This window comes from Helianthus annuus, chromosome 3 (genome assembly GCF_002127325.2).
Source record: "Helianthus annuus cultivar XRQ/B chromosome 3, HanXRQr2.0-SUNRISE, whole genome shotgun sequence".
Classification (NCBI taxonomy): Eukaryota; Viridiplantae; Streptophyta; class Magnoliopsida; order Asterales; family Asteraceae; genus Helianthus; species Helianthus annuus.
The window spans coordinates 130,663,182-130,807,360 of NC_035435.2; the positions used below are offsets into that span (position 1 = coordinate 130,663,182).

The 144,179-nt window shown below is 38.1% G+C and overlaps 1 protein-coding gene and 2 long non-coding RNA genes across 3 annotated transcripts; all 3 read left to right on the top strand.

Annotated features, from left to right (window-relative positions):
- The first annotated feature begins 24,997 nt into the window (after positions 1 to 24,997).
- Positions 24,998 to 27,081, top strand: LOC110928069. The gene is made up of 2 exons (XR_002586112.2): positions 24,998 to 25,215; positions 26,667 to 27,081. It is a non-coding gene; the product is annotated as an uncharacterized LOC110928069 (long non-coding RNA).
- Positions 27,082 to 49,259: 22,178 nt separating this feature from the next.
- On the top strand, positions 49,260 to 51,112 carry LOC118490677. The gene is made up of 2 exons (XM_035988469.1): positions 49,260 to 50,498; positions 50,568 to 51,112. Exons 1-2 carry the CDS (start codon positions 49,274 to 49,276, stop codon positions 51,080 to 51,082), a joined length of 1,740 nt encoding a protein of 579 aa, XP_035844362.1. The 5' UTR covers positions 49,260 to 49,273; the 3' UTR covers positions 51,083 to 51,112.
- Positions 51,113 to 79,158: 28,046 nt separating this feature from the next.
- LOC110928068 lies at positions 79,159 to 80,698 on the top strand. Its single transcript, XR_002586111.1, has 3 exons — positions 79,159 to 79,242; positions 79,408 to 79,506; positions 79,907 to 80,698. It is a non-coding gene; the product is annotated as an uncharacterized LOC110928068 (long non-coding RNA).
- The last annotated feature ends 63,481 nt before the right edge of the window (positions 80,699 to 144,179 follow it).

Genomic DNA, 144,179 nt, shown 5'->3' on the forward strand with positions numbered 1-144,179 from the left:
GAATATTTGGAACTATGGGCTTCCTGGAGGATAACATCTCGTAGTCCCCCATAAATTGGAACCCATATTCGCCCATTCAATCGCAAAATTCCATCCTTGCTAAGAGTTAACTGCTCCTCAGTTACTCCTAACTTTTCCTTAGGATAATTAGCTTCCAACACAGCCTCTCGCTGTGCAGCTAATATCCTTTCAATCAAGTTATTCTTGACTTCAATGCTCTTGGCATTGATGCGGATGGGTTTCACCCTTTCTTTCCGGCTCAGGGCATCAGCGACTACATTCGCCTTGCCGGGATGGTATCTGATCTCACAATCATAATCATTTAAGGTTTCCATCCAACGGCGTTGCCTCATGTTCAACTCCTTCTGATTAAATAGATGTTGAAGGCTCTTGTGATCTGAATAGATCACAAACTTGATTCCGTACAGATAATGCCTCCACAGTTTTAATGCGAACACAACGACACCCAATTCCAGGTCATGGGTGGTGTAATACTTTTCGTGCACCTTCAACTGTCTCGAAGCATAGGCAATCACTTTGCCTTTCTGCATGAGCACACACCCCATGCCAGTGTGTGACGCGTCGCAGTAAACTACGAACTCTTCGGTACCTTCCGGTAGTGTCAACACAGGGGCGTTGCTTAGCTTTTGCTTTAAAATATCAAAGGTCTCTTGCTGCTTAGGGCCCCAAACAAACTTTTCCTTCTTCTTGGTCAAGGAGGTTAAGGGCGCAGCAATCCTTGAGAAATTTTCAATGAATCTCCTGTAGTATCCTGCCAACCCCAGGAAACTACGAATTTCGGTAGGCGTCTTTGGCTCTTGCCAGTTCATGACCGCCTCTACCTTAGCGGGATCCACCTGGATACCACGCTCGCTTACGACATGTCCAAGAAATTGGACTTCTCGTAGCCAGAATTCGCATTTAGAGAATTTGGCATAGAGTTTCTCGCGATGCAGCAATTTGAGAATACATCGTAGGTGTTTCTCATGGTCAGCTTTGTTCTTTGAATAGATAAGAATGTCGTCGATGAATACGATGACGAATTTGTCCAAGTACGGCTTGCAGACGCGATTCATGAGATCCATGAACGCAGCCGGTGCATTTGTGAGTCCAAAAGGCATCACTAGGAACTCGTAGTGACCGTAACGAGTCCTAAATGTTGTTTTATGTACGTCTTCACCTCTGACTTTCAGCTGATGGTAGCCCGACCTCAAGTCGATCTTCGAGAAATAACTAGCCCCTTGCAACTGATCAAACAAATCGTCGATCCTTGGCAATGGGTATCTATTCTTTATCGTGACCTTATTAAGCTCACGATAGTCGATGCACAGACGCATCGATCCGTCCTTCTTAACAAACAGGACAGGTGCTCCCCAGGGAGATGAACTAGGCTTGATGAAACCTTTCGCTAACAGTTCATCCAGCTGGGTCCTCAATTCCTTCATTTCAGTTGGTGCTAGCCTGTAGGGTGCTCTAGCAATGGGAGCTGCTCCAGGGATGATATCAATTCTGAATTCCACTTGTCTATCTGGTGGCAACCCAGGTAGATCTTCGGGGAAAACTTCTGGATACTCCGAAATGACGGGAATATCTTCTATCTTTGGTTTGGGCTCTTCAATTATCACCTGTGCCATGTAGATGACACAGCCTCTTTTTAAACATCTTGAAGCCTTGAGCATAGTTACGTTCTCGGGCAATCCATACTGCGTATCTCCTCGAATGGTGAGCGATTCACCAGTCGGGGTCTTTAGCACTATTTGTTTTCTGTTGCAGACGATCTGGGCCTGGTTGTGGGATAACCAGACCATGCCCAGAACGATGTCAAAACCAGCTAGATTAAAGAGAAGTAGAGATAGGGGAAAAGAGTGGTTCTTAATGGATATCATACATCCATCTAATATGGTGGAGACGGTTTCTACCGTGCCGTCTGCTAGCTCTACCTCGTATTTCACAGTTAAGGTTTTGACAGGCATGTTCAGCAATTTGCAAAATTTTTGGTCTACGAAGGACTTATCAGCGCCTGAATCAAAAAGTACTCTTGCAAAGATATTATTTACGAGAAAAGTACCTGTGATTACGTTATCATCTTGCAAAGCTTCCTTCACATCCATCTTGAAGACTCTAGCATTGTTCTTCTTGGTTTCTTCCGTCTTCTTGGCGAATTTGGGGCAGTTGCTTCTAACGTGCCCCTTCCCATTGCAATTGTAGCAGGTCGCATCTTTTATCTTCTTGCAGTCCACAGTCTTGTGGTCCTTGGACTTGCACAGTCCACAAGTATACGACCTTGACTGAGACTGTGAGTTCGACCCAAGCCTACATTTACCAAAGTGATGCTTCTGGCAGTTTTTGCACTTGGGCTTCTCTCCAGATTGTTGCCCATCTTTCTTCGACTCTGTCCCTCTCTTGCCATCACCGTTCCCACGGTGTTTCTTGCCCGACCTTCGTGAGGTATCGTCCTCATGCTTCCTCTTCTCGGCCTCTTTGTTCCTCAGCGATCTCAGTCGGACCGCGTCCATTGTGAGGGACAAAGAGAGGTCAGTTACAGACCTGAAGGTCGTTGGCCTAGAGGCCTTCACACTTGCCTTTATTGCGGGTTCTAACCCCCCGATAAAATGAGCGATTCTCCTTGGCTCCGGGGTTACTAGATATGGAACCAACCGAGACATCGTGTTGAAGTTCGTTAAGTAGGCTTGGCAGTCCAGGTTTGTCATCACTAAAGATACAAAATCGGACTCTATCTTCTCCACCTCATGTTGAGGGCAGTAATTTTCTTTGATGAGAGAAATGAATTCCTCCCACGTCATGTTGTATAGCACAGTCTTACCCGAGGCCTGAACCAACGCCCTCCACCAAGCCAGGGCCTCGCCCTTAAACGATTGCGACACAAACTTTACCACATCCCTTTCCGCACAGCCACTGATGTCCACCACAGTGTCCATCTCATCCAGCCACGTCATACAATCGACGGCACCTTTCTCCCCCGTGAAGTCTCGGGGTTTACAAGACACAAAGTACTTGTAGGTGCAGCCCCTGGCACGGGATGCATCAGTATACTCCCTTTCACGACGAACACTGTTTTCATTGGACGAGTGATTATCGTCGTCCTTCTTGGGCTTTAACAGTGGTTTGCTGTGGGATTTTGAGTGTGTCTTCGGCTTGGAGAGTGGTTTGGAAATGGTTCTGCTACGAGATTCGGTATATTGTCAATATAGGGCTGCCTGAACAGCATTGTCGACGAGAGCTTTTAATTGAGCGCCCGTTAAATGTACTTGGGCATTATCATATTCATCTTCACTTGTATGACTATTTTCTCCATTAGGATTAGCCATGGTAACTTGAATCTGTTACAGAAGACAACGAAAATTTTATTTAGGAGTTTATTATTGAATTGTCTTTTATGGCAATTCATTAACCATGGTAACGAAGACCATATCCGGTTAATTTGTTACTCACTTTTTATTTAGGATTTGAACATACTTATCCTAATCACAATTAATATTGCTAGTGGCATAAAAGCCTAGTATTAGCTGAGATTACAGAGAATCAAGGTATGAAGGTTTGAACCGTAGTTCTTTTACCCCCTTCTGACAGGGAGTCATAGACCACCACTGTCTTTTGTCTTATTATGACAACAATTATGGCCCGTAGGCACTGCATCACTAATGGATGTTTGATAATTTGGCCCGTAGGCACTACATCGCTAATGGATGTTTAACAAGTGATCATCTTCATTGATGATTTAACCCATGATTTATTATATCATTTATTTGGGTTGGAATCCTTTAAAGGATTCTTGTATAAGAATGACGTGTGCGATTTTAACGAATCACATCTGCCATGATTGTTAACATGCTTACAGAGGTCAACAGGGAATCTGAATCTTTTAATTAGGTCTTACCATCTTGGCCGGATCTTAAAAGACACCTGGCTAGGTTTCACTCTTAAGATTCTTTATTTAGGCAGATCAAATTAAAAGGAATGATTTTGATTTATTTCATATATAGTAATAACAAAAATGAAATTCATAACATAACATTCCATAATTTCGAATACGATTACACGCTGCCCTAAACGGGACTTTTAAACAAGTACACACCTACATAGAGGTTAATAAAGAGACAAGTCCACGCAGGGATTAATACAAGATAAGTGTCCACACAGGGACTAAAGGATAAGTCCACGCAGGGACTGAAATACGATAAACGTCCACGCATGGACTTTATTTAAAATAGACATTACATTAGAACATATATAAGGACTAATGGTCACGTTTCTTCTTCTTGCCTTTCAACAGGTTCGCTAGACCCTTAAGGAATCCCCTGTTGTTCTTTCGTTCTTCCTCGAAATCCCGTTCCACACGAGTTAAGCGGTGGAGGATTTCTTCTTGTTCGGGCGGAGAAAAACGTGGTTGTGGCACCGGTTGCGGAACTGGAGGTCTAGGAGGTGCTGGATACCCATGAGCTGAGTAGTCCGGTATCCCCATGTTTCCAAAAGCTCCGTCGGGATAGCGGGCATTATACCTAGCCGCTACCACATATGGGTCACGCTCATAGTTGTAATTGTAATGTGCGTGCGACGACGGTTCGAACGGGTTGTACGCCATTGGACCCGTGTATGCAGGTATTGGGTGGTCATACCCAAATGGTGGCGAAGATGGTGCAACTGGTGCGGAGTTCGCCTCCTGTACTGGACTTGAAGGTCCTTCTTCTTGTAGTGGCGGGTAGTGGCTACTACTAGAGTGTCGAGGGGTGCTGAAGTGGAATTCCCCTCCTCGGGTGGACATACAAGCACCCGATCTCCTACGCCCCGGCGGATCAGGCATTACTGGTTGAACCGGTGGCGGAGGTGGTGGCGTAACTACCACGAAGCGTGGATCCTCGGAGGGATCTTGTTGTTGTTGCTGCTCGTGTTGCGATGTCTGATGGGAGGGTGTGAAGTACCACTCGTGCTAGTTGAACAGCGCTTGAAAGCTACCTGGCCCTTGATAAGGTGTGCCATGAAAAGAAGATCCATCTGAGATCTCGATAGGATGTGTGGGCGTACCACGAGCAGGTTCTATCGGATCAGTGTCCTCATCCATATGGTCTTCTGAGAAGTGATCCTGTGGTCCTAACGGGACAAAGCCTGCAGGTTTCTGAATGTAATCTGCTGGGTTAAACTGGCCCCTGAAGTAAGGAGTGGGATCGTCTAAAGCACGGTGCGATACGGAACGCTGTAGAGGCATGTAGGAGGGTTGAGGGTTATTGGGATCATTTTCGGAATCTGGCCCGAAAGAGTGACGGTACGATGGTGTTGAGCTGTGCGAGGTGGAATGTCTCGCAGGTTCGAAAAGGTTTCTCCATCTTTGCGGTTCTTCACTCCTTGTGGTCGAAGGAGCTCGCGTATTTGAAGGTCCAGCTTCGTGATCGTGGTGAGTAACGATCTCTCATCTGCCTCTTCTTCCCCTTCCTCTTCCTCGGAAAATTACAGGTGCCATAATTCCTGCTTTTTAAAACTTTAAATAATAATAAACAATAAAAAGACAAACTTGGAATAACAATTCGAATTTGTCCTAGGTTCTTGTCTAGACTCAGGTATGTGCAATTGTGTCACTGAGATTTAAACACATTAGGATAGTGTTTAATTCGCTCAATGTTGGCTCTGATACCAACCTGTCACACCCCGATTTCCACGTGTATCACCGGTGGGCCCGGTGGGGGATTACCGTGACATAGTTGGCAACAATATAGTCAAACCACACAATATATGAATGCATAGCGGAAGCATAAAGATAAATATAATCCAACCATTGATTGTAATATCGAATGTATCACAAATAGTTGAATGGTATCCACAGGAGGATCAAAATAATAAAAAGTATTGTTCAACAGACAAGGCATCAAAAGCTTGCGAGACTCTTTAGGATGCTAAGGAGCTATAGCCAGCCGATTACGTGTAGTACCTGCACTTAATCTTTTTGGGAAAATACGTCAGTTTACACTGGTAAATACATTCAACCGACACTTTTGTAAAATGTTTATTAAAATTGATTTGATAGCACAAGGCACAAATTCTTTTATAACTTGGGAGAATTATTTAATATTATAATCTTGTGAACAAATTACATGTTCCTTTTGCGTTCGGTAGCCCGGATCTAGTCTGGGTTAAAGATCAATAGACACACCACATAGCATATAACACCGTGGATGGGTAACCAACGGCTATGCCTTTATAATTATGGACATAATGCCGGGTGTACGCCTACACCCGGATGTCAAGGTCGTGGCCATTTCGTAAAATGCTGCCAAGGATATCCGGGACATGGTCATTAACCCCCCAAAGGCTTTTAAGAAACAAGACTGTTTAAACGAGCCGATCAAATTATACAATTAACCACCAAACGATGGAAGATTTGATGCTCGATCAAGCGGTATTTTATATATACCGTAACCCAAGCCCGTATAACGGAAAATAAGTTAAAAGTATTTACCTTTGCAAGTACAGTCCTTAATTGATTAAATCACAGATATCTTTTGCTGGGCTCCTATTCTGGAACGAAGGTTTTAAAATAACCTATTAGAATCCTAACGGGTCTTTATATTAGCCGTAGCCTAGACCGGTCAGTTTCAAGGATAGATACGGTTTAATCGCGTGAAAGGCAAAAACCGGGAATGGAATGTGATTCCGACCCAACAAGTTTGAAGGCTTGTTTTATATGGGTTTAATATTCACACTCTGGATTTAGGGGTCAAAATAATATGGTTTGACCCGTATCGGCTAATTTATGTAAACTAGTTACATAAGCCGAACCGCGCGCGCAAAAGGCGCAACGGGTAACCGTAAGAGTCCTACACTTGTTTCCTACGTCAATATGCCTTAAAGAGGTTGTGGTATCAGTAGGATACCTTCCGTGATGCCCGTAACGAGTTTAAGTTCATTTTATGCCCCGTAGGGGTATTTCGGTCATTTTAAAGGACTTTTAAAGGGCTTTCTGAGTTCTACAGGAAATCTGAGTTTCCCGTTCAGTTTATAAAGTCCAAAATACTTTATTTATTATTTAAAATCAGTAGCAACTGGAATCGGGTCAAAAGACCTTGTAGAACTCAAGTTTTGGCCGAAAAGGGCATATTCGGTATTTACCGAACCGTAGCCATAACCGCAGGTTATGAGCAGGTTAAAATCAATTAAAAATATTTAAAAATCCCAAAATATTACTTTACAACAGTGAGTAAAAGGTTTGGTGTCGAAATCTTGGTTTAGGTAGGCGTTATGCTAATCGCGCCGTTTATTACAAAAGTTTCCTTTAATTGCGCTTTTTAGCATAACTCCTATTCTAGACCTCGGATTGACGTGAAACTTTAGGGACATGCTTAGAATTTAGTAAGCAAGGTTATGGTCCCTTCACGTGTCCGAAATTCTCGTTTTATTTTAAAAAGGGTGTTACGGTCAACTTTTAAGCATTTAACGGAAATGTGTAAAAGACTCGGACAAACAACGAACCGGTCACAGAGGGTGATACCATCACGTGACCTGGTCCTAAGAGAGTCCTAAGGCATATCTAAATTGCACTAAAACGGGTCAGAACTGAAGTCAAAGCAAAAGTCAAACTTTTGCGACATTCGGCTCCGAACCGGGTCAATATAGCAAATGATCGAATCAAACGAGCTTAGACAAGTTTATATACTTAATATCATGTTTTATGAACATCAAAACAGGTTACATATCACCTACATTACAGATTATATGTAAAATCGCAAAATAGCTTTCTGTTGACTTTTTCTAAGCATGTTTGACTCGTTATTTGAACTAGCTAGAGTGGTGATCAGAGGGAACCCTTTTAGGGGTTTATTACCCACATAAATACCAACACATAACTACTCTTGATTCGACAATTCACTGGACCATTTGTGATTTATCGCAAAGTCAATCGTTAGTTACGACGGACTGACTTTTAGGCTAAACTAAGAAAAAACAAAGCCATAGAAGGTTTGGCATACTTACAGAGGCTTAATGCACGACTTAGGATTATAGAAGAACACTTGGGAGCTTCAGGAATGATCAGAAGATGTGTTTTGAGGTGTGGTGAACTTATGCACAATGTAGGCCTATTTATAGTGAAAGAATGACCTCTAGATCATTACAACTCAGGCTACAAGTGAGTATGGATGTTCAGCAGGTGGCCCTTGATGCTAGGAGGTAAGTAGGGGGCGCCCATGCTTCACTTATTGCACTTTTGATCGTTCACAACTTCAAACAACAAGTCTGTCCAAAGTTTCTGCATCTGGGTGGTTCACGCGGCCCGCATGGGAGATCAGGCAGCCTTGTACGCGGGCCGCCTGAGTTTTCATATCAGAACGCGTAACTGCAGGAGGCTCGCGACCCGCATCAACTTACTCATGACCTTTACGCGGCCCGCGTTAGGTCTAAATTTCTGGATTTTTGAATCTTTTATAATCATTGACTAAATCTTTGTAATTAATAATGAAATCTTTGGTAATTAATAACCTGACCTTTCGGGTTTGAAGGGGTAACTTTGCGATTTGGCCCTTGATTATTTACAACTAAGGGCCTCGTGTTATTTACCCGCATTGTTAAGTCCCCGGTTAGTTTGTTAGTTATCCGGAAAGTCTTAACTTTCATTGTTGACGCTTTTAACCCCTCTCATACGAATTTGATCATAACTTTCTTGTTTTAAAACGGAACTTCGCGGAATTTATATAGTACATTCTAGTGAGCGTATTTTACTGTTACAAAGCCTCGGGTATGTCAAAGGGTCACTCAGAGGTAAAATTAAACATGTTGCCACAGTTAACCCCTGCAGCTTGTAATCTCTCACTTTCTTCCGCGTTTCGCTTCTGTACGATCCATGATTTATTCGTTTGAAGGTACGAGCATCGTTTAGGGTTACTATACAGTATACTTACCCTTGTTTGACATTTATAACCCTCGAATTTACATACTTTCAAGGTTTGTCAACTTTAGTCCTTTGTTTAATATTAAATGCCACGTGTAAACTCAAGACACGTGTCAATACATTATTGGACACAAAATTTCGAGGTGTTACATCCTCCTCTTCTCAGCCTGCCCTCTCGGGGTACTCTGCTGATACGGAAGAAGGAATATTCGTATTTAAGGCTCAGTCTGAAGAGCCATTTCCTCAGAAAAAGAGGAGATGGTTCAGTAGGGGAGCACACGAGCGTAGAAAGCGTATGAAAAAGTTACAGGAACAACGAGTGTTAGCCGCAGCCAAAAGAAAAACTGATGCATATGCCCAGGATATCCTTAATAGGGGAATAGCTAATATCCATATCTTAGCAACCACTGCAGCTGACCCAAACCTGGAGCAAATGCTAGCACCCCAACCACAACCACCAATTTCTGACCAACCCATGGAAATAGAAAACCCTGAAAACCAAATAGAAATGCATGATTTCAATCCGGAGGAGATACCTAGGGTACCTGCACCAAATCCCCTAGACCCAAACAATTACGACCCCTGGTGGGATGATGTTAGGGACTATGTGCAACGCTACCCGATACAGGAAAATGTGCCAATACCCAACCTAGGAGCCTATCCAGGGTCAGATCCTCAAGATCCGTATTTCAATAGTGAAGTATACATTAGGGAGATATTAGAGAATCCTTACCCATACCAGGCCCCGTACCAGGAACCCGCACCCCAGATTCCGAACCCATTCCTAGAACCTGCACCCCCAATGAGTGCAGAAAACGTACAGGAACTTAGGACTTTCGGTGAGGAAATTTTAGAAAGCAGTGAGAGAATGAGACAGGTGGGAGAGCGTCTCTTATGGAAATACGACGAGCGCAATATAGATTTTTGGATGAATCCATATCCATGAATGTGACGGTGGAAACGGTAGTAGTAATAATATAATATAATATAATAATAAATATGTGTGTATGTGTTAGAAAAAAAAAACTATGGATGCATATTACTAGTAGTGTAGTTTTAAATTTCAGTCGGTATTGTAATTTTAATTTTAGTACTGGTGTGTAATAGACGCATACTATAAGAAAGAGTAAAAGTCGCAATGCTCGACGCTTTTGACTAAAAGTGTGTGACATGTGATTGACTTTGTTCAAATATTATTTGTGATATTAATATGTGGTAAATGTTTAAAATTCAGATGGACAACGAAGTGAATCAGGAAAACCAGAATGATAATATCCAGAACGACAACCACTCGAATAATGATAAGCTGAATAACGAGAATCCGAACAACAATAACAATGGAAACCAAGTGGATAATAGTGCTATCCAACACATAGTGGCACAAGGAATTATAGATGCAATGCCATTTATTATCCAAACTGTTAAGGAAGCTGAAAATAAAAGTAAGCATAGCAGTAAGCGACCAACTGAACCTGAACACATCGTGAACAATGGACCCGTACTTCAAGTGCCCATTCCCAAAAGAAGAAGAACCATGCCATATGGTTGTTCTTATAAAGAATTCTGGTCCTGCAAAACAATAGAATTCTCGGGCAATGAAGGACCCATTGCAGCTCTACTCTGGATAGAAAAGACTGAGGCTGTTCTGAAAATAAGCAAATGTGCTGAAGAGGATAAGATAATGTTTGCTTCTAATCTGTTTAAAAACTCAGCCCTAGAATGGTGGAACACTATCCTCCAGTCAAGAGGAAGTGATAGGGTTTATAACATGAAATGGGAGGTGTTTAAACACATTGTAGAAAGGAAATTCTGCCATCTCAATGAAAAGGAACAGATAGCAAATAAGTTTCTAAACCTTAGAATGACCGGGGTAGATAGTAAGGGTTATATTACCACATTCTTTGAATATGCTAGGATAGTGCCAACCCTTACATCACCTGAACCGGTATTAATCTCTCGATACATCTGGGGATTAATTGGAGAGATTAGGCATGTAGTCAAGGCAGCTAGACCCCAAACCATAGAAGAAACTGTAGAACTAGCCAATACCTTGACTGATGAACTGGTGCGAACTAGAGAAGAAGACCAGAGGAGAAATTTAACCAAAAGGCTTACTCAAGAATTCCGTTCTGGGAATTCTAACCGTAGGAATATAGGTTCTACCCATGGTTGCAAAAGTCGCTAGGCGCTCCCTAGTCGGTCGACCGGGGAGTTGAGAGTACTCGGTCTAGGCGGAAAGTACTCGGGGAGTACTCGGACATGTTAAATTATAAAGAAATACTAATATTTATAACAAAATACATGTAAATGATATTCATTCTTTAATATAATGGGCATAGAAATTATGTTTTATTATTATTTAAGTCAAACTAGGCCCGAGTTGACCTACTAGATCCAATTATGGCCGAGGTTGACCGCGTTTGACCGACTCCGAGTAATTAGACGGAGTCGATGAAAGTCGCCTCGGCAGCCTACCTTGTAGCGACTACTCGGGGAGTACTCGGCCTTGGAAACCTTGTTTTACAACCATGGTTCTACCTCTGCACCATACTGTAAAACCTGCAGAAAGAAGCGTTCTGGAAGATGCTCCACTTACTGCAATTTCTGCAAAGCACCAGGACATAAGGAAGAAACCTGTAGAAGGAAACCAACTAACGGGTTGTGCTTCAACTGTGGAGAAAAAGGTCATATCAAGCCAAACTGTCCGAAATTGGCTCCAGCTGAAAACAACAAGAACACTAAAAATGCTAGAGCATTTTTTCTAACTGCAGATGAAGCCAAGATGATTCCGGACATCATAGCTGGTACGTTTTTAGTTAATGATATTTTTGCTAAAGTATTATTTGACTCTGGTGCAAACCAAAATTTTATTAATACTTCTTTTTGCAAACTTCTGAATCAATCATTAACTAAACTACCACAAGAATGTCTCGTAGAGACCGCAAATGGAGAAACCGTTAGGATTTCTGAAATCTTGCAGGGAGCAAGAATAGAAATTTTTAACCAAAAATTTATTGCAAACCTTTACCCAATGAATCTGGCTGGATTTGATGTTGTCTTAGGAATGGATTGGTTAATAGCCAATAAAGCCAATATTTTGTGTGATCAAAAGTCAATTCAAATAAATTCACCAAAGGGTGAAAAGATCACAATTAAAGGAGATAAACCATCTAGATCCACTAAATTCATCTCTGTGATGAAAACTGCAAGTTGTATAAGAAAAGGATCTATAGTGTATTTGATTTCTATAATCACTAACACTAAAGGAAAAGAACTAAAGGACATTCCAGTAGTGTCCTAGTTTTCAGATGTCTTTCCAGAGGAATTGCTAGGACTGCCGCCAGACAGGGAAGTCGAATTCAGAATCCATCTGCTACCAGGGACAGCCCCAATTGCCAAAGCACCTTACCGTTTGGCACCCGCTGAAATGCAAGAACTGAAGAAACAATTAGACGAATTGTTGGAGAAAGGATTCATACAACCAAGCTCATCACCATGGGGAGCGCCGATTCTATTTGTCAAAAAGAAGGACGGATCAATGCGTATGTGCATTGACTACCGTGAATTGAACAAAGTCACGATTAAGAATCGGTATCCAATACCGAGGATCGATGATCTGTTCGATCAACTTCAAGGAGCTCGATTTTTCTCTAAAATCGATTTAAGATCATGATATCATCTATTAAAGGTACAGGAAGAGGATATTCCTAAAACCGCATTCAGAACAAGGTATGGTCATTATGAATTACTGTCATGCCATTTGGCTTAACCAATGCCCTAGCCACATTTATGGACATGATGAACCGAATATGTAAGCCATATTTGGATAAATTCATAATTGTCTTCAAAGATGATATTATAATTTACTCTAAAAGTAAAGAGGAACATTCAAAGCACTTGCACTTTTAAGTTTATTAAGAAAGGAAAAGCTTTACTCTAAATTTTCAAAGTGCGAGTTTTGGTTAAAGCAGGTACAGTTTCTTGGACATTTATTTAATCATGAAGGAATTCATGTGGATCCAACAAAGATCGAGGCGATTACCAAATGGAAAACCCCTGAGTCACCAATTGAGGTTAGAAGTTTCTTAGGATTGGCCGGTTATTATAGAAGATTTATTCGGGATTTTTCTAGTGTAGCCATTCCCGTAACTAAGTTAACCTGTAAATCTGTTAAGTTTGAATGGGGACCAAAACAAGAAGAAGCCTTTAGAATCCTTAAGCAAAGATTGACCCATGCACCTATACTAGCGTTACTGGAAGGAACTGAAGACTTTGTAGTCTATTGTGACGCTTGTAAGTTAGGTTATGGATGTTTGTTGATGCAACGTCAAAAGGTTATAGCTTACACCTCTAGACAGCTTAAGAATCATGAAGAGAATTATTCAACCCATGATTTGGAATTAGGAGCCATAATTTTTGCCCTTAAGATTTGGAGACATTATCTTTATGGTAGTAAGTTTACCATATTTACAGATCATAAGAGTTTAAGGTATGTTTTCGGGCAAAAAGAGTTGAATATGAGACAAAGACGTTGGATGGAATTGCTTAGTCATTACGATTGTGATATCCAATATCATGAAGGAAAGGCAAATGTAGTGGCAGATGCTTTAAGTCGAAAGTATCACGAAAAGCCAAAAAGGGTACGTTCTCTTAAACTAAATCTACAAGTAGATTTAAACGATCAGATTAGAAAAGCACAAGAATCAGTAATCAAGGAAGATACTGAAAAATTAAAAGGACTGATTAAGGAATTAGAACAAGGAACGAATGGAATTTGGAGATTCCATAAAAAGAGAATGTGGATACCTAAATTAGGAAATTTACGTCACCGTATATTAGAAGAAGCTCATAAGTCTAAATATACGATGCATCCAGGAAGTGATAAAATGTACCAGGATTTAAGGAAAAATTTCTGGTGGATAGGAATGAAAAAGGACATAGCAGCTTATGTTTCTAAATGTTTAACTTGCTCACAAGTTAAAGCTGAACATCAGAAACCCTCAGGTTTGTTACAGCAATTAGAAATGCCAGTTTGGAAATGAGAATTGATAACAATGGATTTTGTTACCAAATTACCTAAAACAAGAAAAAGGTAATGATACAATCTGGGAGATTGTAGATAGGCTAACCAAGTCAGCTTATTTCCTACCAATGAAGGAAACTTTTAGTATGGAACAATTAGCCAAATTGTACGTAAATGAAATTGTTTCATTACATGGAATACCTTTATCAATTGTTTCTGATAGGGATAGCCGTTTTACCTCTCATTTTTGGACAAGTTTCCAAAAAGCAATGGGAACCAAGCTGAATCTAAGCACATCTTATCATCCTCAAACGGACGGACAAAGTGAAAGGACAATTCAGACAATGGAGTACATGCTTAGAGCTTGTGTAATTGATTTCGGAGGTAATTGGGATGATCACTTACCTTTAATAGAATTTTCTTATAACAATAGTTATCACACAAGTATCAATGCTGCACCATTCGAAGCACTTTATGGACGAAAGTGCAGAACCCCAGTCTGTTGGGAAGAAATTGGGGAAAAGCAACTATTTGGGCCTGAGATAGTACAGGAAACAACCGACAAGATCATTCAAGTCAAGGAACGACTGAAAGCCGCACATGATCGGTAGAAGAGCTACGCTGATAACAGACGTAAGTCGTTAGAATTTCAGGTAGGTGAAAAAGTATTGTTAAAAGTCTCTCCTTGGAAAGGAGTAGTAAGATTAATCAAAAGAGGAAAGCTAAGTCCCAGGTATATTGGACCTTTTGAAATTATTAAAAGAATAGGACCCGTAGCCTATCAGTTGCAACTGCCAGAAGAAATGGCAGGAATACATGATGTATTTCATGTATCTAATCTCAAGAAATGTTTAGCTAATGAATCACTCGTAGTACCTCTTAAGGATATAGAGGTAAATGAACAACTCAAGTTTGTAGAAAGGCCTCTACAGATCGAAGACATGAAAATTAAGAATCTCAAGCATAAGAGACTAGTTCTGGTCAAAGTGAAGTGGGACTCCAAAAGAGGACCTGAGTACACATGGGAGCTTGAATCAGAAATGCAAAGAAAATATCCACACTTGTTCCAGTAGATCTCGAGGACGAGCTCTAAAACAAGGTGGGGAGGATGTAACAATCCTCAATAAAACCGACACAATTTTTCCGACACCCTAATATATTTTAAAATATTCATATATGACTTTAAATATACCTTGTGTGTAAAAACCGAGCCCGAAATACAAAATAACATTTTAAAAATAATTAAAAACAAGAAATATTAAGTTGAGGCGGGCCGCATAGGACCCCACCCCAACCTTACGCGGGCGGTATCAAGGTTAGACCTGATTTCGTTGATTTCTTTAGTTTAGGCGGGCCGCGTAAGCTTAAGCTTACCCTTACGCGGGCCGCGTGAGATCAAAATGGTGGCAAAACCCGGTGCGGCCATGTGGCCCAACACCCGGCAGACCTATGTGTTGGCCCAGCTAAGCTACGCGTTGACCGAGGTTTGATGTGGGCCGCGTAAGCCTGAGCTTACCTTTACGCGGGCCGCGTGAAAGACGATTTCAGCCCCTATAAATAGAACGCATCGGATCTCAGTCGAATTCGCTCATTTTCATTTCTCAATCTCAAATTTCTGAATAGTAGAAGTAATACTCGGGTATTATACCCCCTAAATAGCGAGGTTCTGCTACGATGTAAGTATCATAACCCCTGGAGACGTATTAGATACTCTGCCCGATTGATCCAGGGTTCCGTAACGGCTGTCGTGGTTCTACCCGACGTAGTCGTTGGAATGCCGTCTCGGGGAGGGTATTACTAATGTTAAAATGGGTTATTATACTAACACGCGTGCATTTGTGTAATTTATAGATTATTCCCAGGAAATCCTTACTGAAAACCCTAAAACAGCAATGTGAGTAATCCTCTTTTTGTTAACTGTTTTTACAAAACCTTAAATACTTTTCCATGCGAATAGCAGTTATTGAGTATTTGTAAGAATACAATTACAGTCGATAAATTTGGGGTTTTGTATACAAAATTTGTTACCATCTAGTAAAGGAGTAACATGACCATAAGTCGGAACGACATTACTGTGTGGTGGTAATTGATATAACTTGGAAACAAATGTAATTGCGGATGCGCCCTCAATACTGTTCACTGTGACTTTTTATTTAAACTTGATTAAACTGGGATTCACTCACCAGTATTTCCCACTGTCAAAATGTTTTTAAAACGCGTTTCAGGTAACAAAATGTGAAAGCCAAATAGAAGTCAGTTGGACAGCACTGAAGGCTTGGATAAGTGGCAATAAAGTTACCTAAAAGAAATAGATGTTTTTCTTAAATAAAAATAGGATTTATTCCTATGAAAAGTGTGTACTGAAAACTTGGGTTTTACCCATGTGTTTAATGTTATGGAAATGTGGTGTTTTACTCTGATTAAATATTTCCTAACTACGGTCCTGATGAAATTTCCACTGCCAAATTTGATAATAACGAGATACCACCAGAACTTGCTCACGGTCGCCCGTCCTTGGGAATTAGGGATCGGGGGCTGTGACATAAGCTGTACTTAAATTTAATCGAGTTCCCATAGCTTTATGGAAACTTGCCTAAAAATGAGAAGTAAAACGACTATCTATGTCGGACACAATAGATAAAGGGACTCCATGTATTGAAACTATTTCATCCTCATAGGGTTTAGCTAATCTTTCCATGCTGAAACTTTCCTTCATTGGTAAGAAATGTGTAGACTTAGTCAATCTATCCACAATCACCCAAAATTGTGTCGTTACCTTTTCGTGTCTTGGGTAGTTTGGTAACACAATCCATTGTTATCAATTCCTATTTCCAAACTGGCATATCCAATTGCTGAAGTAAACCTGAAGGTTTCTGATGTTCGACTTTAATGTGTGAGCAATTTAAACACTTAGAAACATAACTTGCTATGTCCTTTTTCATTCCTATCCACCATAAATTTTTCTTTAGACCTTGATACATCTTGTTGCTTCCAGTATGCATTGTATACTTGGATTTATGAGCATCTTCTAGAATTTGGTTTCGTAGATTTCCTTGGATAGGTACCCAAATTCTTTTCTTATGGAATTTCTAGATTCCATCTGTTTCTTTTTTCTAATTCTTTCATCATTCCTTTTAATCTTTCAGCATCATCCTTGATTGTTGTGTCTTGAGTATCTTTCAATTGTTCCATTAAATCTCTCTGTAGATTTAATCTGCGAGCGCGTATCCTTCTTGGTTTCTCATAATACTTATGACTTAAAGCATCAGCTACTATGTTAGCTTTACCTACGTGATATTGGATATCACAATCGTAGTCACTAAGGATTTACATCCAATGTCTTTGTCTCTTGTTTAATTCTTTTTGCCCGAAAATATATCTTAAACTTTTATGATCTGTAAGGATAATGAACTTACTACCGTACAGATAATGTCTCCAAATTTTGAGGGCAAAAACTATCGCTCCTAATTCCAGATCATGCGTTGTATAGTTTTCTTCATGCTTCTTCAATTGTCTAGAGGCATAAGCAATCACTTTCTGGCGTTGCATCAGTACACATCCAAAACCTGATTTTGATGCATCACAGTATACTATGAAATCTTCAGTTCCTTCTAGTAAGGCGAGTATTGGTGCATTAGTTAGTCTTTGCTTTAGGATCTTGAAAGCTTCTTCCTGCTTTGGTCTCCATTCAAACTTAACTGATTTACAGCTTAACTTAGTTAATGGAATGACTATCCTTGGAAATTTTTGAATAAAGCGTCTATAGTATTCTGCCAATCCAAGAAAACTTCTTACTTCCGTTGGTGAATTAGGGACCTCCATTTGGTAATTGCCTCGATTTTTGTGGGATCCACATGAATTCCTTCATAATTAATCAAATGTCCAAGAGATTGTACCTTTTGTAACCAGAACTCACATTTTGAGAATTTAGCATAAAGCTTTTCTTTCTCAATGATGTTAGAGGTACGTGTAGATGTTCAGCGTGCTCTTCCTTGCTCTTGGAATAAATAAGTATATCGTCTATGAAGACAATTACAAATTTATCCAGGTATGGTTTACATACTCTATTTATCATGTCCATAAATGCACCTGGATCATTTGTTAAACCAAATGGCATGACGGTAAACTCATAATGACCATATCTAGTTCTGAAAGCAGTTTTAGGATTGTCCTCTTCATGTACTTTCAATTGATGATATCCTGAGCGTAAATCAATCTTTGAAAAGAATCGTGCTCTTTGAAGTTGATCAAATAGATCATCTAAATTACCCTTCAACTTTCAACATTATTGCTTACAATTACTCACTTTTTAAGCACATTGTAATCGAGTTTTACGTGTGTTTTTATATGTATGTTGGTATAACATGAAGTTGATTTACGTTTCGACGTAACTTTTTTATGGAAATCAGTTGGGTTAAATATATTACGTTTTTGTGATGTATCATTCTTTAACTTAATAAAACATTATAAACTAAAACGAATCAGGTCAAATATAATACGTTTTTCAGTAGACGGTATAAATTCAAGTTAATTTACGTTTCAACGTCATCGCAACGCGCCTTACCATTCTTTAACTTAATAAAACATCATATTCTTATGTGCTTCTTTTTATGTATGTACCAGTATAAATTTAAGTTGGTTTACGTTTCAACATAAGTTTCTTCCAAAATATAAGTTAGGTCAAATATAACACGTTTTTTGCTTATTTTTATATATGTTTTCAGTTGTCCTACGTTTTAACGTAAACTTTGTTCGGAAACAGGTCAGATCAAATATAATATGTTTTCGTTGAACGGCATAATTTCGAGTTACTCTACGTTTAGACGACGCAACAACGCGCGAGAAAATTTGCTAGTTAATATACATAGTAAAAATGAAAATAAAAAAAAAACTATATATAATATAACTACCTAGGGGTGAGCGTAAAACCGGTATAACCGAATCGTAACCGACATAACTGAAAACCGAAACCGAAGGGTTGGTTATTTATATTTTTTATAACCGAGTGTTGCCGTTTAGTTATGGTTATTCTTATTTTAATAACCGAACCGAACCAAATACTTTATACATCGCCGAATCCATAGGACCATAGATTTTTAAGCTAGTGTTTAAGTGTTTAACCATGTGATAGTGAAATATAATTGATAATTCCACAAGCTTTAACTGTGTATGTTTATTGTTTGCACATTAATTTTGCGTGACCCACACATTTAAAGGCGAACTTTAAAAACAATTAAAATAACCGACCAATAACCGAACCGAAACCGCATTAACCGCAATAACCGATTAACCAAAACCAAACAGTTTTGATTTTTTGATAACCGAAGTATGCGGTTTTAGTTTCGGTTTCGGATTTAGGCAATAACCGAACCGAACCGCACCATGCTCACCCCTATAACTATTGTTGAAAAAAAACAAAAAAGTACTTAATAAATATTAATTTACTATTCATCAAAGTTGTAAATTAATATATACCGGTACCATACCGATATCATAATGAACAAAAACGATACCGGCCAACTTCCCTTACACATTGAACCGAACCAATAACGACTGAACTGCTGCCACATCGTACCGACAAATCCCACTAGTTCATATTAAAACACTCAAGAATTGAAGGTCAGAAGTTAGGTTTATAAAGATGAGAAACATTGACTTCATAGTTGAATTTTGATTACACAATTGTTCAACTTAACATGTAACAACAATACTAATCAAATGGTTATAAATCATTACAATGGGCCAATGGCTATCAGTATTAGTGCATAAGATTAATTATAAAAGATGAAATTAAATCAAAGTTTCGGACGTGATAAAAGAAATTAGACGGTCCCGTTTGTTGTCATGGGCCATTTCGTCAACAAATTCCTGTCCATATAAAAGAAACCCATTTCTGTTTTCTCTTTCATGCGATGGCTATGGCCCAATTAAAAAATCCATTTCATCTTTATTTTATTTTCTTCTATTTTACCATTACTAAATAACCTTAACTATCTCTAACTTAAACCTTGTATTAAACTTCATTATATGTGATTCTTTTTTTTTCTAATAAATTAATAATTTAGCTCACTATCTCTTGAAACATATGCATACTAAAACAACCCACAATAATATAATTAACAGATATATCAATTCAACCATAAGGGTATACGGGGTGTCATCGGTGACCCCCATCGGTGACCCAAAATCCCGAGCGGGGATGCACCGCCATCATTGCGGTGACCAAGAGAGAGAGGGTGAATTAGGTGGCGGCTCACCGAAGAGAGAGGGAGGAGAGAGAGAGGGGCGGTCCAATCACAGCTTTCCTTTTTTTTTTTTTTTTTTAAAAAAAAAAAACCAATTCACTTAAGAGGGGAGTGGCGCCATCAAATTGGGGTGTTAGGGGAGTTTAAGAGGGGACTTGACGTGGCACACGGGGATTGGTTTGGCGTAAGAGAGGGGACTCACCTATTAGGTGAGCACCCCCTTCACCCTAATAAGTGAGTATAAAATACAGTGATCATCAAATTTATATCAATCTACTAAATAACAAAAATCAAACAAATTTTGTATGAGCATATTGGTTTAGGTGTATATCTTTGAGTACAGATGACTAATAATCCATATATTGTGGTATAAATATTAAAAAAGTTAATAATTCGTAGGTTATGAAACTTTCAAGCATATGAATCTATTCTAGCTGATATAGTAAGTAAAGTACGCCACCTGGTTAGTGTGATTTGCCCATACGCCGTTCATAAATTGGATACATGGCGTAGACACACTACATCAACCATGCTAATTAATTAATTGAGCTATCTGGACTTTAGGTATACTTGTGTAACACGATTGATTTGAAATTGATATATGTTATTTTATTTTATATTTATATTTATATTTGAAGTTGTTTATACCAAAATAACACATTATCTAATACCTTTTATACGCTTACTTAGCAACTAATGTGCTTGGGCGGACCTTTTGTCTTTCCTTCTTGTACTCCAGGTTATCATGCATAGGGAGGAATGAGACAAAGGATGCGACATTAGATGTGACATATGAAATTAATGAAATTAATTATAGTGTATATTATATGTGAAGTTATTAGGGCTGTAAACGAACTGAACGTTCAGCAAACAGTTCGTGAACCGTTCGGCTGTAAGTTTGTTTATGTTCGTTCGATAAGCTTAACGAACGAAAACGAACAAAAAATGTTGTTCGATAAGCTTAACGAACAAACACGAACAAAGGTCTCGTTCATTCGACTGCGTTCGTGAACGTTCGGTAATATATTCGTTCGTGTTCGTTCGTTTATGTCCGTTCGTGTTCGGTTTTTTTATGTTTATTTTTCTAAAAGTTTTTAATGTTTTATTAATTTTTTTTACTTTCCCCGTATGTATTATTTCCCTTTCTTTTTGTTTACCTTTCCCACCTTTTTCTACTTTCCCACCTAATTTCTACATTTCAATACACTAATTATATTAAAAATTAGTAAAAACTAATAACCCATGTGGCCTTATCTAAATATAAAGATATTGAAAGTTGAAACCCTAACCAGTAAGTACGACATTTGAATGTTCAACACCCCTCTGGCCCTCTCCCTCTTTGATATCACGCTCCTTCATTCAGCCTATCTCCAATCGATTGAACCCAATATCATCCATCCCTTCAATCTTTAAATGGTTATATTTAACTACTTTCGTTGTGTACAATGTTTAAGATTAACGATGCGTTTTTTTTTTAATTTTCAAAATTAATGTTCATTTGTGTTCGTTTACGTTCGTGATTAGTGTTCACGAACTGTTCGCGAACAACCAAAATCCTTAACGAACGAACACGAACACAAACTTCTGTTCGTCATGTGTTCGTGAACAGTTCACGAACATCCAAATTTCCTTAACGAACGAACACGAACATAGCCTTGTTCGTGTTCGTTCGGTTCGTTTACAACCCTAGAAGTTATGTAATGTAAGCATTTATTGAATTTGGTTTGTGGTTAGATTCTCAAGTCCTAATCGAATAATCAAACACAAGAAACAGAAACGAATGGAATAACTCTCCAATAACGTTTATTATAATAAAAAAATATAACTCAAAAAACTTGATTATATTAACTCATACACCATAACTCGGTTTATCTCTTCTCTTGTCTTTTTTTAATAATGTCTAACCCTACCTTTGTTTATATAGGCGACATTACCAAATATAATTATAACATAATTAGGAAACTTAACCAACTATGACAAACTTGTCAACATTGATCCCTCAAGTTCACCGACTTGTGACTTGAACTCCTTTGTCACCCTTTCCCATCACCTACTTGTGATTAGTCGAGAATTACCGCCAACAGATTCTATATAAGGGACTCGTTAGCCATAATCGAGTTGAAGAGTTACACAGCCTCAGGCACATATCGTATCCATCATGATATACATTTGTATACAATCTAAGTATAAGTATTTAAATAGGGAAATTGGCCTGTAATAATCCCACCTAGACGTTATTGGCCATTAATAATCCCACCTCAGAATATTCCCCCCACCAGTCCCACCTTTCACCTATTTTTCCTACAATGGTCCCCCGTTAAAAAAACTTAACGGAGTTAAGTTTTTTTCCAAATTACAAACAGATTTTTTAGGGCTTTTGATTAGAACGACGATACGAGTTCATTGATGTAAAACTTGCTTCGAAACGGCGCTCCAAACGATGAAAATGGCGCTTCAATTCGGGTGTTTAAATTTCCAATTAACCAAACTCAAGTCACTTGGAGCACCATTTCGAAGTAAGTTTTACATCAATGGACTCGTATCATCATTCTGATCAAAAGCCCTAAAAAATTTGTTTGTAATTTGGAAAAAAGCATAACTCCGTTAAGTTTTTTTAACGGGGGACCATTGTAGGAAAAATAAGTGAAAGGTGGGACTAGTGGAAGGAATATTCTAAGATGGGTATTAATGGCAATAAGGTATAGGTGGAATTATTACAGGCCAATTCCCCATTTAAATACAGAGTCTAGAGAGAATAAGGAACGTGAGGTGAGGAATAGTCCCTTTAAAGAGGAGAAAGAGACTTCTTATGGTCACAGACACACTGATATGATATGCCAACATGAGTTGGGCAAACCTCACTGTGGTGGATTTTAAAGATATTTTTACTTAATTTATTTATCTTTTTTTAATACTTCTAGAATAGACCAGTATTTGAACCAATTTATTAAAAATTCGATGTCCCTTTAAAATCATGAATCTTGAGTTTCTATAGGATTTGTCTTTCCCTTTCACTCAAAAAAGAAGTCTCAATATTCTAAAGTTATATACACTAGCGTTTTGACTTTATTAATTTTTTTGAATATCTATTTTTTAATTAATAAAATATTCAAATTATATAATCTTTCTAGGAATAGTAATTGAAAAACCTTTTTCTTATTGACAACAATAATGAGAGAATTATCTAATTTTTCATCTATTATTTTTTAATGCTTAATCATAGATAGAAAGTAAGATATTCAAATTATATAATCTTTCTAGGAATAGTAATTGAAAAACTTTTTTCTTAGGCTAAAGGGTATGGGGAGCATGAGTTAGGTCATTAATGCCACATAGGATCATTAATGGATTGTTACACCATCCCTTTCCTTCATCCACCATGGTTGACATGGATTAAACCATGGCAACCATGAGCCTACTTTCCTTTTTCAATGATTCATTTTCCTTTTCTACAAAAATAAATTAAAATAGGAAGATAGTGGTTTGGGTCATGACCACACCCTTAGGGTAGTGGTTTTGAATGATAGATCAAAAGTGAATGACATGGCGCCGATGTGGAGGATCATGGTGACCATAAGGGTCATGACCACACCCTATAGTTATTGGCAACAATAATGAGAGAATTATCTAATTTTTCATCTATTATTTTTTTAATGCTCAATCATAAATAGAATTCGTATTTGTAATTGATCTAGTTATATAGTTTCCTTTGATGGAATAATTTGATTTACTATGAAAAATTATGATCTACGATACTAGCTTGAGAATTCGTTTTAGAATGGGTGAATAGTAACTTATTTATAAATTATTATATTCACTATATTTTTTAAAAATAGTATTCTTTAACTAATAGATCATATCATATATTTTAAAAGTTAAATTTTAGAGGGCCTCAAACAAGAGACTTTACTTTTTTGATGCTTGAGATAACCGACTCCGTTATAAAAAATACTGATTAAGGGGAGGGGGTGGTTCACTAGTGATAGAATTTATCACTCACAAGCACCAATCAAGTTTCGCTATGTCATCGACCATTTTTCCATCACTCACAACCTTTTTTAGTGGGGGTGGTCATCACTCATCACCACACCCAACAATTTCCCCCAACCAACAAATACCCTCACAAAACAAAACATTAACGCGTGATGGAGATAACGAAAACCAGATTGCGTTAATGTATAACGCGTTTTAGTTTGTACCGGCGGTCGAGGAAAACGCGTTATAAACATTCACGTTATACTATCACGGGACCACCCCGTGAGCTCTAATATGCTAGTGTACACAACTATCTAAACTCCCAATGTGAACTTTTAAGTGTAGAAAAATACAACCAAACGTCTATATGTACTTAGTACGCTATATACATTTGTATTCCATGATTTTGTATACTAGAAATGTTTACAAATAGAAACAAATACAAACAGACATATATAAAGTTTTGAATGAAGTAAACATCTTTCATCACAAACATTATATACATTATATAGATCAACCCATAATATACTAACCTAATTATTGAGGTTATAGTTAATTTATCATTGACAAGTTGCCTCCATAGTCTGGTAATTTCAGGGGCGGACTTATTAACAAAGATCAGGTTTCCAAAAACCCATTCGGTTTTTATTTTTTAGTGTAAATATATATAACAAACTAAAAGAAACCTATAAGTAAAATATGCAGAGAACCCATAAACAAAAAAGCTTTAGTAGTCTACTGGATAATCCACGTTCTTCTACCCTTAACACCTGGGTTTGAATCCCGTATGAGGCAATTATTAAATTTTTGTTCCGTTTTTTTTAGTTTCTATTTCTATTTTTATTTTTTTTAATGAAAACCCCATTTAGGGTTACAACAAAACAAAGCTCATAACAAAAAAAACAACGGCAGACTCTACGAGCATCTGAACAACAGCGGCGCCTCCACCCTCAACGACCACCTCCGCTCCGGCCATCCTTCTCCAGCCGACAACCGTCCTCCAATAAAGTCTCTTTTGAGGTAAAGTCTCTACGAACAACAGAACCACAACCACCCCAAAATCAACAGCCTTTTTTGAGGTAAAGTCTCTATTTCTTTCAATTGCTTTCTCTCGTGTTTTGTTGAATACTTAAACATGTATGATTTTCTTTTGAATTTGTGATTTGTGAATATGAATTTGTGATTTTAGTTCTTTTAAAACTAGAATTTTAGGGGCTATGGAATGATTATTGAAAAGAAAGATACATTGTTTTTTGTTGACACCTTTGAGAATCTTGAATCTTGTAATGCATTAACCAGTTATCAAAGCTAATAAGAATTGACTGGATTGATTGCTTACCATTCAACTATGTAGTGATGTATTATTCTTAGTTGTAAATGGTAGTCTATAAGCAACACTTACCTGCAAGTTCTTGAATAACATGGATTCACTAACTAAAGGGACACTTTTAGAGTTTTGTATTTCTTTTACCAAAAGGAAAATAATAGTCAACAATTTTCAAAATGGAAACTATCTAAAAACAAGATCAAACAAGCAATTCCATGACAGTTTTGCAATAATGTGGATTATGAGCAAACTGAATATAAGAGTTCAATAAGAGTTGCATAACGCCTAGCAGATTTTACCTGCTCACAAACAATTTGAAACTGGTCATATCTATCACACACCAAAACACCTAAATTTTACCTGGTTCATGTTGAAGAGGACTACTACATGGGCACCATGGGTTATATAGACAAACTAAGAGGTGAGTTGTTCACTGTCAATATTACTTTGGACACAGAGCATAAAAAAATCAAGAGTAAACCTCAATTTTCGTCCCTGTGGTTTGCTGATTTTAACACTTTCAGTCCAATAGTTTAAAAATGACATTTATCATCCATTAGTTTGCTGATTTTAACAGTTTCAGTCCACGCTAGTGTTAAATTTTAACAAACTAATGGACTGAAACTGTTAAAATCAACAAACTAATGGACGGTAAATGCAATTTTTAAACTGTTGGACTAAAAGTGTTAGAATCAGCAAACCATAGGGACGGAAATTGAAGTTTACTCAAAAATCAAATAAGATAGCTGATAGAGATAAAATAATTTTCTACTTGCATCATGATATCATATTTTTTCCCCGGACCGACCCGACCCGACCCGAATATCTTAACATTTGGTTGTAAAAAATCTTACCACCGAAAAAAATTGAACCCATAGGAAAAAGATCATGGATCCGCCACTAAGTAACTCGAACTTTGATAGTTAAATAGCTTTAAAATTAAAAGCATTAATTTATTGTAAAAAATCATCCTTATTTTTATTAAATTTATTGTTGTTGTGTAAAAGTAAGATTAAAATAAAAATGAAAATAATTCCATGTATTAAAGAACTAATTTTGTCGAATTATAAGATTTTAGAAAATGAGTGAAAGTTGGAAATTATACTCAATTTTTGGTATTTAAGAATGTAATAAATTAACAGTTTACATTCGATACCTTGGAACCAAAAATTTTAAAGATAATATTGTGTTTGCGAATAGCAGATGTGGTGGAATCAAATGTCATACAGATCACACCAAATGATCTAAGGCTACACGGTATGCAAACGGGATGAAGACGTATGGAGGACGGAGCTCGACAGGGGTGGGCGGGATGGGGTGACGGAACGTCGAAGAAAGGGGGCCCACCTGAAGTATCGTCCTGAACGTCGAAGAATGGACGTTGAAGACGGGGACGGGGAGAAGGACGCAGGGGGCGGCATGGTGTTGGCTCCGGCGACGGACCGGGACGGAGGGGGACGACCCCCATACCGTCCAGCCTAATTTGGTTATCAAAATTTAGCAACAAATTACTATATATTACTATTACTACTATTTATATATCAATAAACGAATTGTTGAAATGAATAGTGATTTTAATATTATAATAATATATAATTTTAATATTTTTTTATTTTAATATTATAATAAGAGTTATTTTCTTTACTTGTTAACTTTAATCCTTTTTCTAATATTAGGGGTTGGGATAAGCTTGGTGTCAACCGGTATCGAACCAGTACTGATATCGAAAATACCGGTACGGTCCAGTTTGGTATCAGTACATGAAGGTAAAAGCCGGCATTAATACAGAAAACGCCAAAAGTTGGTGCGAAATTGATATTAGAAATCTTTAGGTTCGGAAATTCAGTGCGGCTACCCGGTACCATTTGCTCATCCCTGATCACAGTTACCGTACGGACAACGGTATCGTACAACTTTTTTGGTTGATTTTATTGTACTTTTAATTTTTTCTTTTTTAGTTTTAGGGGTAGGGATGAGCTTGGTGCCAACTGATACAGAATCGATACTGATACCGAAAATACCGGTTACGGTACCGGTATATGAAGGTAAAAAACGGTAGTAAACCGGTACCAGGAACGCCAAAAGTCGGTACCGAATCGGTACTTAAGATCTTTCGGTTTGGGAAATTTGCTACCGGTAACCAAAACAATTTGCTCATCTCTGACCACGGGTTTCATACGAACAACATCGTTACTATACAACTTTTTTGGTTGATTTTCTTTCAGTTATATTTTAGTGTTTTTTTTTCTACATTTTCTTTTTATTCTTGTCAGCAGTTCTGTTCGCAACACGCTCGTGGTGATTTCGAAACATATGTAAACACAGACTAAATGACAAAAGAAATTCACCGCAACGTGGCTAACTTATTTAAACCTAGTTGTCTGAATTTATCGTAAAAATGAATTTAATATAGTTTTTAATAATACACTTTTTGATTACCATTGATTTTTAATAATACCATTTTTGTAAACGAACTTATCAAGAGGTATGTATAGAGATGAAGTTATTAGTAACCTATAAATAAGCAACCACTTTAAGCATAAGGTGGTTGTAACTTTGGCTTTGAGAGAGTTTCAAAAAAAAATGGAATTTTCCATTTTAACCTTCAAGTTTTAATCCTTGACAATTTAAGCTTAAAGTTTTAATCTTTTTTTCCTTTTTAACCCTAGAGTTTTAATCTTTGACAATTTAAGTTTAAAGTTTAATCTTTGGTAATTTAACCCCTTTAATTAATTTGATTTTTCACTTCTAATTCAAAAATTTCAATCTTTTGCGATTTAACCACTTTGATTTTTTTTATTTATGTGTTGTAATCTTGGCTTTTGGGGGGTTTTCAAAGAAAAAATGGTTATTCATATGGTTGTTCCGTTGTTGTAACCTTGGCTTTGGGGATTTTTCAAATTTTTTCGCTTTATAGCTCATTCGAAATTTTGTGACTTAACACATCGCAACGTGCGTCTTTGGTTTAACGTTTTTACATTTCGTTCTAACGCGAGTTAACACGACGCAACGTGCGTGTGTGGGTGAACGTTTTTACATCGTCTATTTTTTCCCGTTTGACAGGTTTAACATAACGTGCGCATCCTAAATCGACTTAGTTATAACTAAAGAATTCCCACCGCATTGCGGCGGGTCGTAATTCTAGTTAAAACAATAAAACAATCATAAACGGACAATGAATATAGCGTATTTTGTTTATTAACTTATCTATAATACCTTATTAAAAGAATTGGGTTTTCTACCCTTTTCGTAATTTTGCCATAGGTATAAATCTTGAAGCACCATGTACAAATGAAGCAAGCCATTTTAGAGGGGAAACTAGGACATTGTTCAAAGTTTTAAGACACTTTGAGGACAATCTAGACATTTCATCTATGGAATTCATGCCCACTTATGTCTTCCATTAATTGAATTAAATTAAGGAATTAAATAAAAGTTTTATAATAATTAAATGAATTAATTTATTAAATTAAAGGTTAGACATGCAACCTTTGTAATTTTCATGATATAATAGCATGTATAAATATAATAAATAGATTTAGATGGATTATATCTATACTATCTATAATCTATACTACCTTATAAGCCAATCAACCGTCATCAGTCATTTATGAGTTAGTCTTAAAGCCACCATCATTTCTCATTATGGTGGTAATAACCCCAACCTATAACCGATGACTTATAAAATCATTTGTACCTTCAGATGTATATTTATATATTCCACATATACGACCACATGAGTCCCAATATCAAGCTATGTCCGCTCTCTCAAACCTTCACCTATACATGTTAATTAACCCCCGCGCTACTGTTGTGGCCCTTATCCGATTCATCCGTCACCAGCTTGGTAGAAAAATGATGTAAGTTTCTTATTCTTAAGAACTCGTGTTGCTTCGATCCTAAATAAACACTAAAACCAACCTAGTTTTATGCATCAGATTCTGTGGTCGATCACCAGTAAGTAATGGAGATCATGAACGCTGCAATGCATACAAAAGAAAGTTCATCAATTTGGGGTTGGTCGCACTAAGATATATAATTATTTGGAAGTACTAACTTTTATTCCACATCTATTAATTATAAATTTCTTTTATGATGCCATCAACATTCATTAGATATTTTACTACAGATTTTTGGCTTATTTCTCTACCCTCTTTTTTTAGGGGCAGAACTGAAAATAAAAGTCGTTTCACCCAATAGTGATTTAAATGTGTTCATGGCACCGGTTTTTGTACCTCCATATGTTCCGTCATTAGATGAAATTGAATTGATAGTAAGAAGCAAATGTAACGCCTTAGTTTTTGTATTAATCCAGTTATGTTTTTTCTTTGTTTGTTTGAGATAGTACATATAATTTGTGATGACAGAAATTAGAGCATTATCATTTGTTGGTTTAGACAATACAGGTATTGTAAAAAGGTGGGATTAATGTGTTTTTTTTGGCAAATAAAAATGTATTATTAAAAGATAAGATATATAGTTAGACTATTATTTTTACGATGACAGGTATTATTATTTGGACTCTGTGAGTACAATTTGTAAAGTGTTTCACTTTTTAATTGTGTTTGCATTACATTCTCATCATCTTGAGATTGAATTTGTTTTGTTAGATATAGCATGCCAGTTAATTTTTTTCTCTAATTTTCATTCTAAAAGTCAAGACAATAGCTTCACAGAGGTCTTGAAAAAGTGGGCAAGCAGGCACTCACCTCGGACACATGACTGGTGAGCATTTAGAAACTAAGTATGTTTTGATTCATCATCAAACAATTAATTAAAAGAAATCTGAAACTATATATGCTAGCTAAACTTTTCATTCATTAATTCTTACAAGTTAGTGAATTTTTACTAAACCCCAAAAACTAAAATAGACTAGACTTTAAAAATAAACTTTTAGAGATTATAATAATTTATTGTCATTATTTGTTAATAATTATGAAATTTAACGTTATGAAAAATAAATATTACAACTATCATTAATATGGAAGTAAATTTTAGAAACCCGTTCTTCAAGTTTGGTAAATTTTTGCCACTATTAGACCTAGAGTTCAACCAAAATCAAGTATTTTTTTGGTAATGTATGCGATAGCGATTGACGTGGTAACATACGCTATAGCGATTGACGTTACGGTTGCGGTATTGTGTGCACGAACGCAGCTACTTATGAGAGAACATCGTTGCCAGTATTTTGTGCTAATGGAAACAGTATCAGTGTTCACCTTTATGATTTTCGGCAGTTCAAACCAGATAACGACCAAACTCTTGCCACGTTGCGTGTGAGAGAAAACGACAACACTCCCGCCGCGAAGCGCGGGGAGAAACTAATACCATTGATATATAAAATTACATTTAGTCACTAAATTCATTTAGTAGAGATTTATAATATTACAATGAAAATTGATGTGTAAATTTTAAGTTCTTTTATCTTATTTGGAAGCCATTGTTGACGCACACAATTGAAAATATGTGAAACTTACATAAATTCATGTATGGTGGCTCGTAATAGACGTTATAATTGAATATGATATTAGTCCAGACACCCGCCGCAACGCGCGGGCATTGCAATTAGTAAAAATAAAAAAATGTATTATAACAAACTAATATAATATTATAATTGTAGGAAAGGAAAAGTAAAAAAGATAAATTTAATAATATAACAATAGAAAGTCAATAATATTTTAATCACATAATTTAACTTTATATGTGTATCCGTACCTAAAAAATATTAATTGAGACAAAAATTAAAGGAAAAATTACACGTTTTGTCCTTTATCTTTATACCTTTTTAAGACGGTGTTCTTTTCAACGAATTTTGACAGTTTTTGCCATTTATAGGGAAAATTGTTACATGTCTTGTCCTTTAGCCTTAACCCAGTTAAATTTTCTTGTTAAATTTGGTTACACAAGGGTATTTTAATTTTTTTACCCTTTATTTAATATTATTTAAAAAATAAAACAAAACATTGTTAAAAATTATTATTATTATTATTATTATTATTATTATTATTATTATTATTATTATTATATTTAACTCCCTTTCTCCCTATATACCACACACTCTCTCTCACTTTACAACTCTCTCTCCACCACACCCTCTCACAGATCCCACCACCACCTCCGACCTCTCACCGCCCGCCACCCACCACCACAACCCACTAAATCCAGCCACCATCTTCATCTCCTATTCTACACGTATCACCCCGTTTCTTCTTTCCACCCCAACCCCTGCACACACCCCGCCATTGTTTTAGATCTAAAATTGAGAGAAGGATAACAGAGGCGACGGTGATGGTTGTATCTAGGATAATAATGGGGTGGGTTGTGATTGTTCCGGTTGCAGCATGTGTATGATTAATTCCAAGGATGGAGGTTAACTTTTGTTTCGATTGCAAGAGAAACAACGCCCATTTATTGTTGATTGAGGTCGAGTAGAAGATTAAACGCAGGTACGGAAACACCTTAAGTTTATTTTGATTTTGCACATCGGTTGTCAGAAACAGTTTAGATCTCCGGAACGAGTCCCAAATTTCTAATCGAAGATGTATGGTTTGAAGAAAAGTAGAGAACGATAACCTAATCATGTTTGCAGCAAGTTGTGCATCTCACTGAGTCAACAATCATGGTGTCTCTACTACAACCTGCTCTAGAGACCTTTGATCTGTTTGATGACATCGTACTACTTTCTGAGGGCTAAATTGTATATCAAGGACCAAGAGATAATGCACTTGAGTTCTTCGAAAGCTGCGGATTCATGGCTACTTTTGAAGAGAAACGCTTTTGTTTACATTTTCAAAAGTGTCCAATTCATTATTTTAGCTTTTCTCTCGATGACTTTATATTTTAGGACTAAAATGTACACAAGGAATTAAGATGATGGTTCCATCTATAATGGTGCACTTTTGTTAAGCTTGCTTATAAACATGTTTAATGGTCTAGTTGAAATCTCCCTCAGCATAGCAAGGATCTGAAAATTGAGTATTTGTTAAACGTCGTATTTGTTAAACGTCCTCTGGGAAATCGTCAAGTTTTTTAAAATTTTGAGGTTTTTACATCGTGGTTGCAGGTGGTGACATGGTGGTTGCAGGTGGTGGTGTTAGGAGGAAAAGAAGGTTGAGGGGTGGGGGTGGGGCCTTTATCCATACATATATAAATATATGTATATATTTATACATATATCAATATTTACAAAAATTGTCCTTTATATGTATAAAGACTAAACTACTCTCATGTGACTTGCACGTGACCAGATTTAACAAGAAAATCTAACTAGGTTAGGGTCCAAGGACAAAACGTGCAACAAAATTCCATATAAAGGGCAAAACCTGTCAAAATTCGTTGAAAAAGACACTGTCTGAAAATATGGTATAAAGATAAAGTACAAAACTTGTATTTTTTCCAAAATTAAATGTATATATTGAAAGGGTTATTGCATGTAAAATTCCTTTTGTAATAATAATAATAATAATAATAATAATAATAATAATAATAATAAACTTTATACTTTAATAAAACTAGTATTAAGCACCCCCGCGTTGCGGCGGGGGCGAACACCAATGCCACACTACTACCAGCGACCACTAACACTAAAGTTGTGGCGTGTTAATACGAAGAAATTAAACCAAAACGTATAACATATAAAAAAATAACTAAGTCGATCTAGGACCCCGAGCGTTACAATGAACCTGTCAAACGGGAAAAAATAGACGGCGTAAAAACATTTAACCACACACACACGTTGCCCGTGTTTAAGCAATATGTACAACCTATAAATGCACACACTTGGCAACATTTACAACTTATAAATGCACACACTTTTTGCTAAATAATAGTGTATAAATAAATTAATTAGTATAAAAAATCACTAAAGCTACATATACAACTATAAATGCACACTTATGTTTCAAAATAATAGTATATAAACTAGTAGTTGAGACTCGTGCATTGAGGCATGACCATTATACCGATTACAAAAATAGACGTAAAAACGTTGAACTGTAAAATTTATACCAAAGCGAAAAACAATTCCACGTGTTATAGCAAAGACGTTGACAATACTTAAATTTTTATGTAAAAATAGTGTAACACGTGGCGACAATACCATTAAACCGAACAAATATAAGATATAAAAACATTGAATTTGAATTTGTAAAATAATACATCTAGTAATAATAGTTAAACACATTTATAAAGTATAAGATTTATTAAAACTAAAACTAAACCATAAGGATTATATGGTATTTATACAAATCCTTTAAGGGAAGATTTTTAATTTAGAAATAGCCCAAGGCAAGAAAACATAAATGTTTATATGCAACAGAGTCTTATACACATAGCTTTATAACTTGTATGTATAGATAAAAAAAATAAAATATTGGATGTCAAATGGTATCGACCGATTGCCCTACAAATCCCAACAAACAATCAAAAAATTAAAATTGAATAGTGAAACCTCTTCATATACAATTTTTGATACATCGTAGGGAGGAAATACATTATTATTATTATTACAATTTACGAAAATAGATAGTATGGTTACTATATTTACTTTTTAAATTGTTTAAAAAAATCAAATATATCATGAATATATATTGTAACGCCCTGCGTTTTCATACTTTCTATATATTGATACATCCTATTTTTTGAAACATTGTATTTTTGTTATCGTTCTTTCGTTATAATCAATGTAAAATCCGAGGCTTGAGTCTTAATGAAAGTCGTATTTTCTTTACATTTATGTTACATACACTCCGTACATGATCATACGTTCAAAAACATTATTCATGTGACACTTTATTCATATTTTGTGCTAAAAATGTCAAACTTTCAAAATTGTGACCTATATGCTAAATTATGCAAATTTGATACTATTTCTCAATAAATAAACATAATTATACTTGTTTTATGTTTAGTTTATGCTTCATTTACATAACATACCCTTAACTATGATCCATTGTGCCTAAAATACCTAAAACATACTTGAAACGTGCAACATAGGAAAGTTAAGGGACTAAAACGAACAAAAAACCAAAATCTAGCCCACCAGACTACCTGGCGGCCCAGGAGAGCGGCCCAGACCGCAGAATGTCGACCAGCTCGTGTTTTGGGTGCGATTTTGTTATTTTTTTAAGTTTAAACTTGCCTCTCTTGACTTAAATGCTCACAAGACCCTATGCTAACACTCCCCTATAAAACCCACACCTCTTCCACACAATTTTCACTTTACAAACCCACAAAAACCCTCTCAAAACACCTCTCAATCTGCTGGAAATGAAGAACTTGGACAGATTCATATCAAGTTGTTCAAGTATGCATACCTTCTTTATTTCTTGGTCTTTTTCATTGATTCTTTTTCTACTCGCTTGGATTGACCTTAGGAACATTTCCACGGGTTTTCCATGGAAAACCAAGGTCTGGAATGTCACCAAAAAGGCTCCAAATGGACTGCAACTTTCTGTTTTCACTTAAACTTTGTTAATCTTAGTTAAACTTGAGTTATCTCATCTCAAACCTATGTCCTTATGCTCATAATCAATTAAATGCTTAGTTGGGCTTAAAAACAAGGTTGAGACAAGTAAAAATCATAGGTTAAAACCTTATAAACTTTCTTTTTTGTTTAGGGTTTTACCCACAAGTAGTGTTCAAGCTCAAAGCTTGATGTTTGTGTGATTGTAGAACAAGCTTGGGCTATTCCACTTGAAAATCCACACACTACTTGATGTTTTCCATAGATTAGTTGTATATATTTCATTCTTTGCTTGTAAGTTCATGACCCTCCTTGTTGTTTATAACAACAAGTGTAGTGGTGAACAAAGAGATGTCTAAATGGAAGACTTGATTCTTCCTACCTCATGCATGATTTCTATGATACTAAGAGCTTCCTAAATGGAGGATTTATCCTCCTACCTCATGCTTGACCCATATGATGATATGATAGCTATAAAATACCTATAAACTATGTAATCTATATAATATCCAAGTAATTAGACCTTGATGATAACTTAGTGGTTATTTGTCAAGTGTAAGTTACATCATCTTTAACCATGCACTTGTTGCGATTCTAATGGACATTTGAATCCATGAAAACATTCCAACTCTTTTGAGTTTCGATAGTGTAAAGAACAAGTGTCATGTGTACGAGATGATTACTTTCACATATGTTATTTTCATGTCCTTAAACTTCAAATCCTTAAACCCTAATGTAAACACCTCTTAAAACTCCAAATCAAACACAACCAACCTTCTAGTCTCGACAACTTCGTCACATTGGATAATCGGAAAGCATATGCAATTTTGTGAGTATACTTGAACCCCCTTTTCGTTTACCACCTTTTTGGGGTGTAACATGTTTATCTATGAAACTTACACTTAAACTTTATTCGTAAATGCACAAACATTCCTTATACATGCTTGCATACTTGATTACTTGATACTTTAAACTTGGGGTTATACGTTTTGCGTTAGACTTATCATTAACTTCGTACGAGCTTATCCTTGACATATATAGCACTATACGATTAACGCCGCCTATAAACTTTGGGTTATGTTAAAAGCTTATTGCGTTTCATCATTGGGTTGATTAGTCAAACACATGCCGATTTTATTGTTTATCTTGTATCAAAAGCTTGCCATGTGGAATTGTTTACTCATTTTTATGCTATGTATGTATCAAACTTGTATACTCTCCTTTGATTTTGCACTTTATTTTAAACATGTTACAGGCTGAGGATGACGACGCTTTGAAATTGAAGTAGTGATGATGCTTAGATACACACTTAGACGTCTTAAGTTTTATTATGTTGTATCAATTTGTACTTGGTTGTTGTATTCTTGTATTGAACATATTGTATATCAAGTTGTGTATTTGATTTTAATCTTTGTAATTGACTTTTAGAAATGAAATGAAATCCATTATTTAATTATTGTCACAAATAGTGTTATGAAGTCTTTTGCAATTTCGTTTTCGTCTCACTCCGATGTTTCTGCCATCGGTTGGGGTGTGATATATATATATATATATATAAGTCAATTCCTTTTATAAATTTATATTTAGAGAGAAAGACATATTATCATGTGACATTATTTGAAATCATTAACTAAGATTTAAAAACCTAAATTTCAAATTTACATTTTGAAATTGTGGCAAGACTTACTTTAGGCTATTTTTGGTTTTAAAATGCTTTGACGAGTCGACCTGTTAGTGCATGCATCTGTCGACTTCGTCTTGTATCGAGTCTTATGCTAGATAGGTTAGATCAGGGCACGTTTTACGAGGAAATAGTAAAGTTTAGTGTGTTTCAAGCTGATTCCGCTTGAAAGTGCTCATGGCAGTTTCAAGCGAAATCAGAAGACTTGATTTCGCTTGAGATGATAAATGGTGATTTCGCTTGAGTGAAGGTTCCGCTTGAACTGTTTTCAAGCGGAATCAGAAGACCTATATATGTGTGTCTCGAGCGAAATCATAGTAGTTGTTGTATGTGTGAATTTCCATACCGAGGTGATGCCGGTGTGAGGACTGATTGTAATTGTTGTTATTTCAATCCAACAAGTGTTTAAAGTGTATTGCAAGCTGTTTCGAACTCAGTTTCTTGTTTTCCGCACCTGAAACTGTTTCAAACTCCTCTGAACGACTCATTCGGGTCAAATACACGATCCTACAAGTGGTATCAGAGCTCAGGAGGAGGAGTTCTATACGATTCAGCTAGAAAATCTCTGTTTTTCTACTCTTTCTTTAAAAATTTCAAGATTTCACGGTTAAAATCTGTTCAAATTTTCAGGGACTATTTAAAACTACGTGTTAACAAATCCTTAAAAGTTTCAGCTTAAAATTCGGACTAAAAATGGGTAAAAATGATGTTCGAAGTGATTCCGCTTGAACGGATCTCTTGTGATTCCGCTCGAGTTTTGTGACTGATTCCGCTCGAAGTTGTCTGTTTCAGCTTAAAAGTGTTGATTCCGCTTCAGGAGTCTTCTGATTCCGCTCCAGAGTACCAAATCAGAGATTCCGCTTGAGATTTACTGGTGATTCCGCTCCAAAACACACTTCAGTGATTCCGCTTCAACTCAGGATTCCGCTTGAAATCGTTTATTGCTATTTCGCTTGAAATTTGAACTACTTATTTCGCTTGAAATTGTTTCTGTTTGCAGGTTATTCCGCTTGAACTGGATCTTTGGTAGAAAATTTGATTTCGCTTGAACAAGAATCATGAGTGACGATTTCTACAACGCGTTCGCTACTCCGACTACTCCGGCTTCCATTGCTCAGAACATGAGTTTGGAAAATGAGACCGGAACGTTACAAAAGCCCCCGAAGCTTATGAGCATAGAATAGTATTACGGATGGAAAGACAGATTCGAAAACTGGGTTCAGGCCAACCATCTAAGATCTTGGGAATGTATTCTGAAGAAGTATGTGTTGCCCCGTACTGATCTGCAAGTTGAAAAAACAATTTCTGAGTTTAGTGATCAAGAAAGAGACATGTACAAAGCTGAAAAAATGATGATTAGTTTGCTTTAGCAAGCCATCAAAGAGGACATCTTTGTGTTGCTTCAACATGACAAGACATCAAAATCGATTTGGGATGCTCTTAGAGTAAAGTTTGAAGGTAGTGAGAAAATGATCAAGAGTAAGAAGGCACTGCTTAAGAAAGAGTTTGATTTATTCACGAGTTTGCCTGGGGACGATACTAAGAAGCTAATTGAACGATACTGCCACTTAGTGCGATCCATGTCAATGCTTAGTATAACAAAAGATCGTGAAGAGTGGGTAGACAAGTTAGCTGATGCGTTACCGCAAAAAGAGTGGGGTACATACTTGATGATTCTGAAAAACACTGGGATGTATGATGGGTTGACTATTTCTCAGTTTATTGAGAAGATAGAGAGACAAGATCTGGAACAGCAAAAGATTGCAAGGATGAACAGTCCGAGTGGTCAACAAGACGTGAAAATGTACTACAAAGGCAGTGTTCCAGAAGCTGAAAGAAGTCCGAAAATCCAAACTGCATTTAGTGCTGGAGATTCTTTGGAAAAGGTTGATCAGAGTACAAACAAAAGCAGTGGGTTCTCGTCATATCCGAGTGTTAATCCTAAGAGTACATCTGAAGGTTTTCATGCTCAAAGCACAAAAACTGGAAATGGTTGTGTGATACAGTGCAACACTGCTTTGAATCTTCCAGATGGTCAAAGTTTTTCTGAAGAGGTTGCGAAAGATCGCATGGCTTTACTTCGTTCAGTACTATTATCATATGAAGGATTGGTTGCAGGGCGGATCGGGAATCCTATGCTTACAAAGGAAGATTACAATCAGATAGACGCCGAAGAAATGGAACTAATGGACATCAAATGGTGTCTAGCTAGTGTACTTAGAAGAGCTGAAAAATTCAAGCTGATTACTGGAAGAAATGACTTTCTTGATGCACATGTGTCTACTTTAGGTTTTGATAAATCTAAAGTTACTTGTTTTAAATGCAGGGAGAAAGGTCATTTCAAGAGGGAATGCAAGAATAGAGAAGCTAGTGGAGCTCAGAATCCATTTGGAAAAGACTATTACTACCGGAAAGCTATCTATCAATAAGTTGGTCAACAACAGCAACTAGAACCGCAAGTGGCTCATGGTAGAAAAGTGATTGAGGATTCAAAGAGAGCATGTCTGGGGAATCAAGAAAACTTTAACTGGAATTTTCAGGATGATGAAAGGCTACGAGAATGTTTTAGCTGGGATATGTTCACAGATGAGAAAGGAGATTTCAAAGCCTTCATTGCCAAGATTGTGAAAGAACCAGACATGTTCACAGAGTGGATGAAATCTATTGGTGAAACTGTGAAGAATGGAGAAGAAAAGTCTGTTTCATCTGATGAAAGTTCACAAATTTCAGATGATAGTTTAGAAAAAGAGATTGTTTTTGATCAAACACCATCTGATTCTGGTTCTTCGGATGTTAGTTCTGAAAAATCAGTAGAGTTCGATCAATCTCCAACTGATGATAGCAGTGATGATGAAGAAGAACGACATATTAATGTTGCAAAATCTCATCTCTCTCCTGAAAGTTTTCATTTTTATTTTGCAGATCGGTTGGAGAAACTAAAGGAGAGACGAGCTGCAAAAGAAGAAAAAGAAATGAAGACTGAAAGTGATGCTGAAAAGGATGAGATTGTTCGAAATGAAGAAGTTAAAGTTGCTGCTGAGAAGATTGCTGAAACTGAGCAGGTAACTGAAGCAGAAAAGGTGGTTGAAGTTGAGAAAATTATCGAAGTTGAAAAGATTGTGGAAGTCATCAAGCCATGCTCAAAGTGTCTTGAATCTTGCAAAAACTGTGCAGCAAAAGATGAGAAGCTGGCTGAGTATGAGAAGATGAAAGAGCAGTTGTTGTTCAATCTAAACTAAGTGAAGGAATCTTATGATGTTTTGAACAGAACAGTAACTGGTCTTCAAAAGACTAACTCTGAAAGAGAAAAAGCTTTAACAATGATGAATGCAACGATGATGACAAAGCAAAAAGCTATCAACTTCTACATCGAAGAAAGTGCAAAATGGAAACAAGAGTTGGAAAAGGAGAAAATTGAGAATGAGAGAATCAGACGTTTGTTACAAAGTTACTCTAGTTCTGATTATCTTATTGATCGAATTTATCCAACTGTTGCAGGTTTTGAAGCATTCAAAGACGACAATCCAAAGAAGAAGGATACTGGTAAGAAACCGAATGTTAGCTATAACAAGTGTCCGCCTCCGATCTGGGAAGGATATTCTCCCAGAAAACCAAATGAGGAGCAAGTCGAAAAAGCAGTCAATATAAAGTTAAAAACCGACACAACTGATGAATTACCAGAAAACATTGACGTCACGTTCACCTCGTCTGACACTGATCATGAGTCTGAGTTAATAAAAAAGGTGGTCGATCGGGTGTTGGATACTGATGAGGAGTCTGAGTCAAAATCTGAGTCTGGAGGGTCAAGTTCGCCAGTCAACAATTCAAAACCGATGGTTAAACGGTCTTACAGTAAAGAGTTTTTGTTATCAAAAGCAAATTTGAATGATGAAACATTCGAAGTAGCATATACTTTGAATGATTCTGACAAGTTATATTCTGACAAAGAGTTTCCAATAAGAAGTGTTAGATTTGAAATGATCAAAAAGGTTTTCAAAATGACAGAAATTAATATTTCTGACATAAAAGATTTAAATCTTACTGGAAAACCTAAAAAATACACTTCAAGAGTTCAACAACGATTAAACAAGAAAAAGGGTTACAATTCTGGTTCTGGTTTTCAAAAGAAACCAAACCATAATGGTAGCTACAAAAAGAAATGTCTTGATTTTATTCTACCAGAAAATTATAAAAATGAGAAAAATTCTAAAACAAACACAAAATTTGTTTCAGGTGGAAGTGCAGAAGAAGAACAGAAGAAACCTTTCTAGAAACAATCAAACCAGGAGTTTCTTGCTGAAAAGAAAAGGAAAGGAACTGGAGTGTTTCATCCAAACGAGACTCGAACCTGTTTCAAATGCAATGAAGCTGGTCACATTGCACCAAATTGTCGAAAAATTACAAAGACAAAACATGGAGTTTCTGGAAAACTGAAAGAAAAAGTTGTCGATGTTGAACCACCAACTGAAAACTTCAAAATTTTTGAAAATTCAACTTATGAAGTTGGTGAGAGTTCAAAGAAATTTTTTTACAAAAAGAAAGCTAAAGACAACCAAGTATGGGTTGTTAAAAAGGGTGATGAGAAGGTCGGCGATGAACCTGATTCCACAAAATCAGGGGAGCCACAAGTGAAGGCACAGATTGAAGTAGTTGAAGGAAAATTAGTATCTTCAAAAGATGATGTTGAAATTCCATCTTTGAAGTTTGAAAATATTAAACAAATGATTGGTAAGGTGGAAATCTCAAATCAATTTTATTCTGATCAGAAGGAATTTGATGTTGAGAAAACATTCAATGGGAATGTTAAGAAATTTTTTGGGAAGATGATTGATGGGAAAGTAAAAGGGGTTAAAGATTTCTATGCAACAAAGAAAGCAACTTATAACCCGACTGAACAAGAGCTAAAAACACCCAAGGTTGGTAAGACTTGGTTGGAAATTCTTTTCCCTTGAAATATCAGGACTATGCCGGAGATCCCAAGTTTGTGATCGTGGATCAGGAATCGGCATCATTCTTGTTATGATAGATTTTATTAAAGTTTTTTATGGTGATAAATTTTACAGGTGATGGACTATGCCGGAGCTTCTAGGTTGGTAAGTGCGAAGCAGGAATCGGCATCCTGATTGGTAAAATGGTTTGTGTAGATGTTTTATTCCTACATGTGATTAAATGTTGTGAATATTCTTGCAAGTGGTAAATCAGGGACATTAGGTTGTACTTGATTTTCTACAAGTGGTTAAAATGAACAAAATATGAACCAGTCCCTACAAGTGGTAAAAACAAACTTATTTTCCGGAAAAATCATTTTGATTAAAACAAACTTAAGTGTTTTGAAATCTTAATGAGAAAATAGTTTGTTGATAGGGGAAGTTCTGATTGTTTATGCCAAGTGGATGGCGAATTGAGGCGATTTGATATCGGTTGTCAACTTTTCTGTATATTTTGTTTTCAATTTTTTTTAAGTGGGTCAAGAGCTCATTTTATTTTCAAATTTCGTTAAATGTGTTTGCATTTTAGAGGGAGTAAATATTTCAGAAAATCCAAAAACATTAGAAAATTTGAAAAAGCCAAAAACATGATAAATTTTAAAAATGAGTTTTGTTGTCAAAAAGAGAAAATGATAGTACATCAGTGGACTATCACAACATGCTAAAGAAATGGAAAGATAAAATGTGATAAAGAATCTCACTGCGGATATGCCAGTAGGTTTTTGCACATTTAATAGATTGTGACGAGATATAAACTTAAAAACTTAAAAATTTCAAACTTGCTTATCTCGTGGGTAACAACTTCTTGAATATATGGGTAACCCCCGAAATCTTGTTTGAAAGGTCCCTCTTTCTGAGATACTAGGTCTTTATACTCAGTGATATCTGGGGTATTATCCCGGGACTTCTGCTGAATGGAAATTCTGACCTAGTCCCCGTATAATACTTTCTGCAAATGCTTTGAAATATAAGCTCGCCCTCAGCAAAAATGATTAAACAATAAAATTGATAATCATTGCAGTTGAAGAAAAGATCCTCTAAAGGGGACACACCAAAAGTCGAAGCCGCCATCTCTTTGCGTATACGGAAGTATCGACCTGAGCTCTCACGGCCCTCGCAATATAACCCTTTTACAGATATCATCTGTGGTATATTCACCTGGAAGACTGAATATTGGGATCTGGATATAGGAGTATATTCAAGTAGTGGGACACGCGAATAAGTTTAAGTTCTTAAGACACTAATATCATATCTCGAAACAGTTGAACTTTGTGTGAAAATTTAAGTGGACTAATATACTGACAATCTAGGTGAATTGTTTAGAACTTAAAATGTAATCAAGCTTAACGGTGTTGGTGATTTGTCTCAAAAACTGATATGATCCTCTTTCACAAACTCACAAAAATACTGTCTGTAAATATTTCTGTACTGCATTACATTTCTCTTATCTTAAAAATCCAAAAAGATTTTGGTGTGTTTTAGCATAAATTTTGAAAAACTCAAAAAGATTTTCGGCAACTGATATTAGAAAGCTGATTTTCAAAATTCCAAGTGCTAAACATGATGATCATGAAGTGAGGGGGAGTCTGTTGATGCTGATTGATAGAGAGTGAAGCCTAGAGACTGATCAAGATTGAAGATGCGAAGACTCGACACTGTACGACTCGTCAACATCTGAGGGGGAGTCTGTTAGTGCATGCATCTGTCGACTTCGTCTTGTATCGAGTCTTATGCTAGATAGGTTAGATCAGGGCACGTTTTACGAGGAAATAGTAAAGTTTAGTGTGTTTCAAGCTGATTCCGCTTGAAAGTGCTCATGGCAGTTTCAAGCGAAATCAGAAGACTTGATTTCGCTTGAGATGATAAATGGTGATTTCGCTTGAGTGAAGGTTCCGCTTGAACTGTTTTCAAGCGGAATCAGAAGACCTATATATGTGTGTCTCGAGCGAAATCATAGTAGTTGTTGTATGTGTGAATTTCCATACCGAGGTGATGCCGGTGTGAGGACTGATTGTAATTGCTGTTATTTCAATCCAACAAGTGTTTAAAGTGTATTGCAAGCTGTTTCGAACTCAGTTTCTTGTTTTCCGCACCTGAAACTGTTTCAAACTCCTCTGAACGACTCATTCGGGTCAAATACACGATCCTACACGACCAGTGGCGGATCTTGCCCGTTGAACGTGCCAGGGCCGAAAGACACGGGCACTAAAAAAAGCGCGGGCAAGCCCGGGCCAAACATAGTATATATAAAAAATTTCGATCGAAATATGGAAAATTAGCACTACGGCCGAAAAACTTGCCCGGACCGTGACTCTGCCACAGCCCTTCTAAAAACCGCCCCTGGAGTCGACCACTTATAATACTGATTCATAAGTAATCTCGTTAACAAAGTATTGGTACTTTTATACGTTAATTATTCTAGATTCTAAATAATTGGAAACCGTAAAATAAATTTTAAAGATTAAAGAAGACTACTAAATGCTATTTAGAAAGTCATGAGTGATACCCCACTTGCTTAATTAGCCTAAACACCATTCATGTTATCTTGTTTGGTATATTTTAGTTCGATGACCCACATTGTTTAGCAATAAGTCATTCGTACATGACTTTATATCATATAGAAATCCAAATAAATATAGGAGCCTATAAGAACTTTTGTAAGAAATCATGTTTGAACGTAAATATATTTCAATTGAAGTGTTTAATATGTTTTTCTTATAAATATTTTACATTAGATGTAGACAAATTATAGATGTTGTGATGCATTTGAAATTCATCTATGTATCATATGCATGTTGACATTTTCTTAAAAAAACATGTTTCAAAAACTTGAAAATCACTTTTTTAAAATAATACTAATTATAAACTTTATGAATTTATTAAATTGCATTATTCAATTTAAATTTTGCATAGTTCCGCTAACCACCTTGAAGGCTTGAACAACACCATGCAACCATTCACGTGCCCTTTTGAAATTTCCAATTTTAATTATATATTTTAAACTCAAAATAATTTAGGATTCTAGTAATCAAACTCGCTAAAGTTGAGAGTTTAGGATGGAATAAAGGTGGTGTAATAGTCAATTTTTTCGTAGAAACAAATTAGTATTCATGTCCAAATCGGTAATTTTAAGAGGGTATGCGATATGCCCATCCAAAATTGTCTTTATCACGTCATTTCTGTCAACCACTAAAAATGCCAACAAAACCTTAGTTTCATCTTTTCATCACATTGTCAACATTATTATCCGCTATATCTCTTCTCATCCTCAGACCCTACCTTAACTTTGCTATTGTTGGGATTTGCTGAGTATGATGATGATGATTCTTTATGAAAATTTACTGCAACGGAAAGAGGTAATGACAAATGGAAAAACCGTTGCAAATCTATCTTGAAAGGCATCTCCACGACGAATTTTCCATAGGTAGTTAATAGTAATATTATGTTGTACTGAAATTAAGGTAGCTTATGTGTGAGTAATAATTACACCTAAAGAGGGTAGCAAGTGGAATTCTCCCACACCCTTTTACTTGAAATTATATAATTTAATGCATCTGTTTACTAACTTTGAAAGCTATAGTTGATTGATAATTTTGTGGCTAATTATGTGGGCGGGAGCATGTCACTGTCACATATATGATATATGATATGTGATTCTCTTACCATCAATCAGAGAGTATTATTTATGGTTCATCTTTGAACGAAGAAAAAAAAAAGTATAAAAACGACATCTAAGCTCGCGCTGCATCATAGAACACATCAATAGACTATAACTAAAATTAGAACGAATATAGTTAACTCTATTCTTAGATTAAAAGGTCTAAATATGTGTTTATTAGATATAAAGTATTGTAGAAATAAATACTCCAATTTCATTAGTCGGTAGAAAATTAAATATCATGGATATAAATGCAAAAGAAATGCCTTAAAGATGTTTGATAAGCTGTTTTTATGTCATGATGCTATGTATTTGCTTCTATTCTGAGATTGACAACCTTACCGTACGTTTTGATTGTGTCGTCCAAATTAAAGGTCGGTCCTTTATTTAATGGAACTATTCTTTATAGTTTCACCATTTTAGCTCTAATGTATAAAATTATAAATATTTTGACATTACTATTGATTTGATATAATAATGAAAAAAAGAACTTATAATAATTTAAAGAGTAAACTGCCATTTTGGTCTATGTGGTTTGGCCAGTTTTGGCACTTTAGTCCAAATCTCAAACTTATTACATCTGGGTTCCCGTGGTTTGCATTTTGTTGCCATTTTAGTTTAAAAGTGAAATTTGATCAGATTACCCACTTTTGACCCTGCTATTTTGTCTTCACCCTCAGGGGCATTTTGGGCATTTGTAATTATTATAACTCAAATTAATAAATAATAATGCCATTGCCAGAACAACAACAATAATGAACTGCCAGAACAACATCAACAAGCACCGCCACCTCCTCCCCCTTCTCACCACCACCCCACCACCGGATCTGCAGCGCCATCACCACCACTCTGTCGCCACAAGCACCGCCACCTCCTCCCCCTTCTCACCACTGCGACCATCACCACCCTCTCCCCACCCCTGTGTCAACTCCATACCTCTGCCACCACCGACCCCCGCCACGACCAGCTACTACTACCCAACCTCAACCACCACCACAGTTATCAAATTCCAATTCATTCAAAATCAACTTTATTATGTGTAACGTCTTAAGAAAAAAATCAAATACATACAACACAATCAATTAACAAAAACTCTAATAATAGCTTCTTCCCTACTACAACCTCTACCACACACCGTCCAAACACACTGTTAAAATCACCCCTGCAACCACCACCATTGCACCTCCGAACAGCTTGTCAATCAACACAGCGAAGAAATCCCCATGTGTCCCCCCTCAATTTCACCTGCTTCAATCTAGGGTTTCAACCAGGACACCCCAGGATTTCCCTTTCAGAAAATGGACCTGATTCCGATTCAGGAGGATGTGAAGGTGGAGGAGGTGAGGGTGTGGGGGGTGGCGGCGGTGATGGTGGAGGCGGTGAGGGCGACGGTGGTGGGGGTGGATCTTTAGTGGTGGTGGTGATTGACGGAGGTGATTCAAATCCGATTCAGGAGGAGGTGAAGGTGGAGGAGGTGAGGGTGTCGGGGGTGGCGGCGGTGATGGTGGAGGTGGTGAGGTGAGGGCGACGGTGGTAGTGGTGATTGACGGAGGTGATTCACAAGAACAGTAAATCCGATTCCGGGGGAGGTGAAGGTGGAGGAGGTGAGGGTGTCGGGGTGGCGGTGGTGATTGTGGAGGCGGTGAGGTGAGGGTGACGATGGTGGTGGTGATTGTTTGAGAAGATGATCTTCAGTGATGGTGGGGTGGGGTTTGATCTTCAGTGATGGTGGGGTGGGATTTATATATTAATGGGGTTAATTAATATTAGGTTATAATAAACCTAAAATGCCCAAAATGCCCCTGAGGGTGAAGACAAAATAGCAGGGTCAAAAGTGGGTAATCTGGTCAAATTTCACTTTTGGACTAAAATGGCAACAAAATGCAAACCACAGGGACCCAGATGTAATAAGTTTGAGATTTAGACTAAAGTGGCAAAACTGACCAAACCACAGGGACCAAAATGGCAGTTTACTCTAATTTAAAAGTAAAATTAGTTCGATTAAAGTTTGAAATCAATGAAACAACGAATGAAGAACACATGAAATAGACTTCACTAATTAACTTCCACTATTATTATTTAGCATCACTTTAAAGCTACTATCTTTTCTTATTTGCTCATTCTAAACAAAATTAAAAATTTAATCACTCTTAACAACAAATTATTTTATTTATTTTTTATATATTTATTATTATTTAAATGTAGTTTTTTCTCATTTACAACTTGTATTTTTATGATTAAATATATGTATAGACAAAAGATCAAATACAAATAATTTTAACGTACAAAACATACGAACTGAAGGTTTTGCTGAAAAAATCCGGTGACATTTTCGTAATTATTAGTAATTATCAAAATTACTCTTGTAGTGTAATTTTGATATTGTAGAGTAATTTTGATCTTCTATGGTAATTATCAAAATTAATCTACATGTGTATCAAAATTACTCTACAAGTGAATCAAAATTATTTTTGCAAATTTATCAAACAATATATAATTCAAAATTACTCTACAAATGATCATGTAGAGTAATTTTGATCTTGTATAGTAATTTTGTAAAATGATCATGTAGAGTAATTTTGATCTTGTAGAGTAATTTTGTAAAATGTTCTTGTAGAGTAATATTGATCTTGCATAGTAATTTTGTAATTTTTTTTAGCATTTAGTTATAGGGTTTAGCTTTATGGTTTGGGTTTTAGCATTTAGTTTTTTTTTTTTTTTTTTTTTTTTTTTTGGGGGGGGGGGGGGGGCGGGGTGGGTTAGGGTTTTTTTTTGGAGGGGGTGGTTAGTTTTTTTTTAGGTTTTTTTTTTTTGGGGGGGGGGGGGTGTTGGGGGTTAGGTTTTTTTTAGATTTTTTGGGGGTGGGGGAGGGGAGTTAGGTTTTTTGGGGTTTCTTTTTGGTGAGGTATAGTTTTTTTATCACAATTACTCTACAAGAACAATTTACAAAATTACTCTACAAGATCAAAATTATTCTACAAGAACATTTTACAAAATTACTCTACAGGATCATTTGTAGAGTAATTTTGATAATTACCCTACGAGCAAATAATTACGAAAAATGTCAGCGCGTTTTTTTGCCATTTTCATGCTATTCGTACGTTGTACGTTTAGTACGTTAAAGTTATTTGTACGGGAACTTTACTCTATATGTATATTGATTATTATAAATATGTAAGTTAGTTATTATATATATATATATATATATATATATATATATATATATAAATTACATATAATAAAGGGTAAATTACACTTTTCGTCCTTTATGTTTGTATCGGATTGCAATTGATACCCTTTAACTTCAATAATTACAGTCATGGTCCTTTATTTGTAAAACTCGTTACTGTTAAAGAAAAGAAATCATTCAAATATTATGTTTCCTATTCTGTCGTAATTTAGGAGATTTGCTATTATTAGGTTTCCTTTTATGTGTCTTTAGTTTTATATTTAATCTTTGCATTGTAACCATAAAAGTTAGAATTCAAGAAATAAATCAATGAGATTCAGTCCTTTCTTTTGATCTTCTTTGATTATCATTCACAACATGGTATCAGAGCAGAGTTTCTGATCCTTGGTGTGTTTACCCATTCAATCCAAACTCAAACCATAAAAAAATCCAACAAATCAAAATCAAAACCTAGACACCAACCTACATCATCATCATCATCATCTCACGGCAGAGGGAAACAAAGAGGGAGCCAAACTCACGTGAAGAAGGGAGCACAAAAGTCAACATTGGGAACAGCAACTTGGATGTGAAGGAATTAATCTAAGGATTGTTATTTTAATAATCAACAACTTCAAATCATTATCACATCACGTGGCGGTTGTTTTTTTTTTTTTTTGTTTCAAAGGGCCGACAAGAACCTGTGGTACACGCCGTTCAAAAAAAAAGAACCTGTGGTACACGTAAGAAACCCTAATTAAAACAAAGATATTAAATAACAAACAACTAGAAAATTAATTGTAATTAACTTATATTAAGTGAGACCTAAAGGGGTGACCAAAACTGGTGTGATGTATCGGAAGAACTACCGGAGTTACGACGAGAGTCAGGAGGAGACAACATTCTACGTGACCAATCTTCCATGCGGGATTTCGAACTCATTGTTACGGAAAGCCTTCCAGCCGTATGGCGTTGTTAAGGATGCTTATGTTGCTCGAAAGAAGGATGTCAGAGGCAACAACTTCGGGTTCATTAGATATGTGGGGGTTACAAACATCAACATGGTACTGGAAGGCATGAATTCAGTGAAGATCTTTGAAGCTAAGGTGTCAGCGTCATTGGCTAAATTCGACAAGAACCACAATAAGATTGAGCGCAAGTTTCCTGATACAAGATATGTTCAACCTAAGCCAACTCCAGCCAATCCAGCACCACCAGTAAAGGAGACGAGGCATTACGCGACAGCTGGGGTGCCCAAAAGAAGTCTGTACAGAGACATTCTGGTTGGGAAGCAAGGAGAGACGAGTGGCAATAGTAAAAGAGTAATGGTAGAGGATAGATTAGCATTGTATCCCAATCATTTTATGATGAGGGCCGTGGTGGTTGAGGTAAAAAGTGTGGTGGCGTTGGAAGAATTAAGGACACTACTTGACATTGGAGGATACATGGATAACCCAGTAAGTTATCTAGGTGGACTAAAGTGTATGGTGGTTTTTAAAGAAAAGAGGCTAGCAATCGAATTCATAGAAAAAGAATCGGAGGCATGGAGCAGTGTAATTTCATCCGCGGTATTATGGAAGGGGCAAGATATTAGCTACGACCGACTGGTGTGGCTGAACATTGTAGGAGTTCCGATTCAACTCCGCGACAATAAGTTGTATGATCAGATAGGAGAACAATTTGGGAGGCTCGCCGGGGGGTCGCAATTCTCGTGGTCTTCATCAGATAACTCAAGTGGAAACTGCTGGGTTGTCACAGAGGTCGGCAAGAGAATTGACGAAGAAGTTAAGTTACTTTGGCGAGAAAGAGAATACAAAGCTTGGGTGACAGAGGAACGTAATCAAGATCTACAGTCTGTAATTGCGGAGCTAACAACGTCCAAGTTCTCCACCCCAGCGAAATCCTCTGGTTCTGTTGCAGGACAGAATGAGGAAGTCGAAGAAGGTGAAATCCCGGTGGGTCATGATGAAACTCCGGCGAGAGCGGGTGTCGATAGTCGGACGCCGTTTGAAATTCCGGGGGAAAACGAAAGGTCAAGACGGGAGGACAGCGTGCATGAGGAGCATGCTCGGGAAGGTAAAAAAACGGCGGATTTTTTTTGTCAGACTCAATCCCCAAGGTGTGATGATTGCATGTGTGGGGCAGGGGAAAGGTTGCTTAGGTCAGTTGAGGTTGGAAGTGTCAACAAGGTGGGCCATACTACAACTAAGGATCTGGGCTCCACTAGGGTATCACGTAAACGACCCAGAAGCTTCATTAGTCCACACCAACTAAGCCCAAAAAATCTTTTTGGGGCTGGAGATAATTATGAAGGTGGGGCCAGGGATGAGTCATTAGATTTAAACAACCCTTTAGTGTCCACTGGTCAAAATTCGACGGACACAAACTCAGAGACGGAAATCAAGGAGACACCAGCGATGGATATCGATTCGGAACACATTACAGTTCTGGCGGTTGCAGAGGCCAACAACGAAGCAGCACAGGATATCGATTTCCAAACAAGGAACTCAGGGCAGTTGAAGAATGGTGATGAAGACACTAGGGCTGAAACTGTTGCGACGATTGGTGTAGGAGAGAAGGTAGGGTTTCAGTTGTCGGGGTTCCGCGATCAGGTTAGTAAGACTATTATTGGAGAAGGTGACCAAATTGTTCATCAATGAATATTATGTCCATAAACTTACGGGGGGTCAGGGACCAGAGGAAAGCGGATTGGGTCAGGGGACTTAAAACTTCCCATGGAGTGCAATTTTTAGCAATACAGGAGACAAAGGTGAGGGGGATGGAAAATTTTTTGGTTAATAGATTTTGGGGTCGGTCGATTTATACTTTTGAGACAGTGGACGCGATCGGCACGTCTGGAGGTTTACTGAGCATGTGGGATCCGGCGGTTTTTGAGGTAACACAGGTGGTGAAACATAACCGCTTCTTACTTACCTCAGGCACTTTAAAACACACGGGGGAATATGTGAATGTGATCAACGTTTATGCGTATAATGACCCGATTGACCGTCGGGGGTTATGGGCGGAATTGTTGGCCACGAGGAGGAGTATAGGTGGACTTTGGGTCATTGTGGGGGATTTTAACGATGTGCGAATACCTGAAGAAAGATTCAACTCAGAATTCGTGGCTTTAAATGCATTTTATTTCAACCGGTTCATACAATTGGCGGAGCTTTGTGAATACCAAATGGGAGGGCGGAAATACACTTACCACGCAGACAATGGTGTTAGTATGAGTAAGTTAGACAGGCTACTAGTTTGTCATGACTTTATGAATAAATGGCCGCAAGCTTCGCTAGTCGCCTTGTCCAATTTTGTTTCGGACCATAGCCCAATACTATTATCGGTTAGCTCGGTAGACTTTGGTCCAATTCCATGCAGAATTTTCAACTCCTGGATGGAATTACCTGGGTTTATGGAATATGTGGAGCAGTTGTGTTTGGAATTTCGCTTCGAAGGACCGGCAGACTTGGGCTTAGCAACTAAACTAAAATGGGTTAAATATAAAATAAAGGGCTGGGTCAAGGAACTAAAGGCTGTAAAGGAGGCTGAGTACGGTGCAAAAGTCTCTCAGTTGGAGGCTTTAGAACTGTTGGCTGAAGACAGGTCCTTATCACCACAGGAGTTGGAACTAAGGGCAGATTGTAAACGATACTTAATGGACGCCGACAGGTTGAAGACCATGGATCTAAAACAGAAATCTAGGGTGAAATGGGCGGTGGATGGAGATGAAAACACGGCATATTTCCACAGGGTAGTCAACGCTAACACTAGTAACAATCGGATAAACGGGTTGATGCTTGATGGGGAATGGGTCGTAACACCGACACTTTTAAAGGATACCATATGTTCTTTTTTTGCTGAAAAGTTTTTGGAACCTTTGGATAATAGACCGAGTCTCATATGCCCGAACTTGGCTAGTGTGTCAATGCAAGAAAACGAGAGGCTAGTAGCTCCTTTCTCGGTTTCTGAAATAAAAGAGGCCGTGTGGGATTGTGGTAGCGACAAGGCGCCGGGACCGGACGGGATTAATTTTAGATTTTTAAAGAGATGTTGGGGTCTCCTTGAAAATGATTTTGTTAAGCTACTGGAAGAATTCTATAACAATGCGACAATTTCACAGGGTTGTACTTCTTCGTTTTTGGCCTTAATCCCAAAATGTGGTGACCCGGGTGGATTGAAGGATTATAGACCGATTAGTTTAGTCGGGTGCATTAGTAAGGTGATCTCCAAAGTACTTGCGAATCGACTAAAGCCGGTGATCCAAAACTTAATTGCGGAGGAACAAACCGGCTTTTTGACGAATAGAAGTATTATGGACGGTCCCCTAGTGCTTAATGAGTTAATAGCATGGATGAAGAAAAATCGAAAGAGTGGGTTTATACTTAAAGTGGACATCGAGAAGGCGTATGACTCGGTAAGTTGGGCTTTTTTAGAATCGATACTTTCACAGTTGGGGTTCTCAGGGGTGTGGATAAAATGGGTTATGGCAACAGTAACATCTGCTCGTGCATCAGTATTGGTGAATGGTTCTCCTACACATGAATTCCCGTGTTTCAGAGGATTGAGGCAGGGCGACCCACTGTCTCCATTCCTCTTTTTGATTGTTATGGAGGCGTTGACTGGGGTATTAAAGAAGGCCGGAGAAATTGGGTTGTTTAACGGGCTACGATGTGGCAATAACGGCCCTATTTTATCGCATTTCTTATATGCAGATGATGCGGTCTTCGTGGGAGAATGGTGTACAGAAAATGCTAGAAACCTGAACAGGATATTACGTTGTTTCTATTTAGCTTCGGGTTTACGCGTCAATGCAGCCAAGAGCAGTTTATATGGCATCGGGGTGTGTAGTGAAAATACAAGTTCCATGGCGGATGTCTTCAAGTGTAGGGTTGGGTCACTACCGTTTAAACACCTGGGGCTTCAGGTCGGGGCAAACATGAACATGGTGAAACATTGGGACCCGGTAATGGAGGTTTTTAAAAAAAGGCTATCGGCATGGAAATCAAATATACTTTCGTTTGGAGGGAAGATAACATTAATAAAGTCAGTCCTTAATGCTTTGCCTACTTACTACTTCTCAATTTACAAGGCGCCGCGTCAGGTGATTAAGCAACTTGAAAGGATGAGGAGGGAATTTTTGTGGGGAACAAATTCAGACCATTCAAAAATGACTTGGGTCGCATGGCAACACGCTATGACACCGCGAGAAAAGGGAGGGCTGGGGTTAGGTTCGTTGAGGGAGGCAAACCTAGCCATGCTAGCAAAATGGTGGTGGCGATTCAAGGTCGATACCAACGGTTTATGGAGGAAGGTTATATGGAGTATACATAATAGCTCAAGATCATGGCAGTTTATCCCAAAAAAGGTAACCATTGCGGGTTCGTGGAAACAAGTGGGGAATTTGTCGCAAGACATGGGAGAATATGGGATGAATTTGGCACTATTATTCAGAGGCATTCTAGGTCAGGGGGATCAAATAACATTCTGGCAAGATAAATGGTTGTTCGAGAATCCATTGCAATACGAGTTCCCGAATTTATTCGAGTTGGAGCAACAGAAGACAGCTAAAGTGGCAGATAGGATATTCGACTCAGGCGGTCTTTTGACAATTAGGTTCAGATGGACGCGGCCTCCAGATTCAGAAGCAGAGCTCACTCAGTTAGCGGAGCTGGAACATGCTTTGATGTCAGTTAATGTCAGGGAGGGCAAAGATAAGTGGAGCTGGGATTTAGACTCGTCCGGTAACTTTTCGGTAAGCAGTTTGAGAGTTAGATTGCAAACTGAAAGATTCCCAGATTTGAATTTGGCATTTGAATGGAATGCGTGGGTCCCAATTAAGGTTAACTTCTTTTCGTGGAGGTTAGCGCTTAACCGCGTACCGACAATGGTAGATTTGGCTAGGAGAAACGTGCATTTCGAATCTCTAACTTGCAAACTGTGTGGAGAATCAAACGAGTCGGTCGAACATCTATTTGTTGCTTGTGGTTTTGCACAGCTTGTTTGGGACTTCATCGCCCAATGGAGTAGGTGCAATCAGGTCTTTGTGTTTGGTATAAAGGACTTGTTTGAGATACATCGGCATGTGAGAGGATCCCCGAGGTGGAAGAAGATGTTGTACTCTATCATTCAAATAGCGGTATGGTGCATTTGGAGATGTAGAAACGACCGAGTCTTCAATCGAAAGGTAACAACCGCGGATGGAATAAAGGATGAAATTCGACAGTTGGGATTTTTGTGGGTACGCAATCGGACCAAGGGACAATCCATGTCATGGCAACAATGGTGTAATTTTGAGGTTGCTTAGTATGCGTTTTTGGTGTATATGTTCTGTTACTTTCCACTGTCATGTACCTGGTAGAGCTAACTGTTTGGTTAGCTCAGGTTTTAATAATAATGTTTGTTAGCCTTTCAAAAAAAAAAAAACGTAAGAAACCCTAATCGATCTGTCCAGAAGTCATCGTAGTGGTGGCGGCGGAGATTTTGGAGTCAGCGAACCCTAGTTTGGACTTGTTTAATCCGAAAGTCAGCGAAGTCAGACAAGTCAGCAAGATAACGGATTTGTTTGGTTTTTTTAACGAGCGAAGGTGTTGGGCGAAATTATTCGGGGTCCACTTTAAACCTTGAACGCGAGTTCAAGTTACCGGTGTATTTAATAAATACGCCGGTAAGCGAACGTCATTCTCTGGCGTCGTTTTGTTGGCGGATTTAAGTCGCTCAGTTCGGTTACCGGCGAATTGATAAATCTTGAACGCGAGTTCAATTGTCCAGCGTTTACACAGCTGCCATGTCCGGAGATGATAGCCCAAACAACCGTACCAACAATGACGATCTCGCAATTCAACTTGCAAATCTTCTTCGAACCAACCTTAATACCCCATCTCAAACACCAAAACAAACCTTATCCGATAGCCTGAAGATCAGTATCAAGCTGAATAGTCAAAATTACGCTCTATGGGCTCGAATGATTCGAGTCGCTATAGGGGGGAAATCTAAGAGCCTGTTGAGCCATATTACAGGAAAACCTGCCCAACCAGATCCGTCAGATGAACAATACGAGCAGTGGGAACAGGACGATTTAGTCGTGTTCTCGTGGCTCATACAAAACATTGAACCAGGGTTAGCCGGTAACCTCACCGAGATTCCCACTGCGAAGGCGTTGTGGGACGCATTGGTGGTTACATATAGCAGTGGGAAAGATAAACTACAAACCTTCGATTTACACGTCAAAGCAAACGAACTCAAGCAAAACGGCTCCGCCCTTGAAGATTTCTGGATCAAGTTACAAGGCATTTGGGGAGAAATAGATCGAAGGGATCCGAATCCAATGACCTGCTCTGCTGACATAGCAACATATAACAATATCAGGTCTGAACAAAAATTATTCCAATTCCTGAATGCTCTTGATAGGAAGTTTGACCCAGTCAAAAGAGAAATCCTTCGGTGGGATCCCCTTCCTTCGGTTGAGCAAGCCTACGCAGCTGTAAGGAAGGAGATGGCACATCAAGGAATCCTTGGTACCATCTCTGAAACTTCTCAGTCCGGCGTGGCAGCGGGGCTTGTCGCTGGCGAAATCACTGAAATTGATGGACAGGGGTTAATCACGAAGGGACAGCGGCGGTCAGACTTCACTGGAAAGTCATCATCCCGAATTGACAAATCCAAACTGAAATGTAGTCACTGTGATATGAGGGGACACACCAAAGAGCAGTGCTTTAAAATCGTGGATTTCCCTGACTGGTGGAGTGACAACCACAAAACTAAGAACCCGAATCAAGAGGGGAAGGTTGTCATTGCCATAGGTAACAACAACGATGAGAAGGATGGCGGCAGTAATGCTTCTAAAGAAATAATTAGTGTTCAAAATGAAGGCACATCTGAGGTTGAAGATCAGGATGGATGGACGTGGCACTGAGCATCCTAAAAGTCGAAGTATTACGTTTCCACACAAAAAAAAAAAAAAAACCAAAACCCAAAAAAACCAAAACCCCAAAACCAAAACCCCAAAACCAAAACCCAAAAATCAAAAACCCAAAAAACAAAACACAAAAAACCAAAACCCCAAAACCAAAACCAAAACCCAAAAACCAAAAAACCCAAAAACCAAAAACCCAAAAAAAAAAAAAACCGAAAACCCAAATCAAAACCAAATGCCAAAACCCAAATGGCCAAGTTGAATTTTGAAAATCTCATAATTCAACTTGAGGGGGAGTGTTAAAGAAAAGAAATCATTCAAATATTATGTTTCCTATTCTGTCGTGATTTAGGAGATTTGCTATTATTAGGTTTCCTTTTATGTGTCTTTAGTTTTATATTTAATCTTTGCATTGTAACCATAAAAGTTAGAATTCAAGAAATAAATCAATGAGATTCAGTCCTTTCTTTTGATCTTCTTTGATTATCGTTCACAACAGTTACACCATACGTGCTTTGGCTCTAACCTGGTTAAATTTTTTAGTTAAATATGGCATATGTCTTGCACATGAGGGCAAATTAGTAATTTTACTAATATATTTAAATTAAACAAATAAACAAAACACGTCTCTCTGTTTGAGATGTCCCTCTCCCCTTTCTATCTCTCTCCAACCAACCCCCACCCTCACCATCACTGTGAGAGCCACCACCACCACCGTTTCCGGCAAGGTTCCGAGCAAGATTCCGTTTCCAGTAAGGTTCCGATCAAGGATTCTGTTTCCAGCAAGGTTCCGGACATATTACGATATGGTTTTTAATAGATTAGTCAAAGAGTATAACCGTTATGGTTTTTGAAATGAAGGGTCAAGGTTGCACCTTTTCCGGTTACCGGCAGTAAATCTCTGTTGCCCTATCGATAGAAACCCTAGATCCGGGCCGCCAACGTTGTGTGAAACATCCCCAACCCAATCCTTCACCGTCGTCGCCTTCAACTTCAACTGGTGGCCCATATCTGCAACGGGTTTTTAGATCTGCTTTTGTTTCGCCGGAGTTTTGCTCCATCCGAAGCCTATAGTTTACCATTGTTCCCTTTTCCCCCTCTCTCATACTTGCTTTTCGTCTCTCACCGTTTCTTATTATTTCATAAATTTAAGTTGTTAATGACATGAAATCTGTTATTGACTCTTGAAAGTTTCTTTAGTTTGCAGTCTGCACTAGGAATATATTCATGGCATATTTGATATTGGAGAACATATGGGAATTAGAGAGAGAGAGAGAGAGAGTGATGAGCTAGAGAGAGGATATCTATAAATATATATTTTTGTTTTGTCATTTTTTTTTTGTTTTAGTTGTTATGTCTCATGTTTAATTATTAGGGTGTAAAAGGACATAAATGCCCTCACATGATATGACTTAACTTGTAAATTTAACTAGGTTAGAGTCAAAGGGCTTATAGTGTAACAAGTTTTACAAATAAAGGATTGTGACTATAATTATTGAAGTTAAAGGATATCCGTTGCAATCCGATACAAACATAAAGAACGAAAAACGTAATTTATCCTATAATAAATAATAAAAACCCTTAAACAAGATTAAATATAATAATATGGAGCGAGAGAGAGTCACTATATCAAAGAACTCTTTCATCAATTTCGTTTAGGTGTGAATTTTTGAAATGACATGTAACTAATACTTTGCATATATGAATTTAGTCTAAATAAATTCGGGTCAACTTTTTCTTACTTGTAAGATCATACGGTGTGGAAGGGCTTGAATATTGGGTGTTATTCGACATGTGGAGGACACATTAGCATGTGTCAGAAAAGTGGCGTGATGGAAAAAAGAAGGGTATGGGAAGGGGCGTGAAAGAGCGGGGCCATTTAACATGTGGCATGTGACAACTCGTATTTCAGAACCTATTTTTGTGTTTAATGTAACATATGTGAACTTTATGTGATTATGTGATACGTGATTTTTAATGGAATATATATTTATGTTATATGTTGATATAATGTAATCGCACAACCCCAACTCGATCGCACAAGCCCATTCGGGCCATACTTCTTGTATCCGAAACCAAGGGCAGCCCAAGGGAGGGTTCGGCCCACTCTTTTATACGTATGCACATATCCAACTTAGGGGTTTACTTCTCATAACTTGCTAAACAAGAACACACACAAACCCTACTCTCTAGCTCTCTCTCTAAACCGACGGCCGCACTTCTCCCATCTCTCTCTAAGCTTTTGGGTTGGATCACTCTTGTTCTTTCTAATCGGTTAGTATTATTATGATTGGTTATATGATTTCATGATTTATATTGTGATATGCTTGTTCTACATGAGGATTCATGAATGATATATGTTGATTTGACATAAAATCGGCTCACATGTACCGCATGATAGATCAATATAGGGTTGTTAATCATATGATGCTAATAATAATCTAGAATCGATTGCATGATTCATCGACAGTAGACAACTATATATGGGTTATTGTTTGGATTGATTATGTTAGTGTGCATGCTAGAGATCAAGATCATGAATTATGTTAATATCCATAACTGTTGGAATTGTTGCTTGTGTTTTGTCATGCTTGATCGGACTAGGGTTCATGAGAAATCGGTTGAGTTATGCTTGTTTGATCGATTTAGGGATTGGTTGGAAACTGTAATTGTGTTGATTGATAAATTGTAATTATGGAATTAGTCAATGATAGAGTAACTGATTGATGATTGATTTAAATCGGATAATGGAAACAATGTAACCGATTTGCTAAATTACGGGATCTCATAACTGATTTCATAAAGTTTCCAATACACAAGTCGACCGCACAAGCTCGTGGGATCGTACAAGGTCCACCCCTGATCGCACAAGGGATGGATCGCACAACACAGTCGCACAAGCTAGAGTGCAACGCATTAGAGAACTATGTACAAATCATCCATGCATGATCGCACAACATATTGTGGATCGTACAAGCCTGTGCCGATCGCACAATATGTTGGGCCACACAGAAATGAGTTAACTGTTGATACTGCTGGGCCGGACAGCCCAAGACCCCGTTCGCACAAGACTAATCGGGTCGCACAAGTCCGTCCGGGTCGCACATGACTCCTGTTTGTTTATTGGGCCGTATGCATGTTGGACTGCTTAACTACTTGGGCCGGGTTTATGTTGGATCGCCCAACATGTTGTGGATCGCACAACATGTTGGGCCGAGTACTATTGGGCTTATATTTAAATCGCACAAGTATGATTGTGTTATGCTCTTGACTGTAAACGTACAATACGTGTTTGCCATGATTCATACGTGCTCGAAACCTGTTAGTTATGTGTAAACATATGTGCATTACTTGAAACCAAAACCTGACTTGTATGGTAACCCTGTTAAGACGAGGTTGACCACTCTTAGTTCACGTAACCTTTCGTGTAATCTGCCGAGCAAACCAAGGTGAGTTGACACTCTTACCAAGGCATGGGATTTCCCGGTGGGTAGGGAATGGGATTGAAGGAATGGGATTGAACAAATACTTGTACTTACACTGTTACTAGACTATCTACCATCGTCCTCGGATGTGAAGGACCCATACGTAAAACCTACGTATACTTGTACTCATCACTGTCCTCAGGTAGCGAAGGACACTTACGTAAAACCTACGTAAACTAATACTCACTGCTGCCTCGGGTTGTGAAGAGCACTTACGTAAAACCTACGTAAAGCGTACCACTGTCCTCGGGTGAAGAAGGACGCTTACGTAAAACCTACGTAAACCTCGTACGTACTACTATTCTCGGGTTAAGAAGAACACTTATGGTTACCTCTAGTCTAGTACACACACACATGGGAAGCCCCCACTAAATGAACATACAATTGACTTAGTTACTAACGCATGGTGATGCAACGAACTTACTATTACGAACTTGCTTACTGTGAACTCGCTCAACTAGTTGTTGACTCTCTGTTACATGCCTTGCAGGACAATAGGTACTCATGGAGCTTGCACGGGAGGCGCGATCGTTGTGGGAACATGGACTGTTGAGTTCCATGTTAAACATTTACACTTTATGAACTTTTACTCATGTTTGGGTTTTCACAATTATGCTTCCGCTATACTTTAACTATGTTTGGTTGTGACCACCTTTTATATTGATGGGTTTAATTTTATTTAATACTTGCAATGTTCAATATGATTGGTGGCTTGATCCTGGTCATGTCACGCCCCCATGCGGTGGTTCTCCGCATGTGGATTTTGGGGGTGTGACAGATTGGTATCAGAGCCATTGGTTATAGAGAACTTGGTTTTAATAAGGGGGAAAACGTTTTTATTAAAACCAGACTATAACCTGTACAGTGCTCAACGATCCACAACGACGCCTCGCTCCACGTGCAAGACTCAACATTCTAGGTAATATGGTACATGTTTTATTGCCTACTTGCTAGATTACATAGAACCTTGCTCATGGTATGCTTAGATACACATAACCACTATTGCTTGAGAACACTTGTGTGCTTACTCTCTTCTGTCATCGCACTTTTCGCGAACCTCTCTCTCACTTATGTTCCCTTTGACATGAAGATCATGAGTGGACGCGTTAACATGACTCAAGCCCAGTTGACGGCTTTGATTAACGAACAAGTTGCTGCGGCACTTGCAGCCGCACAAGCAGGAGGTCAACACGCTCAGCCACCTGTTTGCACCTACAAGAATTTCATGGACTGTCGTCCAAGCACGTACAGTGGCACTGAAGGAGCAGTCGGACTCCTCCATTGGTTTGAAAAGCTAGAGTCCGTATTTGAGATGTGTGAATGCCCTGAGGCTCGCAGGGTGAAGTACGCAACTGGTACTCTAGAAGGAATTGCGCTGACTTGGTGGAATGCGCAAGTTCAGATATTAGGGCTGGCAGCTGCTAACGCCACTCCTTGGAATGATTTCAAGGAACTCATCAAACGAGAATACTGCACACGTGATGACATCCACAAGTTGGAAGTGGAGCTCTTTCATCTGAAAATGACAGGGCCGGAAATTGAAGCTTATACGAAACGGTCAAACGAGCTGGCCATCTTGTGTCCAACTATGGTGGACCCTCCAATCAAGCGCATTGAGTTGTATCTCAAGGGTCTAGCGCCAGAAAACCAGAGCCATGTGACATCGGCTAACCTCGATAATATCCAGGACATTCAACGTCTTGCTCATCGCCTCACGGATCAGGCAGTGGAACAGAACAGGCTGCCAAAACGTATCAGTGAAACCACTACAGCTACCACTTCTACTACTCCTGCTACTCTTAGTGACAACAAGAGGAAATGGGATGGGGATTCCAGCAAGGGTTCAGCTACAATCAGTCCCAGGTTCAACAACGAAAGACTGACAACTACCAGAGTCCAGGTCAGCAGTCTTCTGGTAGTCACGGGCAGGGTAGATACCGAGGAAATCACCCAAGGTGCAACAATTGTAACAGACACCACAGTGGCCAGTGCAACAAGGTCGTTGTCAAAGGTGTCTCAAGATGGGTCATGAGGCTAAGGATTGTAGGAGCCCACGGCCTGTAACTCAGGATCGCCAGCAGCAGCAACAAACGCCACAGAATCAACAACAGGGCAACAAGGGATGTTTTCATTGTGGCGCTGAAGGTCACTTCAAGAGACACTGCCCCCAACTAAACCGAAACCAGAACAACAACAATAACAACAATAACCAAGGCAATGGGAACAACAACGGAGGAAATAACAATGATGGGAACAACGACGCTAGGGGACGTGCATTTGTGCTGGGGCAGGGTGACGCAAGGAACGATCCCAACGTAGTGATGGGTAAGTTTCTTCTCGACGACTTTTATGTTACTGTATTATTTGATTCGGGTGCGGATACCAGTTATATGTCTTTGAAAGTTAGTCAAATGCTCAAGCGCACACCCACACTTTTGAACACTAAACATGTCGTAGAGTTAGCTAACGGTAAAAGTCTAGAGGCCACACACATAGTTCAGGGTTGTAATCTTATCCTCGCTGGTCAGACCTTCTCCATCGATCTTATCCCTATAGATCTGGGTAGTTTCGACATCGTTATTGGTATGGATTGGTTATCCCAACAGCAAGCAGAGATCTTATGTAAGGAGAAGATAGTTCGTATTCCTCGTTCTGGTCAAGAACCTCTTGAAGTTCAAGGCGACAAGAGTGGTGTAGTGGTTGGCATCATCTCCTTCCTGAAGGCCCAGAAGTGTTTACGAAAGGGTCACACTGCCATTTTGGCACTTGTTACAGATGCAGCAACGAAAAAGAAGAGATTGGAGGACATTCCAGTAGTACGTGACTTTCCTCAGGTGTTTCCTGAAGATTTACCTGGTCTACCGCCTCATCACCAGGTCAAATTCCAGATTGAACTAGCTCCAGGAGCAGCACCCATAGCTCGCGCACCATATCGCTTAGCTCCAACTGAGCTGGAAGAACTGTCTAAGCAACTACAAGAGCTTTTGGATAAGGGTTTTATTCGTCCTAGCTCTTCGCCTTGGGGAGCTCCAGTATTGTTTGTAAAGAAGAAAGATGGAACTTTCAGGATGTGTATAGATTATCGCGAGCTCAACAAGGTGACAGTGAAGAATCGCTATCCTCTTCCACGTATTGATGATTTGTTCGATCAGTTGCAAGGATCGAGCTACTACTCAAAGATAGATCTGAGGTCAGGCTACCATCAGTTGAGAGTCCGGGATGAGGAAGTCTCCAAAACAGCATTCAGAACTTGCTATGGCCACTACGAGTTCCTAGTTATGCCATTCGGGTTAACGAATGCACCGACAGTCTTCATGGATCTTATGAACAGAGTGTGCAAGCCTTATTTAGACAAGTTTGTGATTGTCTTCATCGACGACATCCTGATCTACTCCAAGAGTCAGGAGGAACACGAGCAGCATTTGCGACTTGTTTTGAAGCTCCTTCGAACAGAACAGTTGTACGCCAAGCTTTCAAAATGCGACTTCTGGCTTCGTGAAGTCCACTTTCTAGGCCACGTGGTAAACAAGGACGGGATTCATGTGGATCCATCCAAGGTAGATTCGATCAGGAACTGACCTGCACCACGTACGCCAATGGAAATACGCCAATTCTTGGGTTTGGCGGGTTATTACAGACGGTTCATCAAAGACTTCTCAAAGATTGCACAGCCGCTTACACTACTGACACAGAAAGGCGTCACTTATCGTTGGGACAATACACAGGAAACAGCCTTTCAGCACTTAAAGGATAGACTATGCAGCGCACCTATTCTTTCATTGCCAGAGGGCACGGACGATTTTGTGGTATATTGTGATGCATCCATTCAGGGTCTTGGATGTGTGTTAATGCAACGTGACAAGGTCATTGCTTATGTGTCACGTCAACTTAAGGTTCATGAACGGAACTATACTACGCACGACTTAGAGCTGGGAGCTGTTGTTTTTGCACTTATGATATGGCGACACTACCTGTACGGTACCAAGTGCACTATCTACACCGATCATAGGAGTCTCGAGCATATCTTCAAGCAGAAGGAATTGAACATGCGTCAACGTCGATGGGTTGAGCTACTTAATGATTACGAATGTGCCATCAAGTACCATCCGGGCAAAGCCAATGTTGTGGCTGACGCCCTCAGTCAAAAGGATACTACGCCTAGGCGCGTACGAGCACTACAACTTACTATTCAGTCTGGTCTTCCTGCTAAGATACGAGATGCTCAGGTAGAAGCATTGAAACCAGAAAACGTCAGGGTTGAAGCCTTACGTGGCTCAAGGCAACGATTAGAATAAAAGGAAGACGGCGCTTATTACGTAACAGGACGCATTTGGGTCCCACTTTATGGCAACTTACGCGAGCTTGTAATGGACGAAGCACATAAGTCTCGCTACTCGGTACATCCAGGTTCGGATAAAATGTACCACGATCTCAGAACTACGTATTGGTGGCCTAGCATGAAAGCTCACATAGCAACATACGTTAGCAAGTGCTTGACTTGTGCGAGAGTCAAGTCGGAATACCAGAAACCATCAGGCCTACTTCAGCAACCAAAGATACCACAATGGAAATGGGAGGAAATTTCCATGGACTTTGTTACTGGCTTGCCTAGATCTCAACGTGGGAACGATACCATTTGGGTGATCGTGGATCGACTCACAAAGTCTGCACACTTCCTGGCTATTAAGGAAACGGATAAGTTCTCCACTCTAGCAGACGTATATCTTAAGGAAGTTGTCTCAAGGCACGGAGTGCCGACCTCTATTATCTCTGATCGAGATGCACGATTTACTTCAGAACTATGGCAAGCAATGCACAAATCTTTTGGCTCTCGATTAGACATGAGCACAGCTTATCACCCTCAGACGGATGGGCAGTCTGAGTGCACGATTCAAACCCTAGAAGACATGCTTCGGGCATGTGTTATCGATTTCGGCAGCAGCTGGGAAAAACATCTCCCTTTGGTGGAGTTTTCGTATAATAACAGTTACCACACCAGCATTCAAGCCGCTCCATTCGAGGCATTGTACAGACGTAAATGCCGGTCACCTCTCTGTTGGGTAGAGGTGGGGGATAGTCAAATCACGGGTCCAGAAATGGTAGTTGATGCTACTGAACGGATTGCACAGATACGGCAACGCATGGCGGTGGCTCGTGACCGTCAGAAAAGTTATGCTGATAAGCGCAGGAAACCACTCGAGTTCCAAGTTGGGGATGGAGTGCTACTCAAAGTCTCACCCTGGAAGGGTGTGGTTCGTTTTGGCAAACGGGGTAAACTTAATCCGCGGTATGTCGGACCATTCGAAATCATAGAAAGAATAGGCAAGGTGGCCTACAAACTAAACCTACCAGCAGAACTCGGTGCAGTTCACAACGTCTTTCACGTGTCGAATATGAAGAAGTGTCTGTCAGATGAGATCCTCATAGTTCCTTTGAAGGAGCTCACTATCGACGAATAGTTGCGATTCGTAGAGGAACCGGTTGAAATCACGGACCAGGATGTCAAGGTCCTCAAGGACACTAGAATACCTCTTGTTCGAGTTCGTTGGAACTCCCGTCGTGGCCCAGAGTTCACCTGGGAACGCGAAGACCAAATGAAGCAAAAGTATCCCCAATTATTCGCAAACAGTACAACCACTACTGAGGCTGAAGCTACCACGGAATTTCGGGACGAAATTCCAGATCATCGGGGGAAGGATGTGACACCCCAGGAAAACCATACAACTTAACTAGCTTCCTCAGTGGGTACGTACCAAATTTCGGGACGAAATTTCTTTCAACTTGGGGATAATGTGACAACTCGTATTTCAGAACCTATTTTTGTGTTTAATGTAACATATGTGAACTTTCTGTGATTATGTGATACGTGATTTTTAATGGAATATATATATGTTATATGTTGATATAATGTAATCGCACAACCCCAACTCGATCGCACAAGCCCATTCGGGCCATACTTCTTGTATCCGAAACCAAGGGCAGCCCAAGGGAGGGTTCGGCCCACTCTTTTATACGTATGCACATATCCAACTTAGGGGTTTACTTCTCATAACTTGCTAAACAAGAACACACACAAACCCTACTCTCTAGCTCTCTCTCTCTCTCTAAACCGACGGCCGCACTTCTCCCATCTCTCTCTAAGCTTTTGGGTTGGATCACTCTTGTTCTTTCTAATCGGTTAGTATTATTATAATTGGTTATATGATTTCATGATTTATATTGTGATATGCTTGTTCTACATGAGGATTCATGAATGATATATGTTGATTTGACATAAAATCGGCTCACATGTACCGCATGATAGATCAATATAGGGTTGTTAATCATATGATGCTAATAATAATAATCTAGAATCGATTGCATGATTCATCGGCAGTAGACAAGTATATATGGGTTATTGTTTGGATTGATTATGTTAGTGTGCATGTTAGAGATCAAGATCATGAATTATGTTAATATCTGTAACTGTTGGAATTGTTGCTTGTGTTTTGTCATGCTTGATCGGACTAGGGTTCATGAGAAATCGGTTGAGTTATGCTTGTTTGATCGATTTAGCGATTGGTTGGAAACTGTAATTGTGTTGATTGATAAATTGTAATTATGGAATTAGTCAATGATAGAGTAACTGATTGATGATTGATTTAAATCGGATAATGGAAACAATGTAACCGATTTGCTAAATTACGGGATCTCATAACTGATTTCATAAAGTTTCCAAACACACAAGTCGACCGCACAAGCTCGTGGGATCGTACAAGGTCCACCCCTGATCGCACAAGGGATGGATCGCACAACACAGTCGCATAAGCTAGAGTGCAACGCATTAGAGCACTATGTACAAATCATCCATGCATGATCGCACAACATATTGTGGATCGCACAAGCCTGTGCCGATCGCACAATATGTTGGGCCACACACAAATGAGTAAACTGTTGATACTGCTGGGCCGGACATCCCAAGACCCCATTCGCACAAGACTAATCGGATCGCACAAGTCCGTCCGGGTCGCACAAGACTCTTGTTTGTTTATTGGGCCATATGCATGTTGGACTGCTTAACTACTTGGGCCGGGTTTATGTTGGATCGCACAACATGTTGTGGATCGCACAACATGTTGGGCCGGGTACTATTGGGCTTATATTTAAATCGCACAAGTATGATTGTGTTATGCTCTTGACTGTAAACGTACAATACGTGTTTGCCATGATTCATACGTGCTCGAAACCTGTTAGTTATGTGTAAACATATGTGCATTACTTGAAACCAAAACCTGACTTGTATGGTAACCCTGTTAGGACGAGGTTGACCACTCTTAGTTCACGTAACCTTTCGTGTAATCTGCCGAGCAAACCAAGGTGAGTTCACACTCTTACCAAGGCATGGGATTTCCCGGTGGGTAGGGAATGGGATTGAAGGAATGGGATTGAACAAATACTTGTACTTACACTGTTACTAGACTATCTACCATTGTCCTCGGATGTGAAGGACCCATACGTAAAACCTACGTATACTTGTACTCATCACTGTCCTCAGGTTGCGAAGGACACATACGTAAAACCTACGTAAACTAATACTCACTACTGCCTCGGGTTATGAAGAGCACTTACGTAAAACCTATGTAAACCCCCGCGTACCACTGTCCTCGGGTGAAGAAGGACGCTGTTGGATCGTCGTTGACCCTGAATGAGTCGATCAGAAGAGTCGTTTATCTAATTCAAAGGCAGAATCAGTGAATCAGATGCTCAAACTAAATATAATGCTTCTTATATTGATTCTTGACAATGTTTACAACCTGGAAGCAATTTGGCAGCACTTTGTTACAAGTTCAGACCGTACCAAATGAAACAAACCAGTGCACTATTTATAGTATTCCAGGTTCGCTTATGTGACCATGTCATATGAGCGGACCTGTGTGATGTGAGTGGTTTGCTTATATGGACAATGTCCATATAAGCGGACCTACTTGCTAAACCACCACTTTTCATGTCTCGAACCTCGTGCACTCAATATTCTATCCTATCCTATTCTATTACATGAAACAAGACGAAGTCAATAGACGTAGTGCACTAACAGACTCACCCTCGGATATTGATGAAGTCTTCAGTGACCATTCTCTGTTATCATCTTGCCATCTTGTTCAGATTGTTACAATGAAAGTATCCTTTAATCTTTCTCTTTGATCATCTTCTCTCTTTGACTTTTTCACCAAGATCTCATCATTAGCTCTAACATCAACTTTTCCTTTGTCAGCTGGCTCCCCCTCTCGTCAAGCTTCCGTGCTTTTAGGGATCGACACCTAGCTTTCCAGCTACAAGCTCATCCTCTCTTTCAGCTTGTCATCAGACTCCCCCTCAGACTTTGCTTTTGGGATCGTAGTTTGGATCTTTCCTGCAATCACTCATACAAATAATAAGTAACAACATTTTGAAACCATTAATTAAATCCTCTAATCTACTCCCCCTATCAACTAACTCAACAGATATGGCAGCATTCAAGAATCCAACTCTCTCACAGTTTATCATCCTAGTTCAAATTAATGACCTTGGAGATATCACAAACTGTTTTTGAACTTTTCTAGAAATTTCAAGTTTCAAATTAATGAACTTGTTTTATTTTCAGAAACACAATCAGCTTACTTAGATTTTGAAACTCAGCAACTCAGACATCGGTTTATCGAAAATAAAGCAGAAATCAAAATCTTTTCGTATTTTCTGAAAATATAAAGCACTAAAGAAATATGTACAAACATATTTACAGATAATATTTTTGTTTGTGTATGCGTCAGAGAATCATATCAGTCTTTGACAAGTCACAAGTACCATTGAGCTTAGTTACACGTTAAGAATTAAACAATTCAGTTAGATTGTCGATATACTGATCCACTTAAATTTTCATACAAATTTCAACTAATTCAGGATACGATTTAGATGTCTTATGAACTTACACTTATTCATGTGTCCCACCTCTTGAATATACTCCCGTATCCAGAATCCCAGATATTCAGTCTTACAGGTGAGTATACCACAGATGATGTCTGTAAGGGGTTAGGTGCGAAACCGTGAGAGCTCAGGTCAGAACTTCCGTTCAGCAGAGAGATGACGGCTCGACTTTTGGTGTGTCCCCTTTAGAGGATCTTTTAGTTACAACAGCAGCGACTATCAATTTTATTGTTTCATCAGCTTGTTGAGGGCGATGCTATATTTCAAGCATTTGCAGAAAGTATTATTCGGGGACTAGGTCAGTACTTCCATACAACAGAAGTCCCGGAATAATACCCCAGATATCACTGAATATAAAGACCTAGTATCTCAGAATATGGGACCTTTCAAACGAGATTTCAGGGGTTACCTATATATTTAAGTAGTGTTCCCCACAAAATAAGCAAGTGTTTGAATTTAGGTTTATATCCCAAAAAAACTTACTAAGTGTATAAAAACCTATCGACATATCATCAGTGAGACTGTTTAACGCTTATTAATTCTTTACAATTCTTTAGCATACTGTAACTGTCTACTGATGTACTATCATTTCCTCTTTTTACGCAAAACTCAAATTTTGAATTTTATCATGTTTTTGTATATTTCAAATTTTCTAATGTTATTGTATTTTCTAACAATTTTCTCCCCCTAAAACGCAAAATCATTAAAAGAAATTTGACAAACCGATACTGATAGCTTTGTCTCGCCATCCATTTTCTGCTTAAAGTGCTCTGATTTGCAGAAAATCTAGCATATAGTACCCCCATGATTTACAACCCATTGATTTTGACAGTTAGAAAACCGTGCTTCAATCTGTGACAGTAATCATGCTTGTTCAGCCGTGAGGGTTTCGGCGTAGTCCATCAACACTTATTCAAACAAACTTAACAACAAACAATACACACAGTACACAAATCAACAAATAAACTCCCTGTTTGACACAAAACCAGGGTTCTTCAACCTCTTCCTGTGCCAGGCGGCTCCAACTAACAATCTCACAATCTTCAGTACCATTGAGCACCTGCACAAACAACAATTTGATCATTTGAACAAAGCAACCCAAGCCTGTTTAGACTCAGGTAATTGAACATTAATTCTTCCATGTAAAACCGGATAATTCCTGTCATTTTTCTCAAAAACATCATCAATTTTAACCTCAACTTTTTCTTCTTTTATAGAATTGATATGTTTCTTAACACTCCACACTTGACCTCCCGGAGTACCTCTTTTGTAAAAATTTGTTCCTTTCTGAACCTTCCTTTTGATTTTGAACAACATTTTTAGGTTTCCAAAACTCTTGAGGTTTTGTCATATCGACAGATGTTCTCCAACTCTGTGTTGTTCTCAATCTGGGTGTGTGAGAATTCCAGGTTTGTCTAGAATTGAACCTGTTCGGGTTTGATTTCCAATTTTGATTTGAGGCAAACTTGTTTGTAGTGTACCTCCAAGTTTGTCTCAAATCAAATCTGGTTGACCTTGGTTTCCCACTCTCAGATTTCTGTTCTTTAACATCAACAGGCTTTGGATTTGGACACTTTCGTGCAACATGTCCAATTTGATCACATTTAAAACACACTTTCTTTGAAACATCCTTGGCCTGCTGTTGTTTCTTTTTCATAGCCTCAACCTCTGCATTAGACTGTTGTCCAATTTTGAGTTTTTCTTCTTCTGTGAAGCTTTTTCCTTGAACAAAACTCATTTTTGTCTGAAAATTTGGCATTTCAGTTTTGTTTCGATTTTGTTTCTTCTTATATCCCAAACCAGCCTTCATGTTTTTCTTCTTAGAACCAGGTTTGTTATAAGAACCTTTGTAACCTTTACCAGCAAACTTCGACATTTCAGATTTCTCAATTTCAACCATCTTGAAAACTTTGTCAATTTTCTCTGAAATCACATTCTGAATCGGGAAGACAACATCTAAGAATAATTTGTCCGATCCAATCATGGTATAAACCAATCCCTTTGAATCATCATTCAAATTCTTCTCGGATTTTGTATCTTTCAGATATCCATCATAAAGATTTCCTTCGTCTTCATCCTGTGATTTAGACTTACCTTTTTTAGACTCATCTTTCAAAACACTATCAACCACCTTACTCACCACCTCTGAATCATTGGCATCATCAGATTTGGTGTAAATCACATCGATACTTTCAGGTAATTGGTCAGCTATGTTCAAACCCTTTGCCACCTTTTCCTCATCATAAAAAGTATAATTGTCTCTCAATAGTGGTGGTACCTGATGAAATTCTGAACCAATACCCTTTTTACAGTTATTAGTATCTTTGTCATCTGGTGTGATGTTAAAAATGCGTTCGAGAATGTACGAAGAGTTATGATAACTTTGAAGTTTTGTAACAATCTTTTCTTTTTCAGCCAAGACTTGTTTAAGATTAGCAATTTCATCAACACATTTGTTCAATTCAATTTGCTTTTCTTTAACCTTTCTTTCATACATTTCTTTAGTGATTAAAGTTTCTGACAATCTTTGATCAAAACTTTTGACTTGGCTCTTCAAAGTATCATAAGCTTCTTGTACTCTCTGACTCGACCATTTTAAAGAATCATATTGTTTTTGTAAATCCTGAAATTTAGATTCTTTCTCAACACAATCAACACATTTTGCGGCACATTTTTCTTTCAAAATCTTATTTTCTTCTTCAAAATCATGACATTTCTGTGTTAACTTTTCAACTTTTAATTTTAAGCTTTCTTTTGTTTCAATTCTTTCTTTACATTTTATTTTTAAAACATCTTCAAGTTTATTCATTTCATTATCTTTTATTTTTATAATGTCATCTTTTTCTGTACAGGCTTTGCACACTTCTATGCAATTCTTGCACTTGTTTTCATTTTTATCAACTAAATCAACATTCGATAAATCAGAAGATTTTCTTACCTCAATCTCTTCTAGCACCGAATCTTCTTTCTCAGCTTTCTGATCTTCCACTGCCTTCTCCTCTTCAGCCTTTCCTATCTCTTCAGATTTCTGTTCCTTTTCAGCAGCAGTCTTCGCAACAGCCTTTACTTCTTCAATCCTTCTTCTTTTCTCTTTCTCATCTCTACCACCTTCGGTAGACTTGCATCAAAAACCTCTCTTATCTTCTTTTCCAAGTCAGGAAAATACTCTTTATCAGATAATCTTCGTGTGTTGAACGTAGCTTGCCTTGGAAGCATATTTGTTACAGCTTTGAAATCCACTTTTGAAGGGTCGACAACCGGATTGCCCCGTGGATCCATGTAACATTCTAACTCTTCATTCCATCATTTGGCTCTTTGAGCTTCTTTGAAAGGTTCATCTAGCTTTCCAATCTCCCATCTTGCATAGTCTGCTTTCCACCACCTGTCAGGATCAGCATCAGCAACAAAAGCATACCCAACAGCATCTTGTTCAGGTAAAACTTCTTTGCTCCAATCATATCCTTCATCGTCGTAGATAACTGCAAGAGCTCTTGATTTTTCTTCTTGCTGTTTCAACCTCGGTGGCTCAGACTTGTTCTGATGGTATATCGCTTTCTTGTAATAATCTTCGTTGAAAGGATTCTCAGAATCATCAGCAGCATACGCATTTTTGCACTCGCGCTTGAAGTGACCTTTTTGTTTACATTTGAAACATGTCACTTTGGATTTATCAAAACCCAATTTTGTAGATGGACCACCAATTGACTTTCTCCCCGTGATCTCCATGAACCGCTGTGCTCGACGAACCGCACTGGCCATGCACCATCTTATATCCATAAGTTCCATCTCTTCGGGGTCTAGCTGATCATAATCTTCTTTCGTCAAATTGGTATTGACAATCTTCCCTGCAACGAGGCATTCATACGATTCAAGTACAGATGCCAAAAAAACCATCTGTTGTTTTGCCGATTCTTCGCTGAAATTCTGTCCATTCTTCAAATCTACTATGATATTACACTGGAATAGTTTCTTTGAAGCAGATTGGTCTGAAGCGTTTGAAGAAGAACCACTGTGAAAACCACTGTGAAGATTTTCATTGTTCATTGAACTCGAGCTTTCTGCAGAGAATGCTGTTTTTGGAGACCCAGCTTGTGGTATATTTCCTCTGTAATACAGTTCCACATTTTGCTGATAAGCTGGACTGTTGACTTTCGATCTTTTTATCTCCAACTCATGACTTTCAAGCCTTTCAATCAGCAAATCAATCTTTAAATCACCAGGCTTGATTGTATTCTTCAGCATAAGAGCAAAATATTGCCAATCTTGATCATTGGGCAATGCATCAAACAGTTTATCCACCATCTCTTCTTCAGGATATGAGATTTCATATCTGGCTAGCTCCATCTTCAGATGTCCAAATCTCTCGATCATCCTACAAACCGATTCATTTTTCATGCAATTGAACACATCAAACTCTTTACGCAATAATTTCTTTTTGTTTTTAACAATTTCATTACTACCAACACACTTCTTCCCTAACGCTTCCCACAAACTCTTTGAAGTTTTCTCCTGTTCAAGTAAAGAGATGATATCCTCTCTCACTGACTGTTTGATCAACGTTATCATTCTAGATTCAGCCACAACACTTTTTATATCAATGTCAGTGTAATCTTTTGGATCTATCAACTCTCCTCCCTCTTTCACTGGTTCAATGTATCCATTTGTCATCTTAACCAGCTTTCAGGAGCAAATGCTTTAACCCAGCCTTCAAATCTGTTTTTCCACCAATTATAGTCTTCGACTTTCATCAACTTTGGTGGCTTCTGTTGACTTCCATACATGTTTTCGAACTTCAAATTCTCCGAAATTTCTCTCGAATATTCTTTCAACTCAGATCTTCTATCTGATGATTCGGAAGTGAACGCGTTGTAGAATGTCTTGTAGAACTCTTCACCGTTGTTTGACATCTTTAAACACCTGAAAGTCAATGACCTGGAAGCAAACAAACAAACTTAATCAGTTTAAACAATATCAAGTAATTTGAAATACAGTAACACTCGATTGTCGTGAAATGATCTTGACACTTGGACGAAATCAGATTGAACGAACGAGCGAAACCCAGACTTGACAAATAAGCGGACCACTTTGACCGAATAAGCGAACCAAACTTTGACCGAATAAGCGAATTTGATTGGACAGAATAAGCGGATCTCTTGTTGACAAATGAGCGGACCAGATTATGTATGTTCAAGCGAACCTAGTAAGTGATTGTTCGAGCGAACCTATAGTCTGTTCGAGCGGATCTACAAGTTCGAATAAGCGGACCTAAGAAGTTCTTTCGAGCGAATCTCAAATTGTCTGGATGAGCGGAACTACACAGTTCAAATAAGCGAAACTAGGCAATTTCGAGCGGATCTCATGAGCGAACCTTTGAATTTCAAGCGGATCTAGGTATTTTCGAGCGAACCTCACGAGCGAACCTATCTGATGTCCGAAAGGGCGAACCTACAATCGAAGAGTATTTTGTGCATTTTGTCCATTTTTAGTTCGAATTATGATGTGAAACTTTCAAGGGTTTGTTATTAGTCACTAACACACATTCTATGAAAAATTTGTCCAATTTTAACCGTGGAAACTTGTCCAAATCTAAAAAGAAGGTGTAGAAGACAGAAAACGGATCAAATTTGAGCTGAACTATTCCTCCTGAGCTCTGATACCACTTGTTGGATCGTCGTTGACCCTGAATGAGTCGATCAGAAGAGTCGTTTATCTAATTCAAAGGCGGAATCAGTGAATCAGACGCTCAAACTAAATATAATGCTTCTTATATTGATTCTTGACAATGTTTACAACCTGGAAGCAATTTGGCAGCACTTCGTTACAAGTTCAGACCGTACCAAATGAAACAAACCAGTGCATTATTTATAGTATTCCAGGTTCGCTTATGTGACCATGTCATATGAGCGGACCTGTGTGATGTGAGTGGTTCGCTTATATGGACAATGTCCATATAAGCGGATCTACTTGCTAAACCACCACTTTTCATGTCTCGAACCTCGTGCACTCAATATTCTATCCTATCCTATTCTATTACATGAAACAAGACGAAGTCAATAGCCGTAGTGCACTAACAGACGCTTACGTAAAACCTACGTAAACCTCGTACGTACTACTGTTCTCGGGTTAAGAAGAACACTTATGGTTACCTCTAGTCTAGTACACACACACATGGGAAGCCCCCACTATATGAACATACAATTGACTTAGTTACTAATGCATGGTGATGCAACGAACTTACTATTACGAACTTGCTTACTGTGAACTCGCTCAACTAGTTGTTGACTCTCTGTTACATGCCTTGCAGGACAATAGGTACTCATGGAGCTTGCACGGGAGGCGCAATCGTTGTGGGAACATTGACTGTTGAGTTCCATGTTAAACATTTACACTTTATGAACTTTTACTCATGTTTGGGTTTTCACAATTATGCTTCCGCTATACTTTAACTATGTTTGGTTGTGACCAACTTTTATATTGATGGGTTGAATTTTATTTAATACTTGCAATGTTCAATATGATTGGTGGCTTGATCCTGGTCATGTCACGCCCCCATGCGGTGGTTCTCCGCGTGTGGATTTTGGGGGTGTGACATGGCACACATTTGTTATTAGGGGAATTGACCTGTAATAATCCCAACTAGACGTCATTGCCAGTCCCACCTTTGAATATTCCCCATGCCAGACTCACCTTTCACTTATTTTTCCTCCACCAGTCCTGAGTTAAAAAAACCCATTAAGTTTTTTTTCTGAATTACAAGCTGACGTTCTAGGACTTTTGATCACAACGAAGATACGAGTCGAATGATGTAAAACCTACCTTGAAATTGTGCTCCAAACGATGAAAACGGTGCTTCGATTCGGGTGTTACAACTTCCAATTAACAAAAATCAAGTCGTTTGTAGCATCGTTCCTAGGTAAGTTTTACATCAATAGACTTGTATCCTCGTTCTGATCCAAAGCTTAATACGTTAGTTTGTAATTCAGAAAAAAAAAACTTAACTTTGTTAAGTTTTTTTAACTGAGGACCAGTGGATGAAAAATAGGTGAAAAGTGGGACTGGCATGGGGAATATTCAAAGGTGTGATTGAAAATGGCCAATGACGTCTAGTTGAGATTATTACGGGCCAATTCCCCTTTTTATTATTAATATATATTTAAAAATTACATTAAATCTATTAAATTTAAACAAAAAAAACAATTAATACTAATTAACCATATAACATTAAAAATTAAAGACAATATAAAACTTAAAAAATTAAAAAAAAAATCCCACGCCACAAAGTGTCTGAGTCATGCCCGTAAATGTTAAAATACCCGAGGAGACCGACTTGGATGATGTCATCTTCGTTTAGCTACTATCGTCGTTGTCCACGTTGTTGAGAACTGCTTCAAATCTCATACATTCAACATGAATCATCCGAAAACGTGAATGAAGTGCATGTTTGGGTCGGATGGCATCACCCCTACGAGTACAAAGTTCTTGATGAACTAGTTCCCCAAAAGGAGACGTGTTTAACGGAGGCATTTGGTTCTCATGGACCGCGATCCACGATTCGCATAACATGATGTCCTCTTCTAAGATCCATGGAATAACCAGCATTACGCAACGTTGTGTGCGAGAGTGTTGTGGCATGTGAGATGAAAGTTTTAGTTTGAATGAGAAAATGGTGTAAAAATTGTGTGTTTATATAGAGTAAATTGTTTGAAAATTTTTTTTACTAGCCGTTGAGGTAAATGGCTAATTCCAACACACAATGACAACACGACACATGTGCACACATATTAACTCAACGCCGGTGGAATTCTCCAAGCCCTTCTCTCAATGCAATGTACAACGTCGGGTGCGATGTAGTGTATGTGACATGGAAATTAAGACAATCTAAACATGTTTAGCTAAACGGGTCGTGAGTGAATCGACTAAATGGGGTTCATTGGTTGACCCAATAAACATTTTTTTTTAAATTTGGTATGCGCGCGCGTATATATTGTTAAAACTTAAATTCACGAAGTAGTTTACTCAAAATCATACAAAATAAAATAGATTGAGCGTTGGGTTAACATTTTAAATGTAATTTTTTATATACATTTCTACTTTTAGTTGTAAATTTATACCTTTAGAGTAATAATATGCAAGTAGCATTAAAATAATTATAGAGTAATAATATGAAGGTGTAGACAATTGTGTGAGGTTTAAAATCGAATTTAGTGTATTTATTTGTGTTAAATCAGACACTTGTTATTAACATGTAATTCGAGTACTACTCATGTAACTTATTTCTTAACCGGGCAGACGGATTATATATTAATTATAACATAGATTTAAAAGGGTTAGACATATCATATGTTATTTTAGTCTAATTTTAGACATGTTGATGTGTAGACACTACATTTTAAAGTTTAAACATGGTTAATTTATTAAAGAGTTAAACATGTTAACTTGAACACCATCTGTTCATTAAATGCCTTGAACCAACTAATCTAAAATCTGTTTATCTCCATATCATGATGTACATGAAGTTAAAACTCCCCATGTGTTTTTGAAAATACACGGGTATGTAGTCCTAATGAAATAGGCGTATGCTTTGTATCCAAAGCCTATTATCAAAATTAGGTGAGAGGAATTTAGGAGCCTGCCACCACCGAATCTTAGTCAAGTTACTTGTTTTTCTTGCACTTTATTTTAGAATCTATATCTCTAATAAAGCAAACCATTAGGGAACACATGTCACCCAATGGTTGAAGCCAACTAAGCAGCCACATAGGCAATGAGATGGCAAATCTCAAATGATAGGACATGTGGCATTGCTCATATGCAAGGATTGGAAAATGCTTCTTTTGTACGCTTTCTCTCTCATCTCTCATCATTCATTGTTCCTCAATCAAAGACTCTCACAATCAGTTATACAGATGTATCGCAAACCCTAAATTCACAGCTTCTCATTCACGCTATACTCTGCTCCATTCAAAGGTCAGGTGATCTGGATTTTTGTTTTGTTCTTCTTCATTCAAATCCATAATCTCCTTCAAAGCTGCGTCTTCAATATTCATTGCTCTCTGCGTTGGATCTCCGTCTAATTCTGTATGATTGAAACATTGGAGCATATGATGACGAAATATGATTGGGTTCAAGTAAGTTTGATTCATCCAACTTTTTTACGATCTGTTAGGGTTTCATTTCATCGCTTTCGGTTTCCGATTTGTTAGGGTTTCATCAAGCAACTACGGTTTCCTTAAAAATGCGGACAAATTCATAATTTCGGAGATTATTTTTACGGAAATTAGGGGTTTCATCACACTTTCTGCTGTTAAATCTCTTCAATTTGTGTCCATGTGGATTCGAGGCCATCGTTTCTCCCATTTGAAGGTAAAATCTATTTACAATTCATTGCGAAAATGCTTTTATATATTAGGGGTTTTATATGCATGGTTTATGTATTGTTTTCCCCAATTAATTTGATTATTGATTTAGTGTTTTTGTTCATCCGATATACTATGCTAAAAGTTTTATACCTACATGTTTTGACTATTGATGTTTGTTATCGTCTATCTTTAGTGTACTGGTTGTTGTTCTTTGACCATGGATGTTTTGGGGATTCATAAGCTATTTAGATATTTGTGCATTCTTCTTGATTGTGATGAAGATGATGAGGATAAAAGTTGATCGAAGTGTTATGTAATTTGTGTGTGATTTCAATTCCTAGATTCAATAAAGATGTCACTTTGAAACTTTGTACAAATAAGAATAAATATGAAGGCCTGCTTGCTTGGTTTATGAATTGGCTGGTGTTACAACTTTGTAAATAGATACTCTGATGAAAAGTGATGGAAAACTGATAGAAACGACAAATTTTTTATGTATTGGGCTAATAGTTGGCTTTATATGTATGTATCAGGTTCTCGCATCCTATTGTAAAACTGGTAGTTTTGTATTTGATGACTTTGACTAAATCTCTTTTGTAATATAACCAGTCTTATATGTTTTCCAAGGCGCACAAAGGTCCGGGTCATTATTTTCAGTAATGACGGTTTACAACCCTACAATCTGGAGCAAAGATCCAATTAGGGATGAGCTCGGTACCGTCCGGTACCGAAAGAACCGGTACCGGTACCGAAAGAACCGGTACCGAAAATCCTCAAAAGTGGGTACCGGTACCGGTACCGAATATACCCAGTTCGGTACGGTTCGGTATCGGTACCGGTACCGGTTCGGTACCGGTACGGTACCGGTATTTGAGGGTAAAAACCGGTAAATACCGGTACCGAACCGGCACCGTACCGGACCGGTACCGAACCGGTACCGAAAATGTTAAAAGTCGGTACCGAAAAGGTACCCGGTTCGGTAAATTCGGTACCGGTACCGGTTCGGTACCGGTACCGGGTCCATTTCGCTCATCCCTAGATCCAATCCTCATTCACTTAACAGAGCAGTTGAGCTTACAGGTTCTTCACAATCTATAGCTAAAGTCGAGTAACTAACTAAGGTCCTTGCTGCTCTATATAAAAGTCTAGCCTTTTTTTGTTAGTATTTAATATGTGCAGTTGATAAATTTTTGTTTTAGTGATATGTTTTATTTTTACCTTGATGTTGGTTTTATGTATCATACTGGTAGGTTTAACTTTTAACCCTATTTGGTTTTGTGACTCAGGATGCGTATGGAGGCTCTAGCATTGTTTCGAGGAGGCTGGAGGTTACCTGGTCAGCAAGACGGGCTAAACAATTTGCGATTTAAGTGCCAAACAACAAGGTTCTTTGTATTTTATGTGCGTTTTATAACTGTTCCACTTTTTGTTTTTATTTTTTATTTTTTTATCTTAATTAGGTTCTTATTAGTTGAAACTAAAGGATAATGGCCTTCGTACTGATTTTTCTACATATTTCGGAGCTAGAATGTGCAATTAGAGCTAACAAAAAAAAAAGAAATTTAATCATCGTATTTATTATTTGAATAGAGCCAATATGAGGATATTATTGATTGTTTACACATATCTCAACAGCTAGCTTTTGGTCATCCTTTCCTCAATGACTATAAAGTGCAGATTTCTTCAATGTTGTGGATATTTGTGTTTTTTTACATCACCATGGATTTTTTTCATCATATTAATCTTATGCTAAAAGTTATGTGTTTGTGTGCTGCATGGTTCTAGAGTTTTATTAAATAGCTCAAACGGGGTCCAACAGGTCAGTTTTATTCATAGCTACACATTGATATTCTTGATTTTTCCACCATTTAGATAAGTATGTCACCAACACTATTGCTTTATTTCATCATATTAATTTTTAGGGATGAGCATTTGGTACCGCGTACTGGTGCCGAATTTCCCGTACCGAATTGGTACCCATTTTTTGGTGTTTTCGGTACCAGTACCGGTTCGGTATGATACCGGTAGTTTACCAAATTTTGCCTTCAAATACCGGTACCGCACCATACCGAACATTTTCAGTGCAAATTTCGGTACCGGTAAAACTGCTAATAAGTTTTGGTGAAGAAAATTTGCAACAACTTCTGTACATGATGGATGATTTTTGCAGGACTAAAAGTTTGCATTATTTTAATCTTTAACAATTAATGAAAATTATAAATTTACATAGTTCGAACGGGTAGATAAAAGCGTTATAAGTTTTTGTGAGCTGCATAGTTCTAAAGTTCTATTAAATGGGTCAAACGGTCAGCCTTATAGAACGGGTGAAACGGTCAACTTTATAGAACGATTCAAATGGTTCGTTTTACTAAATGGCTCAAGCAGTTCAATTTTATTAAACAAACAGAACAATCATTTTTTTCTTAAACGGGTCGAATTGGTTAATTCTTATTAACGGGTCAACTAGGTAAGTTTTAATGAGCTGGCAAGTTTGGTTCATTTTTCTTTAAGAATGTAATTTGCTCTCGCTAGGAGTACTACTAATTAATTGGTTAATTCGCATACTTTGTTGGAATCTTAGACTCATATCGCAAATGGATGCTAACGCCAAATGGATCCAACCAAATTGGACAATCATGATGCAGCCTCTCAACCAGGTAATTTTAACTGTGGCTTAAGCACACCTACAAATGCATTGTTTATCCATTTTCAAAATTTATTAATAAATAATATGCCAAATATGCCTGTAAAAACTTTATTATTGCAAAAGTACCGCAACTGGATGCCGTGGTCAAATGGACCCAACTAGATTGGACAATCATGATGCAGTCTCTCAACCAAGTAATCTTATGCCAAGTATTCATTGTTGTTGACTTCATACCTTTTAATGATACTCTACTTTGTTTAGTTATGCAATTCAAGATGGCGACCCTTAAAATGACCAAAATACAAAGGAGCACCGTTACCATTTCCATAGTTCTAATCTTTAAGTGAAACATTTGCTATTATGTTATATTTTCTTGGAAAATGTTCTCAACTTGTATGCAATTGCTTTGTGCCAAAATTTAGTACTAAAATTATTTGTAGTATAATCAAAACATAAGTGATCGTTTGGGCTTGAACCCGTGTGACATTGCTTTACCATATGTTTTTTTTCTTGCTTATGAGCATGTTATCTATCATCAAGTATTGCCACAAGGACATAGAAACTAACAATCAGCGGGGGTCATCTTTTACGACAATCTGGAAGTACTTAATGTATTAGAAAACCATTTTAATCGTTCAACATTTATGATGATTGTAACATTCTATGTTCAAGACTTAAGTCCAAGCTAAAGTCTGCTAGATTTTGTAAAATAGACGATGAAAGTGGTTCGATGTAACAATCTTTTTCCTTAAATTAATAATTAATAAAAATAACTTACTCAAGTCTGGGAAGCGCCCGAGTGATAACCTAGGTAAATTATAAACATGAATAATAACCGGACAATAAGTTTATAAGTTGGTCTATAATTTGATAATCCGTGATTAAGTTTACAACAACATTATAACTCTTCTTATAGCCAAGATATTTATATATTTTTTTTTTTGAATGGCTAACGTTGCACACCATGGGGATTGAACCTCTGACCTCTACTAGCCAAGATATTTATATGTCATATACATTTTGTATGTTTTTAAGTATCATTTAATGACAACTTTATAGCTCTTCTTATAACAAACGGTTTAGGAGGTTTTATGTATTAACAATAGACATGGTCAACTTTCAATCTTTTGACCTGTTACCTTAAATAAATGTTTTGGGTTGACCCGTTTAAGATATAATACAATCCGAGTAAATCATTCATGTGTAAAGAGATCAATATTGGCACATGATAGTATGATACACATTTATTTTGATATATGAAAGATGCTTTATGCTAAGGATTCATATTGGCCTTTTCCTTCTAGCACCGAAAGCCTATAGATTTCTGGAAACAAGCCTCCATGTGAATAAACTTGATAGATTACCGCTTGGAAATCGAATTAGTTTGTATTTGTGGCGTTATCTTTTGATTATGTTCCATATTAAATAGTTGTATTGTTAGGATCTGAGTTTGGATTGATTGTTATTTGTGTTTGAATTAAGATGGAATTATGAGTGAGTTGTGCAGCGGAAATTAAATGGAAGCAAACTTTTCACAATCAAACAGAAGAAATGCTTTCAATCATACATTTTCAACACAGAATCAAATAATTAAATTTATTTCAAACTTTGATTACAATGCATGTATGATTCGCAAACTCCCCCTCAGCCCGAGCTCAGTGTTTGTTCGTGCAGGAAGAAGATGGTGAATGAGCTAAACAGAACAGTACAGAGTACTGTTCTATTTATAGGCACTAGCAAACTACTGAGCATCTAACATGACGTCACCATGAAAGTGACATCTAACCTCCTAACAAACTCTTAACAACTGGCCTATACAAACACTGCTATGCTAACTACTGATTGTTACAATTCAATATATAAAGTAAACATAAACTGCTGCTGCATCCTTCCACTGCTGTGAACCCAACAGTACTTGTCATGATCAGCAGTGCTTGAACCAAGGCAGTAGATTGAGCAGCAGAGCTTTAGTTCTTCAACAGACATTGACTTGATCAGCAGTTGTAGGTCAGCAGTTTGCATGATCAGCAGATAGGAGGTCAGCAGATGTTGAAACCACTTCCAAGGGGACAGACTTACAACCAAACATCTGCTTATTCTGGATCCACTGCTCTGATCCAGTTTTGGCTTTCATTATCTGTTTCTTTGGCAGGGTTCAATCCCAACACTCTCCCCTGGAACAGATAATGCCAAAACTCTTCATTATTGTAGATCTTTATTACCTCATCAGCAGTTCCCTTATTTGCCCTTTGAGTTGCAATTCAAAGATTAAGGCATCTGTATCATCATCATCCCTGCTAAGTGGAAGATCAAGGAGATCCTGCAAATCTTCAAGACTCTGGCCAAGAGCTTGTTCCCTTGTTAATTTCTTCACTTCTCCACTAGACTTGAACACTGTCAGTACGTGGGTCTGTTTATCAGTTTTCCACTTTAGTACTTTTGAGCCTAGTGGGTTTCTTGGGAGATTTTTATTTGATGAGGTATTTGGTGATGTTGGCCTATTCATGACTGGTTGAGCAGTACTTGCAGATTGTTTCAGTTCAGATTCTTCTTTCATCATTAACATAATGCCCTTTTTTACAATGTCATTTCCAGCAATTAGATCTTGAACTGTTTCAGCACCCAACTGGTTTTGACTCCTTCTTTTGTAGATGTCAGCACCAGTAGGAGCAGTGGTTCTTTTGGCTTGCAGCTTTGGTGGTCGTTTTGAGACCTCTGCTTTGGAGTTGTCAGGTTTTTGTGGAGCTGTTGGATCTTTCTTCCTAAGTTCCTCCAACCTTTTATAGGTGGCCCTGACCCTCGCTTCTCCCCACTTTGACACAGAATTCTTTAACCCATAATCAGCTGTTACCAGTTCCTCTTTCATTCTCTTCAACTCTAAGGCCTTGTCTGCTTCAACTTGTTTGAATTTTTCAGGAGGAAACTGCTTGACCTTATTTTTTTTATCATTTCATGAATCCTGGCTACTTCTTTTTCAAGCTCAGGAATGGTCCAGTTTTTGTACATATGTCTCTCCCCCTTGTATTTCTTGTAGGTCATGATATTTTCAATGTAGTCTTTTCTCAGGGACTCATCTGCCCTTTCAGAGATTTGCTGACATACATTTTTGGCAAACTGCTCCATAGATCTAACCTATGTGAGTAGAAACTGATAGTTTTGTTGGAATTCTCTATCAGATTTCCCATGTTTATTTTTGATTGAGATATCCTCTGCCTGCTTGGCCTTGATTTGCAAATATTCTTCAATATTATTTGGCCTGGGATATGCTTCAATTGATGGCAAACTCCTTTTGGCAGGGTCATCCTCATAGTAGAAAGATTTGATCTCTTCCCTAACTGCTATGAGTTCCAAAGGAAATAAAACACCTGCAGGAGGTAATGGCTTTTGGATTTGAGCTGAAGAGAGAGGAATGGGTTTTGGAATTGTGACAAGTGCTTGGGATTTTGAAGCTGTTGGTGGTGGTGATGGAGAATCATCATCTGATATGATAATCTTTCTCCTTTTTATTTTAGGAGAGGCAGATGATGTTTTGGGTGGAACAGTGGAGGTGATTTGAGTGGCAGTGGTTTGTGACTGACTAACAGTTATTGAAACAATTGGTGTTTCAACCACTGTTGCCATTACAACAGATGTTTTAACATCTGCTGTCTTCTGCTTTATGGCAGGAAATGATGGTGGAGATGTTGTTTTTGATGGTGATAGGGCAGTGGTAGTGGTGTGTGTTGAAGTGGTGTATGTTGTAGTGAGAGCAGTTGTTGTAACAACTGAAGTACCAACAGATGTTGGAACAACAGAAGTTTCAGCAACTGTTTGGGTGGAGGTTTGATGTTGGTGGCTTTTGGATGGTGGTTTTGAAGTATGCTTAGGAAGGCTGGATGGTGTGGATTTGGGTTTCCTTACTTTTCTAGTAAGATTTCTTTTTGGAACAGGATTTTGATCATCCTTTTCACCAGAACAACCCTGCTCATTCAGCTCCATGAAAGCTCTCTTCTCCTCATTCCACCTTGATAAATCCTTTGCCGCTCTATCCCTTTTTACACTTATGACACCATCATCAAGTGCATTCTGGGTAACATCAACCTTTTTGCTACCATCTGGCAAAGGAATGTTTCTGAGCATTGCATCCTTTTCTGGATCAAGATATACCCCATTATCAATACCTTTCTATATCCACTCCTTAATTTTGTCCCCCTTTTTGGCATTATCTGAGGGGATTTCATCAATATAAAGAACTGTTGGAGGAGCAGTGCCAGTGGTTGTCAACAGATGTGTTTTTTGAGCCTTGATGTCTGCATGTGTGGTTTTGAAACTAGACTCCATTGCTTCTCTGAGCTCTTGAACATGTTTTTCATGCTGCTGCTCAGCCATCTGTTGTTGTTGGTGGAGAAATGGTTGAAAAAGATTCCAGAGCTCATTTGTAACATCTGCTGGTGGTGGAGCAGGTGCTTGAGGTGGAACAGGAGTGGATGGTACCATTTGAACTGTTAACAACTGTTGTAGCATGTCTTTGATTTCTACAACATATGTATCCAGCTTTTCAACTCTTGCCGTCAATTCCTGGTACTTTAAACCATCACCCAATTTAATGGGATCATCTGATTTCCCACTAGCAGTGGTTTTATCAGATGTTGAGGTAGGGAGTGCACTCCAAACATCAACAACTGATGCGCCTTTTTCTTGGTACTGGGGTCTTCTTCCTTCAACACTTGATAATCTTTTGATGGAACCAATGGTTAATACAAACTCACTAGCAGATAACAGAGGTGTTATGGAAGGAATTGCCTCCAAGGAAGTCTTATTGATGTAACCACTGTCCAAGTGTAAACCTGTAGGTTCAACACTTGTATTGGCTGCTTCACTTGGATTACCACCAAGAGTTACTTGTAACTCAAGGGGTGTAACCTCCTCAGGTTGTGTTGGTGGGTTAGCAAAGATTGATACATCAGGCCCAGTCTGTTGTTGAGGTATATTCTCATGGACAGGTGATTGAGAAGGACTGGTTTGTGCCAGGTTCAGATCAATTGCATCCAACAGTAGTTTGGTATTTGGTGGAATTGGGGATGTGAAGGTAGGTTTAGAAAGCGAAATTGCCCCGGGTATTGGGCTGTGGATGATGGAAACGAGTGCTTCCAGAGCATCATGATGTGGTGACCCTTGTGGTACAACCTGTTCTTTTTGTGAAGAGACATGAGGAGTTTCGTCTAGGGTTTGAGATATTTTTACCAACTGCTGTGAGGAAGTAGCAGCAGTGGTTTGTTGTGACTTTTGTGCTGTCACAGGTAGTTGCTCTGGTATCTCATCCTCCAGAGTTGCCTTTTTGGTGGGTTTGGGGGGTTTTTGATTTTTCTTTTTCTATGGCTTTTTGGTGATTTTAGGTGTGGGTTTCAAAGCAGTTGGTTGGCTACCTTGATCACCTTGAGCAGTGGGCTCAGCAGCAGATACCTGAGGAGCAGTGTTTGCTGCTAAAGTCTGCTCAGGCACTTCTGCTTGTGTTTTGCAAGGTGTTGACATTCTTGTAAATGTTTCAGCAGTTAAGCTGTTTATCTGAAAAGAGTCACCTTGGTTTATTACCGCAACATCTTTACTGAATTTTTTCTCAAAATAATAACTCAAAAATCTTGGAAACAGTAAAAATGATTTTGTTTCAACATTTTTAACCAAATCATTGAAGATTACCTGGGAATAATTGAAATTTTCTTCTTGAAGTATAGCATATCCCAGATTTTGAATCTTCAATGGTATTTCATTAAAAGAGGTGGTTTTATTTGAAACACACATGAGGAAGGTATGGAATAAAAATCGTGTTGCAGAAGGGAAGAAACCTTTTTGTAAGGTATCCCTCTTCATCATTATGTCTGCATACCCTCGCTCAACGAAGTCAATTTTTAACTCGTTTTTAGGGAAAGAAAGTTTACCTTCCTGATCATCGAGCTGAAAGACCTCTGATATGGATTGCGGTGTGATTCGGACTGCTTTCTTCTGCAGAGTAGAGTTAATGGCTATGACATCTTCTCCTTGTGTTTCAAGGGTACAATTTTTCCAAAACTCTCTCTGAGTTTGCAGGTAAATGGGTGCATCAGCGGTTAACAAAGTTTTATACCTTGATGCGTTGAGCATATCGAGGATGGAATCAAATGTGTCAATGGTGTCGGGTTTTGTGAGAAGACCTAGAAGATTATGAGATGGTTTGTGTGGGATTTCTGTGGAGGTAGCCTTTTGAGAGGCCCCTTTAGAAGATTTTGCGGATGTTTCGATTTTGTCATTTTGACGATGAGAATCGAAAAGAGATTGTGAAGAAACTTGATGAAATGTGATGGAAACTGCTTTGAGAAGAGAACTTTTAAGAATTCAATTCGACAGTGAAACCCTGTTTGGGTTTTGAAAATGGGGTTTTATGGAGGAAAGGTGAAATGCTGACGTGGCAGCGGTTATAAAAGGTCTGACCACTATGTACTGTCCGCATGCCATCCCCTGGTGAAGTGAAGGACAGTACTTTTGAACAGTACTTTTTGTGAAAACAACTGGTGAAGACAGTAGTTGTAATGGTAATGGAGAACAGTGGATGCTTTTAACTATCAGTGGATACCACACTGATTTTGAACATCAGTGCTTATCAGAGGAAAATGAGAACAGGGGATGACTTTCAGCAGTGGACAGAAGTTTGAAGTAGAGCAGACTTTTGAACCCATCAGTCGTTATGGCAGACTTTTAGGATTTTTAATGAAAAAATCATTTTTAGCTATTTTTAAGGATGGATTTTTGATTTTCTGAAAACATTTTAATGCTTTTATTCATAGAAAAACAAGATTTTGCCTGCTATTCCATGGATGTGTCTAATGCTTTTGTTAGCACATCTGCCAGCTGATCTTTAGTTGGAACATGATGCAGAGAAATCAAACCTTTTTCATAGCAATCCCTCACAAAGTGATGTCTGATGTCGATGTGTTTGGTGGTTGAATGGGAAACTGGATTTTTGATGATATTTTCTGCTGCCTGGCTGTCCAACATGAGTGGTGTCTTCAAGGCAGTGATACCAAAATCCAGTAACTGATTTTGAAGCCAGAGCAGTTGGGCTGTACAGCTTGCAGCAGCTATATATTCTGCCTCAGCAGTGGATGTGGAAACAGTTGCTTGCTTTTTGCTTTGCCAAGACACTAAGCAATTGCCTAGGAATTGACACCCTCCTGAAGTGGACTTCCTTGTTTTATCACATCCAGCAAAGTCACTATCTGAGAAACCGGAAAGCTCAATTTTACCATCAGCTGGATACCAGATACCAAGTGTGGGAGCACCTTTGAGGTATCTGAATATCCTTTTTACAGCAATAAGGTTTGACTTTCTAGGGGCTGATTGGGATCTTGCACAGACACATGTTGCAAACATGATATCTGGTCTAGATGCAGTTAGGTATAATAAAGACCCAATCATGCTTCTATATAAGGTCTGATCAACCAAATCATCCTTTTCTTTAGACATGACCAATTTATTGGTTGCAATGGGTGTACTACATGGCTTACAATCATCCATATCAAATTTCTTTAAAAGTTCTTTGGCATATTTGCCTTGATGGATGAAAGTACCATTTTGAAGCTGCCTTACTTGGAGACCAAGAAAGCACTGGAGTTCACCCATTGCACTCATTTCAAACTCAGCTGTCATGAGTTGCCTGAACTCTTCACACATTTTATTACATGTGCTTCCAAAAATGATGTCAAACACATAAATTTGGACAATCATCAAATCCTTCCCTCTCCATTTTAAAAACAGTGTTTTATCAATCCTGCCTCTGGTGAAACCAATGGAAAGTAAAAAGGTGGACAGAGTTTCATACCAGGCCCTTGGTGCTTGTTTCAAGCCATACAAAGCTTTATTTAGCTTGTAGACATGATCTGGATTAAATGGATCCTCAAAACCTGGAGGTTGACAAACATAAACCTCCTCTTGAATTTTACCATAGAGGAATGCACATTTGATATCCATTTGATACACCTTGATGTTGTGGTTGACAGTAAAGGCCAGAAAGAGTCTGATAGCTTCTAGTCTTGCTACAGGGGCAAATGTTTCATCATAGTCAATGCCCTCTTCCTGTCTGTAACCTTGAACCACAAGCCTGGCTTTATTCTTGACAACAATACCCCTTTCATCAGTTTTATTTTTGAAGACCCATTTTGTGCCAATAGGGCTCACACCTTCTGGCAATGGAACAAGCTCCCATACTTGTTGTCTTCTAAACTGTTGGAGCTCCTCTTGCATGGCTTCTACCCAGCTGTTGTCTTTCAGTGCCTCTTGGTACTTGACTGGCTGATGGAGTGATAGAAAACCTGCAAAAAGACAAATGTTTTGGGATTGCCTTCTGGTGAGCACCCCTTCATTGATGTTGCCAATGATTTGATCTGGTGGATGAGATTTCAAGAAGATGAGCTCTCCTTGGTATGGAATAATGGCAGTGAATGGTGAAGGTTGCAGATGTGTATCATCTGAGCTAACCACTGCTGGTGACTTTGATGACCCAGCAGTGGCTTCAAAAGGTGGTGGCATAGGGGGTAAAGGTGTGGACACCTGCTGACTTTGATCCACTGTTTGAGGACTTTTGTCAGCAGTGTTTGATGAGGTGGAAGCAGTGGTTAAAGGGTTACTTTGGTCAACAACTGTTGAGGTAGCAATGGTTGAGCTTTGACAACTGTTTTGAACAACTGATGCTCTCCCTATTGAAGCAGACTTTTGAGGAATGATGATCTCATATCCATAGTCTGATGATGAATCTTCTGATGGACCTGCACTGTTAGTCTTGACAGCAGTATTTTCAAAAGTGAATTTTTCAAGATCAAACAATTCTGCAGGATTTGCAGGGATTTTCATTGATGAAAGTTCATTGAACTTTACATTCAAAGTCTCTTCCACTGCTTTGGTCCGTGTATTGAATACTTTGTAGGCCTTAGCAGTGGTTGAGTATCCCAGGTGGTATCCCATATCAATTTTGGCTGCAAACTTTGAGATAGAATCTTTTAAGTTTAGAATGAAACATGGACAACCAAAAACTTAGAAATATGAGATTAATGGCTTTATTTTATACAGAATTTCATAAGCAGTCTTTTTGTGCCTAGGGTTGATTAAAACTCTGTTTTGGACATAGCAAGCAGTATTTACTGCCTCTGCCCAAAAAGTTAATGGCAAACCTGAATCTACAAGCATGGTTCTGGCAGCCTCAATCAACGTTCTGTTCTTCCTTTCAACAACCCCATTTTGCTCTGGTGTTCTAGGGATGCTGTACTGCCTTACAATCCCTTTCTTTACACAGAAGGCATCCAACTCCTTATTTTTGAATTCTGTGCCATTGTCACTCCTGAAGACTTTTACTGGAAGGTCAAATTGCTTTTCAACCTGTGTCACAAAGTCTTGCAAAATGCCTGCATTCTCATCTTTTGAGTGTAAAAAGAAGGTCCATGTAAACCTAGAGAAGTCATCAACAATAACCAAGCAATATCTTTTCTTTTTGAGACTCATGACTTGCACTAGGCCAAACAAATCCATGTGCAGCATTTGCAAACACTAGGTTGTTTTGGACTCTTCAATGGGCTTGAAAGAGCTTTTATGCTGTTTTCCTTTTAAACAGGAAACACAGTGTTCAAGACATGAAAACATTTTTTGTGGTAAGCCTCTCACTAAGCCATTTTTTGAAATTTCATTGATTGTCTTGAGATTTGTCTGTCCCAGTCTTTTGTGCCATAACTCTGTCTCTTTGTTAGAGGCAGCTGAGAACAGATAGGCATCAGCTCTGGGACACTCTCTTGACATGTCAACAACATAAAAATTGCCACTTCTTTGAGCAACAAGTTTAGTTGTGCCTTTCTTGATTATTACTTCAATCTTATTAACCATTTCTGGTCCAACAATCCTACAACAATACTTAGTGAAAAATGAGCCAAACCCTTTATCACTCATTTGAGACACACTCAGGAGGTTGAATTTTAGATTGTCTATAAGATTGACATTTTCAAATTTTACATTTCCAGACTTTACTGTACCAGACCCCAGAACTTTTCCTTTACTATTATTACCAAAGGATATATCACCCCCTCCATGAATTTTGAAATCTTGAAGAAGGGCTTTACATCCTGTCATGTGCCTGGAGCCTCCACTATCTACATACCAAAGACTATCTAAGCATGCAGAAGCTCCCTGCACATGAAGTAAAAGGATTAGTTCATAAAGGTCTCCAAAGCCAACAGGGCTTTGGATGGGGTCTCAAATGTGTCTGGGATGGATGCTGATGTATGGACAGTGGTTAGCACAGGGTTTGAACATTTTTGAGAATGTTTTTTTCTAACCACTGTTGGGGGTCTTGACCAATCATCTATTGATAACCAAAAGGATACCTGTTCACTTTGGGTTTAGAGGGCTTTTTGTTAGTCTCATAAACATGTGGGATCCTATGGTATGATGGTTGTCCCTTACCTCTTTTGAATTGATTGGCAGGGGGTGCATCAGTCACCTGAACATCTCTTTGAACAGATGTTTGGTTCAGCTGTTTTGTGACAGTTGTTTGGACTGGGACGAACAGTGGTTGTTTCTTGGTGAACTTAACAGATGATGCTGATGAACTTAAGAATGTTTTTGCAGTGTACTCTTTCTTCTTTTCATCAAAGTTTTTGAGATACACACATTCCTTAGTTTTGTGGTTATTTTTACCACAGATGGTGCAGCTTTCAGTAGAAACAATAACATTTGTTTTGTTTAGATCATGTGCTTTAAGATGAAAACAGTCTTTTGTTAGATGATTCTTCTTTTCACAAAAATCACAAAACACGTTTTTAATCTTTTCTCTTTTCTTCCTTTTCTCAGATTCCTTTGCAACAGAGTTTTGAACCTTTGTTGGGATATCTTTGATAGGAATGATTCTTGCTTTTGGAGCTTTTACACCATCAATGGTTGTGAAATCCATTGGTTTGAAGTTTTCCAGGCTATCACACTCATCAGACCATGTGGGTTTAAATTGGTATTTCTCAATTTCCTCAAAAGTTGAGGATCCCACAGATCTTTCCAGAGTAATTTTGTTACCAAGTTTGTCGGTTATTTTAACCTCTTGGCCATTTTTGTTGGTTGGTATTATCTCAATTAAACCAGCTTGTTTTTCAGCAGTGTTTACAAGTTCATCATATTTTCTATGTCTTATTCCAAACTTGACATTGCTTTCAAGCTGTTTTGCAAGCATAACCTCATACCCTTTACAAGACTCCACCCATCTTTCATAGGTGATCTGGGTAGACTCCAACTCCTTTTTGCAAACTTGGTATTTTTCTACCATAATTTGGAGTTGAGTTTTGGTTATGCTCTGCTCTTCTTTTAAACTATTGATCTCTTTATCTTTTTCAGCCAATTTGTTTCTAAGTTCTTTTAATGACTTTTCAAATTTGACTTCATCAGATAAGATCTTATTCCTAAGGTTTTCATTTACCTCTTTGATGTTAGCAAATGCAATAATACATTTGTCTGAACACAGTTTTTCAAGAACTTGAGGTGATACCTTAGCAGCAGCCATCATGGCAGTCACATTAATGATCACCTTCTTCATCAGCTCTAACTTCTTCCTCACTAGCTTTCTTCTTTTCTTCTTCCTTTTTGTCTTCTTTGGACCAGGGGTCAGACAGTGGTTCAAGCAGGGTTTCTGAATTTTCTCCCAGCAGTAGTTCACCAGCAACTGCAGTAACCACTGCTTCAGCAACTTCATCGACTGTTTCAGCACTTAGCTGTTCACCTTCAGTTTCAACCCCTTCTGGTATTGACTCTAATGCCATCAAACAAAATTCATCATCAAAAGGATCATTAGAAGCATAGAGAGCAAAATTTTCATCACCAAGTTCATCAGGCATGCTGCTCCAATCAACAAAGCCTTGCGTGAAAAAGCTTTGCTGATCTGGTTGTGTCACTGTTGGAGCAGCTTGTTGAGGTGCAACAGGTTGCACTTGTGCCTGAGGAACAGGGGCCTGAACATACTGAATTTGTGGAACAGTGGTTTGAACATAATGCACAGGCACAGGGGTTGCAGCATAATGAGCAGTGTTAACATGTGCTGTAGGGGCATATTGGGTATAGTGCACAGTGTTTTGTTGTTGTGGTTTAGGGTTTGAGCCAGGGTGAGTGATTATGGGACCAGTGTTTGACTCCTACATTCCCTAGCAAAATGACCTAGCCTATTACACTTGTAACACTTGATTTTTTACTTATCCAACCCCACCCTTAAATTCCCATGAAGCCCTGGGAATTTTCTCCCTGTTCTTTTGTAGAATTTGCTTGTTCTAACACTAAGCAAAGCCAATTGATGCAAGATGTCCATCTCTTCTAAGTCAGTGGGTTCAAAATGTTGCAAATCATTCAGTTCAAAGCACAAGTTGTCTGACATCTGGTTTTCAGTATTTGTAGTGAAAGCATAATTTGCAGAGTGAGAATCAGAGTTGTTAAAATTACCCCCAGCAGTTATGTCAATAAAGTGATCATAACTCTGATCCTTACTGCTGCTACCAGATTCTTCCTGACCAAATAGAGCTGTGCTGCCAAATGAATAGTCATCAGCAACTTTTCCAGACTCTTGCAACTTCCTTTTCTAGTTTAACTCCCTTTCATAGGTCAGGAGTCTACCATGGAGTTGGGTCAGGGTCAGATCTTTGAACTCAGCTGAATTTCTGGTGACAAAAGCAATTGTGTCCCATTTTTCGGGCAGTGATCTAAGGAACCTGCTATTTTGAGTTGCATTTGGAAATGTAACTTTAACACGCCTTAGTTCACTGATGAGACAACTGAAACGTTCAAATTGTTGGGTTAGTGACTCCCCTTTGATATGACAAAATGTTTCATACTGCTGATTCAGAATTTCCCTGTTGTTTTCAATAACCTCTTCCGTTCCCCTGAATTGTTCCTTCAATGCATCCCATAATTCTTTGGCACTGTTACAATGTAACAACCCAGCATAGATTTCATTAGGCAGTGCAGAAGCTATAATGTTAAATGCTTTGGCATCAAGTTCGAACTTCTGAAAGTCAGATTCAGTATAATTTTCAGTTGGTTTAGGAACGAACTTTTTGGTGTCCTCAGCACTTGGCACCATAGGAACATGAGGACCGAAAACAACAGACCTCCAACATCCAGTGTTCTGTTGAGCAAGGATGTGACATATCCTTCTCTCCCAGATGTTGTATTCATTTCTTTTAAGCATAGGAGGTTTAAAAAGCGAGCCAATGTTATTCTTATCATCTTGAGACTGTGACGACATCCTGGTTGTTTTACAGGCACTGATTAATCAACTTTATCGGTGATTAAACCTTGCTCTGTTTTTCAACACGACGAACAAACTATCAGTATCAACGATTTCGAGCTGAACTATTTACGTCAAAATGATTGTTAAATCAAATTTGACTGTCCAAGCTCTGATACTAATTGTTAGGATCTGAGTTTGGATTGATGGTGATTTGTGTTTGAATTAAGATGGAATTATGAGTGAGTTGTGCAGCGGAAACTAAATGGAAGCAAACTTTTCACAATCAAACAGAAGAAATGCTTTCAATCATACATTTTCAACACAGAATCGAATGATTAAATTTATTTCAAACTTTGATTACAATGCATGTATGATTCGCGAACTCCCCCTCAGCCCGAGCTCAGTGTTTGTTCGTGCAGGAAGAAGATGGTGAATGAGCTAAACAGAACAGTACAGAAAACTGTTCTATTTATAGGCACTAGCAAACTACTGAGCATCTAAGCTGACGTCACCATGAAAGTGGCATCTAACCTCCTAACAAACTCTTAACAACTGACCTATACAAACACTGCTATGCTAACTACTGATTGTTACAATTCAATATATAAAGTAAACATAAACTGCTGCTGCATCCTTCCACTGCTGTGAACCCAGCAGTACTTGTCATGATCAGCAGTGCTTGAACCAAGGCAGTAGATTGAGCAGTAGAGCTTTAGTTCTTCAACAGACTTTGACTTGATCAGCAGTTGTAGGTCAGCAATTTGCATGATCAGCAGATAGGAGGTCAGCAGATGTTGAAACCACTTCCAAGGGGAGAGACTTGCAACCAAACATCTGCTTATTCTGGATCCACTGCTCTGATCCAGTTTTGGCTTTCATTATCTGTTCCTTTGGCAGGGTTCAATCCAAACATGTATCACTTGAAGAGCATTTTACATCTTTCTTTTCATTTTTATTACTTTAATAAATTTCTTAGATGTGTAATATTTCTATTTGAACTTACCTTGACTCAACCATCCAACATAGAGTGCGCAAAATAACGGGTTGGGTGTTGGGCCGGGTTTTACTATACACACTTTTGCCCGTCTCTTATCTTACGAGCATGAAACACTATTTTGTTGTGGAAAATTGGATATTTCAATAAACACTTACACCGTGTTCAATTAACTGATTAAAAAGTTTAATTTGGTTTGCGATGGTAGTTTTCAATCAATTAGTTTAGAACACACCTTTGAGTTGTTTCTTTAGCAACGTGTTTTCCAAATGCCTTTTTTTGTTGATTGTAATACATTGAATATTCTCCAAACCTTGTGATGGCGCCCCACTGGGATTTGAATAATTTTGTTTTTTTCCAATGTGCGTCTTTTTACATAGTACTAAATTTGAATCAAAATAATATGCTTTTGGTTGAAACCCGCGTATTACGCGGGCATTAACCTAGTGGCATCTTAAAGTGACGATGATTGAAGGCCAAGTCTATTAGACCACCCATAATGCGCGTTTACTTTTCAAAATCAAGCTCCAAACACGCCTGATATCGCGCTGAGTCCACCCCCTCAGCGTGTTCTTGCGTTTTTCACGAAAAAAATTTGAAAGGCGTTGTTTAAAACACGCCAAAAAATTGAATGGGGGATCGAGTTTACCGTTCAAACAGTAACATTATTAAATGTTTATTTTTTTAATTCCAATTTAATTGTATAAAAACCCCACTTTACATCCAACTTTATATAAAAAAAACCACTCTCAATCAAACTTTCTCTCTACTTCTTTTACATTTTATAAAACCATGAATCCATTCCGACCCCCTTTTGGTGTTCTGTCAAGATCCGAGAACCCGAACACCACCTAACCGCAACAAAACTTTAACCTTCAAGACATGGACCCGAACATGTTATCGTACGAGGCTTACTTGAGTGGCTCTACTCCTTACATGCCACCCACTTTCAGCTTTGCCCAACCCGACGGCTCGCAACCATCCCAACAACAACCCGAACCCGAGGTGGATATCGTGCCGGAGATGCAACCTGAACCGGAGCGTGAGACATCGAAACGCGGTAAAAGGTCCCACAAAAAGAAGCAACCGAACTGTCGCAACCCCCGTCCCCTATATACCCGAGAACGGGCGGTCGCGAGATCAGATTCAGTGGTATCGGTGTTTATCAATTTGGCAGCGGAAATTACATCAGGACCGTAGTTAGGAAATATTTTATCAGAGTAAAACACCACATTTTATATTAATAAATATATTGGTATAAAGCCCAAGTTTTCATTACAAACTGATTTATAGGAGTAAACCCTATTTTATTGAAATAAAACATCTTCTTTATTTAGGTAACTTTTATAGCCACTTTTCCAAGCATTCAGTGCCGTCCAGTTGGCCTTTCTTTGGCTTTCACATTTTGTTACCTAAAACGTGTTTAAAAACATTTTGTCAGTGGGAAATACTGGTGAGTGAATCCCAGTTTAATCAAAAAGAGTTTTATCAATTATAGTATTGAGAGTGATTACAATGTTTATATCTACACAGTTACTCATTCAGTACTGTCAATCCTGACTGGTGGGTCATATTACACATTGGCTAACTCTTTGTCCAATGGTAATGTGTTCCACATTTTGTATACAAAACCCCAACATACTGGCAGTAATTGAAGAATTACAAAGACTCAATCACTGCTAATTATAATTTAAAATAATAAAGGTTTTGTAAAACAGTTTGCAAAAAGGAGATTACTCACATTGCAACTTTAGGGTTTTGCTTTATGATTTCCTGGTGATTATCTATTAATTACACAATGCACACGCGTTAGTATAATAACCCAATATTTACATTAGTAATACCCTCCCCGAGACAGAATTCCAACGACCACGTCGGGCAGAACCACGACAGCCGTTACAGAACCCTAGATCAATTGGGCAGCGTATCTAATACGTAACCGGGGGTAATGATACTTACAATAAGGCAGAACTTCGTTAATTAGGGGGTATTATGCCCGAAAATTATGTATACTATGCAGAAATTGAGAGAGAAAGCACGAATTTGAACGATTTCAAGTGACGGCCGATTGCATCTATTTATAGTGTCTGTTCAACACTTTGTCGCGCCCCGCGAAGGCCGAAGACAAAATCTTCGCGGCCCGCGAGGACTTGTAGACTAGGTCTTAGCTTTGCTAAGTTAACCCGTAGCCTCCACACGCGTCCTGACACATGGCACCCTAGGGTGCGGCCTGATCTCCCAGCTGTCGTGGTATGCGTAAGCCTTTACTGGCTTCGTCGCGGCCCACGAGCGAGTAATAAATCTGGATTTTATTTAATTTTTATAAAAATAAAGGTATTTAGGGCTATTATACGTATACGAGGTGTATATTAGGACGTGTAAGGGTGTTCTAAATATATTAGGGGTGTTGGAAATAATTTTGGAGGGTTGTTATATTCTCCCCACCTTATTTTAGAACTCGTCCTCGAGGTCTACGGGAATAAGTGTGGATATTTCCTTTGCATTTCTGATTCAAGCTCCCATGTGTATTCTGGTCCTCTCATGAAATCCTATTTCACTTTGACCAGAACTAATCTCTTGTGTTTGAGATTCTTGACTTTCCTGTCTTCAACCTGTAGCGGCTTCTCTACAAACTTTAGTTTTTCATTTACCTCTATATCCTTAATAGGTATTACCAATGATTCATCGGCTAAACACTTTTTGAGATTACATACATGAAATATATCATGTATTCCTGCAATTTCCTTTGGCAGTTGTAGCTGATAGGCTACAGGTCCTATTCTTCTAATAATCTCAAAAGGTCCAACATACCTGGGGCTTAGCTTTCCCCTTTTGATGAATCTGACTACTCCTTTCCAAAGAGACTTTCAATAACACCTTGTCACCTACTTGAAATTCCAATGGTTTTCGTGTGTTATCAGCATAACTCTTTTGTCGATCGCATGCTGCTTTCATCCGTTCCTTGACTTGAACAATCTTGTCCGTTGTTTCTTGTACTATTTCTGGTCCAGACAGTTGTTTTTCTTCAATTTCTGCCCAACTGACTGGGGTTCGGCACTTTCGTCCATAAAATGCTTCGAATGGTGCAGCGTTGATACTAGTATGATAGCTGTTATTGTAAGAAAATTCTATTAATGGTAAGTGATCGTCCCAATTACCTCCGAAGTTAATTACACAAGCTCTAAGCATATCCTCCATTGTTTGAATTGTTTTTTCGCTTTATCCGTCCGTTTGAGGATGATAAGCGGTGCTTAGATTCAACTTGGTTCCCATTGCTTTTTGGAAGCTTGTCCAAAAATGAGAGGTAAAATGGCCATCTCTATCAGAAACAATTGATAAAGGAATTGTATGCAATGAAACTATTTCATTTACATACAGCTTAGCTAATTGTTCTATGCTGAAAGTTTCATTCATTGGTAGGAAATGAGCTGACTTAGTTAGCCTGTCTACAATCAACCAGATTGTATCATTACCTTTTCTTGTTTTGGGTAATTTAGTAACAAAATCCATTGTTATCAATTCCCACTTCTAGACTGGCATTTCTAACTGCTGCAATAAACCTGAGGGTTTATGATGTTCAGCTTTAACTTGCGAACAAGTTAGACACTTAGAAACATAAGCTGCTATACCCTTCTTCATTCCTATCCACCAAAAATTCTTTCTTAAGTCCTGATATATCTTATCACTTCCAGGATGCATCGTATACTTAGACTTATGGGCTTCTTCTAATATACGGTGGCGTAGGTTTCCTAATTTAGGTATCCATATTCTTTTCTTATGGAATCTTCAAATTCCATCTGTTCCCTGTTCTAATTCCTTAATCATTCCTTTCAGTTTCTCAGTATCATCCTTGATTACTGATTCTTGTGCCTTTCTAATCTGTTCATTTAAATCTACTTGCAGATTTAATTTAAGAGAATGTACTCTTTTTGGCTTTTCGTGATACTTTCGACTTAAAGCATCCGCAACTACATTAGCCTTTCCTGCGTGATACTGGATATTACAATCATAATCACTAAGTATCTCCATCCAGCGGCTTTACCTCATATTCAACTCCTTTTGCCCGAAAACATACCTTAAACTCTTATGATCTGTAAAATGGTAAACTTACTACCATAAAGGTAATATCTTCAAATTTTCAGGGAAAAAATTATGGCTCCTAATTCTAGATCATGGGTTGAATAATTTTCTTCATGATTCTTAAGTTGTCTAGATGCATATGCTATAACCTTTTGACGTTGCATTAACACACATCCATAACCTAACTTAGAAGCGTCACAATAGACTACAAAATCTTCTGTTCCTTCTGGTAACACTAAAATGGGTGCATTGGTTAATCTTTGCTTAAGAATTCTAAAGGCTTCTTCTTGTTTTGGTCCCCATTCAAACTTAACAGATTTACAGGTTAGCTTAGTTAAGGGAATGGCTATTCTAGAAAAATCTCGGATAAATCTTCTATAATAAACGGCCAATCCTAAGAAACTTCTAACCTCTGTTGGTGACTTAGGGGTTTTCCATTTAGTAATTGCCTCAATCTTTGTGGGATCCACATGAATTCCTTCATGATTGACTAAATGTCCAAGAAACTGCACCTGTTCTAAGCAAAATTCACATTTTGAAAATTTAGCATAAAGCTTTTCTTTTCTCGGCAAATTTAGGAGTGCATGCAGATGTGTTGCATATTCCTCTTTGCTCTTAGAGTAAATAAGAATATCATCTATAAAAACAATTATGAATTTATCCAAATATGGCTTACATATTCGGTTCATCATGTCCATAAATGCGGCTGGGGCATTGGTTAAACCAAATGGCATGACCGTATATTCATAATGGCCATACCTTGTTCTAAATGCGGTCTTAGGAATGTCCTCTTCCTGTACCTTTAATTGATGATATCCTGAGCGTAAATCGATTTTAGAGAAAAATCGAGCTCCTTGCAATTGATCGAACAGATCATCGATTCCTAGTAATGGATACCGATTTTTAATCGTGATTTTGTTCAATTCACGGTAATCAATGCACATACGCATTGACCCGTTTTTCTTCTTAACGAATAAGATCGGTGCTCCCCATGGCGATGAACTTGGCAGTATGAATCCTTTCTCCAACAGTTCGTCTAACTGTTTCTTTAACTCTTGCATTTCGGCGGGTGCCAAACGGTAAGGTGCTTTGGCAATCGGTGCTATTCCTGGTAGTAAATGGATTCTAAATTCAACTTCCCTGTCTGGCGGTAATCCTGGCAATTCTTCTGGAAATACATCTGAAAACTGAGACACTACTGGAATGTCTTTTAGTTCTTTTCCTTTAGTGTTAGTGATTATAGAAATTAAATACACTATAGATCCTTTTCTTATATAACTTGCAGTTTTCATCACAGATATGAATTTTGTGGATCTAGATGGTTTATCTTCTTTAATTGTGATCTTCTCACCTCTTGGTGAATTTACTTGAATTGAATTTTGATCACATAAAATATTGGCTATTAACCAATCCATTCCTAACACAACATCAAATCCTGCCAGATTCATTGGGTAAAGGATTGCAATAAATTTTTGATTAAAAATTTCTATTCTTGCTCCCGTGCAAGATTTCAGAAATCCTACCGGTTTCTCCATTTGCGGTCTCTACTATACATTCTTGTGGTAGTTTAGTTAATGATTGATTTAGAAGTTTGCAAAACGAAGTATTAATAAAACTTTGGTTTGCACCAGAGTCAAATAATACTTTAGGCAAAAATATCATTAACTAAAAACATACCAGCTATGATATCCTGGATCATTTTGGCTTCATCTGCAGTTAAGACAAATGCTCTAGCATTTTTAGGGATTCTTGTTGTTTGCAGCTGGAGCCAATTTCGGACAATTTGTCCTGATGTGACCTTTTTTCTCCACAATTGAAAACACATTCCATTACTGGATTTCTTCTTGCAATCTTCTTCCTTGTGTCCTGGGGCCTTGCAGAAATTGTAGTGAATGGAGCATTTTCCTGAATGCTTCTTTCTGCAGGTTTTTGCAGTATGGTGCAGAGGTAGAACCTACATTCCTACGGTTGGAATTCCCAAAACGAAATTCTTGGGTAAGCCTTTGGGTTAGGTTTCTCCACTGGTCTTCTTCTCTAGTACGGATCAATTCATCTGTCAAGGTATTAGCTAGTTCTACAGCTTTCTTCTATGGTTTGAGGTCTAGCTGCCTTGACTACATGTCTAATCTCTCCAATTAATCCCCAGATGTAACGGGAGATTAATACCGGTTCAGGTGATGCAAGGGTTGGCACTATTCTAGCATATTCAAAGAATATAGTAGTATATCCCTTACTATCTACCCCGATCATTCTAAGGTTCAGGAACTTATTCGCTATCTGCTCCTTTTCATTGGGAGGGCAAAATTTCCTTTCTACCATATTTTTAAACTCCTCCCAATCCATGTTATATATCCTATCACTTCCTCTTGACTGGAGGATAGTGTTCCCCCATTCTAGGGCTGAATTCTTAAACAAATTAGAAGCAAACATTATCTTATCTTCTTCAGCACACTTGCTTATTTTTAGAACAGCCTCAGTCTTCTCTATCTAGCGTAGAGCTGCAATGGGTCCTTCATTGCCCGAGAATTCTATTGGTTTGCAGGACCAGAATTCTTTGTAAGAACAACCATATGGCATGGTTCTTTTTCTTTTGGGAATGGGCACCTGAAGTACGGGTCCATTGTTTACGCTGTGTTCTGGTTCAGTAGGTCGCTTACTGCCATTATTACTTTTATTATCCGCTTTCTTAACCGTTTTGATAATATGTGGCATTGCGTCTATAATCCCTTGTGCCACTATGTGTTCGATGGCACTGTTATCCACTTGGTTTCCATTATTATAATTATTATTATTCAGGTTATCGTTATTCTGATTTTCCTGGTTCACTTCATTGTCCATCTGAATTTTAAACATTTACCACATATTAATATCACAAGACAATATCCAATACCAACAATCACATCACAAGCATATTGATCAAAATCGTCGAACATTGCGACTTTTTACTCTATTTTATATATTATGCGTCTAGTACAAACTGGAACTGAAATATAAAATTACAATACTATTATGCATCCATAGCTATTTATATATTTATTATTATTATTATTATTATTATTATTATTATTATTATTATTATTATTATTATTATTACTAATGGTACAGATTCATCCAAAATTCCATATTACGCTCGTCATATTTCCAGACGAGTCGTTCTCCTATCTGCCTCATCCTCTCACTTCCTTCTAAGATCTCCTCACCAAAGGTTCAGAGTTCTTGCACATTCTCAGTGCTCATGGGTGGTGCAGGGGCTGGTACTGGGTCTGGGAACTGGGGCATGGGTTCTTCGTAAGGGTAAGGATTTTCTAGAATTTCCCTGGTGTATTGGTCATTATCATAGTAGGGGTCTAGAGGGTCCAAGTCTAGGTAGGCTGCTAGATTTGGCATGGGTTCCTCTGGTATTGGGTAGCGTTATTGGTAATCCCTATGGTCATCAAACCAGGGGTCATAGTCTGGGTCAAAGGGATGGGGTGCTGGTACTCTAGGTATCTCAGTTGGGTCAAAGACAGGTGTCGGGATTTGGTTTTCTAGGTTGGCTTCAATTTCCATTGGTTGTGTGGGAAACAGTGGTAATGGCTAGGGTGCTATGAGTTGCTCTAGATTAGGGTCTGCAGCGGTGGTTGCTAAGATATGAAAATTTGCTAGACTCCTATTGAGCATATCTTGGGTGTGAGCATTTGTTTCTCTATTAGCGGCTGCTAAAGCTCGCTGCTGTTGTAACTTTTTCATCCTTTTCCTACGTTCATGCGCTCCTCTGCTGAACCATCCTCTCTTCTTGGGAGGGAATGGCTCTTCAGATTGGGCCTTGAACACGAATATCCCATCTTCATTGTGTCACACCCCGATATTTCCACGTATTACCGGTGGGCCCGGTGGGGAGTATCGTGACGTAGTTGATATCATCATAGACAAATGAAAGTAATATCAATTATTACAAAACGGTTTAATACACAGCGGAAGTCGAAAGATAAAATCATTACACACCGAATGAAAGTAATATCAATTATTACAAAACGGTTGTAAAGGATCCACAGGCTGATTAAAGATAAAAAGGATCATTATTCAACAGATTATAAACATCTAAGCTTGCAAGACTCTTTATTGATGCTAAGAGTAGCCAGCCTATTCTGTCTAGTACCTGCACTTAGCCTTTTTGGAAAATACGTCAGTTTACACTGGTAAATACAATTAACCGACTCATTTTGAAAACGTTTAAGAAAATTGATTTGAATGCACAAGGTACAAAATATCTTTTATAACTTGGGACAATTATTTTAAAATAATCTTGTATACAGATTTATATATTTGTCGTCCGTCAGGGCCGGTTAGAAGAGCCGGACAAGATTAACTGACACACCACAGGTATAATACCCACAAGGAATTTCCTTATTGTGGAGTACCTTTTTACATACGCAACTGTCAGGTGTATGCCTACACCCTGTGCTTAAGTCGTGGCCATTCCAATAATGAGCCGAGGATATCCAGGACATGGTCATTAACCCCCCCACCCAAAGGCCATATACCAAACAAAACATATTAAAACGGGTTATGTATATATATTAATCACAATCCGATTTAAATAACTACACACCCGACCAAGCGGTATTATTATAATACCGTATCCCAAGCCCGTATAACAGAAATTAAGTTAAAAGTATTTACCGGAGCAAATTTATACAAATTATCCCAGTCGTATACAATCAAGCAAGTACAGGTAGCTTTTACTGGTCCCCTAAATCTGGAAATGAAGGTTTTAATAACCTATTAGATTCCTAACGGGTCTTAATTAAGCCTAAGCTTAGACCGGCTAGTTTTAAAGGAAGATATACGGTTCAAAACGCAAGATTAAGCGAAGACCGGATCAGAATGTGGTTTTGACCCGACAAGTTTAAAGACCTGTATAATATGGGTAAACTAAACACATTCTGGATTTTGAGATAAAAATGATAAGGTTTGACCCGTTTCGGTCAATTTATGCAAACTAGTTACATAAACCGTACCGAACGCGAAAAACGCATAACGGGTAAACAAATGAGTCATATACAGGTTTCCTAAGTTAATATGCCTTAAATATGTTATGATATCAGTAGGATATCTTCCATTTTGCCCAAAAGGAATTTAAACTCAAATTAAGCCCCGTAGGGGTATTTTGGTCATTTTAAATGTTATAAAAGGGATTAAATATTAATCTGAGGTTCAGCTCTGATGTGATCAGTAAAAACACTTAATTTAATAAGTTATATCAGTAGGGTATTGCTTATATGTGAAATTTATTATTTATAACCAAACTATGCACCGTAGGGGCATTTTGGTAATTTCACATAAGCTTTAAAGGTCAAATCTTGAAATCTGAGTTTAAATTTGCTTACTGTTAAAGTATAAAAATTTACTAAAACATCAGTAGGTATTAAGTCTTATATGTTTAAAATAGTTTTAACTCATACTATGCGTTTTAAACGCGTAAAAAGTCGCTTTTAAGCGATTTTCCGGTTATATAAGAAAAGCTGATATTTTTATTATTCCAGAAGGCTTAAAATATTTTACCTATCATATAAAATCAGTAGCAAAAAGTTTGGTATCAAAATGTTATGTAAAACTCATTTTATTCAAGAAAAGGGTATAACCGACAATTACCGAATCAAAGGTAGAACCCTATGTTATGCTCAGTTTAAAAATAAATAAAAATCTTCAAAAATCCCAAAATATTATATTACATCAGTGGGTAAAAGGCTTGGTGTAAAAATTCGGGTTTAGATAGGCTTTATGCTAATTATGTCGTTTAATTAATAAAAAGCTTCTAAATTACGATATTGAGCATAACTCCTAATCTAGACCTCAAACTAATGTCAAATATTTAGGAAAAGTTTATAAATTAGTAACAAAGATTATTGTCCTCTCACATTTGCAAAAATCTCGTTTTAAGGTCAAAAGGGCATAATGGTCAACTTTTAGGCATATAACGGAAACATGCAAATGAATCAGATAAATTAGGAACCAAGTTGTATAATCACAGAGGGTTATACTAACATATAACCTAGTCCTAATGGAACTCTAAGGCATGTCTAAACTAAGCTAAATCGGGTCAGAACTGAAAGTCAAAGCAAAAGTCAACTTTTGCGACTTTCGGTTCCGAACCGAGCCTATACTCAAAATTGTCGGGTTGAACATGCTTAGACATGTTCTTACATTAATTACCAAGTTATATGAGTGATAAAATAGGTTTCATGGCTTCTACATTGTTAATTATGTGTTTATTTGAAAATTAGCTTTCTGTTTACTTTTTATAATTAAGTTTGACCCGACAATTGACCTAGTTAGAGTGGGAATCAGAGGGTGCCCTTTTAAGGGTTTATTACCCATATAATTACCAACTCATAGCCACTTTCAATTCGAAAAATGACTGGACCATTAGTGATTAATCACTAAGTCAAACCTTAATTACGACGGTTTTGACTTTAGGCCATTAAACTAATTAAAACTGAATTAAAGAGGTTAAGCATGCTTACTGAAGTACTTAGCATGGCTAATGATCCTTAGGGAATGATCTTGAGCTCCAGGAGGCTCCATAAATTGAGTTAGAATGATTTTCAAGTGAATGCCAAAAATGTTGCATACAAGTGTTCTTATATAGGGACTTTAATTGAACAAGTGAATGCCAAAAATGTTATAGGGACTTTAATTGAACAAGATCATTACAACAAAGCCTACACATGATCCCTGATGCATTACAAGTGTCCCTATGCATGAAAAACCATTGGAGCAGCCCCTGGAATGAAAAACAAGGCTTCAAAGGCGGTGTAATAGACTGAAACAGGCACCTGTGCATGTTTTCTGTCGCACGGGTACCACGCGGCCCGCGTAAGACCTAGACAAGGTCTACGCGGCCGGTATGAATGCCAGACTCTGGTCAGCAAGTTTCATTTAATTGCAACTTTGGTCCCTGGTCCTTCTAATAGTTGTTTTAACATGATTTATTGCACTTTTAACACTCCAACTTGACTTTTAAGGACTCCAAGTCATAAACGAACTTCGTTAAGTCCCCGGTTAGTTATACGATCACCAAAAAGTCCTGGATTTCAATGTTGACGCCTTTAACCCCTCACTTACGAATGTTAGCGTTTCTTTCTCATACGTTATCGAAACCTTGTGAAATTCTTATCACGTATTCTAGTGAGCATAATTAATCGTTACAAAGCTTCGGGTTCGCTAAAAGGTCACTCAGAGCTATAAATTAAACATGTTGACACATTTAACCCTTGCGGTTTGTAAGCTTTCACTTTCTTCCACAAACGGCTTCATATGATTCATAATTCATTCGTTTAAGGGTATAAACATCGTGTAGGGTCATTGAAAGGTATAATTATTCAATGTTGACACTTTGAATCCTTTTACTCACATACTTTTTTTGTTTGTCAACTTTAGTCCCACTAAATTAATTCTTTACACATTTAAAGTCCATGACACGTGTCGATATCATATTGGACATGAATTTACGAGGTGTTACATCCTCACCCCCTTAAAAGAAATCTCGACCTCGAGATTTACTGAAATAAATGAGGGTAGTTCTTTTACATTGTGGACTCTACCTCCCATGTATACTCGGGACCTCTACGGGCATCCCATTTAACCTTCACTATCGGCACGTGCTTCCTTCGAAGCTTCTTAACCTGTCGATCCTCAACCGACAAAGGTTTTTCGACAAACTTTAAGCTCTCATCTATGTGCACATCCTTATGTGACATGGCTAGCGATTCATCAGCTAGACATTTCTTCAGATTGAAGATGTGGAACACATTATGAATACCACTGAACTCTTCAGACAGGTTTAACTTGTAAGCCACTGTTCTGACACGTTCGATGATCTCGAATGGTCCTATGTATCTTGGGCTTAACTTGCCTTTCTTACCAAAATGCATTACCCCTTTCCAGGGTGATACCTTCAGTAACACTTTGTCACCAACCTCAAACTTTAGAGGTTTACGCCTTTTATCTGCGTAGCTTTTCTGCCTATCTCTGGCAGCTTTGAGACGATCTCTTATATGCACAATCTTGTCTGTCGTCTCCAGGACTATAACAGGTCCTGTTAGTTGAACATCTCCAACTTCAGCCCAACAAACCGGCGTCCTACACTTTCTTCCATACAACGCTTCAAAAGGTGCAGCTTGTATACTGGAATGATAACTATTATTGTATGAAAATTCTATCAATGGAAGATGATCATCCCAACTTCCTCCTAAGTCAATAACACATGCTCGTAGCATATCTTCGAGTGTTTGAATAGTACGCTCGCTTTGACCATCTGTCTGCGGATGATATGCTGTGCTGAAATTCAATTGGGTGCCTAGGGATTGTTGAAAGCTTTTCCAGAAATGCGATGTATACCTCGTATCCCTGTCAGAGATGATAGACACTGGCACTCCGTGGAGAGATACAATCTCGTCCACGTACAGTGAGCTAACTTATCTGAGCTGTGTGTTTCCTTAATAGGTAAGAAGTGGGTTGACTTAGTCAATCTATCCACTATAACCCAAATAGTATCATTTCCTCGCTTCATCTTTGGTAACTTGGTGATAAAATCCATAGTCACCATTTCCCATTTCCAGGTGGGAAGTTCAGGCTGTTGCAGCAAACCTGACGGTTTTTGGTGTTCGGCTTTAACCTGAGCACATGTTCGACATTTGGCCACATAAGTGGCTATAGACTTCTTCAAGCCTATCCACCAATAATTTGGCTTCAAATCCTGGTACATCTTGTCACTTCCAGGATGAACATAATACTTGGAACTATGGGCTTCTTGAAAGATAACATCCTGAAGTCCTCCATAGATTGGAACCCATATTCTTCCATTTAATCTTAGGATCCCATCCTTTCCATATGGTAACTGTTCAACAGTGACTCCCAACTTTTCATTAGGATAGTTAGCTTCTAATACAGCTTCCTTCTGCACGGCTAACAGTCTTTCATTCAAACTGTTCTTCAATTCAATGCTCTTGGCATTGATTCTTATGGGCTTAACCCTTTCTTTCCTACTTAAAGCATCGGCAACTACATTTGCCTTGCCTGGATGGTACCGGATTTCACAATCATAGTCGTTTAAAGTCTCCATCCATCGACGCTGTCTCATGTTTAAGTCCTTCTGATTAAACAGATGTTGAAGGCTCTTGTGATCAGAATAGATTACACACTTGGTCCCATACAGGTAATGCCTCCAAAGCTTTAGTGCAAATACAACGACATCCAACTCCAAGTCGTGGGTGGTGTAATTCTTCTCATGCACTTTTAATTGTCGAGAAGCATAGGCAATAACTTTGCCCTTCTGCATAAGCACACATCCCATACATGTGTGTGATGCATCACAATAAACCACAAATTCTTCGATCCCTTCAGGCAGTGTCAAAACTGGCGCATTGCTTAACTTTTTTTTGAGGATATCAAAAGATTCTTGTTGCTTAGGACCCCAATCAAACTTGATATTCTTACGAGTCAGCGAAGTCAGGGGTGCAGCAAACCTTGAGAAGTTTTCGATAAAACGCCTATAGTATCCTGCCAAACCCAAGAAATTACGAATCTCTGTGGACACCACTCTCACTAACCACATGTCCAAGGAATTGGACTACTCGAAGCCAAAACTCACACTTTGAAAATTTGGCGCAGAGCTTCTCTTGCTGAAGGAGTTTAAGAATGCAACGAAGGTGCTTCTCATGGTCAGCTTGATTCTTTGAATAAATAAGAATGTCATCAATGAAGACTATGACAAACTTGTCCAAATAGGGTTTGCAAACGCGATTCATGAGATCCATGAATGCTGGTGCATTAGTGAGCCCGAAAGGCATCACCAAGAACTCGTAGTGACCATAACGAGTCCTAAATGCAGTCTATGCACATCTTCATCTCTAACCTTCAGCTGATGGTAACTAGACCTTAAATCAATCTTGGAGAAGTAACTTGCCCCTTGCAGTTGATCGAACAGATCGTCGATCCTGGGCAATGGATACTATTCTTGATCGTGACCTTGCTAAGCTCACGATAATCGTTGCATAGACGCATCGATCCATCCTTCTTCTTTACAAATAGGATTGGTGCTCCCCAAGGAGATGAACTAGGTCTAATAAATCCCTTTGCCAACAAATCATCCAGTTGGGTCCTCAACTCTTTCATCTCTGTTGGTGCTAACCTGTAAGGTGCTCTTGCAACTGTCGTTGCTCCAGGAATAATGTCGATTCTGAACTCCACTTGCCTATCTGGGCGTAAACCAGGTAGTTCTTCAGGGAATACTTCTGAATATTCGGAAATGACAGGGATGTCTTCAATCTTGGGCTTTGGTTCATCAATAGTCACATATGCCATGTAAATGACACAACCCTTCTTCATACACCTTGATGCCTTAAGCATAGACACTTGCTTAGGCAACCCATATTGAGTATCTCCCTGTATGGTAAATGGCTCACCATACGGAGTCTTGATCACCACTTGTTTCTTGTTGCATACGATCTGGGCTTGGTTATGAGATAACCAATCCATGCCTATCACTATGTCGAAACCAGCTAGCTTTAAAGGAAGCAAGGACAACGAAAAAGAGTGGTTCCTAATGGATATGAAACATCCACCTAACACAGTTAAAGCGGTTTCTATGGTACCATCGGCTAATTCTACTTCGTATTTGATGTTTAGGGTTTTAACGGGCAGATTTAATAATTTACAAAACTTATTATCTACAAATGATTTATTTGCACCCGAATCAAATAATACCCTTGCATAAACATCATTGATGAGAAAGGTACCTGTTATCACGTTGTCGTTCTGAATGGCTTCTTGTGCATTCATCTGAAAGACCCTAGCATTGGTCTTCTTGCCTTCCTCAGCTTTCTTGGCATACTTTGGGCAGTTTGTCTTAATATGCCCCTTCTCGTTACAGTTGTAACAAGTTGCATCCTTTATCTTTTTGCAATCCAAAGTCTTGTGCTCCTTGGATTTGCATATCCCACATGCAATCGGCTTTGACTGAGACTTTGACTCAAACCTGCATTTTCCAAAATGACACTTCTGGCAGGTTTTGCATTTTGGCTTCTCATCTGTTTGCTGATTACCCTTGTTAGACCCAGACTTCTTCTTGTGATCTGTGTTCATCTTGTGCTTCTTATCAGAACGTCGTGAGTTATCATCCTCATGTTTCCTCTTTCCTTCTTCAAAGCTCTTAAGCGATCTTAGCCTGACCGCATCCAGAGTAAGGGATAAGGATAAATCAGCTGCTGACCTAAAAGTAGTAGGTCGAGATGCCTTTACGCTGGCCATGATCTCCGGGGCTAAACCCCCAATGAAACGGGCTATTCTCTTTGGTTCCGGCGTCACCAAGTAGGGAACCATTCGAGACATAGTATTAAAGCTGGTAAGGCATGCTTGATAGTCTAGGTTTTCATCACCAATGACAAAAAGTCAGTCTCTATCTTCTCAACTTCATGTTGAGGACAGTAATTCTCCTTAATAAGAGCAACAAACTGATCCCACGTCAGGTTGTACAATGGGATCTTTCCAGTAGCTTGGATCAAAGACCTTTACCAAGCTAGTGCCTCTCCTTTAAATGATTGAGATACAAACTTCACCACATCCCTATCAGCGCAACCACTGATATCAACCATGGTATCCATTTCGTCTAACCATGTTATGCAGTCAATAGCTCCTTTTTCCCCAGTGAAATCCTTGGGCTTGCAGGAGACGAAATATTTATAGGTACAGGTCTTTGTACGTGGTTCACGATCAAATACAATCTTCTTAGATGGAACACTGTGCTGAGTTGATGAGTGTCGGTCATCATCATTCTTCGACTCATGAGTTTTAGATGGTGGCTTGCTATGTGCCTCAGAATGAGTCTTAGGGTGTGATTTGGAATGGGGTACTGATAAGGTCTTGCTTCGAGTACCATTCGATTCATTATCTCGTCTATCCAGAGCTCGAGTAACGGCATTGTCTATCAATGCCTGCAGTTCTGCACCAGCTATGTTGATTCTAGTGGTATCATGGTTTTCCAAAGGGTGATTGTTGACTTCCTCAGACCTTGCCATGTAGCTTGATTGCTACATAAAATGATGACAATGATTTATTCAGGAGTCTATAACAGTATTATCATTCTTGATGATTTATTAACCATGGTATTAATAACTATATTGGTTAATTTGTTAAATATATTCATTCAGGATTTTTATTTTAATAATCCTTAGTTATAATTAAAATATAATAATAGCACAAAAGGCCAAGTCACAGGGACAAATGTAAATCATAAGCCAAGATCTTATAGGATCGAGGTATTGAGGCTTGAATCATAGTTCATTACCTCTTCTTGACAGGGAGTCGTAGACCACCTCCGTCTTTAGTCTCAAAGGACATTAATTATGGCCCGTGGGCACTTCATCACTAATGGATGATTAAATAAATTAGGGATAGGAATTGGAAGAGTCCAATATAAGGATGACTCATGCGATTTTATCGAATCACATTTGCCAAGAGTGTTAACATGTTTTCAGATGTTAACAAGGATCTGAATCTAATTAAGGAACTACCATCATGGCCCTGTCTTAAAATGACACATGGGCTGGTTTTGCCCTTAATATTTTATTTAATAATGGCAGATCTTATAAAAGGAATGATATTTTTATTTATTTCATATATTATATTCATGCATAAAATGACAAAATGAAATTTTAAATTCAAACATTCCATTACTAAATTAAAGAGTACATGATTGCCCTAAACGGGAATTTTAACAGAAATGACATGCCCACGCAGGGGCTTAACTGGAAATACAAGTCCTTGCAGGGACTGAATACTGAAATAGATGTCCATGCAGGGACTTGATTGAACAAGGAAATTACAATACAAATAAATAAATAAAGAATCTTCAAAAAACCCTGTTGCTCTTCCCCTTGATTAAACTTGCTAAACCCTTCAAAAATCCCCGGTGGCTTCTACGCTCATCTCGAACCTCTCCACCTGGCTCAACATTTGAAGAATCTCCTGCTGTTGTAGCGGCTGGATCTGCGGTGGCTGCGGCTGTTGCGACTGCAGAGGTTGAGGAGGTGGTGGGTGTTGGTACCCATAGGCTGGGTATCCAACTCCCCAGGGAGCTCCATATGGTCCTTTAGGATGGAGAGCATTCTAGTTTGCCGCTACGAGGTATGGGTCAGCTTCGGCGTAGTTGTAGTTGGTATGGGTCGGCTGTTTAAATGGGTTGTTCGCCGCTGAACCGACGTATGCAGGAATTGGGTTATCATAACCCATTGGTGGCGGCGCGATAGGTGCAGAGTCCACCTCGGAAACAGGGTTTGAAGGCCCACCCATCTGTGGGTCTTCATATAGTGGCGGGTAGTGACTGCCACTAGAGTGTTGAGGGGTGCTGAAATGAAATCCCCCTCGCACGGACATCCGTGCTCCTGATCTTCTCCGCCTCGGTGGCTTCGGAGGCGGCTGCTGCTCTGGCGGCGGTGGTGGCGTGGAGTGACCGCTACAAAAGGCGAATCCTCCAAAGGATCCTGTTGTTGTTGCTGCTGAGGTGCTGAGTGGTAGGAGGGAGTAAACACCCAGTCATATTGAGCGAATCTCGCCTCGTAGCTGTCTGGACCACGATAAGGTGATCCATGAAAAGATGACCCATCCGAAATCTCGATGGGGTGAGTAGGTGTTTAGGACGGTGGCTCGGCAGGATCGGTATCTTCATCCATGTCCATAGCATGGTCACCGGAGAAGTGATCTTCTGGTCCCAATGGGTTGAAACCCATTGGTTCTTGCACCTGGTTGGCCGGGTTGAACCGGCTCTGGAAGAACGGGGTCGGGTCTCCAAAGGCGCGGTGCGACCCTGACCGCTGCAGTGGAAGGTAGGAACAGCGAGAATGATCGGACTCTTCGCCTTGATGGAGTCCGAAGGAGTCATGGTATGATGGCGAAGAGCTTAGCGAGACCGAACGCCTCGCGGGCTCTAAATATGTCCTCCAATCTTCTTGGGGACTCGTGCTCATTGTCACCGACGGAGTTCGCCTGTGAGAAGGCCCAGCTTCATGGTTGTGGCCAGTAACGGGCGTCTTTCCTCTTCCTCCCCTTCTAAACCTTGGCGGCATTTTGATCCTGTCAACATAAACAAGGAAAACAACAAAGAAATATATAACGAATAAAATAAAACAAATTAGGATTAGTCCTAAGTTCTTTGTCTAGACTCGGAAGTCGAGGAATGTGCAAACTGTGTCATTGAGATTAAACACAAAAGGCTAGTGTTTAATTCACTCAATGATGGCTCTGATACCAACCTGTCACACCCCGATATTTCCACGTATTACCGGTGGGGAGTATCGTGACGTAGTTGATATCATCATAGACAAATTATCACAATTTAATACACATCGGAAGTCGAAAGATAAAATCATTACAAACTGAATGAAAGTAATATCAATTATTACAAAACGGTTGTAAAGGATCCACAGGCGGATCAAAGATAAAAAGGATCATTATTCAACAGATTATAAACATCTAAGCTTGCAAGACTCTTTATTGATGCTAGGAGTAGCCAGCCTATTCCGTCTAGTACCTGCACTTTGCCTTTTTGGAAAATACGTCAGTTTACACTGGTAAATACAATTAACCGACTCATTTTGAAAACGTTTTAAGAAAATTTATTTTAATGCACAAGGCACAAAATATCTTTTATAACTTGGGACAATTATTTTAAAATAATCTTGTAGACAGATTTATATGTTTGGCGTCCGTCAGGGCCGGTTAGAAGAGCCGGACAAGATTAACTAACACACCACAGGTATAATACCCACAGGGAATTTCCTTATTGTGGAGTACCTTTTTACATACGCAACTGTCAGGTGTATTCCTACACCCCGTGCTTAAGTCGTGGCCATTTCAATGAATGAGCCGAGCATATCCAGGACATGGTCATTAACCCCTCCCCCCAAAGGCCATATACCAAACAAAACAGATTAAAACGGGTTATGTAAATATATTAATCACAATCCGATTTAAATAACTACACACCCGACCAAGCGGTATTATTATAATACCGTATCCCAAGCCCGTATAACGGAAATTAAGTTAAAAGTATTTACCTGAGCAAATTTATACAATTTATCCCAGCCGTATACAATCAAGCAAGTACATGTAGCTTTTACTGGTCCCCTAAATTTGGAAATGAAGGTTTTAATAACCTATTAGATTCCTAACGGGTCTTAATTAAGCCTAAGCTTAGACCGGCTTGTTTTAAAGGAAGATATACGGTTCAAAACGCAAGATTACGCGAAGACTGGATCAGAATGTGGTTTAGACCCGACAAGTTTAAAGACTTGTATAATATGGGTAAACTAAACACATTCTGGATTTTGAGATAAAAATGATAAGGTTTGACCCGTTTCGGTCAATTTATGCAAACTAGTTACATAAACCGTACCGAACGCGAAAAACGCATAACGGGTAAACAAATGAGTCATATACAGGTTTCCTAAGTTAATATGCCTTAAATATGTTGTGATATCAGTATGACATCTTCCATTTTGCCCAAAACGAATTTAAACTCAAATTAAGCCCCATAGGGGCATTTTGGTCATTTTAAAGGTTATAAAAGGGATTAAATATTAATCTGAGGTTCAGGTCTGATGTGATCAGTAAAAATACTTAATTTAATAAGTTATATCAGTAGGGTATTGCTTATATGTGAAATTTATTATTTAGAGTAAATTACAAGTTTTGTCCTTTATGTTTGTCCCAAATTTCAGGCACTGTCCTTTACCTTTAAAATTGATGAGTTTTGTCCTTAACGTTTCAAAATCTTACACGTTATGTCCTTTAGGGCAAACCCAGTTAATTTTTTTTGTTAAATCTTATCATGTGCAAGACACATGAGGGCATTTTTGTAATTTTGTTTTTTATGGAAATTTATGTTATTTAACTTAAAATAAATACCCACCATCTTCAAAAGTTGCAGACCCACCATCTGCCACCACCACCTCCCACCCTCATCTGCCGCCGACCACCACCACCTCCCACTCTCATCTGCCGCCGACCACCCACTATCTCCACCATCACCTCGCCCACCATCACCACTCCACCGTCTCCAACATCACTATAATTACACCACTTTCAACAAAAAATCCCCAAATCCTTCAACAAACAAAAAATCTCTAAATCATCTAAACAAAAAAATCCCTAAATTCAGGGTTAGAACACTTACTGTATGCACAACCCTAAATCGAACCCCATTCTGGCCAATCAATTTGGCCAGTCGAATAACAATCTTCAGCAGCAATTAATCCTCAAAATCAACCTTCAAACAACAACATCAATACCTAACTTCATTTTCAACCTAATTTCACCCCCTTTTCATAACCTACAACAAACAACTTCAATACCTGTAATAATCTGTTGCAGATCGAAAATCAACAAGCATGGGCTGGTAAATCATCGCTGTAGCTACCCCGGCACCGCCGTAGCGCCACCACCGCTGCCAGCAACATCACTAGCACCTGGTCAAATTGTTGTCACCACAAATAACACCCTCCAACCATCGTTGTTACCACAAATATCAAATATTTCGTCGCCAGAGATGATCAGAACAACCGGATAAGAGGTCAGATATCTCATCCAATCCCATCTTTCTCTCTCAGAACTCTTTCTCTCCACTTCTTTCTCGAGTTTGAATGGCGACGGTGGCACGAGGATATATGGTGGTGATAGAGGGTGGTGGCAAGAGGTGGGATGGCTGGTGGAGGCAAGAGGTTGAGGGGCTGGTGGTGGCGGCGGCATAGAGAGAGAGGGAGGAAGAGAGAGAGAGTTGATCTTAGTGCTGGTGATATTTATGTAGAGTTATATGTGTATATAACTATATATATATATATATATATTGTTTTATTTGTTTAACTATTTTTAATAAATGGACCAAATTACCCTTGTGACATTTGATTTAACAGAAAAAAATTAACTGGGTTTACCCTAAAGGACATAACGTGTAGGATTTTGAAACGTTAAGGACAAAACTCATCAATTTTAAAAGTAAAGGACAGCGCCTAAAATTTGGGACAAACATAAAGGACAAAACTTGTAATTTACTCTTTTATTTATAACCAAACTATGCATCGCATGGGCATTTTGGTAATTTCACATAAGCTTTAAAGGTCAAATCTGGAAATCTGAGTTTAAAACTTTTGCTTACTGTTAAAGTATAAAAATTTACTAAAACATCAGTAGGTATTAGGTCTTATATGTTTAAAATAGTTTTAACTCATACTATGCGTTTTAAACGCGGAAAAAGTCGCTTTTAAGCGATTTTCGGGTTATATAAGAAAAGCTGAGATTTTTATTATTCCAGAAGGCTTAAAATATTTTACTTATCATATAAAATCAGTAGCAAAAAGTTTGGTATCAAAATGTTATGTAAAACTCATTTTATTCAAGAAAAGGGTATAACCGACAATTACCGAATCAAAGCTAGAACCCTATGTTATGCTCAGTTTAAAAATAAATAAAAATCTTCAAAAATCCCAAAATATTATATTACATCAGTGGGTAAAAGGTTTGGTGTAAAAATTCGGGTTTAGATAGGCTTTATGCTAATAATGCTGTTTAATTACTAAAAAGCTTCTAAATTACGATATTGAGCATATCTCCTAATCTAGACCTCAAACTGATGTCAAATTTTTAGGACAAGTTTATAAATTAGCAACAAAGATTATTGTCCTCTCACATTTTCAAAAATCTTGTTTTAAGGTCAAAAGGGCATAATGGTCAACTTTTAGGCATATAACGGAAACATGCAAATGAATCGGATAAATTAGGAACCAAGTTGTATAATCACAGAGGGTTATACTAAAATATAACCTGGTCCTAATGGAACTCTAAGGCATGTCTAAACTAAGCTAAATCTGGTCAGAACTGAAAGTCAAAGCAAAAGTCTACTTTTGCGACTTTCAGTTCCGAACCGAGCCTATACTCAAAATTGTCGGGTTGAACATGCTTAGACATGTTCTTACATTAGTTACCAAGTTATATGAGTGATAAAATAGGTTTCATGGCTTCTACATTGTTAATTATGTGTTTATTTGAAAATTAGCTTTCTGTTGACTTTTTATAATTAAGTTTGACCCGACAATTGACATAGTTAGAGTGGGAATCAAAGGGTTCCCTTTTAAGGTTTTATTACCCACATAATTACCAACTCATAGCCACTTTCAATTCGAAAAATGACTGGACCATTAGTGATTAATCACTAAGTCAAACCTTAATTACGACGGTTTTGACTTTAGGCCATTAAACTAATTAAAACTGAATTAAAGAGGTTAAGGATGCTTACTGAAGTACTTAGCACGACTAATGATCCTTAGGGAATGATCTTGAGCTCCAGGAGGCTCCAGAAATTGAGTTAGAATGATTTTCAAGTGAATGCCAAAAATGTTGCAAACAAGTGTTCTTATATAGTGACTTTAATTGAACAAGATCATTACAACAAAGCCTACACAAGATCCATGATGCATTACAAGTGTCCCTATGCATGAAAAACCATTGGAGTAGCCCCTGGAATGAAAAACAAGGCTTCAAAGGCGGTGTAACAGACTGAAACAGGCACCTGTGCATGTTTTCTGTCGCTGCAGGTACCACGCGGCCCGCGTAAGACCTAGACAAGGTCTACGCGGACGGTATGAATGCCAGACTCCGGTCAGCAAGTTTCATTTAATTGCAACTTTGGTCCCTGGTCCTTCTAATAGTTGTTTTAACATGATTTATTGCAATTTTAACCCTCCAACTTGACTTTTAAGGACTCCAAGTCATTAACCAACTTCGTTAAGTCCCCGGTTAGTTATACGATCACCGAAAAGTCCTGAATTTCAACGTTGACGCCTTTAACCCCTCACTAACGAATGTTAGCGTATCTTTCTCATACGTTATCGAAACCTTGTGAAATTCTTATCACGTATTCTAGTGAGCATAATTAATCGTTACAAAGTTTTGGGTTCGCTAAAAGGGCACTCAGAGGTATAAATTAAACATGTTGACACATTTAACCCTTGCGGTTTGTAAACTTTCATTTTCTTCCACAAACGGCTTCATATGATTCATAATTCATTCGTTTAAGGGTATAAACATCGTGTAGGGTCGTTGAAAGGTATAATTATTCAATGTTGACACTTTGAATCCTTTTACTCACATACTTTCTTTGTTTGTCAACTTTAGTCCCGCTAAATTAATTCTTTACACGTTTAAAGTCCATGACACGTGTCGATATCATATTGGACATGAATTTACGAGGTGTTACACATTGTCAGCCGAATACCCCGAGAGAGTAGGCTGTGAAGAGGTGCCTTCGTCCCTAGGTGAGCTGGACAACTGACGGTAAGCGTCTGAAGGTCCTTGTTCGCTCATACTGTAAACTAACAAATAGTCAAATAACACACAACAATAATATACAGATATGCACATATCCATGTAAATTATTTCCTAACATATTGAATAATATTTTTGTGTCAGAAGAACACTTCTGTGGTTGAATCAGTGGCTTAGCTCTGATACCACCTTCTGTCGCAACCCCCGTCCCCTACCTACCCGGGAACGGGCGGCCGCGAGATCAGATTCAGTGGTATCGGTGTTTATCAATTTGGCAGCGGAAATTACATCTGGACCGTAGTTAGAAAATATTTTATCAGAGTAAAACACCACATTTTATATTAATAAATATATTGGGATAAAGCCCAAGTTTTCATTACAAACTGATTTATAAGGGTAAACCCTATTTTATTGAAACAAAACATCTTCTTTATTTAGGTAACTTCTATAGCCACTTTTCCAAGCCTTCAGTGCTGTCCAGCTGGCTTCTTTTTGGCTTTCACATTTTGTTACCTGAAACGCGTTTAAAAACATTTTGTCAGTGGGAAATACTGATGAGTGAATCCCAGTTTAATCAAGAAGAGTTTTATCAATTTACAATATTGAGAGCGATTACAATGTTTATATCTACACAATTACTCATTCAGTACTGTCAATCCTGACTAGTGGATCATATTACACATTGGCTAACTCTTTGTCCAATGGTAACGTGTTCCACATTTTGTATACAAAACCCCAACATACTGGCAGCAATTGAAGAATTACAAAGACTCAATCACTGCTAATTATAATTTAAAATAATAAATATTTTGTAAAACAGTTTGCAAAAAGGAGATTACTCACATTGCAACTTTAGGGTTTTCCTTTATGATTTCCTGGTGATTATCTATTAATTACACAATGCACACGCGTTAGTATAATAACCCAATATTTACATTAGTAATACCCTCCCCAAGACAGAATTCCAACGACTACGTCGGGCAGAACCACGACAGCCGTTATGGAACCCTAGATCAATCGGGCAGCGTATCTAATACGTAACCGGGGGTTATGATACTTACAACGACGCAGAACTTCGTTAATTAGGGGGGTATTATGCCCGGAAATTATGTATACTATGCAGAAATTGAGAGAGAAAGCATGAATTTGAACGATTTTAACTGATGGCCGATTGCATCTATTTATAGTGTCTGTTCGACAGTTTGTCGCGCCCCGCGAAGGCCGAAGACAAAGTCTTCGCGGCATGCGAGGACTTGTAGACTAGGTCTTAGCTTTGCTGAGTTGACCCGTAGCCTCCACACGTGTCCTGACACGTGGCATCCTAGGGTTTGGCCTGATCTCCCAGCTGTCGCGGCCCGCGTAAGCCTTTACTGGCTTCGTCGCGGCCCGCGAGCAAGTAATAAATCTGGATTTTATTTAATTTTTATAAAAATAAAGGTATTTAGGGCTATTATACGTATACAGGGTGTATATTAGGACGTGTAGGGGTGTTCTAAATATATTAGGGGTTTTGGAAGTAATTTTGTAGGGTTGTTATACAAACAAACGTTGTCGTAAGCATACTTACGTTATTTGGACGAACAACGAGGAATACACGTTGGTTCGGTCGTGGGTCAATGTTTCGGAGGACACCGATGTTGTTAAGTTTTATTTCTTTTTTACTTTTTTTTCCTACACGTCGATTTTATTTTATTTTTTACTTACAACTTTTTTTTCTATTTGTAGCAAACTTTCAAACCGGTGCCGAATTTTGAAATAGGATTCGTGAACTTTTTTATAGCACGTGGGGAAAGGGTGAACATCGTGACAAGGATTCCATCTCTAGCAAATGGACCGATATCAACAACAAGTGTCACGGCTTCCAAGAAGTTTATCAACGTAACTATGATAATCGGCCGAGCGGAGAAGGTGACGTCGGGGTATTAACGAAGGCTATGGAAGAGTACGAGAAGACGAAAGGCGTTTTCACGTACTATAAATGTTGGGACCTACTAAGAAAAAGTTCAAAGTGGGTTGGCGTACCGACCATGACGTCCAGTAGTAGACGTAAAGCTAAACGGTCGAAAACGTCATCCACCGTTGACCCTGAAACACCAACTTCCGATGCCCGCAACGTCGATCTAAATGTTGTTGTGGACGATGACGAGGAAGTTGAAGAGTTGGCCCGACCGCCCGGTAGAAGAAAAGATAAGCGAACCTGGAAAAAACCAGTGGAGTCGTCTTCCGATCTCGAGTTGAAGGAAAACTTCGGGAAAAATACGGACTTTAGATCATCATCTTTTTTTTTAACTTTATTTTTTTTATTCGGTTTTTTTTTATTTCTAGTATTGTATTTTTTTTAAATTAATCAAGTATTTTAAGTTTTTAATTTAAAAAAATAAATAATTGTGTAATGATTGGATGAGCGTTATTGGGCATTATTCCCACTACGCCACTTTTGCAAAAACGTTCAATAATGCTCTAATGCTGACTGGACTGTCACATAGCAGAAAACGCCCCAGGATGGGAGCATTATTCATCAAACAACTATGCATAATCTTACCTTTATTTGGTTCACATTTTTACTCATCAACTTTTAGGTTCAATCTTTTGTTGAAGCATGTATTTATGTCGTTACTTGTTAGTATTTGTGTTGGTTTACTAATCTATGATTATGGATTATGTTTTCAATATTTTCATTGATAATACAAACCTTACTAGGATACCATATATTGCTTTAAAGTTTATAGCGTTAATAAGTAATAGAATTTTGCTTTGAATCTTTGTAGATGGATACATGTCTGGATTGATAATGCTTTGAATCTTTGAGAACTATGCCTTCTCGTGTGAGTTTTAACTCAATTTTTTGCACACACCTAGATTAAAATGTTACAAGCGCAGCTAAAAAAAATTAATGTGGCATTTTCAGCCTTTTAATTAATCAAAATTTGCAACAACTATAAAAGTTTTTTTTACTGGTGCTGTAAATCAACAAAACTTTTTTTTTTTTTGAAAAAGTTGATTTTTTTAGGATTTCTGGTAAAAAAATTAGAAAAAAAATCTTTTGTAAGATTGAGTTCTCTAAGTTCTCACAACTTACAGGTATTTTCGTTTTACCCTAACTCTCTTTCTCTCTCTCTCTCTCTCTCTCTCTCTCTATATATATATATATATATATATATATATATATATATATATAGGGGGCTGCTAGAATGAGAACCACCCCGAGTTGTAAGAACCGCGAGAACTACACTCCACGGAGCGCCGTTCGCCGCGATTTTTTTTTTACAAGTAGATGTGTGCATTATAAACACGGCCGTAAAAAATCACGGCGAACGGCGCTCCGTGGGGTGTACTTTTTTACACCTCAAGTTTGGTGTTTTTTAATTTTTTTTCTTTTTTCTTTTTTTTTCACCAAACTTGAGGTGTAAAAAAGTACACCCCACGGAGCGCCGTTCACCGTGATTTTTTACGGCCGTGTTTATAATGCACACATCTACTTGTAAAAAAAATCGCGGCGAACGGCGCTCCGTGGGGTGTAGTTCTCGCGGTTCTTACAACTCGAGGTGGTTCTCATTCTAGCGGCTCCCTATATATATATATATATATATATCTTTTACAAACCAACAAACCCTAGTAATTCAAAGTTCATCAACTACACTCTACTCTCTTGTCTATTTCTAACTTTCAAAACACAAACCCTAAATTTTAAAACACACTTGTCCTTTTGTCTTCTGATTATCGATGAACAAAAAAGAAGCAAAACGAGTTCTAGTCGGAAATGGAAAAGGTAGTGGTTCGTGGGTGTTTTTGTAACGTTCCATATTTTTCATTCTTTTTCGTTTATCATGTCATTCGTATTTTTATTTCAACCTCTTGTAATTCGAGACTTGATCATAATGGAAATCATATATTTTTTTTATTTTTGCTTAATCATACTTGCATAATACGTAAACAATCACGAATACGCACTTTTAATTAAAATCGAGCCATACATCGAGTTTATAGATTTTGGAATGTTAATCACATGTGTTATTATCATTTGCATGCTTACATACACCTTAGAATGCCAAAAATATGCTTAAACAATAAGTTTATGGCACCAAATAAACAAACAAACCAACCTAAGGAACCAAAATGGATTTTTCTTTTCAAATCTAAAGGTCCTTGCGGACCATATACATGTCCTTGCGGTCCGCAAGGGACCCCTCTAACGGCAGAAAATGCGAAAATGGCTTGTTTTGAACTTTCCCTTCTTCCTAACTCCTAACCACCTTCATTAAACACCCAAACCCTAATCCCACTTATAAATACAACACTCCTCCACCTCCTAAACACTTTTCACACTCAAAACACTCTCTCCAACACTCTCGAGTCTTCAAGTTTCCCAACTTTGGGTAGATTGTTTAAGTTTCAAAACAATGAGTTTTGAGCTTTGTTCTTGCCTTTTTCTTCTTGTTTTTTTACTTTTCCTTCCTTGGATAACCTCTAAGAGTATTATCACATGTTTACCAAAGTAAAAAAAGATAGTAAACCACCATTTGGAGGTCCAAGTTAGGATTTTTCTTGATTTTTTCTAAATAACTTTTTATACTTGCTTTTTAAAATTTGTTTTTGGAACATCGTGACCAACAAACAATCCTTGGTTGAATATGATATGGTAAGTTGGAGAATATCTTGATCCTAGATTCCTTATTTTGGCTTCTAATGAGTGTTTAACACTCATGAAAAACACAAAATAAAAATAGTGTCCAAAGCAAGATATTTTTTTATGTAATTTCATACTTGTAAATTTCGTTTATATTCCAACCTCCAAATCCTCATACTCATACACCTTTGTTTACCTTTTTAGGGTAACTTTGGTGATTCCATCATTCAAAACCGCTCACTTGCTTTTGTGAAAATTTTTCGCAAACCGTGAGTTCATACTAGACCCATTTTACGCTTTAAACATTATTTGGGTTGCAACATGTATCCGTATTAAACACACTTTCACACACATACAATCAAACTTATGCAAACGCTCAATCCTTTAACATGCTTATTTGTTATGCTAATATGTTAAGCAGAGGCGTCTTTGAAAATCCGCGTACCTGGTTCGAGCTCGACAAAATGTGCCCTTTCGTAATGTTTTATTATTATTTTTAAAGGAAAATTGGATTTTATTAATCTGAACTAGCTCTTTTTGGCAGATAATAATCATAACTCAGTTAATTACCCACAATAATCCGAACTCTTCCATTTTGTTTGTAAAATAGTTCGCCATTAAAAAACATAACGGAGTTAAGTTTTTTCTAAATTACAAATCAATTTTTTTCGGATTTTGCTCAGAACGAGGATACGAGTCTATTAGTATAAAACTTACCTCGAAACAGTGGTCTAACCGACGAAAACAGTGCTTCAATTTGGGTGTTTGAACTTCTAATTAACAAAAATCAAGTCGTTGAAAGCACTGTTTTGAGGTAAGTTTTACATCTATCGACTCGTATTCTCGTTGTGATCAAAACCCGAAAACATCGGTTTGTAATTTGGAAAAAAACTTAACTCCGTTATGTTTTTTTAACGGTGGACAATTTTACAAACAAAATGGAGAGTTCGGATTATTGTGGGTAATTAACTGAGTTGAGATTATTATCAGCTTAAAAGAGCCCGTTTGAATTATTAAAATCCAATTAGCCTTTTAAAAAAAATAAAATTAGATTGGACTCAATAAACCTAATGCCAAGTGGGCTAAATTCTAAACTATAAAAAATAATTTGTAAATGGGCCTATATTGGAATTGGTATGTGTTTACTATTTAAAAAAATAACATACACATATCGAATTTTTTAAAATCGCATGCCCCTCGAAATCACAGGCCTTGTGCGAAGGTCCTCCCCGCACACCATCATAGCCGCCACTGATGTTAAGCATAATAGAACATTCTTATGCTTTGCTATATATCATTAACCTTGCAAGTCTCCCTTAACATGTATAACACTATAGGATTAGCACGCAACCCGTTTTGTGGGTCATTGTTAAGTATTCGTTACGGTCTTGTTACTTCGATGATAAGGTTACGGAAGTGCCAAACTTTTGATTGATATTTAGTCTTTGCATGCTAGTATGATACATAATTTATTAAACTTTAAACATGTGGATTTAAGATTGATTCATACTTATGCTATGTAAACATACTAGTATGCTCACCGACATAATTTGCGTTGATGGATATTTTATACATGTTGCAGGAAATATTTGATGATGATATCATAAGAAAATATTTAGGGGGGATTTAGATACTCACCTAGTTATAATTATGCATTTTGATATTCTTAGTCTTGAGTCAAATGTTGTACTTCTCTCTTTAAACAATGTAATGCTTGTTTTGATGAAATGAAATGAATTATTGTATTTTAATTTATTGTCATAAATTTAGCGTTATATTGTCTTTGAGCATTCTATTACGTATCGCCTCGATGTTTCCATCATCGGTTGAGGTGTAACAATTTTGTGGCGGAGAGGAGTTCTAGTCAAAGGAGGGTAGTTACAAATATGTTTGGCGCTTATTAACACAGTGGCGAGGGCGACCCCTTGGCGCCCCCTTGCCGCCCAAGGCAGATGTTTCTAGCGTTAACCGCCTGATGTGGACTTCCTTGTTATTGCACAACGGGTAATCTAATGTAACAATCCTAGCTAAACTGGCACCCTCGATTATTTTCCCGACACTCTATTATATTTTAAAATATCCCAATATGTCCCAAAATACACCCCATACGCGAATGCGGGCCTCAAATATATTAAATAATATTAAAAATAATTAAAAATCTGAAACTTAAGCTGAGGCGGGCCGCGTAGGACCCCACCCCAACCTTACGCGGGCGCTATCAAGGTTTAGACCTAATTTCGTTGATTTTAGTAAGTTCAGGCGGGCCGCATAAGTCCCCTGATTAGTTTACGCGAGCCGCGAGAGTCACAAATGGTGGCACAGCCCGGTGATGACACGTGTCATCATCGTGTCGAGCCTACTAGCTGATCCGGACGAGCTACACGTTGATCTGGAGTCAACGCGGGCCGCGTAGGCCTTACCCGTATGTTACGTGGGCCGCGTGAGGACCAGATTCAGCAACTATAAATAGATGGCCTCGGATCTCAGTCGAAATCGTTCAAAATTTCTTTCTCAATCTCAATTTCTGATAGTAGGCTTATTATACGCGGGTATTATACCCCCTAAATAGCGAGGTTCTGCAAAGATGTAAGTATTATAACCCCTGGAGACGTATTAGATACTCTGCCCGACTGATCTAGGGTTCCGTAACGGCTGTCGTGGTTCTGCCCGACGTAGTCGTTGGAATGCCGTCTCGGGGAGGGTATTACTAATGTTAAAATGGGTTACTATACTAACACACGTGCATTTGTGTAATTTATAGATTATTCCCAAGAAATCCTTACTGAAAACCCTAAGACAGCAATGTGAGTAATCCTCTTTTTGTTAACTGTTTTTACAAAACCTCACTTAATGAAATATGTACTAAGCAGTTATTGAGTATTTGTAAGAATACAATTATCGTGGGTATGTTGGGGTTTTGTATACAAAATTTGTTACCACCTGGTCAAGGAGTAACATTTCCACAAGTTGAGTACGACAGTACCACGGGTGATAATTGATATAACTTGGAAACAAATGTAATTGTGGGATCGCCCTTAATACTGTGAAATGGTTTTTACTTAAACTTGATTAAACTGGGATTCACTCACCAGTATTTCCCACTGACAAAATGTTTTTAAAACGTGTTTCAGGTAACAAAATGTGAAAGCCAAATAGAAGTCAGCTGGACAGCACTGAAGGCTTGGAAAAGTGGCAATAAAGTTACCTAAGAATAAATAGATGTTTTTGTTAAATAAAATAGGATTTATTCCTATGAAAGTGTGTATACTGAAAACTTGGGTTTTACCCATGTGTTTAATGATATGGAAATGTAGTATTTTACTCTGATAAAATATTTCCTAACTACGGTCCTGATGAAAATTTCCGCTGCCAAATTAGACAATAACGTGATACCACCAAAACTGGCTCGCGGCCGCCCGTTCCCGGGGATTAGGGATCGGGGGTTGCGACAGAAGGTGGTATCAGAGCTATGCCACTGATTCAGCCATAGAAGTGTTCTGCTGACATCAAAATTCGAAGTGTTAGGAAATAAATAACGGGAATACGTGCATAATTGTATTTTCTTGTTATGTGTTATCTGACTATTTGTTAGTTTACAGTATGAGCGATCAAGGACCATCTGACGCGTATCGTCAATTGTCTGGTTCGCCTAGCAGCGAAGGTACCTCTTCTAAGCCTGCCCTCTCGGGGTACTCTGCTGATATAGAAGAAGGAATATTCGTATTTAAGGCTCAATCTGAAGAGCCATTTCCTCAGAAAAAGAGGGGATGGTTCAGTAGGGGAGCACACGAGCGTAGAAAGCGTATGAAAAAGTTACAAGACCAGAGAGCACTAATCGCAGCTAAACGAGAAACCGATGCATATGCCCAGGATATGCTTAATAGGGGTATAGCCAATATCCATATTTTAGCAACCACTGCAGCTGACCCAAACAAGGAGCAAATGCTAGCACCCCAACCACAACCACCAATTCCTGTTCAACCCATGGAAATAGAAAACCTTGGAAATCAAGTAGAAATGCATGATTTCAACCCGGAGGAGATACCTAGGGTACCTGCACCAAATCCCCTAGACCCAAATTACGACACCTGGTAGGATGATGTTAGGGACTATGTGCAACGCTACCCAATACACGAAGATGTACCCATGCCCAACCTAGGAGCCTATCCAGGGTTAGATACTCTAGATCCCTATTTTGATAATGATGCATACATTAGGGAGATTTTAGAAAATTCTTACCCATACTAGGCCCCTATACCTCCATATCAGGAACCCGCACCCCAGATTCCGAACCTAGTCCTAGAACCTGCACCCAATGAGTGCAGAAAACGTACAAGAACTTAGGACTTTCGGTGAGGAAATTTTAGAAAGCAGTGAGAGAATGCGACAAGTGGGAGAGCGTCTCGTATGGAAATACGACGAACGCAATATGGATTTTTGGATGAATCCATATCCCTGAATCGATGGTGGAAATGGTAGAACTAATAATAATAATAATATAATAATATATGTGTGTATGTGTTAAAAAAAACTACGGATGCCTACTACTAGTAGTGTAGTTTTAAATTTCAGTCGGTATTGTAATTTTTATTTCAGTACTAGTGTGTAATAGATGCATACTATATGAATAGAGTAAGTCGCAATGATCAACGCTTTTGACCAAAAGTGTGTGACATGTGATTGGCTATATTCAAATATTATTGGTGATATTAATATGTGGTAAATGTTTAAAATTCAGATGGACAACCAAGTGAATCAGGAAAACCAGAATGATAATATTCAGAACGACAACCACTCGAATAATGATAATCTGGATAACGAGAATCCGAACAACAATAACAATGGAAACCAAATGGATAATAGTGTCGTTCAACATATAGTGGCACAAGGACTCATAGATGCAATGCCATTTATTATTCAAACGATTCAAGAAGCGAATAATAAAAGTAAGCATAGCAGTAAGCGACCAATTGAACCAGAACACAGCGTGAACAATGGACCCGTACTTCAGGTGCCCATTCCCAAAAGAAGAAGAACCATGCCATATGGTTGTTCTTACAAAGAATTCTGGTCCTGCAAACCAATAGAATTCTCGGGCAATGAAGGACCCATTGCAGCTCTACGCTGGATAGAGAAGACTGAGGTTGTTCTGAAAATAAGCAAGTGTGCTGAAGAAGATAAGATAATGTTTGCTTCTAATTTGTTTAAGAATTTAGCCCTAGAATGGTGGAACACTATCCTCCAGTCAAGAGGAAGTGATAGGATATATAACATGGAATGGGAGGAGTTTAAAAATATGGTAGAAAGGAAATTCTGCCCTCCCAATGAAAAGGAGCAGATAGCGAATAAGTTCCTGAACCTTAGAATGACCGGGGTAGATAGTAAGGGATATACTACTACATTCTTTGAATATGCTAGAATAGTGCCAACCCTTGCATCACCTGAACCAGTAATAATCTCCCGTTACATCTGGGGATTAATTGGAGAGATTAGACATGTAGTCAAGGCAGCTAGACCTCAAACCATAGAAGAAGCTATAGAACTAGCCAATACCTTGACAGATGAGTTAATCCGTACTAGAGAAGAAGACCAGAGGAGAAACCTAACCCAAAGGCTTACCCAAGAATTCCGTTTTGTGAATTCCAACCGTGGGAATGTAGGTTCTACCTCTGCACCATGCTGCAGGATCTGTAAGAAGAAACATTCTGGAAAATGCTCCACTCACTGCAATTACTGCAAGGCACCAGGACACAAGGAAGAAGATTGCAGGAGGAAATCCAGTAATGGACTATGTTTCATTTGTGGAGAAAAAGGTCACATCAAGCCAAATTGTCCGAAATTGGCTCCAGCTGCAAACAACAAGAATCCTAAAGATGCTAGAGCATTTGTCTTAAGTGCAGATGAAGCCAAGATGATCCCGGATGTCATAGCTGGTACGTTTTTAGTTAATGATATTTTTGCTAAAGTATTATTTGACTCTGGTGCAAACCAAAGTTTTATAAATACTTCGTTTTGCAAACTTCTAAATCAATCATTAACTAAACTACCACAAGAATGTCTAGTAGAGAAAGCAAATGGAGAAACAGTTAGGATTTCTGAAATCTTACAGGGAGCAAGAATAGAAATTTTTAATCAAAAATTTATTGCAAACCTTTACCCAATGAATCTGGCAGGATTTGATGTTGTGTTAGGAATGGGTTAGTTAATAGCCAATAAAGCCAGTATTTTATGTGATCAAAAGTCAATTCAAGTAAAATCACCAAGGGGTGAAAAGATCACAATTAAAGGAGATAAACTATCTAGATCCACTAAATTCATCTCTGTGATGAAAACTGCAAGTTATATAAGAAAAAGGATCTATAGGGTATTTGATTTCTATAACCACTAACACTAAAGGAAAAGAACTAAAAGACATTTCAGTAGTATCCCAGTTCTCAGATATATTTCCAGAAGAATTGCCAGGACTACCGCCAGACAGGGAAGTTGAGTTCGGAATCCATTTACTACCAGGACCAGCACCGATTGCCAAAGCACCTTACCGTTTGGCACCAGCCGAAATGCAGGAGCTGAAGAAACAGTTAGACGAATTGTTGGAGAAAGGATTCATACAGCCAAGCTCATCACCAAGGGGAGCACCGATACTGTTTGTCAAAAAGAAGGACGGATCTTTGCGTACGTGCATTGACTACCGTGAATTGAACAAGGTCACGATTAAGAACCGATATCCATTACCAAGATTCGATGATCTGTTCGATCAATTGCAAGGAGCTCGATTTTTCTCTAAAATCGATTTAAGATCAGGATATCATCAATTAAAGGTACAGGAAGAGGACATTCCTAAGACTGCATTCAGAACAAGGTATGGCCATTATGAATTTACTGTCATGCCATTTGGTTTAACCAATGCCCCAGCCGCATTTATGGACATGATGAACCGAATATGTAAGCCATATTTGGATAAATTCATAATTGTCTTCACAGATGATATTCTAATTTACTCTAAAAGTAAAGAGGAGCATGCAAAGCATTTGCACTTACTTTTAAGTCTATTAAGAAAAGAAAAGTTGTACGCTAAGTTTTCCAAGTGTGAATTTTGGTTAGAACAGGTACAATTTCTTGGACACTTAGTTGATCATGAAGGAATTGATGTAGATCCAACAAAGATCGAGGCAATTACCAAATGGAAAACCCCTGAATCACCAACTGAGGTTAGAAGTTTCTTAGGATTGGCCGGGTATTATAGAAGGTTTATTCGAGATTTTTCTAGAATAGCCATTCCTTTAACCAAGTTAACCTGTAAATCCATTAAGTTTGAATGGGGACCAAAACAAGAAGAAGCCTTTAGAATCCTTAAGCAAAGATTGACCCATGCACCCATACTAGCGTTACCAGGAGGAACTCAAGACTTTGTAGTCTATTGTGACGCTTCTAAGTTAGGTTATGGATGTGTATTGATGCAACGTCAAAAGGTTATAGCTTACGCATCTAGACAGCTTAAGAATCATGAAAAGAATTATTCAACCCATGATTTAGAACTAGGAGCCATAACTTTTGCCCTTAAGATTTGGAGACATACCTTTATGGTAGTAAGTTTACCATATTCACTGATCATAAAAGTTTAAGGTATGTTTTTGGGCAAAAGGAATTGAATATGAGACAAAGACGTTGGATGGAATTACTTAGTGATTACGATTGTGATATTCAATATCATGAAGGAAAAGCAAATGTAGTAGCAGATGCTTTAAGTCGAAAATATCATGAAAAGCCAAAAAGGGTACATTCTCTTAAATTAAATCTACAAGTAGATTTAAATGATCAAATAAGAGAAGCACAAGAATCAGTAATCAAGGATGATACTGAAAAATTAAATGGAATGATTAAAGAATTAGAACAAGGTACATATGGAATTTGGAGATTCCATGAAAAGAGAATGTGGATACCTAAATTAGGAAACTTACGTCACTGTATATTAGAAGAAGCCCATAAGTCTAAATATACAATGCATCCAGGAAGTGATAAAATGTACCAGGATTTAAGGAAAAATTTCTGATGGATAGGAATGAAAAAGGATATAGCAGCCTATGTTTCCAAATGTTTAACTTGTTCACAAGTCAAAGCTGAACACCAGAAACCCTCAGGTTTGTTGCAACAGTTAGAAATGCCAGTGTGGAAATGGGAATTGATAACAATGGATTTTGTTACCAAATTACCCAAAACAGGAAAAGGTAATGATACAATCTGGGTGATTGTAGATAGGCTAACCAAGTCAGCTCGTTTCCTACCAATGAAGGAAACTTTCAGTATGGAACAGTTAGCCAAATTATATGTAAATGAAATTGTTTCATTACAATTCCTTTATCAATTGTTTCTGATAGGGATAGCCGTTTTACCTCTCATTTTTGGGCAAGTTTCCAAAAAGCAATGGGAACCAAGTTGAATCTAAGCACGGCTTACCATCCTCAAACGGACGGACAAAGCGAAAGGACAATTCAGACCATGGAGGACATGCTTAGAGCTTGTGTAATTGATTACAGAGGTAATTGGGACGATCACTTACCTTTAATAGAATTTTCTTATAATAACAGTTATCACACAAGTATCAATGCTGCACCATTCGAAGCACTTTATGGACGAAAGTGCAGAACCCCAGTCTGTTGGGTAGAAATTGGGGAAAAGCAACTATCTAGACCTGAGATAGTGCAGGAAACAACCGATAAGATCATTCAAGTCAAAGAACGACTGAAAACAACACGTGATCGACAGAAGAGCTACGCTGATAACAGGCGCAAACCATTAGAATTCCGGGTAAGAGACAAGGTATTGTTAAAAGTCTCTCCTTGGAAAGGAGTGGTAAGATTCATCAAATGAGGAAAGCAAAGTCCCAGGTATGTTGGATCTTTTAAGATTATTAGAAGGATAGGACCTGTAGCTTATCAGCTACAACTGCCGGAGGAAATGGCAGGAATACATGATGTATTTCATGTATCTAATCTCAAAAAGTGTCTAGCTGATGAATCACTCGTAGTGCCTTTTAAGGATATAGAGATAAATGAACAACTTAAGTTTGTAGAGAGGCCTCTACAGATTGAAGACAGGAAAGTTAAGAATCTCAAGCATAAAAGATTAGTTTTGGTCAAAGTAAAGGTGGTATCAGAGCTATGCCACTGATTCAGCCACAGAAGTGTTCTGCTGACATCAAAATTCGAAGTGTTAGGAAATAAATTACGAAAATACCTGTATAATTGTATTTTCTTGCTATGTGTTATCTGAATGGCTGTTAGTTTACAGTATGAGCGACCAAGGACCATCTGACGCGTATCGTCAACTGTCTGGTTCGCCTAGGAGCGAAGGCACCTCCTCTTCTCAGCCTGCCCTTTCAGGGTACTCTGCTGATACGGAAGAAGGAATCTTTGTGTTTAAGGCTCAGTCTGAAGAGCCATTTCCTCAGAAAAAGAGGGGATGGTTCAGTAGGGGAGCACATGAGCGTAGAAAGCGTATGAAAAAGTTGCAGGAACAGCGAGTGTTAGCCGTAGCTAAAAGAGAAACCGATGCATATGCCCAGGATATGCTTAATAGGGGTATAGCCAATATCCATATTTTAGCAACCACTGCAGCTGACCCAAACCTGGAGCAAATTCTTGCACCCCAACCACAACCACCAATTCCTAATCAACCTATGGAAATAGAAAACCTTGGAAATCAAGTAGAAATGCATGATTTCAACCCGGAGGAGATACCTAGGGTACCTGCACCAAATCCCCTAGACCAAAACGATTACGACCCCTGGTGGGACGATGTTAGGGACTATGTGCAACGTTACCCGATACAGGAAAATGTGCCAATACCCAACTTAGGAGCCTACCCAGGGTTAGATCCTCAAGATCCCTATAACGTTAGTGATGCATACATTAGGGAGATCTTAGAAAATCCATACCCATGCCAGGCCCCTATACCTCCGTACCAGGAACCCGCACCCCAGATTCCAAACCCAGTCCTAGAACCTGCACTCCCAATGAGTGCAGAAAATGTACAAGAACTTAGGACTTTCGGTGAGGAAATTTTAGAAAGCAGTGAGAGAATGCGACAGGTGGGAGAGCGTCTCGTATGGAAATACGACGAACACAATATGGATTTTTGGATGAATCCATATCCATGAATGTGTTGGTGGAAACGGTAATAATAATAATAATAATAATAATAATAATAATAATAATAATAATAATAATAATAATAATAATAATAATAATAATAATAATAATAATAATAATAATAATAATAATAATAATAATAATAATAATAATAATATATAATGATAATATATGTGTGTGTATGTGTTAGAAAAAAAACTACGGATGCATATTACTAGTATTGTAGCTTTACATTTCAGTCGGTATTGTAATTTTAAATTCAGTACTGGTGTGTAATAGATGCATAATATATCAATAGAGTAAAAGTCGCAATGCTCGACGCTTTTGACCAAAAGTGCGTGTCATGTGATTGGCTATATTCAAATATTATTTGTGATATTAATATGGGGTAATTGTTTAAAATTCAGATGGACAACGAAGTGAATCAGGAAAACCAGAATGATAATACCCAGAATGACAATCACTCAAATAATGATAATCTGAATAATGATAATCCGAACAACAATGGAAACCAAATGGATAATAGTGCCGTTCAGCATATAGTGGCACAAGAAATTATAGATGCAATGCCATTTATTATTCAAACGGTTCAAGAAGCGAATAATAAAAGTAAGCATAGCAGTAAGCGACCAACTGAACCGGAACACAGCGTAAACAATGGACCCGTACTTCAAGCGCCCATTCCCAAAAGAAGAAGAACCATGCCATATGGTTGTTCTTACAAAGAATTCTGGTCTTGTAAACCAATAGAATTCTCAGGCAATGAAGGACCCATTGCAGCTCTACGCTGGATAGAAAAGACTGAGGCTGTTCTGAAAATAAGCAAATGTGCTAAAGAAGATAAGATAATGTTTGCTTCTAATTTGTTTAAAAACTCAGCTCTAGAATGGTGGAACATTACCCTCCAGTCAAGAGGAATTGATAGGGTTTATAGCATGGAATGGGAGGAGTTTAAAAATATGGTAGAAAGGAAGTTCTGCCCTCCCAATGAAAAGGAACAGATAGCAAACAAGTTTCTGAATCTTAGAATGACCGGGGTAGATAGTAAGGGTTATACTACCACATTCTTTGAATATGCTAGAATAGTACCAACCCTTGCATCACCTGAACCGGTATTAATTTCCCGTTATATCTGGGGATTAATTGGGGAGATTAGGCATGTAGTCAAGGCAGCTAGACCTCAAACCATAGAAAAACTGTAGAACTACCCAATACCTTGACTGATGAACTGGTGCGTACTAGAGAAGAAGACCAGAGGAGAAACCTATACCAAAGACTTACTCAAGAATTCCGTTCCGGGAATTCCAATCGTAGGAATGTAGGTTCTATCTCTGCACCATACTGCAGAAACTGCAAGAAGAAGCATTCGGGAAGATACTCCACTTACTGCAATTACTGCAAAGCACCAGGACACAAGGAAGAAGATTGCAAGAGAAAATCCAGTAATAGATTATGCTTCAACCATGGAGAAAAAGGTCACATCAAGCTAAACTGTCAGAAATTGGCTCCAACTGAAAACAACAAGAACACTAAAAATGCTAGAGCATTTGTTCTAACTGCAGATGAAGCCAAGATGATTCCAGACGTCATAGCTGGTACGTTTTTAGTTAATGATATTTTTTCTAAAGTATTATTTGACTCTGGTGCAAACCAAAGTTTTATTAATACTTCATTTTGCAAACTCCTAAACCAATCATTAACTAAACTACCACAAGAATGTCTAGTAGAGACAGCAAATGGAGAAACCATTAGGATTTCTGAAATCTTGCAGGGGGCAAGAATAGAAATTTTTAATCAAAAGTTTATTGCAAACCTTTACCCAATGAATCTAGCTGGATTCGATGTTGTGTTAGGAATGGATTGGTTAATAGCCAACAAAGCCAGTATTTTATCTGAACAAAAGTCAATTCAAGTAAATTCACCAAGGGGTGAAAAGATCACAATTAAAGGAGATAAATCATCTAGATCCACTAAGTTCATTTCTGTGATGAAAACTGCAAGTTATATAAGAAAAGGATCTATAGTGTATTTGATTTCTATATTCATGAACACAAAAGGGAAAGAACTAAAAGACATTCCAGTCGTGTCCCAGTTTTCAGATGTCTTTCCAGAAGAATTGCCAGGACTACCGCTAGACAGGGAAGTTGAATTCAGAATCCATCTGCTACCAGGGACAGCCCCTATTGCCAAAGCACCTTACCGTTTGGCACCCGCTGAAATGCAGGAACTAAAGAACCAATTAAACAAATTGTTGGAGAAAGGATTCATACAACCAAGCTCATCGCCATGGGGAGCACCGATTTTGTTTGTCAAAAAGAAGGACGGATCAATGCTTATGTGCGTTGACTTTCGTGAATTGAACAAAGTCACAATTAAGAATCGGTATCCATTACCGAGGATCGATGATATGTTCGATCAACTACAAGGAGCTTGATTTTTCTCTAAAATCGATTTAAGATCAGGATATCATCAATTAAAGGTACAGGAAGAGGATATTCCTAAAACCGCATTTAGAACAAGGTATGGTCATTATGAATTTACTGTCATGCCATTTGGTTTAACCAATGCCCCAGCTGCATTTATAGACATGATGAACCGAATATGTAAGCCATATTTGGATAAATTCATAATTGTCTTCATAGATGATATTCTAATTTACTCTAATAGTAAAGAGGAGCATGCAAAGCACTTGCACTTACTTTTAAGTCTGTTAAGAAAGGAAAAGCTTTACGCTAAGTTTTCAAAGTGCGAGTTTTGGTTAGAACAGGTACAATTTCTTGGACACTTAGTTGATTATGAAGGAATTCATGTGGATCCAACAAAGATCGAGGCAATTACCAAATGGAAAACCCCTAAATCGCCAACCGAGGTTAGAAGTTTCTTAGGATTGGCCGGTTATTATAGAAGATTTATTCGAGATTTTTCTAGAATAGCCATTCCCTTAACTAAGTTAAACTGTAAATCTGTTAAGTTTGAATGGGGACCAAAACAAGAAGAAGCATTTAGAATCCTTAAGCAAAGACTAACCCACACACCCATATTAGCGTTACCAGAAGGAACTGAAGACTTTGTAGTCTATTGTGACGCTTCTAAGTTAGGTTACGGATGTGTGTTGATGCAACGTCAAAAGGTTATAGCTTACGCATCTAGACAACTTAAAAATCATGAAGAGAATTATTCAACCCATGATTTGGAACTAGGAGCTATAATTTTTGCCCTTAAGATTTGGAGACATTGTCTTTATGGTAGTAAATTTACCGTATTCACAGATCATAAGAGCTTAAGATATGTTTCGGGCAAAAAGAGTTGAATATGAGACAAAGACGCTGGTTGGAATTGCTTACTGATTATGATTATGATATTCAGTACCATGCAGGAAAAGCCAATGTATTGGCTGATGCTTTAAGTCGATAGTATCACGAAAAGCCAAAAAGGGTACGTTCTCTTAAATTAAATCTACAAGTAGATATAAATGATCAGATTAGAAAAGCACAAGAATCAGTAATCAAGGAAGATACTGAAAAATTAAAAGGAATGATTAAGGAATTAGGACAAGGAACATATGGAATTTGGAGATTCCATAAAAAGAGAATGTGGATACCTAAATTAGGAAATTTACGTCACCGTATATTAGAAGACGCTCATAAATCTAAATATACGATGCATCCAGGAAGTGATAAAATGTATCAAGATTTAAGGAAAAATTTCTGGTGGATAGGAATGAAAAAGGATATAGCAGCTTATGTTTCTAAATGTTTAACTTGCTCACAAGTCAAAGCTGAACACCAGAAACCCTCAGGTTTGTTACAGCAATTAGAAGTGCCAGTTTGGAAATGGGAATTGATAACAATGGATTTTGTTACCAAATTACCCAAAACAAGAAAAGGTATACAATCTGGGTGATTGTAGATAGGCTAACCAAGTCAGCTCATTTCCTACCAATGAAGGAAACTTTCAGTATGGAACAATTAGCCCAATTATATGTAAATGAAATTGTTTCATTACATGGAATACCTTTATCAATTGTTTCTGATAGGGATAGCCGTTTTACCTCTCATTTTTGGGCAAGTTTCCAAAAAGCAATGGGAACTAAGTTGAATCTAAGCACAGCTTACCATCCTCAAACGGACGGGCAAAGTGAAAGGACAATTCAGACAATGGAGGACATGCTTAGATCTTGTGTAATTGATATCAGAGGTAATTGGGACGATCACTTACCTTTAATAGAATTTTCTTATAATAACAGTTATCACACAAGTATCAATGCTGCACCATTAGAAGCACTTTATGGACGAAAGTGCAGAACCCCAGTCTGTTGGGCAGAAATTGGGGAAAACAACTATCTAGACCTGAGATAGTACAGGAAACAACCGATAAGATCATTCAAGTCAAAGAACGACTGAAAGCGGCACGTGATCGGCAGAAGAGCTATGCTGACAACAGACGTAAGCTGTTAGAATTCCAGGTAGGTGACAAGGTATTGTTAAAAGTCTCTCCTTGGAAAGGAGTAGTAAGATTCATCAAAAGAGGAAAGCTAAGTCCCAGGTATATTGGACCTTTCGAGATTATTAGAAGAATAGGACCTGTAGCCTATCAGCTACAACTGCCAGAGGAAATGGCAGCAATACATGATGCATTTCATATATCTAATCTCAAAAAGTGCCTAGCTGATGAATCACTCGTAGTGCCTCTTAAAGATATATAGGTAAATGAACAACTCAAGTTTGTAGAGAGGCCTCTACAGATTGAAGATAGGAAAGTTAAGAATCTCAAACATAAAAGATTAGTTCTGGTCAAAGTGAAGTGGGACTCCAAAAGAGGACCTGAGTACACATGGGAGCTTGAATCAGAAATGCTAAAGAAATATCCGCACTTGTTCCTATAGATCTCGAGGACGAGCTCTAAAACAAAGTGGGGAGGATGTAACAATCCTCAAGAAAACCGACACCCTCGATTATTTTTCTGACACCCTAAAATATTTTAAAATATCCTAATATGTCTTTCAAAACACCCCGTATGTGAAAACCGAGCCCGAAATGTAATATAACATCGAAAATAAAATAAAAATCTGAAACTTAAGCAGAGGCGGGCCGCGTAGGATCCCACCTCAACCTTACGCGGGCGGTCTCAAGGTTTGAACCTGAACTCGTTTGCTTTCTTTAGTTCAAGCGGGCTGCGTAAGCTTAAGCTTACACTTACGCGGGCCGCGAGAGACTTAGAATGTGGCGCAGCCCGGTGTTGACACGTGTCGTAACGCGTGTTGAACCTAGTGATGAACCGGATCAGCTATGCCTAGACCCCTAGGCCATGCGGGCCGCGTAAGCCCTTCTTGTCTTTTACGCGGGCCGCGAGAAACACAGAATCAGGCCCTATATAAAAGAGGCATCGGGCCTTCAGTCTGCTCGTTCAATTTTCTTTTCTCGATCTCAAAATCATAATAGTAGGCATAATCTACGGGTATTATACCCCCTAAATAGCGAGGTTCTGCTACGATGTAAGTATTATAACCCCTGGAGACGTATTAGATACTCTGCCCGATTGATCTAGGGTTCCGTAACGGCTGTCGTGGTTCTGCCCGACGTAGTCGTTGGAATGTCGTCTCGGGGAGGGTATTACTAATGTTAAAATGGGTTATTATACTAACACATGTGCATTTGTGTAATTTATAGATTATTCCCAGGAAATCCTTACTGAAAACCCTAAAAACAGCAATGTGAGTTGATCCACTTTTTGTAAATCTTTTTGTTAATTGTTTTTACAAAACCTTAAATGCGAATAACTGTTATTGAGTATTTGTAAGAATACAATTATCGTGGGTATGTTGGGGTTTTGTATACAAAATTTGTTACCACCTGGTCAAGGAGTAACATTTCCACAAGTCGGGTCTGACAGTACCAACGGGTGATAATTGATATAACTTGGAAACAAATGTAATTGCGGGATCGCCCTCAATACTGTTCACAGTGACTTTTTATTTAAACTTGATTAAACTGGGATTCACTCACCAGTATTTCCTACTGACAAACTGTTTTTAAAACGCGTTTCAGGTAACAAAATGTGAAAGCCAAATAGAAGCCAGCTGGACAGCACTGAAGGCTTGGAAAAGTGGCAATAAAGTTATCTAAGAATAAAATAGATGTTTTGTTAAATAAAATAGGATTTATTCCTATAAAAGTGTGTATACTGAAAACTTGGGTTTTACCTATGTGTTTAATGTTATAAAATGTGGTGGTTTACTCTGATAACATATTTCCTAACTACGGTCCTGATGAAAATTTCCGCTGCCAAATTGGATAATAACACGATACCACCGAAACTGGCTCGCGGCCGCCCGTTCCTAGGAAATAGGGATCGGGGGTTGCGACACTACACGATGACCCGGAGTCAACGCGGGCCGCGTAGGCCTTGCCGGTATGTTACGCGGGCCACGTGAGGACCAGATTCAGGAACTATAAATAGATGGCCTCGGATCTCAGTCGAAATCGTTCAAAATTTCTTTCTCAATCTCAATTTCTGATAGTAAGCTTATTATACACGGGTATTATACCCCCTAAATAACGAGGTTCTGCTACGATGTAAGTATTATAACCCCTGGAGACGTATTAGATACTCTGCCCGATTGATCTAGGGTTCCGTAACGGCTGTCGTGGTTCTGCCCGCCGTAGTCGTTGGAATGCCGTCTCGGGAAGGGTATTACTAATGTTAAAATGGGTTGTTATACTAACACACGTGCATTTGTGTAATTTATAGATTATTCCCAAGAAATCCTTACTGAAAACCCTAAGACAACAATGTGAGTAATCCTCTTTTTGTTAACGGTTTTTACAAAACCTCACTTAATTAAATACGTACTAAGCAGTTATTGAGTATTTGTAAGAATACAATTATCGTGGGTATGTTGGGGATTTGTACACAAAATTTGTTACCACCTGGTCAAGGAGTAATATTTCCACAAGTTGAGTACGACAGTACCACGGGTGATAATTGATATAACTTGGAAACAAATGTAATTGCGGGATCGCCCTCAATACTGTGAAATGGTTTTTACTTAAACTTGATTAAACTGGGATTCACTCACCAGTATTTCCCACTGACAAAATGTTTTTAAAACGCGTTTCAGGTAACAAAATGTGAAAGCCAAATAGAAGCCAGCTGGACAGCACTGAAGGCTTGGAAAAGTGGCAATAAAGTTACCTAAGAATAAAATAGATGTTTTTGTTAAATAAAATAGGATTTATTCCTATGAAAGTGTGTATACTAAAAACTTGGGTTTTACCCATGTGTTTAATGATATGGAAATGTGGTATTTTACTCCGATAAAATATTTACTAACTAAGGTCCTGGTGAAAATTTCCGCTGCCAAATTAGACAATAACGTGATACCACCGAAACTGGCTCGCGGCCGCCCGTTCTCGAGGATTAGGGATCGGAGGTTGCGACATCTTATATTAAATATTTGGCATTAAATATTTTTATCTGGACTAGTTTTAAGGGATTAAACAAGAACTCCTAGTTAGTTTGCCCCTAACTAGAAATTGAGTGGAGTTATATAACTAAGTGAAATTGCATAATTGACGTTATTCAAGTTTGATATTTGTTTTAGGGTCGTTTGTGAGATTAATTTCCAGAAGTTTGTCTTTGGCCACAAATCCATTATACTTAGACCATGTGTAGCAGTGAGGCATGTGAGTTGGTCTTTTTAACACATGGTTTCCACGTCATCTTAATCAAACCACTTGTTGAAAGGTGTAGTGATGAGACATGTGAACCACTTGGTTTAGAATTGAAAAAAAAAATAGGATTAGATGATTAACTAGCCTAATTACTTGCTTCGTTGATTTGTGCAACTTCGAGCTCGTGGCCTCAACCACATCCATAAATCACTAGTGATTGGGGGAGGGGGATTTTATCATTTGGTAAGTGTTTTTCATCATTTGTGGTCAGCCAACCACGAGGGCAGGGGCGGATCTAGAAGGGTGTGAGGGGTTGCATGGGATACCCCTCAACTTTCTTGACGAAGTGTAATTTTCTCTTTGATCTTCGTTTTATTTATCGGGGATACCTCTAAACAAATATTAGAATACCCCTAAGTGTAGATGAAGATGAAATGAAATTTTCTGGACGGAAGCGGAAATTCCCCATTGACGGAAAGTTGCAGCGGAGCGGCACTGATAATATATTGTAGAAGATGATCTTATATTAATTAATATAAGCATCGGAAACAGAAACATGAATGTAAAAGAAAACACACTTCGGCAAAAGTAAAAAGTAAGATCTGTCAATAGTCAAACTTTATATAATATATAATCGTTTATTTCATTTATTGTAAGATTTTTTTGTTTGTTTTATTGTTTTGATACTTTGTTTTGTTTGCTTATCATTTTATTAAGTTTCTAATAACTTTTTGTATTTTTTTTGGTTGAAGACAATTTTTATTATAAACTAATATTAAGTTCTTAATAACTTTTTGGTTCTTTTTTTCGTTGAAGATATTTTTATTATAAATTAATATTAAGTTCTTAATAACTTTTTGATTCTTTTTTTCGTTGAAGATAAATTTTATTATAAACTAATTATTATTTACAAAACTTTTAAATAATAGTTAAATTTTTATAGAGAACTACTTGATAAGGTTCTCGTGTGTGGTATGTCCATTAATAAAATAATAATAAGTAACAACACTTTAGAATTTAATAAATGAATTCATATTTAGATCCTATAATTAAGTTGTTGTCACTCTCTAATTTTATTAGAGAGTGACACTATATTAAAAGTAGGACTTAAGAAAGATTAATTAACAATTTTCCTTTTAAAATAGTTTTACAACACACGCATATGTACAATTATTACTTAATTTCAATTATATGTTATCTCAAAATATCATATATAATTTCTAAATCTTATTACTAATTGTTTAATATTTTTTTATTCAACTCATGTAATACACGTGTCTGTAACCTAGTAATAATATATATATAGTAGGCATACAGGGCTCCTAATGCCACTCGAATTCTCAAGGATGACCGTAGGTAAAAGAAAATTTTTAGGGCTCATTTTTTACTAGCCGCACAAGGCCCTAAGTGCCCTCGAATTCTTAGTGGCGGTCACAGATAAAAAAGTTTGGGATACCCCTAAATTTTTCTTCTAGTTCTGCCACTGCACGAGGGCCGCACCACCCTGCTTTCTCTTGGCCTCAACCACACACATCAGCTCAAATTGGAAGACCACAAGAAATGGGGGTTGTGTAGCCCTTGTGGTTGGCCAAACCATGTATCATTACGAACAGTCTTATAAGCGTTTGACACAAACGGTGAAAAGCACTTACCAAATGATTAAATCACAAAACCCCTCTCCCCACTTCCGCAGCCAATCACTAGTGTTTTATGGATTATATTTTAGATTATTTATTTCACGCATTAACTTGAGTTTTTATTGTGCCTTCTCTCCCGATCAAATTCTCTCTCTAAACTCTTATACTATGTCCTCCATATCGATCCCTCTCCCCACAAGAACTTTATTGGATTTAGTCACAAGGGATATTATCACGTTAGATCACTTAGCTTTCATTAATTACTAAAGCCACTAAAACAATCTTTGTTCGTATTTCTATTTTAATTGACTTGCTTTTGAGTTAAATTCTCACAATAACTTACACAATTATCCCAACATCAGAACAAATGGTGTAGACGACATCAATAGTGTTGTCAATTTGCTTTTGAGTTAACACCTCACATAACATCGAGTAGCCAACATCAATGGTGTTGTCAATATGCTTTTGTTGCACGTTCTTATTAGGGAGAGTTTTGTGTTTGAACATTGTTCAAAAGTTTTAAAACCAGACAAGGAAAATCGTTGTTAATGTGTAGCACCTTGCACTAAACATACACGTATGTGTTATATGTGTTTCTTATGATATTTACATTCCTCTAAAGACTTCATTGAGAGCTTTTATAATAAATGGAATCTATAGAATAATTTTAATTTATTGTTCTGACTAAACCTTCAATGAACATATTGTTGGCCTTCAATTTTAATAATATCATATAATAGGATAAGATATATATGTTTCTTCTATTTTCATGTTGTGAAAAGGAATAACCCCCAAGGTTAGGCTTATTTTTAAGTACACAACTTAGAACCTTGTCAATGACATATTATAAAGCATGTTTTAATGTATTGTGATATGTTAATTGTAATTTCTTTTCTTAATAAGCCCGTTATAAAATATAGAGTTAAATTCCATTTTAGTCCTTGTGGTTTGGGCCATTTTGTCAGTTTAGTCCAAAGGTTTGAAACATTGTCATTTTAGTCCAAATAGTTTTAAACGTTGTCATTTTAGTCTATTGGATTAACTCCATCCCTTTATTTTGTTAACTAGAAGGGCATTTCGGTCATTTTATATGTAATTTTGTTAACTAGAAGGGCAATTCGACCATATAAAATGATCGAATTACCCTTCTAGCCAACATAAAAAATGGACGGAGTTAACCCAATGGACTAAAATGGCAACGCTTGAAACTATTTGGACTAATATGACAACGTTTCAAACATTTGGACTAAACTGTCAAAATGGCCCAAACCACAGAGACTAAAATGACATTTAACTCTAAAATATATGAATACACGTGATTTAGACATACTAGCAGTGTGCTCGAATGATGCGGCAGGGGTGACATTTTGCATTGTGGTACTCGTTTCTAGTAGCTTTCTTATTCGTATAACATTTATTGTAGCATTATATATATGCCATAAACGAAACCACTGATTAGTCCATTTCATTGTGGTGTGCATGGTTTGGTTGGTTTGGTTTGGTTATTCTTCTCAACCAATATTTATAGTGGTACATCATAAGTTAAGCCATTGGTTAGTTCATTTCATTGTCGTGTGCATGGTTCAATTATTATCCTTATCCAAAGTCATTGGTTAGTCCATTTTATTAACCAATCGATTTTCA

What these genes read in the sequence shown, in the direction of transcription:
- LOC118490677 (XM_035988469.1), top strand. Translation starts at nt 49,274, where the DNA reads ATGTATCGGAAGAACTACCGGAGTTACGACGAGAGTCAGGAGGAGACA. An exon ending in TGAGGAGCATGCTCGGGAAG is followed by an intron (nt 50,499 to 50,567) that starts GTAAAAAAACGG and finishes TGTGTGGGGCAG; the next exon opens with GGGAAAGGTTGCTTAGGTCA.